Source organism: Urocitellus parryii, chromosome 7 (genome assembly GCF_045843805.1).
Source record: "Urocitellus parryii isolate mUroPar1 chromosome 7, mUroPar1.hap1, whole genome shotgun sequence".
Classification (NCBI taxonomy): Eukaryota; Metazoa; Chordata; class Mammalia; order Rodentia; family Sciuridae; genus Urocitellus; species Urocitellus parryii.
Window position 1 is genome coordinate 65,476,249 of NC_135537.1, and position 144,179 is coordinate 65,620,427.

Genomic DNA, 144,179 nt, shown 5'->3' on the forward strand with positions numbered 1-144,179 from the left:
AAAATTTAAAATTGATCAAATTACCTTTCAGTTCATGTGATTTAAAAAGAGAACAGCTCAATTTAAGTTAGGTAAACAGATACGAGTAAAGATGTGAGTTTTTCTAGGTAGACAATTAACAGAGTTTTGGTCTCTATAAAATGTCTTGAATGTAATATCCATTGCTTCTTTGATTTTTCTTTAAGGTTAGTACTCTTAACTACACTTTTCAGATATCTTGGTTGTTACAGTTAAAAATGAGTAAATTGGATTTTACATCAATGAGATTACTCATAAATGTGTTTGTAGAAGGGATATCTGATTAATTTGCAAGGTTAAAGTGCTAAAACATCAACTGCCAAATATAAAATCAAGTATTTTTGACTTCCTAAACTTCCTAAATTTAAACACTTTGTGTGTTTTCATAAATTGGTAAATGAAAAAGGGTTTGAGATTACTTTGTTTCCATGTTTTCACTAAAAACAAGGTTACTAATAGTCAAGATTCTATCAGGTGTAAATTATACACAAAGAGTATAAGAGAGTTTCAGTTGGTTTTCAATTAAAAGTACTATAAAATCATAAAAGCATTTTATATTATTAAATTGGAGTAACTTGTCTAAATTCATAAGGATTGTTTCAGAGTATGAATTTTAAAAGGGGTCAAAATTTAGGAAAGAGATATAAGAAAGTTCTAGGTATGAAAATATATTTTAGTAGAAAAGTAGAAGGAAATGTTTCTGGATAAGAAAGTCTTTGCGTGTAAAGTAAAAAGTTGTAGAATGTCTAAGTTGCAGAAGAGTAAATTGAAAAGAGTTTGTGTGTAATTAAAGTGGTTATATATAATTAGCACAATCAATTAAAGTTATTTAAGGCTTTTTCTTAAGGTCAAATATTAATGCACTGATACAGAACAGAATTTAATCTTCTATGGGTTGAAGTAACAAAGATTTTTTTAAAACATAAATCTGCTCTTACCTATCAAGATATTTTCTTATGTCTGTAAGTTTTATTCTTTAGAACAACTGGTCTTAAAGAAATTAAGGTTTGTACAACTCTGGTTAAACAACAACTATTATTTTAGAGTATTACACTATATTACTGACTCTAAAATTTTTAAAAGCTAAACTTGGTTAATGTAAGAACATCAGTATAATCCTGGCTTCTTTGAATATTAGATATATTCATATCTTCCAAGTATACAAGTCTTTAAAGTGTAGGTTTAGAAGTATATTTTACCAAGCTGGTGTTCTTCAAACTAAAATTTAAAGTAATGGTTTGGGATTATAAAAATTATGTTTCTTGGCTCATAGCTATTATACAAACTAAATAGGTTTTTACTGTTTATTAATTTTGTATTTTCCTTGTAAACTTTATAACTGTTATCTGTTAGTACCTTACAGAAGTATAACTTCTAATATAACAACTTGAGTTAACTTGAGATAATAGGCCATCATCCATAGGACAGTGTCACTGTAGCCTGCTCAGTAAGGAAATAAGCAACCATTGGAGGTGTGGGCCAGATGGAAATAAAAGGCGGAAAATGTGGTATTAAGAAGTAAAATACAGGAGGACTGTGAGTTCAAAGCCAGCCTCAACAACAGCAAGGCTGCTAAGCAACTCAGTCTCTAAAATAAAATACAAAATAGGGCTGGGGATGTGGCTCAGTGGTTGAGTGCCTCCGAGTTCAATCCCTGGTACCCCCGCCCCCCAAAAAAGACATGAGAAATGTAATTGAGAGCTTGATGGGCAATGACATGATGGGTCTGATTCTAACAAAGGGAAGAAGCTTTATTTACAGTGAAACATATCAAAGGAATTTATTATGAGGAGGGGTTTTTCACAGGGAAGACAATGGCCATCATCTCAATAAGGGGTTCTTCTTTCTGCCCAGGGGAATTCAAGTCACCCTAAAATTTGTAATCTCAGATAATCAACAAGTAACAAAACACAGATAGTTAGAAATGTATTTACATAATGCGAAGCCACTGATAGATCTAGTCCACATGGGTTCTGGAACTAGACAAAGGGAAAAGATGGCTCTGGTGGTTTCTTTGAGGGGGTACATCAAAGGCAGGGATAAGGTTTCAAGTCTTGCAGTCAGCAGGTTGATTGACATCTTGGTAGGTCACACCCATTTCAGGTGCTGTGTGGGATCCTAGGCAGAGCTAGAGGGAGAAGTTCACCTGCACCAGGCGGTCAATCCCTGTGGGGAGTGCCACAGGGCTCATGAACCCGGTTCTTCAAGGTAAACAAGAAGGGACAGGCTGTGGGGAAGTTGGCCTGATTGGAGACTTATCACTTGCGCAGTAATTCTTCCTCCTCCCAGCAGCTGGCGCCTCAAGGCAGGTTGGGCACACTAGTATCTCTTTCCATCTCTAGGGAATTGCGTTTGAACCTAAGTCTGTCTGAACCAATAAATTCCGTGGCAGCATAGAATTCTCTTTGAGTTGGACATTGTCAAGGCAATGGAGCAATCTCAGATCAGTGAGATAATACCCAGAGTTCTTTTAGAGATGTCTGAGACATGCCCACAATTCATTTGCAGCTCTCCAAAGGACAGACAGGATGTAAGGCTAACTTCTAGTACTAATACTGATCTCAATAACTGGAAGGGGTAAATAATGATCAAGTTATAGACATTAAATTTAAAACTCAGTACTCTTACTTTAAGACAGGTGAAACTGGCTTGCTGGATGTTTAAGACCCAAACTTGGAGACTAAAATTAAGAAAATAAAAGAAAAAAATAGCCAATATTTGGCTTTTTCCCTCTGAGGTCAGCTCAAACCCAGGAAACCAGGGTGCAGGAAGCCACCCGTGAAATATGCATGGACTAGATTGTCACTGAAGCTACTGAGTGGGAAGATCTGGTATCTGGGAACTCACAGGGCACTCCTTCTGGTAAGATGACCCAATATATGTGATCTCCAACGCAGCTCTGCAAAAACTTCCACACAAAACCAGAGATGGGCATGATCTGTTAAGAGCCAAACAGCCTGCATACCCCCACCTATTTCCTGTTTTTCTGAAGAAGCAAGTACTAAGACAAGAATCCTCCCACACTGAAACCTTACACCTATAGATCCCCTTTGATCTGTACCGCTATAAATAAAGCAAGCTCAGGCTCCATCTTTGTTAGAAGCTGCACCCATCTGCTCAGTTTAGCCCTTTGCTGCCCCCTCTCTGAAACTATATTTCTGTATCCTGTGGTTATTTTGTAGTATGATTTTCTTAGCTTTTATTTCTCAGTAAGCCCATCCCTCTGGACAGCAACAATTTTCCTCGACCATGCAGAACACATGCGAGACCAGGGAACTTCTTTAAGGGTTTTGTGTCTCTGGGCCTCATGACCACTTGATCAGAAGGATCAATGAGACCCTGGAGAACAGAAAGCCAACCAGAGCACATGCTGCAAAGAGGAGAGTCATTGGAGAAGGAAATGTCCCTGATGTTTGCAAGAGAGGCCACAAGGTTAACAAGACCCTGACCCATCCTGGCAGATGACACTAGAGTAGCTAAGAGGTTGCTCTCAAGTTCCCAAGAGTGACCCATTGAGGAAACTCAGGTGACTCTCAACAGTAGATGGGAACAAGGTCAATTTGAACAGCTTGATCTTAAACAACTTTCAAAATAAGTTATTACCAAAACAGAGCCATACCTGGGCACTTAAAGAAAAAAAATAGTTCTTTTAATGTAACTTAATATGTACACTTGTGTTAGCCCCTCCAACAGTAAGTAAGACTGGAGGCTATAAAAGAGGAATCTGTAAAAAGGAGTGCCTAATAACTATCAAAAGAGACTATCAGAATCAGATGTTTTTTTAGTCAACTTAAGGCCTATAAATCTTCTTAACCTCCTACGTAGACCAACTTACTCTGTTTGATAGTATGATTATCTAGCCCTAAGTAATAGAAATAAAGGGATCTCTACTAAACACAGAGGTTATGCCAATAAAAAGATATTTTACAAAAATCAGATGACATTAGATAACTATATCTTGTGGGGACCTCTATGACATTATAAAAACTAAGTATTTACGGTTGTGTTAACGTTCCTGATAACTCTGGCAATATAAAATAATATCCTTAAAGATTTACATTCTCAAATAGAGGGCATGCCCTCACTTGCCTTGGCATGGGAGCAACTTCTTAGTTCTTGGTTCTCTGGTGAAGAAAACATTCTTAATCTCTGTCATCATCATCAGACTCATTAACATGTTCACGTGCTGCAGCACTTATTGTTGTTTTCATCTTATTCCAGTGCTCAGATCTTCTTGTCTCCCTCTTAGATCATCTGCCTCTCAATTGACCTTTAAACCTGTTGCTTCCAAATGAGGCCTTTACTATGGACCCCTTGACTGACCTGATTCCTAATAGGGAAACCCAAACTGCTTGCTCCACATAGACCCCTCTCAGCTGGAAGCAGCTAGAGTCATACTCCATGTCCCCTTATAGCAGTAAAGATTCTCTTCTCAAGGAGGGGATTAAGGACATGTCAGCAAAAGGACAGTCAGAGTAGGTAATGAATGGTTGTGTCAGGAAGATGGGGCCTGATTCAAAAGGAAATAAAATGCTAATACCTCAAGAGGACTTCCCCCTCCTCCAACCTGTTGCCAAGGTTACCTACATGGAGAGAATTGTTCCTCCCCAAATGGAGTTGTTAATGGAGTACCTCCTGGGAGGCTCCCTTCCCTTCCTGCCCTCTGGGCAGTTATGGAGACTCACCCCTTTTTGGCCATGTAGGAAAGTTAAGGGGGGGAGCATGAGAAGAAAGGATAAAAGGGGCAGGACACCCCAAACTCTTGGGCATCAGCTTTGGACCCCCTCCTCTATGGAGGAGTGTGTCTGTCTGTCTCTCCGTCTTCTATCCTTTAAATAAAACTTTTGTGCTTGCCTCAGCATTTCTCAGGTGTTCAATCTTCAACACTGGGGGAACAGGACTCAGAACACTAGTATCATTTCTGGTCTCATTTTTATATAAGTTGTTCTGACATAGGCTAATGTTGATGAGATATATAAGCTATTTTTTTATGAGAAAGAGTACTAGTATTTCTACCTCTCAAAAAACACTGAGGTCCAAGAAAAAAACATAACATCCTATGTTAACATATCATTTCTTAAAGCATATCATTTGGCATTTTATTTATTTGTATCCTGACTGAATTGTTAAAGGTTTTATTATTTAAAAAAAAAAAAGTCAGGCTAGTAAAGAAATACTAAAGATGAGGTTTTGTTTGGTAAATTTCATTTTTTTAATAAATAAGAAATATTTGATTTTTTTATAACCCCTAATAGGGATATGTAACTGGGCAGGGAACTGATACATGACTTATTAACTTCCTATTGCTCCTGTAACACGTTGCCACAAATTTAGTGACTCAAAACAACATAAATTTATTTTCTTATATTTCTGGAGGCTGGAAGTCCAAAATAAGTTTTATTTGTATTTATAGAGCCTTGCTCTCAAGGCTTTAATGGAGAGTTCACTTCCTTGTGGTTTTTCAGCTTCCAGCCTGTATTCTCTGGCTTTGTGACCTTCATCTTTAAAGCATGTGACTCTGATCTCTGCTTCTGGCAACACTTCCACCTTTTCTCCTTACTAGATTCCCTGGGGATCCCTCTTCTAACCACTAGTGTAATCACATTACAACCTCCCAATTAACCCAGGATGGTTTCTCCACCTCAAGATCTTAATTTGAAAATATCTACAAAGTTCCTTTTGCCATTTAAGGTGACATTCCCAGGCTCCAGGGATTAAGGCATGAATACATTGGGAGCCATTTTTCAGCCTACCACATAAACCTTTTGTAGACTCTTCATAAATGTATTCATTCATAATAAACTTCAGCATATTTTTCAGTTGATAACTCAATTTAATGCCATGAGATTATAATTTTTGGAATTAAAATTCAGTTGTGTTCATCAATGATATCACCAGAAAAAAAAAAGCTAAAGAGTATATTTGAATGAGATAATTTTGTGATGTTTGTTATGTCTGTAACCATGAATCAGAGCAGCCAAATATGCAGCTGAGAAAATTTACTGAGCCTCATTGATAAAGGGTCTATGGGCCAGAGCACACAGGGATATTTTAAGTTATGGTTTGTGCACAGTGTATTAGTTAGCTTTTTGTTGCTGTGATCAAAACGCCTGACAAAAACAACTTAGAGGTGGAAAAGTTTATTTGAGGCTCATTACTGTAAAGATTCCAGTTCATTATCAACTGGTTCTGTTAGAGTCTGTAAACAAGTCAAGATGGCGCCTGGCATTTTGCAGAGGGAGTGGTTTGTAAAGTAACACCATAGAGCCATTAAGTGTGGATATTCCTTATTGGTTGACTGCTGTATCTAGTTTATGTTAATTAAGATAAGCTATGTGGAATGTATATATACCCCTCCGGTCCTATGATCCTACAATAAACGGCTCCCACTCCTGCTGTATCAATCTATACAAGTTGCTCGTCACCCTCGGGTTATTTTGCTGCAGCTGAACTGCGGCATGGTTCCATTGCTCTGGGCCCAAGGTGAGACAGAACAACATGGTGGAAGGGCATGGTAGGGGAATACTGCTCAGTTTATGGCGGCCAGGAAGTAGATACATAGATAGATAAAGCACCAGGAGCCAGGACAAATTATAATCCCCAAGGACACTCCCCCAGGGACCTACTTTCTCCAGCCATGCACCCCCTGCCTACAGTTACCACCCAGTAATCCAAATTATTAATCTGTCAAATTGATTAATCCACTGATGAGGTTACAACTCTCCCAGTCTAATCATTTCACCTCTGAAAATTTCTGCATTGTCACAGAAGCTTTTAGGGGAACATCCCATGTCCAAACAATAGCACACAGACTGCTCTAAATGCTATCCATAATAATATGCATATGATCGGCAGTGTTCCATAATTTTGGATTATTGTAGCTGAATATTTGAAAGTTAAGAACTGCTAGTGATAATAAAATTACTGATCCAATTTTCTAAAAATACTATATTGTAAATTAGTGGCTCATGAATAATGGTCCACATACCTCCAGTTACTTACAAAGAACTCAATTTATACAGCTTAGATATATGCCTATTAAATGTTTATAATAAATCAGTGTTTATATTATCATTTAGCATGTTAATTTATTTTTTATAATATTTAAGAGATTTCCTTTCCTTCGTATTGTATTAAATCAACATTAGACTTGTAATGAGTTGATCTGACTTCCTTAATTGGTGATGATATATGAAGAGATTGATTAGGGGAAATGAGTGACACTTTGAACTCCCATAGACTCGAATGCTTGAGGCAAAACAAAGCAAAAAAAAAAAAAAAAAAAGATTAATTTCATTGTACCACCACCTAGTGGAAACTTAGGAAAAAACTGTAGATTTGTTTTGGGTTTTTTTTTTTTTCCTAGCACTCTTTCAAACAAGGAAAAATGAAAAATAAACAAGGATTTTTTTTTTAAAGTCAGTTCAGTATAATTTATAACTACTTCTTAAAGTAATAAAGAAAATTGACATGCCCTATTTAAAAATATAAACAACTTTATACTTGTAAAACTTATATATTTTTTTCTACTTATGAATTAAGACATGTTCATGTATTTTACAAATATAAAAAGGCACAAGGAGGGGGTACAGTGGCACATGCCTGTAATCCCAGTGATTCCTGAGGCTGCATCAGGCTGTGTCACAAGTTCAAAGCCAGCCTCAGCAATTTAGCGGGCCCTAAGCAAATTAGCAAGATTGTGTCTCAAAAAATAAAAAGAACTGGGGATGTGGATCCGTGGTCAAGCACCCTAGGTTCAATCCCAGGTATTAAAAAAAAAAAAAGTACAAAGGGATAAAACTCATTCATAGCTGGACTTGGTGGTGCACACCTGTAATCCCAATGACTTGGGAGGATGAAAAAAGAAGATCACATGTTCAAGGGCAGACTCCCTTGAGAGAACCTGTCTCAAAATAAAAAATAGAAAGGGCTGGGAAGTGGGATAGCTCAGTGGCAAACCTTCAGTAGGTTTAATCCCCAGTACAAACCAACAATAACAAAACAAAAAAACAAAAAAACCTCAATTCCACTACTAAAGAATATATTTCAGAGCTGGGGATGATGCAACTTAGTGGTAGAGTTCTTGGCTAGCATGCAGGAGGATCTGGGTTTGATCCCCAGCATCTCCCAAAAAATTTTAAAAATGGATATTGCTACATGTTTAGAAATTTTAACTAATGTATATGTACTAAAAATTCCAATGTTTCCTTATTTATAAACTGTTAAAATAATTATCTGTATTTACACATGTTTGTGTTCAACTACAGTTAGCCCCTCTGAATCCACAAGTTCCATATCTGTGGATTAAACAAATCTCAGGTTGAAAATATTCAGAAAAATATATATCCTCACTGACCTGACTCAAGCTTTTTTCCTTGTCATTCTCTGGACAATATAGAATAACAACGATTTAATATAATTTACACTGTATAAAATATTATAGCTAATCTAGAGGTGATTTAAAGTCTATAAGGAGGATGCGGGTATATTATATGTTAAACACTGTCATTTTATAGAAGACATGACTATCCTTGGATTTTTATATCCATGGGGTTCTTGAACCAAGAGATGACTGAATTTTCTTAGAATAAACTCCCTAGAAATGAACTTGTAGAAATTATGACAAGTTTCACAGAGCTATTCTTCATGGCATTACTTCCCTCAAAGAAAATTAATGTTACCAATTCTTTGGTGACCAATAGTAACCTACCAAGAAAGCCATCTAACCTAACTTCTGAAAGAATATTTGAAGCACATCTGGGTTCAGGTTGTGGAAATGGCATCTGAGATGGCAATGTGCAGGCAGGGGATTTATTAGGCTTGTACTCTATACCAGAGAGAAGCAAGGGAGGTAAGATGGTGCAGAAGAAATTGGGGTAGCAGCTGGATGGGCCTCAATACAGCCCAGTGCAAGCTCTGGAGCTGGGGAGCCCTTCAGCTTGACTGAAGGAGACAGAACTGCATTCCTGTTCCAACCAGTAACTGGATGCAAGTTGTCTCTGGGGAGGGTGGGTAACTTTGGGGAAGGCAGCCTTTTTGCTGAGGATACTTTCTGAAACAAGACAGTAAGCTGACAGCAGCCAACAGTGTGCACAGCTGGGGGTAAGGGGGACAAGATCTCAGCCATGAGTGGGCAGGGAGTTGGCAGTACCGGCAACATCTGCTACAAGATCCCCTGTGGAGGGTCAATGCTCTGGTGGGTCTTCCAAAACATCATCATTCTCAGCTAAAGCCCTGATAACATCTCAGCAAACACTGAGTTAATATCTTATGTTTAACCTGAAGTGAGGATTTTCTATGATTTCAGTTCAACATAGATCTATGTGTGTTATCAGAAAACTCAGGTCTGACCTCTTCTGTGAAAACTGAAGAAATAAAATAAACAAACAACAACAAAATTGTGCCTGAATGCATGTGGTTTCCTCTCCAAGGAGAGAGTTGATCCAAAAAGTATGCTGAGAGTTTGATTCTCCTCAGAGTATTTTTCTTTTCCTTAATTTCTTTCCAAAGCACAGATAAGTGAGTGCCGGAGGCCCTGAAATTCCACACTACATAGTAAGGCAGTATGTCTCAACAATGTCATCCTGCAAAATTTTGGAGGCACTCATAAGGATCTAAGTAACATTCAGTTAGAATAGAAGGAAGTCACACCAAAAAAATCAGCAGTCCGTCAGAAGGACATTATTAGCAAATGAGCTGCAATTGTTCTTTTTTTTTTTTTTTTTTTTATAACTTTATTTTATGTGGTGCTGAGGATCGAACCCAGTGCCTCAAGCATGCCAGGCGAGTGCTCTGCCTCTGAGCTACAGCCCCAGCCCTGCAATTGTTCTTAATCAAAATTAAGACTTCATAAAATGACCCTCCTGGAGAAGTGGTTGAAATGAGTGCTTATCATGGATATGTTGTTCTTCAGTTTCTTCTACAGAGTCCACATGATAACAAAGAAATTCTGCAGTTTCTCCTGAGGTTTTGTCTTTAAAAGGATCTGTTGAATTTTTAAGGCATCTTGGATTTTCAAAGCTCTCTATTTCTTCTACTTTGGAATGCACATGACAGACTTTATGTTCTGTACGGATACACCTGAGATTCTGAAACTTTGGTACTTTTCAGTACAATCATCCCTCAAGTATCTCAAGGGGATTGGTTCCTGCAGCAGTCTGACTGGGCACAAAATAACCAAGCCGCCACACAGCCTTGTAGGTTCAAACAGCAACTCTTTATTCCCAAACTCTCACCGGCACTCTACACACACTTCCCCGGGGAACACACTCCCTCCACCGGGCTCCATGAGCCAATTCTCCTGGAACCCCGCAAGAACTCCCCCGGGAACTCCGAAGTAGCAGATGCCTGAGGCAGCAGGATCCTCCCTAATCCCAGCAGGATCCACCCTAATCCTGGAGCTGCCCTAATCCCAGAGCAGGGTCACCTTTCAACCATTCCCTCTAGCAAAATGCCAAGCATCATTCCGACTAAACTGTGGCTCTCAACAGGTCCAGGACCCCCTGGATATCATGTGGATGTTCAAGTCCCTTCTACAAAACAGTACTGTAGTATTTGCATAAAACCTCCATAAATCCTTCCATGGGTTTCAAATAGCTTTTTCTTCTTCTTTGGAAATGAGTTGTATCATTGAAATTTGTAAAAGCTTGTCTTCTCCACATAATTTGGTCTTTGTTTATTCTTCTGTCATTCTTCAGGCATTCCTGGCTCCTGGTGAAGTCACAGCACCCTGCTGTGCCCCAGCCAGCCTGCCTTCCACCCTCTAGCTTCACCTTGGGTTCTCATTTCCATAAACTGTTCACACTTAAGTCAGGGCTTCTAAGTGTCTGTGAGTCTAATTCTATGACACAACCATTTCTTCAAAGAAGCAACATAATTCTGGATAAAACCATCCTAATAATCTATAGTACAAGTTTTTATTATTTTTTTTCAAGTTTTTATTATTTTGTTTTCACACTTCTGAAGTTATTTATAAGGTTGGTCATTTTTCAAGTTTATTGCTCATTTGCTTGTCTTCTTTGGTGAATTCCTGACCACATTCTTTTCCTATTTTCCAATTTCTTTCCTCAAAATAAATGCCTGTTATTCCCTACATTTGTGTACTTTTTCTCCATTGCTTTAAAAGTTCCTCTTATTTTTCAAACACTCATATCATCTAACTGGCCTTCTTGTCTCCCATATCCTCCAGAGGGAAAAAGGTAATTTTTACCTCAAAGGTATAACTTTGGTGTAACTTTGGGATTAAATTTAAGCAGGGGAAAATGAGCTATCTACATTCCAAAGAAAATGCAGGTTTTATATGTTTTTAAACATGTGAAAGAAGCCCAAGGACAGTATTTTAAAATGTGTTTTTCTTCCTTATTTTTTTGTATCTGATCTTTATCAATTTATCCCATTTTCCCTAAGTCATAATTAATTTTTTAATTTAAAATGAGAAAAATTATAATAAGTTATACCAAATAAGTTATACCAGTAAGTTATACCAAAATTACTTCAAATTTAACGTTTGCAATCTAGCTCAACATTCTTCAATCACAAACTGGCATCTTTCTGACATATTTATAAAATTTATAAAATTTATGTTATCACCCTTCTTCTAATCTCCAAAATGAGAATTTTCTAAATTATTTTTTGCTATGTTTACAATCTCTCTCTTATTTTGCTCAGGTTGCTATAACAAAGTACCATCAACTAGGTGGCATATAAAAGGCAGAAATTTATTTCTTACAGTTCTGAAAACTTGAAGTTTGAGATCAGGGTGCCCACATTGTGGGGTTCTGGTGAGAACCATTTCTGGGATATGGAGTGCTAACTTATTGTGGGGGGGGGGGAAACGGGGGCAAGAGTGAGAGGGCTCTCTGGGTTCCTTTTTATATGGGCACTAATTGCACTCATGAAGTCTCTACCCCCATAAACTAATTATCTTTCAAAGACCTGATCTTCTACTATCTTCACAGTGGGGCTTAGGACTTTAATATGAATTTTGGGTAAAAATAAACATTTACTCTATTAAAATCACTCATATCTCCAATCTGTCATCAAGTTCTGTCATTTCTTTTCTCAAAATAAATATCTGTTATTCCCTACATCTGTGTATTTTTTTCTCCATTGCCTTAAATGTTCCTCTTATTTTTCAAACACTCATACTACCTAAGTAGCCTCCTTGCCTCCCATATCCTCCAAAGGGAAAAAGGTAATTTTTACCTCAAAGGTATAGTTTTGTGTAATTTGGGGATTAACCTCAAGCAGGGGAAAATGAGCTATTTACATTCCAAAGAAAATGCAGGTCTTACATGTTTTTAAACATGTGAAAGAGGCCCAAGGATGGTATTTTAAAAATGTAAACAACTGGGCCAAAAAAACAGGATCTTGAAGAGGAAAATTACACAATCAAGGAATTTTCAAGTAAGTTGAGCAGATTACATAATCAAAACCATTCATTTTACAGATAAGACTATAGGAACTCAACAGAAACTGAGTAATTCATTTAAGAATATATATATTTTTTCTTATAAATTATTTATATTATACAATATAGATAAGCATGTTATAGTGTAGTATAAAGAAGAAAACAATAATTTTAAACTAATTTTACTTTATTAATGGTATAAAAGTCCTTTTTGTTCTTACTAGTAATAATATTTTTGTTGAGTGCTAAGTGAATATGAAAAATGTTTATATTTTGAGTAAACCTTTTTTTCATAGAACAATCCAAAAGTTGAGTGATAAATCAGCTTATTTTGATGTTTGGCTATAAAAAAGGAAAAAGAAACTTCACAAAAATATATAGGTTTAATACCATATTTCAATTCTATATACTTGCTCAAAAGTTTGTATTGAAAATAAAGAGTTAGGGGGTTAGGTCAGTGATAGAGTGTGAGGCATGCTCAAGGCCCTGGGTTCAATCTCCAGTGTGTACATACATACACACACACACACACACACACACACACACACACACACTCACACACACACACAATTAGTAAAGTTGAACCTTTCCTAGTGTCAGTTAATTTTTAAGTAAATAGAAGGTGCTATATTTTCAAATCCTAAAATATTCGTATCTCACTGAGTGTGGTAGTGCACGCTTGTAATCTCAGTGACTCCTGAGACTGAGGCAGGAGGATCACAAGTTCCAGGCCAGCCTCAGAAACTTAGTTAGGCTCTAAGAACTCAGGGAGACCTTGTCTCAAAATAAATGAATAAATAAAAGGGCAAGGCGTGTGGCTCAGAGGTTAAGCACTCCTGGGTTCAATTTCCTGTACCAAAAAAAAAAAAAAAAAAAAGGTTTGTATCTCACTGAAGTGTTTTGTTTTAAAATGCAAGACTTTAAGGTTTTTTTTTTTTAAGCTGTTTTCAAGTTTTCTAAGTGTGTGGAGATATGAGAATTTCTATAGTGGATATATTTATGTATAATTGAAAAATAAAACTATATCATGATTTCCAAATATTTGTCAAAATATTTTTTAAATAACTAAGGAATTTTTAAATTTAATTGCTGTTTGAACTGACAGATTAAATGTTTTTAAACATCCATCCACTAGATGGAGTAGTAATAATGGTCACATTAAAATAAAGATCAACCAAGTTGGAATGTTTTTTAAAAAAACTTTTTATTAAAAATAAACAATATTTCACATACAAATTATGAATTGTAGACCTAAACTATAGACACTTATGTGAAAAGAAAAAAAAATCTTTATGATTTTGATTAAAGCCAAAATTTTTTTGATAGCACCCAATAAACATGAGCAATAAAAAATAAAATTGACAATTGGATGTAATAAAAATTAAAAGCTTTTGGTCTTTGAAAGACATTAATATGAAAAGGAAGAGAAAACCCAGATACTTGAGTGGTGGCTTTTGTCTGTAATCCCATCTACTCAGGAGGCTGAGGCCTGAGGATCCTAATTTTGAGGCCAACCTCAGTAACTTAGTGAGATCCTGTCTCAAAATAGAAAGTAAAATGAACTAGGGATATGGCTTAGGGATAAAAAGGGGGATTGCTAGGTCAAAGGATTTGCATGTTTATAATTTGATAGATATTTCAAAAGTGCCTTCCTTAAGTGACTGTTTCAATTTACATTCCCATCAGCAATATAGAGGATGCTTATGTTCTCACAACCTTAAGAGAGTATATAGAATTTCTGAATATTTTTTTTTTTTGCTAATCTGACAGGGATATGGCATCTCATCCTAGATTAATTAGTGTTTCTCTTCACATAGAAGCTCTAACATGTTAACAGTTACTTTAAATGATCTTCTTAAACATCCCCTGAGGTGCTCATACATGACTTACTACAGTACTCCAAAAGGTCCACAAAATTTACACCTCTCTGTTTGGAATGCCCTCAATCCCTGCTTTTGCCTGATGAATCCTTGCTCATTCCTCAAACTCTCTCCACATTTGTAAAACTTTCCTTGGTTCTCTTAGGATGAGATAACATTGCTTTCCTCTGAACTACTATTGTGCTTTGTGTCTACCACCTGCATTTCATGGCGAATTACAATTACTGATGTTCCTCAATTCACTGTGAGCTCCTGGGCATATTGGAGGGTTTACGTAAGTTTCATAAGACAAGGGCTGCAATTCATTCAACTCTCTATCCTCAGAAACTAGTATGGTATCTGGCACAAAGTAAGATTACAATGAATGGGCACTGAACTGAAAGGAATGGTCTGTGCAGAAACAAACATGCTTCTGTAAACATATGCATGAATGAGTGCACATCTATGAAAGAAATGTTCTGATGAATAAATCTAACATCATGATTCTGTATCTAATGATGATTTGTCTCAAACCTTCCTCCCTGGGAACTTACACTCTAAACACTAAAATTTGTGTCATCTGACAAGTAGTCCAGTAAGGTCCACAAACAGTGGATTAAGAGAGCCAAGCATCTTTGTTTTATGTTGAGCTCTATTGGTTTTTCAATGAATACAAAGAACCAGATCATATTAAATGCTGGCATAGGAAAAAAATTGTCTTCTGTGAAGCTAGAGGCAGGGGAAATCTTCTGGTGGAATCATAAAACAATATCTGCAATATTAGAATGCATAGCAAATACCCCAAAATGAATGCAGGTTTTTAGGATGTATCACTCAGCGGCCCTGGGTTCCACCATAGTGTGGTTAGCCCTGCCTCTGTTCCGAGGATATTATAGGGGCCTTATGTCATAAATCACACGTACACTGATTTAGGTCTAAAATCCCAAGAAAACTCTTCATTATCTATGCAACATCTAGTAGACAGTCAGGCACAACTGACTGTCTACATCAACACCTCACAAAGTCCAGGAGAGAATGTTTATCTTATATCCATGGTCAATGTAGAGACTTCTGCAAAATATGTGGATGCTAGTTTAGCAAAAACAAGAAGCATCTCTTTAAGAACCCTGGCAACTCCTCAAGAATCCAAAATAAGGGAAGTCAGAAGAGAATTACCATACGTTATTTAGCCAATATTTATTACTAGCAACATGTTGGACATCATATTAGGCAATGTGAACAAAAAGTTGAGTAAAATATAGTTTGACCTTATAAGCGCTTACAATCTAAGTCAGAGGATGAGATAACAGTAACATCATCTATTTCTCCATTGCTTTTCAGTCTCCAAAGCACTGTCACATATTGCAATTTTACTGTTCTGTCCTCTTTTCACAGTTCCGGAAGATAAAGGCCAACAGCAAAATACAAAATATTACGGGAGTTCCAAGAAAAAGGGTCTCCATGTAGCTAGATGATAGTGAGGGATGGGAAGTGAAGACTCCATGGAGAAGGAGGCATTTCGGGTGAGCTCGGAAAGGTAGACATATCTCAATCAACAATGATAGGTGATGATGATTATAGGAATAACTTGTGCACAGGACATCAAGTCAAGAGAATGCTACAGAACAATTCAGGGGAAGCATGAGGAACATTATTTGGTGCAAGAAAGAAGCAGAGGAAAATATAGATTGAGGAATTATGCTTGACTTATTTAGATTTTGGGGAGGTGAATAAAATAAATGAATTGTACTTGGATCTGAGATAGGAAGATCAGATTAGCTGCAACAGAACACCATCACAACATGAACATTTTGGAAGGCTGGGCCATAGGCATTTTTCTTTTCTCCTTCAGGGGAGTCCTTCATTTATTTCAAGCTATTCCATGAGGTTCACATCAAGTTTAATTCACTTTTTATGTCTTCCTCCAAATCTTATCAGGGGCACTTTTTTTTTTTTTAATTTTGCAATCAAGTCACTAATCTCTAATTTATGTACATATCTTCTCTTCCTAACTTCTTTCAAATAGTGGTTGTCTGAAGGATTATAAAAATTTGACTTTTTTTTAAAATATATTTTTGAGAGAGAGAGAGAATTTTATTTATTTTTTTGTTTTCCAGCAGACACAACATCTTTGTTTGTATGGGGTGCTGAGGATCGAACCCGGGCCGCACGCATGCCAGGTGAGCACGCTACCGCTTGAGCCACATCCCCAGCCCAAAATTTGACTTTTGCTTTTGTTCATTTGTTTGTGTTTTTTTATTTTCTATTAAGAGCAGGAAGTATTTTAATAATACAAACCTAGAGCAGGGAACGGGGCTCAGTGGTAAGATATTTTGCCCAGCATGCCTGAGACCATGGGTTCAATCCCCAATACCACCAAAGAGGTAAAAATAAATTTTTAAAATGCAAACATATTTTTTTAATTAAAAACATGGATCATTTTTTTCCTAAAGTTTAATATGTTTATTCCTGCTATCTACCAACTGTTGGACACATAGATTGTCTAGATTGTCTTAAATTTTTGAAATGACAGACTGGGAAAAACAGCTAAAATTAGATGAAAATAAACTAGTGTTTAAGGAGTACAATCTTGTCATTGGGAAGAGAGAAAAAAAGGAAACATAAAAATAGGTAACAATGCTTAAAGATGCATAAAACATCACGATGCCATTTCCATGATGTGTTGACCAACTTGCTTTTCTCCAAAATACTGTGGCCAATTTTTTTTCAGCTAAATAGTAATGTGACTGTGTTGGTCAGTTTTTGGTTACTATAACAAATATCTGAGATAAATCAACTTATAAGGAGAAAAGGTTTGCTTTGTCTCACAGTTTTGGAGGTTTAAGTTCATTATCAATTGGTCTGAAGCTTTGGGCCTGTAGTGAGGCTGCACATCATGGCAAGAGTACACAACAGAGCAAAACTATTCACATGGCCAGGAGGAAGAGAGGAAGGGACTGGGTTTCCACAACTCCAGCAACCCAAAGATGCCCCTACCAACTACAGCTCCCCTCTTAAAGTTTTGTCACTTCCCAATATTACCAAGCTGGAAACTCTGCCTTTAACACATGGGCCTTCGGGGATAAGCTAGATACAGGCTATAGTAAGGCTAGGCCAGTCAATTAAAGAAGAACTATCTGATCTTATCCTCAGAAGACTTAAGGGACATAGGCCATATAAAGGATTCCAGGGTGTTATGGGAACACTGAGAAAGATATCCAACTCTGCCTGAGAGGATTAAGGAAGATATCATTGAAGGTAATTATTAGACTTCAGCTCCTAAAATGAGCATGAATTAGGTGAAGAAGTGACTGAGGAGAATGGAAGTATAAAAGGATCTTTCAAGTAGTGGGAACAACCTGTACAAAGACACAGAACAAGAGTGACTATGGGCCAGGTGTGGTGGTGCATACCTGTAATCCCAGTGGTTTAGGGAGCTGAGGCAGAAACATTACTAGTCCAAGGCCAGCCTCGGCAAAAAGTGAGGCACCAAGCAACTCACTGAGGCCCTGTCTCCAAATAAAATACAAAGTAGGGCTGGGGATGTGGCTCAGTGGTCCAGTGCCCCTGAGTTCAATCCCCGGTATAGCCCCCCACCCCTCCAAAAAAAAGTGACTATGGGACATGGAGAGAATTCCAAGGGCTATATTGTGACTAGAAGGAAGGAGCATATCTGTGTGTAAGTTAATGGGATTTATGGGGGGGAAAACATGAGGAGAGAGGGTTACAGAATGGACCAATTTAATATGGGTATTTTAGAATGAGGAGAGATAACAATTTTACTTTTTAGTTCATATTTAATTTTTTCTTTTGGTGATATGATTATTATTAGACCTAATGACAGTACAAGAATACAAGTATATGGATATGAAAAATTAGGCCACATTGGAGATGGATATTCAAGACTGTTTTTCTGGTTAGAGGTTCAATGAAGTTTAGAAACAATTGCTCTAGGTGAAGGGTGACTATGATGGGTTTTAAGGAGGGAAGAAATATGGTGGTAAGATCTGAAACATCGGCAGCAGGGTGGAAAGTGATGGCAGAGAGCAGCTCACAGGTGTCAGTCCAAGTGGGAAATGATGTGAGCTGTCACTAAGCAAGAGGCCATGGTAATGGTGAGAATGTGATATATTGGAGAGATATTTGGAAGTAAAATAAAAAGGGCTTGGTAGACTAACACTTAGTGGAACACAGAGGATAAAGAACAGAAATAATGGGCTGGATCCCTTGTGGAGCAATGACAATCAAGTTGAGGACAAGCCAGGCACCGTGGCTCATACCTGTAATCCCAGCAACCAGGAAGGCCGAGGCAGAGGGTCACAAGTTAGAAGCCAGCTTGTGCAATTTAGCAAGACCATGTCTTCTAACAAAGAAAGCAAAATAAAACCAGGCTGGAGATGTGGTTCAGAGGTAGAGCACCCTTGGGTTCAATCCCCAGTACCAGAAAAAAAAAAAGTTGAGGACAGAACAAATTAGTTCTGCAACATTACAGACTATACATCTTTATAGAGGTCACAGTTGATAGCATTAGTTTAATGAATTTTAAATTTCCAAATCACCAGATAAAATATAAGAAGTACACAGATAAAATGTAAGAAATGTTGATGGAGACCTCCAATCCAATGTAAAAAAAATTATCATATTCTGATCCCAAGAAACACTTGGAATGTAATGAGTTTCAATGGAAGTGGTTTAAAGTTCTAAATATGTTTATTCCTGTAAACACCATAAACTGTTGTGAAAGACAGTGATGAAATTATAAAGGCACTTACTCTCCAAAGCCTTAAGAGAATCCCCATCTGCACACAATGTAAAGCTATGGATAATATCTAGAAATAGACACAGGGTGTGGGTGTGGGAGTGAAATATTTTTACTCTCAAACTCAGTCATTATGAGTTAATTTGGAACATTGTGATTGAATGCTATCTTAAACAATCATTACACTTTTCTCCCTGTTTTTGACCTAAATATGCTACATTGCCCTATTTTCCAGCAAACTTATGTAGAAAATAAATAAAATAATAACAATCTAAAAATAAGACAACACAATCTAAAATTTAAAAAAATATAATAAAAATCCAACATTATAAAATCTAAAAATCTAGCTGGGTGTGGTAGCACATGCCTGTAATCCCAGGGACTCAGAGGTGTAACCAGGAGGAAGCCAAGTATGAGGCCAGCTTTGGCAATTTTGTGAGACCCTGCTTAAAAAAAAAAAAAAAAAAAAAAGTGAGCTGGGTAGGTGGCATACTCCTGTAATCCCAGTGGATCAGGAGGCTGAGGCAGGAGGATCAAAAGTTCCAGGCCAGCCTCAGCAATTTAGCAAAGACCTAAGCAACTTAGCTGTCTCTAAATAAAATATAAAAAGGGCTGGAGATGTGGCTCAATGGTTAAACACCCCTGGGTTCAATCCCCAGTACTTAAATACACAAATAAATAAATAAATAATGTTAAAAAGCAGAGCTGGAATGTTGCTCAGTGGTAGAGGGCTCCTGGGTTGAATCCCCAGTACTGAAGAAGCAATAACAATAACAACAAAAATTCTGAAACAGGCTCTTCCTTCTTATTTCCCTTTGTTTATTCTTCTCCCTCTCACATTTCTCTTCAGGGATTCTTCATGTTATTTTTTGTGTTTCAGTTTTAACCTTATTTCCTCAAGGAAGCATTTACTACACCACTATAGAGTTGGGATAATTTTGCTATATGCTCTAATGCACTTCCCTTTTGGAAATATTTCTTTGGCTTGCAGTTATTTTTTAGAACTTCAATCCTCACTGGACAAGAAGCACCATGAAGGCAGGGACACTGCCTGGCACAAGATTAACACTCAGTAATTATTAATTGAATTCAATTGAGTTTTGTGGACCAAATATATAAACCAGGTATATTAGGACAGAATCCCCATCTAAAAATTCAGGTGTGCAAGAAACATGTCTTAATGTCTACAATTCACCTTGACTTTCCTTTCATGAAGTTATCTTAGAGGGTGGCAGAAATTTTGTCTTGACCAATTCAATCAGTATCTTCCTCTCTGTTAGTCATGTTTTTGTTGCCATGACAAAATGTCTCAGAAATTCAAATTAGAAGAAGGAAACATTTATTACTCAATCAATGGTTGCTTGGCCTGTTATTTTGGGCCTGTGGCAGTACAGTAGATCATGGCTGAAGCACATGACAGAGGAAAACTTCTTACTTCATAGCAGGAAGGAGCCAGGGTCCCAATAGGAACCCTAGGGCATGCTTCCCATGGATTTAATTCATACAACTAGTCCCTACCTCCTAAAGAGTTCCCACCACCTCCCAAGAGCCAGTCAGCTGGAGATAGAAACTTCATCACAAAGGCTTTGGGAGGAATTTAAGATTCCAACCAGAGCTGGGCACAGGGACACAGGCCGATACTTCCAGGAGTCATAAGGCTGATGTAGGAGGATCACTTGAAATTAAGAATCTGAGATAAGCCTGAAAAACACAGTAAGACTCTATTAAAAAAAAAAAAACAAACAAACAACCAAATCATAACACTTTCTCTCAATTGTATGAAGCTGAGATTGAAAAGAAGTTCATTTATCTTGTGTCATCTGACATTTCAGTCTCTTGAAACATCCATTTCTCATTTCACCATTTTGAATTAGTCCAAGCAGATTTCTCAGGAGACCTTCATGTTCCTTTCCACCACTATTTGAGCCAGATTTTCTTTCTTCATGTCTCCCTTCTTGGCTTTGTGGAACATATTCTGCTAACTTTGTTCCTGCTTCTAGCCCCTGGGGACCTTCTCATGAGGTTGTCTAGACCCATGTCTGTGAGGACACACCCTGGCAGCAACATCCTCAGGATTTCACTGCTCCCCTGGAGTTGGGCTGGGAGGTTAAGCCCCCAGAAGTAAGCAAGGGGGGCCCTGAGTTTCTGCAGGTACAGCTTCTTTCCTGAGGACTCTCCCAAGCTCTCTTTTCATCCTTTCTGAACTCCCAACTTGGGTGCTTCTTGTTTACAGATAGTGCAAAGAGATGTGAAAGAGGAAGAGAGGAAAAAAAGAAAGAGGAAGAGAAACTATATTCTGTATTTTTTACTAATATCTTCTAACTCTCTTATCTATTCCTCAGTTTCTGCTTTTTATCTTTGGGCCTCTGCTTTGTAAAACTGAAAAGCTGGCAAGAGAATTTTCCCTTTCCCTACTCCTTTTTAAATTTTTTTTCTATAGCTACATTTTTTCCTGAAAACAAACAGAAGTCTAGCTGCTTGTTAAATATAAAAAAAAGTGTCAAGAGGCAAATTGGAAGTATTAGGAAAATAGAAGAAAGGTTTTGGATGAAAACGGATAGATATTGCAAAATCAGTGTTCTGTTTCATATTCACAAGTGAAATGTGTGAGTGAAAAATCCATACATTCTTATTATTCTATGCCTTGTATAAAATTCTGGACTCATCTTTACTTTGAATGTAGTATTTCATTACTATTTCTCACTTTATTTTATAAGTTTTAATTCTCCAAAATACATCTTCTTTTTTTTTAAAAAAAAAAAAATTAAGATAGGGATCCAAGATGGTGGGCCAGAGGGAGGCAGTATTCTGTGTGGCTCTGTGACCCAGGTCTCAACTAATGGGAATACTGTTTTGCTGAGAGTGATAGAGGACCCCTCCACAGCTGATCCCGCTCAGGAATCACCGCCATAGCACCGTGTAGGGCCAGGCCTCAGTGTTATTAAAGGACTCCCATATCCCAGCTACTCGCCCATGCAGGTCTCATGGATGCCTTAGTGGGACCACTGGTATCAGCACTGGTGCAGAATTCTCAGATGCTGCTCCCATGAAGGACACTCAGCCGCTACACCCATGCAGGAACTCCCACTGCCAATCCCATGTGGACCCCCATCTACTAATAAGGGGCTCCCTGGTCACCTCCATCTTGGGACTTGGCATCTACTGCCATAATCCCCTACTTACAGTAGCCTGCCTGCCCTGGGGACTTCACAGGCTCTGAAGAAAGCTGACAGCCACAAGACTGCATGCCACAGAGCTCCTCTCTGAACACATCACACAACACCATTGCCTGCCTCCCCTCACCTGACCTGAAATCCCATTGCTGAAACAGCTGCCTCTATCTTGGGTCACCTCCATCACCATCTTCAGTTGGGGCAACTACCAGTTTGAAACACCGGATCCCAGGTGAGGTATTGGAACCCTACAGGGGCACTATAAGCCTATAGGGTAAAAATGGTAATGCCTCGAATCCACAGAGCTAGAACGGAAGAAACACGAGTAATACAAAAAGACAAGGAAAGAAAGTGCCCCAAACAAATCAAGATGCCACATTATTAGAATCCACGACCAGCATAGCAGATGAAATTACAGAGAACGAGTTCAGGATGTACAAGATTAAAATGTTCTGTGAATTAAAGGATGATATAAGACAGCAAATACAGGCAGCAAAAGATCATTTCAACACAGAGCTACATAAGCAAATACAGGAAGCAAACAATTACTTCAATAGGGAGATAGAGGTTCTAAAGAAAAACCAAACAGAAATCCCAAAAAATAATAATAAACCAAATTAAAAGCTCAATTGAAAGCATCCCCAACAGATTAAACCACTTGGAAGACAGGACCTTACACAATGAAGACAAAATATATAATATTGAAAATAATGTACACCACACAGTGAAAATGGTAAGAAACCATGAGCAGAACATTTAAGAAATATAGGATAGCATAAAAAGACCAAATTTAAGAGTTATTGGGATAGAGGAAGGTATAGAGTTCCAAACCCAAGGAATGAACAATTTATTCAGTGAAATAATATTAGAAAATTTTCCAAAAATGAAGAAAAAATTGGAAAACCAAATTCAAGAGGCTTACAGGACACCAAATGTACAAAATCACAACAGATCCATACCAAGGCACATTATAATGAAAATACCTAGCATACAGAATAAGGAGAGACTATTAAAACTGCAAGAGAGAAGATTGGATCACATATCAGGGGAAACCAATTAGGTTATGTGCAGATTTTTGAACCCAGACCCTGAAAGCTAGAAGATCATGGAATAACATATACCAAGCTCTGAAAGAAAATGGATGCCAACCAAGAATCTTATATCCTGCAAAATTAAGCCTTAGATTTGATGATGAAATAAGAATCTCTCATGATAAACAAAAGTTAAAAGAATTTACAGCTAGAAAACCTGCACTACAGAATATCCTTGGCAGAATATTCCATGAAGAGAAAATAAAAAACAACAATGAAAATCAGCAGAGGGAGGTATCACAATAATGGAAAAGATAATCAAAGGAAAAACCAAGTCAAATTAAATAACAAAAATGGCTGGAAATACAAACCATGTCTTAATAATTACCCTGAATGTTAAAGACCTAAACTCATCAATCAAAAGACATAGGCTAGCTGATTTGATTAAAAAAATATGCTGTCTCCAAGAGACTCATCTCACAGGAAAAAACATATACAAATTGAATGTGAAAGGTTGGGAAAAATCATACCACTCACATGGACCATGGAAGCAAGCAGGGACTTTCATTCTCATATCAAATAAAGTAGACTTTAAGCTAAAGTTAATCAAAAGAGACAAATAAGGACATTTCATACTGCTCAAGGGAACCATACACCAACAAGACTTAACAATTATAAATATATATGCCCCAAACAATGGAGCATCTATGTTTACAAACAAACTCTTCTCAAGTTCAAGAGTCAAATTGAATACAACACAATAATTCTGGGTGACTTTAACACACCTCTTTTACCACTGGATAGATCTTCCAAACAAAAGCTGAACAAAGAAACTATAGAACTCAATAATACAATCAATAACTTAGACTTAACTGACATATATACAATATTTCATCCTTCAATGAGCAAATACACTTTCTTCTCAGTAGCGCAGGGATCCTTAACTAAAATAGACCATATACTATACCACAAAGCAACTCTTAACAAATACAAAAAAGTAGAGATACTACCCTGCATTCTATCAGATCACAATGGAATGAAATTAGAAATCAATGATAAAATAAAAACTAAAAACTAAAAACTACTCCAACACCTAGAGATTAAATAATATGCTACTGAATAAATAATGGGTTGCAAAAGACATCAAGAAGGAGACTAAAAAATTCTTAAAGGTAAATGATAACACTGACACAACATATCAAAATCTCTGGGACACTATGAAAGCAGTACTAAGAGGAAAGTTCATTGCATGGAGTTCATTCCTTAAAAGAAGAAAATGTCAACAAATAAATGACCTAACACTACATCTCAAAGCCCTAGAAAAAGGAAAACAAATCAACACCAAAAGCAGTAAGAGACAGTAAATAATTAAAATAAGAACTGAAATCAATGAAATTGAAGTAAAAGAAACAATTGAAAAAATTGACAAAACAAAAAGTTGGTTCTTTGAAAAAATAAATTAAATTGACAGACTCTTAGCCACACTAACAGAGAAGGAGAGAGAAAACTCAAATCACTAACATACATGATGAAAAAAGAAATATCACAACAGACAATACAGAAATACAGAAGATAATTAGAAATTATTTTGAAAACTTGTAATCCAATAAAATAGAGAATATTGGAGGCATTGACAAGTACCCCAGACCAACATCATTCTAAATGGAGACACATTGAAAGTATTCCCTCTAAAACTGGAACAAAACAGGGATGCCCGATTTCACCACTTCTATTTAACATAGTTCTTGAAATACTGGCCAGAGCAATTAGACAGATGGATGAAATTAAAGAGATATGGATAGGAAAAGAAGAACTCAAATTAGCACGATTTGCCAATGATAAGATTCTACGCCTAGAAGACCCCAAAAATTCCACTGGAAAACTTCTAGAACTACTAAATGAATTCAGCAAAGTAGCAGGATACAAAATCAACACCCATATATCAAAGGCATTTGTGTATATCAACGACATGCATGAAGACAAGAATGTTGTGACTATACTTTATATACTAACTGAGATAAAAAAAATTGTGCTCTATATGTGTAACATGAATTGTAAGGCATTCTGCTGTCATATATAACAAATTAGAATAAAAAATAAAGGGGCTGAGGCTCAGTGGTAGAGTGCTTGCCTAGCATGTGTGAGGCACTAGGTTCGATTCTCAGCACCACATATAAGTAAATAAATAAAATAAAGGTCTACACATCTAAAAAAAGTATTTAAAAACAATTCATTAATTAAGATAGTCTGAATTTTTTTTTTTTTTTTGGATACCAGGGATTGAACACAGGTGCCACATTCTTAGTACTTTTTATGTTTTATTTTGAGACAGGGTCTCACTAAGTTTGTAAGGCTGGCTTCAATGTTAAAGGTGGCTGCCTTAGCCTCCCACATTATTGGGAATACAGGTGTGCACTACCATGACTAGCTTGATTTTATTAATCTTTAATCCTAACGTTCAAACAGTAGATCAAATGTTCAAAATATTTAAAGATCCGCTCATAATAAATAAAATTGATACAACGTATTTATAAAGCATTTAATAGTTTCATAAAGTTGTTTTTGTTTGTTTGTTTTTGTGGTCTTGAGGATGGAAACCTGGACTTTCTGCATGCTAGGCAAATGCTCTACCACTGAATTTTGCCCACAGTTCTCACAAAGAATTTTTGGGTGTGATTTCTCACTTAACCCTCAAAACAACCCTAAAATATTTTAACTCCATTTGAAAACTTAATAAATTAAAATTTTAAGTTTCAAATACTTGTTGCAGAAATACTTCTTGAAAAAGCAAATTAGTGACATGTTGTACATAGTCCCTTTTTTGGTTATTATAACAGAATACTCGAGACTAGGTAATTTATAATGGAAAAAAGTTTACTTAGCTTATGTTTCTAGAGGCTGGAAAGTCCAAGATAGGGCAGCTGAATTTGACAAGTGTCATATGGTGCTTCAACTCGTGGTGGAAAGTGGAAAGTTAAGTGGACAGATGTAGAAGATGGAAAGAATGTCAAACTCAAATGATAGCTAACCCATTTCCTAGAGGAAAGCTTTAATCCCCTCAAATCTACTCCATCTATCTGACTCAAACTCATCCCATTGTGCAATCCATTGCAACCATCCAACCCAATTTCAAACATGAATTTCAAGAGGGAAAAAAATGGTATTCAGACCATAACAGCACAGGAGCCCAGATTTCTTCAGTAAAATTCTGGAGCTCTTCCAGACATCTTGGCACATATTTTATGATGATGATAGTAATAGCTACTAACACTATTGAATGCTTACTATATGCCAAGTGTTGAACATACAGCTCATTTAACACTAAAGGGCAGATATAAAACCAAAGCATAGAAAAAGTAGCCCAAGGTCACACAGCTGATAGATGCTAAAGCAAGGGTACAAAACTCAGGTGTTCCTACTCCAGAGCCTGCTGGTATATGCCTCTCTGATCTTGTGAAAACTTCCTGGACAGTCTCTCTGCCAGAATCCTTGCATCAGAGACCTTGTTATGTGTGAGAATATTTATTGGCATATTACAAACTAATATATGACTCAAGTGGCATCATACAAGTTATTAAATTTCTCTAAATATCAGTTGTCTCCCATAAAATAAAGATATTCTTACAGTGAGTGCTAAGTTAATTAACATGTTAAAAAATTGACACAAAACCAACCATATGATAAGTACTCAGTAAGCATATTTATGAGTCAGACTGATATAATTATTGCTTGAAAAGTTCTCAGGAGTTGGGAGGAGATGACAATTAATTATGATGGGTAAGATCAGAGAATGCCTTACAGACAAAGTAACAGGCCTTAAAAAATGGGAAAATGTTGACAGGTAAAAAATGGCCTCCTAGGGCTGGAGATATAGCTCAGTTGGTAGAGTGCTTGCTTTGCATGCACAAGGCCCTAGGTTCAATCCCCAGCACCATGGGGCGGGGGGGGGGGGGGGGGAGGGCCTTCTACACAGAAAAACCTGAACAACTAAACAGATCATTCTCTAAGCTGCCCCTGCCTGGGTGAAGAATAAAAATCACAATATCGAGCATTCCCATACAGAATTAGGGGCACTATAGTCCTCAAATCTATGTTCACCAGAGTTGCTAAATAGTTCCAAAAATGTTCTTCTGGCTATGTGTGGTGGTACATGCCTCTAATCCCAGTGACTCAGGAGGCCATGGGAAGAGAATTGCAAGTTCAAAGGCAGCTTGGGCAATGTAGCAAGACCCTGAGATGGGGGTGTGGCTCAGTGGTAAAAGAATCCTGTGCCATTCAATCCCCAGTAGCGTTAAAAAAAAAAAAAAAAAAAAGTTTCCCCAGTTTCCCCTCTGGTACCATCAACAGTTTGTAATTGTCTGCTCATACTGCCATCTAGCCATGTGACACTCTCCTTTTTACCAGTGGATTATTATACTGGCATTTTGTTTTGTTTTGTTCTTTTTTTTTGTTTTGTTTTATTTTGGTTGTTGTTATTTGTTGCAATACTACTAGGATTAAACCCAGAGTTCTCACACATTATAGGCAAGACCTCTACCACTGAGCTACATCCCAACCCTTTTCTTAAAATTATTTTCAATTTTAAGACAGGATATCATTAAATTGCCTAGGCTAGCCTTGAACTTGCAATCCTCATGCCAAAGCCTCTGGAATAACTGGATTACAGGCATGTGATGCAACATCTGTTGTGCTGTCACTCTTAACAGTGGCAGAAACAGCTACAGTCACTGCATGGGTACCTCTGGCACCATGTGATCCTTTTCCTTTCTAAGACCTTCCTGCCTGCAGCCAGTCTCCCATCCCAACCCAGGGTGGAGGGGTTATCAGTGATCGGGTTTGGAGCTTCAGAGATGAGAGCTACCTTATTCCCCTCTCACCCTTATGGGCTGAAATGGGTGGTCACTTACTTCCTGTTGGTCATACTCTCATGACCCCTAGGACAGAGTTTTCTTTTGATATCTCAATCCTTCTTGGGGTGCAGGGCAAGATCAAGGGGACTTCTCTCCCAAAGTGCTCCTAAGGTCATTCAGGGAGAATTTGGCATTTCTTTAGGATTCCTGCCACCCCATAAAACCACTGTTGACTCTCTGCTTCATGCTGCTTCTTACTATGCTCCCACTATCTAGGCTTTCCTTCTCCACTGCTCATATAAATGCCATCTACTACTTAAGGCTCAATTCCTGAGTGCTATGGCTTTCTTTAACACCTAGGATATTAGCACATGAATTTAGTTATTTTGAAAAAAAACAGAGGTCTTTCCAAAACTCTGCCTAAAAACTTGTTCAGAAAACTGGCCTAACCATCTGAAAATCTAGTTCTAATTCTAGTTCTATACCTGTATTATTTGCTGCTACAAACTGAGCCTAAATCTTCTCTTTTGCAAATGGAATATATATTACCTGTCCTTCCTTAGAAGACATGCTGTGGAAGGGGGAAGGGCCAGAACACACTGGGGGAAAATGTTGTTTAATTATGAAGATAAAAAAATTTTTAGGCCGTCTATCAGAGCTACACTTAGAAGAATAGATGAGCTGAACTGGGTGGGGCAGTACTGAAATCCCAGCTATAAAAGGAGAATTGGAGGCTCAAGATCAGCCCGGCCAATTTACCAAGATCCTGTCTCAAAATAAGATTAAAATAACTGCTGGGAATGAAGCTCAGTGGTAGAGTGATGTCTAGCATGCCTGAGGCCCTGGGTTCAATCCCTAGTACAACAACAACAACAATAACAAAAATAGCAAAAACAAACAAAATACAAAAATATACATGCAGATAATTGAAATTCTTTAATATTTCAATTTAAATGTATTTCTAAAAATACTGTATTTGAGATATATGTGAAATTCAGGTCAGCACAAATCTCATTTAATAACAATTTTTTGAATTTGTGGTTGATTAGTATTGACATAAACGTTGTAATTTTAAAACATATAAGTTAAATCTAATTTTTTCATTGTCTAGGAAGTTAAGTACATCTTTCTGTATACAGCCATCACTTTAAACCAGTTACAAATGATATATTTACTCATTCTACATGTTGCTTTCTAATATATTTGATTCAGAGAACCAGTACTCATATAAACTGCTACTTAATCTGGAAGAGAGAGATACAGGATGGTTAATGGTAGAGGTACAGCTGCACAGAAAATAACTACTAATTTTCTACAGCACAGTAGGATAACAATGGTTGATAATAATTGACTATTTGAAAATAGCTAGTAGAGAGGATTTTGAGTATTTCCAACACAATAAAAAGTATATGTTCTTGGTGACAGATATGCCAATAATACTGATATGATTATTACACATTATATATATATATATATATATATATATATATATATATATATATATATAGAAATGTTACACTGTATTCAAGAAATATGTGTGTGGAGCCAGCCATGGGCTGTGGGTGTGTGCTGTGAGCATTTTGAGCACACAAAGAGGACTGGACTGATGTTGCTATTCAGTCTGGGCTGTACACATGTGTCCCTTTTGCTTGCTCTGCCTTTGATCATCACACAGCACATGAGATGGGTGTGACCTTCCAAGATGTCAGTCAATCTGCCGACAGCAAGGCATCCTGAAGCTAGACACAACCCCCTGAAACCTGACCCCTTGCCTCATTTAAATGGCTCTTCCCAATAAAACTCTGGTTCAAGAGTTGCTCCTTCTCTTTCTTGCCTGCCTTGCCTGCCTTACCTCCCTTGTGAGAGCTGTGGCTGAGAAGCAGTCACTGAACCCAAAGAAAAAGTACTTTCTGTGTCTGTGTCTTTATTTAGTCCCAAAATTCACTTGTAGTGACCCTGACCAGTTTAGTCGTATGTCACGACAAATATGTATAATTACTATGTTTCAATTAAAAAATAAAAAATAAATTTAAAAATAATTCAAAGTGGGTATAGTGATGCACAACTGTAATCTCAGTAGTTACAGAGGATGAGGCAAGAGGTCACACATTCAAAGCCAGTCTCAGCAACTCAGTGAAGCCCTAAGCATTTTAGCAAATTCTGTCTCAAAATAAAAAATAAAAAGAAGTCAGGATGTAGCTCAGTGGTAAAGTGCCCCTGAGTTTAATTCCCAGTACTGAAAAAGTAAAATAATTCAAGTTGGGCTTGTTGGTGCAGGCCAGCTACTCAGGAGGTTTAGGAAAGAGGATTGCAAACTCAAGGCAGCCTGGGCAATTTAGCAAAACCTTGTCTCAAAATTAAAAGGAATAAAAAAGGGCTGAGGATGTGCTGGCTAGTAAATCATTTGCCTAGAATGCATGAGGCCTTGTTAAGTACTACCAAAATTTAAGATAAATAAATAATAAATATCATTGTCTGCACTAACAAAAAAGAACACTTAGTTATAACTTACAATGCATCAGTCACTGATTATCAATTTAAGTCCAACCCTCATCATTTGCTGATTCTATATTTGTGTATATGCTTATTAGTTAAAACTTATTTGCAACTCCCAAATCAACACTTCAGTACTTTCATGGTCACAGACATACCCAAATTCAGTAGGAGGAACGCATTCCAAGTTGATATTAATCAGGGAAAGCTCTACCTTCTTGTTTTAGCTCTTACACTATGAGCATGTTTTCTTTTTTGTGGCCTATTTAGTGCCCATTTTTCATATATTTTCAGTTTTTGTTGGTGATTTGATTGTTTAAAATGGTTCCCAAGGGCTGGGTGTGTATCTCAGTGGTAGAGCAATAGGTATAGCTGTGAGAGGTTCTCCGTTTCTTCTCCAGCACTGCAAAAATAAATAAAATAAGATGACTTGCAAGCCTAGTATTTAATCTAGTATAACTAGTACAAAAGAATGTTATGAGTTTAAAAAAGAAAATAAAATCTATTTCATAAGTCTGGTTCAGGTAAGGGTTATAGTGCTGTGACTCTCAAGTTCAGTGTTAATCAATCACCAATTTATACTAAATAAGGTGTCTTTAAACAGAAACACTGATCAAACAAGGTTTCATAATTGATCCATTGATAAAACTATTGTGACTAAAGGCTTGCAGGAACATAGCCTTGATTTACTCCTGGGAACTATGATTCTGTGATAGCTGAGTATTTGAGGTAACTTTATAGAATCTAACTGCTGCAAATGACAAGAATCAACTATAGCCTGGGTGCAGTGGCACATATCTATAATCCTAGCTACTCTGGAGGCCAGCAGGAAGATCACCACCAGCTTCAGCAACTTAGCAAGGCCCTAAGCAATTTAACAAGACCCTGTCTCAAAATAAAAAATAAAAAGGGCTGGGGATGTTGTCCAGTGGTAAAGCTCCTCTGAATTCAATCCCTAGTACCAAAAAACCCAACCAAACAAACAGCAACAACAACAAAAACAAAAAAACAAAAAACCTGTAATTTTATATCTTTCTAAGCTAATTATTCTAAAAATATTCTAATGGATGAGTAGAGAAAATAGTATATAATCAGTCTCTACTCATATCACCCAGCTTCAGTAATTCTTGACCAATCTTATATCTTTTTAATTTCTCAACCCTTTCTCCCTTTGGGATTTGATACAAAGTTACTTTCCTTGTAAAGAGGGTAAAAGGCAACAGAACAATAGAAAAAAAAGCCATTATGCTCTGCTGGCTGCTGGGAGTCCCTCTAGCAGGCAAAGAATAAGAAGGCCAGACTGAGAAGTGTTTGCAGATGTCCTGTGGCTTGCTTTGGATTATGATGCATACCTATGCTCCTTATGTCACATTTCCTGTGGCCTTTGGTGTCTAGGCTGTCACCTACAACCTGGAATAGTAATCAAGGAACAGATCCCCCGCTGTAGAGGTGGACAAACCCATCTCAGAGCCTCAGGAGGATTGTAGGCTGGAAGAGCTGCGGGGCAAGGCACACAGCCAGGTGGTGAGTCTTAAAGACCAGCTGGAATTTGCCCCGAAAGCTGACTTGAACTGAAACTGCCCAGAAAAGAGGACACAGGGCCCTATGGTCCCACCGTGGGCCTTGACTAAAACTGCCATCATATAGTCCCAATCTCCAAACCACATGGGATTTGCTCTGCTGCTCATTCTGTCCTTTCTAACACTCAACACATGCATGCCCAGGATGCCTCTTCATAGTCAGATAGCAGCAGCAGCTGAGAGCTAGTGAAGAGAAAGCCCACATCTGTTGGTTGTATGGGGTCATAATGCTCCAGCTCATGGGGCTTATAGGCTCACTACCAGGAGGAACGTTATGACATGAACATCAGCTGCTATTTTTCTTGGGAAGGTAGTTTGTCCTCATGTGGGATTGACTGGGATTTGGGTGTTGTTTTTAGGAGGGATTCCTACATGTGTAGTTATAGTTTGCAGTGGGAAGAATTTAAAAATTCACCTGGCTCCCTCTACCACCCCTTCCCCTTGCCCCGTCCTGTCCCCCATAGCAAAAAATATCCTATCCTAGCAGCTCAGGAATGGGATTCTTCAGGGAAGGAAAGCATTTTGTTTTCTGCTCTTGAAGCTTAGGTCATTCACTTTGGGGCAGGAAGGAGTATGTGCCTGGTGGATTTCCTTGAAAATAATTCTTATCTTCTACACCCATCCCTACCACCACCTTCTAGTATAAAACTTGGTTAAAGTAGCACCTGAAAACCATTAAAAAAGAAGAAAGAATATTAACCCATTAGTTAACATCAGGTCACTGCAGATGACTTTTTCTCCGTAAGGATGAAAGCAGAGAAAACTTTATTTTCATGCCAATTGAAATTATACTGTCTGGAAAATTTGGCTGTCATCTCTAATCCTGATTTCTGGGAAGTTCAGATAAACAGTTTAGTTTCAGCTTGGTGATGTGGAACTTAAGCATGAGTGACTCCATTTTTATTTTAGTCTATGTGCGGCAGCTCGGTCCAAAACAATGACCTCCTATAATTTTTACTGAAAATCATGAAAGAGAAGGAAAGACCAAGAGACTGTCATAAATTGGAAGAGAAAAGACATGGTGCTGAAATGTAACATTGGTATTCTGGAACAGAAAAAGAACGTTAGTGGAAAAACTATGGAAATCCAAATAGTCTGCGGTTAGTAGTATTGTACCAATGGCAATTTCCTTGCTTTGATAAATGTACCAAAATTGTGTAAGATGTGAACATTTGGGGAAGCTGAGTGAAGGATATACAGGAACTCTCTTGTACTATTTTTACAACACTTCTGTAAATTTAAAAATCACTTAAAAATAAAAATTATTTTTTTTTTTAAAAATAGGCCCTTTGGTTTTAAAACTATAGAGTTTCACATTCAGCAAATATGGCCTGGGTCCTGATAATCTACGTTTGTAATGAGTTCTTACCAGAAGCTGTCACTGGCTCCAGGGAAATACTTTTGAGAAGTACTGCTTGAAGTAAACCTAAGGTCATGGGAAGTTTTCTGCTGTACTTTCCACCTCATTGTAAAATTCCCTGCAGTAAACATAAGAATGAATGAGAAAGATCCTAACCTGTTTCGAAACAGGTTTCTTTCTTTAGTTTTGGTTTTACTCAATATCCTCCTCAACTATTATAAGCATAATATAATACTTGAGGATATCTCCTTTAGAAAATGCTTCAATTGGTGGGCGCAGTGATGCACGCCTGTAATCCCAGCATTTTGGGAGGAAGAGGCAGGAGGATCCTGAGTTCAATGCCAGTCTCAGCAAAAGCAAAATGCTAATAAGCAACTCAGTGAGAACCCTCTCTAAATAAAATACGAAAAAGGGGCTGGGGCTGGAAATATGGCTTAGTGGTCGAGTGCCCCTGAGTTCAATCCCCAGTACCAAAAAAAAAAAAAAAAAAAAAAGAAAAGAAAAGAAAAAAAGAAAATTCAATCCTCAAATTAAGTTTTTAATTCTTGGTTCACTTACTATGTTATTTAAAGATAATAAAAAAACCCTTAAACATTTTGGCTTAAATACTGACAACATATAAGGGAAACTTTAAACACTGTTAGGTAACAAAGTGAATCTGGGAAATTACTATGCACATAGTTCAGTAATAAATAGTTATCTTTCAACATCTATTCTCCCTGTCTTCTTACTAAGGTAAATGGTAAACTTGATTTTTGGCTGAGTACCCAGTTGCTCAGTACATGTTTTTCAGCTTTCTGACAGGTAAGTGTTTTCAGAAAAGTATGTTTTAGTAGTAAGAGGGAGGCAGAAGTGAGAAATACAAAAACTACAAAATGTCCTTAAAAGAAAAACATGTGCTGCTGGTACTATGGTAGATGCCTATAATCCCAGCTACCTGGAAGGCTGAGGCAGAAGAATTGCAAGTTTGAGTCTAGCCTCAGCAACTTAGAACCTGTCTCAAAATAAAAATAAAAAGGGCTCAGGGATATAGCCCAGTGGTAAAGTGTTCCAGGGTTCAATCCTCAGTATGACAATAAACAAACAAACACATAAATAAAATTTTAAAAAGAAAACAATAAAGGTGTGCTCTTTTTATTTTTTACCTTGATTCCTGCTGATGGGAATGTTACATGGCTCTAAGTGGAGCTGCTTCCACTTGGACCATTGATGGAATTATGGTTACCGGGATGGCATAACAGGCTAGAAGTAAACCAAGGGAAAATCTGAATAAACCCTCTAGCTTCACTTGATTTAATTGTTTTTTTCCCGATTTTAAAGGTCACAGTTAGCAATACACTCTCATTAGCCTTGCTATAAATGGAGGAAATAACTTTTTTTTTTTCTTTGACACAGGGACCTTTTAAAATTGCTCAGGCTGGTCTTGAACTCACAATCCTTCTACCTCTTGAGTTGCTGGGATTATACACCTGTACCACCAAGCCAGGCAGTTATATACAGATAGTAACAGTTAACTAAATTGTTTTTCAGGAATGTGGAAGGAGCTCAAAGCATTTGAATTCACCAAGCCTTCACTTGGGCCTGCACAAGTACCTGATGGGTGATGTCAGGGGGCCAAATGCCACCCTCCAAGCAAGTAATATTGCCTCCTACAAAGAGCCATGAGGTTTGAGCAATTATGCACAAACCACAGATTACTTCATTTTTCCTTACCTCCAATCACCTTTTCCTATGTCTTAGACAACCCTGCTTCTTTATCACATAAATGCTGCCAAACCCTATTCTCAGGGAGGTGGATTTGAGATTTGCTCTCCCATTTCCACATACTTTACTGCCTTCTAAATCAATTCTTTTTTGTTTGCAAAATTTGCTTTGGTGATTGGCATATTGCAACAGCTTGGTTTGGTAAAAGAAGCAACCCAGATATCTGACACTATAGCAGCCTAGTACTTGCATTCAAAAGCATTTCAAAGCCTCCAAGCTGCTTTTGGGTGAGAAAAACAAACTTTCATTTTTCTTTCTGTGGCACTGGGATTGAATCCAGGGACACTTTACCACTGAGCTATATCCTTAGTCCTTTTTTTTTTTTTTCTTTTTAAGACAAAGTCTTGTTAAATTGCGCAGGCTAGCCTCAAACTTCCTGATCTTCCTGCCTCAGCCTCCCTAGTTGCTAGGATTACCGGTGTGTACTGTTTCACTTCTATCTTAATTTCCTGTTATTTTGGACTTGATGCCACTTGAGGCTTAACCCAATTTGAACTGACAAAAGTAGTCATCCAAAAGTTATAGTTGTACAGAAAGGGATGTCACTGGATAAGGGCAGCAAAACTTAGTGGCAAAGGGGGGCTTAAATCCAGTCTTCCCTCTTTTTTCCCAAGCTTTACACTATGCTGTATTGACCACAAGTTTGCTATAGCTATGGCTCTGTAGGAGAGCACATTTTTTTCCACAATCTAGATTTTAGAGCAGCATTTCTCAAAACATCTTCTACAGACTCTTGGAGGCATGGGACATGGCTTTAGTTAGTTTCTATCTAGGAATTTTGTACTTTGAAAAGTTAGGAGGCTGGGAAAATTGCTGTCATAGGAGGATTGCCTAACATGCAGTAGGCCCCTGGGTTTGAGTATTAAGTTAAACAGATTTATATTTTAGATTAGCACTCTGTTCAGCAAGTTCAAAACTCATTGTTTGGAAGAAAGGTCCCAAGGAAAGAGTTTGTTGAGGGGCAGTAGTGAAAGAGAACAGAAGCTCATTAGAACATTATATAATTAGGCAGTATTATACAGTAGCTAGATACAATTTCTGGAGCTCAATTTACTGTTCAAATCATGGCTCTCACAATGACTAAGTAGCTGTGGTTTTGGGGGGATTTATTTCTTTATTTCTTAACCTCATTGTGTGACAGTTTTTATAATACCAATTAACACACAAGCAGCTGTGAGGACTTAAATGATTATTATACTGCCTGACTTAATAATGAACATTCAATAAATGTAAGCTATTACTATCATTCTGGGAATCACTTAGCAAGGAAGCAGGAACTAGCTGTTCATAGCCATAATTTGTAGGTTTACTTTGTGCTAGGAATTGTACATATATTTCATTCACGAGGAAGCTAAAGTTTAAGTTTAGTGATTTTCCCAAGATTATAAACTAATTTTGCCAGGCAGAATTTAAACTCCAATTGGATTCCAAAGACATGCTTCTATGAAAATTAAGAATCAGAGCCTGCAAATTTTCATGTGTCTTGTTTATTACTTTTTAACTCCCCCCCTCAGAGTACATATCAGCAAATTCTTTAAAACTAAAAAGGTTTCTATGTGAGTGGAATATAAATTGAAGAGTCCTGAATTCAACAGAGGGTGAGGTGAGTCTTGGGAAATCAAGGATGCTCAACATAGAACCTGTGGCATAGGACCTGTGGAGGAGCAAGCGCAGCAGGCAGACCAGTCCTTAACATATGCTTCTAAATGAGTGAGGAAAACCGACCTCTCAAATTTCAGTTCTGTTATTCAGTGCTTCTAAAATAGCGTTCACAGTAAACCACAAGATTAATTCTTAGATTCAGCAATTTTATACTTTTAAAAATTAGCACTTAAATTGAATGACTTTGAAGAATACAAAGGATTTGGCTATTTATAACGTACTTCCTTACATGGAGTCCACTCCACGCTAATAAGGCTAGGGACCTTTGTTTTTATTGCAAAGATATTCCAATAAAATTGTCAAAATGTTGCAAATGGGCTTTCTTTGGTTTTGCCAACGTGTAAAAAAGTAACTTTACCAATTTCGATTGGAAACTTAGCTCGGGTAGGGGAGATTACTGTTGCACTAGGTTATTCCTATGATGTTCCAGGGGTTTGGAGATGGAGAACTCCGCAGGTCCCTTCTGTTATTTGCGGATCCCTCACCCAGTCACTTTCGCTGCACGTGCTGACTTGTGGGGACAGCCCAGCAATTCCGTCGCGAGGGCGGCTGAGTCACCCAGTCGCCCACGCGGCGTAGAAGGGCCTCCGGAGCTCCATCAAGACCCGGCCACCGAAGCTGGGCGCCACCAGTCCCCGCGTCTTGGGCCGGGCTCCACTTTCCCCTCCAGCGGAGGCATCCGACGCCAGCCTTCTTCCTGCTCAGAGTGAGATGGGATCTGGCTCTGGCCACCCTCCCTCTGCAGCCTCAGAGAAAGGAAGCCACCAGCCCAACCCTGGCAGGTTCGCAATAGGGCCACTCTGGCGCGCCCTCCGAAGCGCATGCGTCAGCCACCAGCCCGCGGGTCCCGGCTCCAGTGACGTGGCGATGCGGAGGCGGAGCCAAGGTCCGTAGCGGGAGGGTGGGGGAGGAAGAGCGAGGTGAGCGCGGACGTCAGAGTGGAGAGCGGAAGGTCAGGGAGGCTCGGAGCGGAAGTGAGACTAGGGAGTCTGTCCGCCATTGTGGACCCGAGAAGCGGAGAGCGAGAGGGGAAGAGGAGCGTGCAAGCGTAAAAGACGGGCCCCTTCCGCTGACTGCCGAGCGCGAGGCCCTCTTCGTGGTTTCTCAGTGAGCGGCTGCAGCTGCGGCGGCTGAAACAATCATTCGCCGAGGGCGACAACTAACTGCTGTGAGTGCACTGGGAGAGGCCCAGGCGGCGGCGGCGGCGGCGGCGGCAGCGGCAGCGGCAGCGGCGGCTCCTCTCGGGTTGCGGTGAAGAATGTCAGCCACTAGCGTGGATCAGGTGAGGAGCAGAGGCCCCAGCCTCGGCGAAGGCCTGAGCCCCAGAGCTCCACCCTCGCGTGGGGCCCCGGCTCCTCCCCGTCGCCGCTGGCCCCATAACGGTGCCCGGGGCGCAAGTTGCTGCGGTCCTGCCTCTCAGGCCGGGGCGTGCGACCTGGCCCCGGAGCCTGCGGCCCGGGCGGACGGGCGGGCGGGCGGGCGCGCTGCCTCGGGAGGTGGGGGAGGACCGCTCGCGGGGGCCTGAGGATGCAACCCGAGGGCGGCAGACGTGGGGCTGAGAGAGGCGAGCTCTGGGAGACGGATTCCGTGTGGCGGGTGGGAGGTTTAAGGCTGGGGGTGGTTGGGAAATTGGTGGCTATGGAGGATATGGTGGGTTTGCTCCTACGCGGCATGTTTAAAATAACTTATCTTTGATAATGTTTTTGATTAACACACTTTTCTTTCTTCCTTTTTCTTCTCTTTACCACACCTTTCATCTTGTTACACAGAGACCTAAAGGGCAAGGCAATAAAGGTGAGTTTGGATATTTTTTTTTTCTCATTAATGCTATCTTGATGTTACTTTTAAACTGTGCAGGGGGTTGTTTTTGTTTTCAGTATAGGATTAGAGAAGCATTCATCACAACTAAGGCATCCCAAACTTTGGTAGTTCTTTGCAGCCACTTTTGCAGAAACCAGAATACTACAAGAAACAGCTTTCTTAGTTGTATTTCAGTTAAAGCAGGTATTATTTTGAACGTACTGGTATTTCTTTAGTTACGCACTTTATTTGTGTTAATGTAACTTTTGGTACAAAAATTCCACCCATGCATAAAGTTAAGTATATTTTCAGAGTGGACATTTTGTTTGGTAAATCTGGATTATGTTAAATGTGCAATTCACATAGTATTCTATATCACATTAATGAAAATCGTACTGTTAATCACTCTGATTCTGTTTGAAGTCAATTGCAATGAGACAACAACCGGAGAGAACTCATAACTTAACAGGCATGTAATCTTGCTGTATAGTTGGGATTGCAAGGTGTGATTCAATCTTATTTTATAAAGGACTGAGAAGGAAATAATTTGTGAGGTTTCTGCTAGGATTATGAGATTTACTCTTTAGTTAATAGTACCATTGAAAGTAAAGTAAGTTTATTTTGTATTAATATGGAACAATGTAGTCAGCTGACTGAAACATTATGACATTAATCATGTGACTTTAGTAAGTATAGAACAATAACAGCTTTCTTGGTATAGTGCCAATTAAATAACATTACAGTGGATTATATATTTATAACATTTTGTAACAGGACTTAAAATTACACTAAATAGAATTATACTTCCTGTTTTTTTTTTATTTTAGTAACAAAGTATTACTTAGGAAACAAGATCTATAATAGCCTTTTTAGATGTAAGTTCAATGTTTTTATTGTTGCTCTTTCAATTCTTGGGGTTTTTATTTGCTATGGTAACTCTGATTAATTTAAAAAGGAATGAGTTCTGTATACGCAAATTAGTTAATTTCCCTTATGTTGTAGTTTATGTAAGAATTTTTCCATACTAGTTGTATGGCACTTTTAGGTAACAAATTTATTACTTTATTTTAATTAAAGATTTTTTTTTAATATTTAGAAATTTTAATTTTTGAAATTTTTTAGAATTATTTTCAGTGTTATAAGAATAAACCTCAGATTTAGGTAGTGTTCATTTTAAATGATTTTTTTACAAATATGTAAAAATTTTAAAAGGAATGATCCATTAATTTCTTTTCTTTGCTAGTCTGCCCATTAGGAGGTATATAGACTTGGAGATGTGAAATCTGTGGTCATTATTGCCTAGAGTAAATTATTTTATCCTAGATCTGTGGGGAGGTGGCACTTTGCAAGGCTATTTGAAATGCTAAGTGTTTTGTGTTACCTGCTTTAAGGTAAGTACACAAGTTCTATGAAGTACTTCACTTGTTTGCTAAAACAAAATAGATCTTAGAGCATTGTAAGATAGTACTATGTTTCTGTACGATTATTTATGACAAGATTATTTTACATAGGCATCGCCTGGTGACATCTTGATAAAAATGATCTATAAACTACTTTGTATACTGGATAAATATTTTTTGGATGTTTAAAAAACTTAATCCATCAGTATTACTTATAATTGTGTAATTAGACTCACATACAGACTGTTTATTTGGGTAGTTTCTTATTCCAGAAGATTTTCTTTTCATCTTTTTGATCAGTTCATAAATTTCACCAAAGAGTAGGGTGATGGACTGGTATTTCTTGAAGTCCTGAGTTCTGATTTGTAGTTGTTGACTTGCCAAGTGAGCTTGAATATATTACACCTTCTTGTCACCGTTTTCCTCTATAAAATAAAAATAATAGCTGTAACCATAAATTCTATTGTTATGAGGATTGTTATAATTACAATAGTTTATTGCTTTTAGTAGCTATTGCATTTGCTGGATTTCTTTTTACCTCCTAAAGAAGACTCTATTCTGGAGTCTTGACAGGAAGGGTAAAAAAGCTACTGGCCTAAAAGTACTGGTAATCATTTAAATTGCTTTAAAATGGTAGATGTTACAAGTGCACAAGTAAAACATATATACTTTTTTTTTTTTTTTTTGCCTTTTCTTAGAAAACCAAGTCAGCACCACCAATTGAACTGATAAGAGTAGCTGTGTGTACTTGAGACTCTTCTGCTTTAGTTGACTTGATTTTCAAACTGCTGAAATTACTTTATAATAATTCTGTTTACTATTGTTAAGCTGAAAGTATAGCTATTTTCTCTGAACTATATCATTAATATTCTAAGAATCTGGGTAGTAATCTTGAATTCCATACTTATGAAAATTATATGCTCCTGAGAAGTTGGTGTCAGTTAAAGTTTGAAAGCATAATCCTTTTTAATTGACTTAATATAATTTCAGAGATGCTGTATTTCTTTTCTGATTTATTTACAGTTGATATTTTTTAGCCTAATAACCGGCTTTAGTGTTTTGATTTTCTGCTAAGTGTTTTCCTGTATGTTCTTAATGACTTAATGTACTAAAGGATAAAATGCAGTTCTATTATTAGTCCCTTTGTTAAGGCAATAATGCTTTTGAAGTATATTTAATAATTCTAAATTTGTTTATAAGTTCTGAATTCTTTGTTAATTAACAGATTGTCCCTGTGTGAAATGTCAAATCTCTTTATTATGCTTGGCCAAAGAAATACCAAAGGATAGTTGAAATTTAAGGATAATTACTTGCCTGTTGGTCCATAATTTAATACTGACTTTATTTTACTAAGTAGATTTTTTGCTTGCTAGAATAAAGATGTGCTCTGCCTTTACTTGGGAGCACTATGGATGGAAGTGTCAGATGCCATCTTAGGCCTTGCTGTTTCTTTTCTCCTGTTCCTTTAATATATAAATAAGCAAGTATATGGAAAATAACTTATTTTCTTCCTCCCCTTCCAAAGGAGAGACATGTACATCATTTCATACAACTTCAATGTAAAAGAATAGGTTGAATTTGGCTAAGTCTTAATGTTTTAGAAAAGTAGTGGAAAACGCCTTATATTTTGGCAATATGGTGTTGTATCCCCTCCCCGTTTTCCCCAGAAATGATTTCAGAGCATTTTAAAATCATTTTAGGCTTCATTTTATCATTAATCCTCACAACATTCCTATAAGGAGATAGAGGGTATATGGTATTGTCGCTGTTTTTGTAGGTGGGAAAACATGATGCACACATCTGTTGACTTTCCTAACTTGATGTAGTCAGGACCAGAGCAAAGAATCACCTGGCTTCTAAGGCCCATGTTCTATCTTGATTTGACTCTGCTTCATAGAGCAGAGGAAACAGGCGAAGAATCATGTAAGTCATCTGTTCTTTTTTCCCCTGAAGAACTTTTACAGACTATGGAAGTGGTTTGGATTTCATTACTATTTAATGGCTTTCAGTCTCCAAGACATTAGAGTGTCATTAAGTAATGTACAAATACTATAGTCTTTATAATAGACAGTTGAAGTTTTGAAAGAAAGATATGCTTACTTTCAAGGGTCAGTTTCCTATTTGTAGTCTAAAGCAAATTGCTTATCACTTTATGTAAATACTCCGAGTTAAATATCTTTCCTTTAGCTTGACTTACATTTTGTATAATTTTTAAGAACATTGTATACATGTTCAAATGATTTAAAAATAACTAAGATTGTATTTACTTTGTGTATGTGAAATCTGTTCTCAGAATTAGAAGAATTAGAACAGAAGAAATGAAGAAAAACAGTATAATATTCAGATAAATTTTATGTACTTTTTTTACTTTGCTAGCAGTATGAACTAGATATCTGAGAATCTAATTGGTACAGAGGTAGGTGTAATTTCAAAATGATTAGCTGTTTTAAATATTTGCTACTATGTACAAATGTAATACTCCAGTAGTGAGGATTTTTTATTTTCAAGAAGTAAAAGAACATGTATAGTAAAGCCAGTGGTAAAGAATAGGTATGTCAGAATCTTTTGGACTAAAATGATTAGCCTGCCCTTAAAATGGCACTAGATAAAGCCTAAAGCTCCTCCTCTTTATTTTTGTTATTAGTGACTATTATATATTTAATTTTGTGGGGCATATTTAGCTTAACCTTAGCTAGTTCAGATGTAGTCCTTATCAAATAGTTACACAACCTCAGTGGAGTTAGAATTAAGTTGACCTACAGGTTTTTCTTTTGGCTTCTGAGGAGTAATAACATCATAAGAGTTCTTCTTAGAAGGCTTTACAGAGTAGGATTTTCTCTGAGTGGTCAGTGCTTCTCAAGCCACTCTTAACTCATAATATCTTAGGTGATGTGAACTCATGGCAAAATTAGAAATAATGAAAATGTTAATGATATTATAAAGGAACACACATTGTAATCCCAACACCCCCATATTCATTTGTAATGCTTTGTGACATCTTCAGATAAGAGTTTTTTGTTTTGTTTTGTGTTTTTTTCCCTTATAAGAAATTAATTGATAGCTCTCAAACTTTCAACTTTTTTCATGTTTCAGTAGTATATTTACACATTGTTATGACACCAAGTTTTCGCCTACTAACACTTCTGTTTTCATGGTTCTAAAGTCTAGTCCTTTTGGGATCTTGTAATATTTAATGTAATAATATCTAAGATTATTGAACACTGTCATTTAACACTGAAGTGAGATGAGGTGTAGGGACTAGGAATAACCTCCTGGAACAGGGTAGTCATCAATTACTTATAGAGGATAAGTTACTACTGGATAAGTTACTACTGGAGATCTTTTGTCTCCTGAGTGGAGGACTTGGAATTCAAATCTAGGACTTTCTTTTACATTCTGTGCTCAAACACAGTCTGACACAGCATCCAGAGAATAACTTGAGTCTTATGGAAATGACTTCTGAAGAAATAATCTGTTATTCTCTGACTTGTTTTCTTAAGTGTTTGAAGATTTATCATGGTTATCTTTGGTTTCTCAGTTGTATTTCTACTTCCATGTGAAAGTTTTCATATTTTTTTTATTTATTTTTGGTTCTGGGGATTAAACCCAGGACATAACTGCATGCTTAGCACATGTTCTGCCACTAAGCTATATACCTCCAGTCAGTCTTCATATTTTTCTGGTTTAGAATGAAGGCTCTTTTTATTTAGGTTTTCAATTATGTTTATTCATTGTGATATTGTTTCAAGTAAACTTTAGCCACTTAAATAAAGATATTTAAGTCATTTTCTGGAACATTAAAAAAAGGTTGTATTGTTCTTTTTTTACCTTTATTGAACTAATAGATTTTTAATAAAGGGAACATTCAGAAATCTCTGTTGTCTACAATACTGCTTGAAATAGTTACTTTAGATTCAAGAATAGTATTTGAGAACCCTTTCCAATATTTTTGTATAACACCACACCACAGAATTGACGAAGATTTGGTAAGGGGAAGTGTGTGTGTGTGTGTGTGTGTTAAAAATATGTATGGTTTGTATTCATAATAATCTTGGGCTTATTTATCACAAGGTTTCTAAGATTTTTGTGGCACATAGATATTTGTGTCTAAAATAAAGCTTATCCTTAAGAGGGTTCTTAAATGAAAAGAACAAAGAACTCAAGATTACTTCTTCTGAGTTGGTTTGAAAAATATCTAAAATTTTAGGTGTGCTGTGAGTTTCATAAAGATAATTGCAACACTTCTAATACAAGTATGTTTTTTAGTTTCAGTACAAAACGGTTCGATTCATCAAAAAGATGCTGTAAATGATGATGATTTTGAGCCATACTTAAGTAGCCAGACAAATCAGGTAAGTCTTTTGACAGAAGTAGTTTAGGAAGTTAAACATTTTTAGTATTAACTGAATTTTTAACTAGATATTTTAACTGAAAAAGACTAACTGTAGCATGAATGAATTCATCTGGGGTGCCTGCATGAAATTAATAACAGTTGCAGGTTTTTGCACAGGAGAGTTTTCCTTTAGAGATTATAGGTAGCTGAAAGTAGGTAATGGAATACATATAAAATAAATATTTAAAGTTGAACCTTTCTTTTTACATATTAAAGTCAGGGTTTTTTGAGTGTGGAAATGATTTTAATTTCTAATATCACTGCCATATCTATGTAATTAAAGCAAATAAGAAGACCTAGTTGCTAGAAATTTTTATGTGGAGGGAGTCTTAGTTGTATGTGATATTTTTGACTAAATGTAGGATTTTTTTTATAATGCATTCCAATTTGAATTTCATTGATAATCACTGCAAGTTATAATATTACCTGGTAACATTAAGGGATAAGATTGAAGACTTTGTAAACACTTCTATATTGTGGATATGAAAATTCATTCAGATTATTAGATCATTAGTAACTGGTAGGGTTTTTTTTTTTTGTGTGTGTGTGTGTGTGTGTAGTTTTTTTTGTGTGTGTTTGTGTGTGCGTGCGCGCTGGGGATTGAACCCAGAGCTTTGCACATGGTACGCATGTGCCCACCACTGATTCGCATGGGTTTGTACATAGGAATAACTTAAACATTGAAAAACAACAAAATAAAGGCATTTAATATCTTTGTACTATTTCTTTAAACCATTTCTATTATTAAAAGTGTGTCACTGCTAGAAACAAATTTTAAAAATAAATTTTCTGTATCAATTTCATCAGGTCTCCACAGTAAATCTACTTTTATTTTCCTTAAAAAAGATACATGGAAAATATACTCCAAAATTGTTAACCTAGAGTTTTAAAACTGTGAAAGAATTAAGAACCAGATATTATTGTGGAATTTAACAATAAAGTTGTAGAGAAAATTTGAAAACAAATTCTACATTTGTAGAATGTAGAATTACTTTTAGAACTGGGAAGGATGTGGCTTGTTCAACCTGATTTACCTCTTGATCATTTCTGCTTGGAGCGAATCAGTAAAGGCGAAAGAATAAAAACTGGGAGTAAAAAAATTGATTTCAGATTTATGTGATCTAACTATGATCTCAATACCAACTTTTCTACCTAAGGGATTATGAAGGAACGTATCGCTGCAAAGTTGGAGAAGATCATGGTTGTGAGATGTATTATAAGTTTTAAATACATTTTTGTTGTAGTTTGACTCATATATTACTCTCAGTTAACATCCATCATGGCACTGTTTCCAACCTTTTTGAGGAATTCTAATGTTACACAAGGTATAAGTACATGTTCTAAAAAGATGTCTATCATCAGATAAACTTAGGAAATTTATTGGGCTAAACAATTCAACTTTTTTTTTTTGCTATTTGATTTCATAGTTATAAAGTATAAGATGAGGATATAATATGAAACTCCTTTTCCTTGTTCATACTTTTTTTCCCCTCGCCGCCCCCCCCCCCTTTTTTGGTGCTGGGTATTGAGCTCAAGGCCTCTCATATGATAGGCAAGTGGTCTACCACTGAGCTACATTCTCAGTCCTTTTTTAGAAATTTTACTTTGAGACAGGTGTTGCTAAATTTGCCAAGGCTGGCTTCAAATTTGCAATGCTTCTTTCTCAGCTTTTTGAGTAGCAGGAATTATAGGTATGCACTACTTTGCCTGGCTCAAATTTTGTTTTTAAGGAAATTTAGTGAACTGTATAAGTTTGGGAATTATTACCTGAAAAAAATCATATTATTTTAATTGATTATGTACTTTAAAATTATTCATTATTTGTCACAATGACTTAGAACAGCTTTTGTTGCAGGAAGTTTTTGTCACAGGGTGTTTTGGTGTTTTGCAGAGGCACTTCAGGGTGCCTAAGGGATGCCAGGCGAGGTTTCCTGCATCTTACCTGCCTGGCAACCAGATCTTTACTTTGGGGCACTTTATCTATTTTACAAAATTTGTAAAAGATGTTTGGAAAAAAGTTTTAGAAAGTCATTATTTTAAAAAATTTGTGCTGGGGATTGAAACTAGGGCCTTGTACATGCCAAGCAGAAGCCCTACCACTGAGCTATAATGATTCTTCCCACAGAAACTCATTATTTTTTATTTTTTTTTAAAGACATTTGTGTTAGTAAAGTTAATGAATTCTTCATCTGCATTTTTGCTTCTCATGTTGGGTCAAAAATATTTATAAAATATTTATTTTAATGCAATATATAAATGGAAAGATTAAATTTTTATGTTTATTATTTCAACTTACAATACTGGAATCAACATGTTTATGTCCTATTTGAAGGGAAATTTTAAAGTTTGATTCCACTGAGGCTGTGTGTTGCCTCTCCTTGGTAGTACTGAACAGATTTTCAGCAGTTGTCTTTCCATGGTACTATAAATAATTATTTCTAATAAGGCACATATTTACATTTTAAAGATTGCTAACTATAGAATGTTGGAAACTGATTTCTTAAGAGAAAAATTGAAAATTATCAGAAATATTAAAGGTAAGTTACACAAGAACTTATTGTTACATAGCTAAAATGTATAAATTAAGAAATGCAACTTTTAAAGAATATTTTCAGAGAATACTGAAAACTGGATTTACTTATAAAATATCTGAAGTAATTATTGGTGTACTTTAAAGTTAAAAAGTATTTAATAAGATTCTTATTTACCAACCTAACTGAAATAATTGTTTGAAAAAAATTTAGCATATCCACATTGTACTATTAAGATTAAATTCCCTTCATCTAATTTTAAAATTATAAATGATGAAATTAATCTTGGTGGAAAGGTGTTTAAGATTTGGGGCTCATGGTTTAAGTTGTTTATATTTAGATCTAATTCATATCAAACCTAGGGATGGGTTAGAATAAGTTGTTGGCCTTTGTATTCCTGTGGCAGTGTATTTCTATTTTATAGTCTTATTGTTCTTTGGTTTTTTGTTGTGCTGAAGGTTGAACTTAGGGCCTCAAGCATGCTAGGCAAGCCCAGTATCCAGCTATACCTCCAGCCACCATAGTGTTTAGTTGTATTTAATTTCTTAGGGAATATTTGATTATTTTATAAATTAAAAAGTAAATATCTTTCAGATCTTAAAATTAATTCTCTACAGTTCTTTAGAAAAAATGATGATTAAATTGATTTGAAAATTTATATTTCAGTGCTCATTGTTAAAGATACCATATAATTTGTGCATACAAACTTGTCAAATAAATTAGAAGACTGAAGTTTGGGGAAATAATTCAAACTGTGTTTATCAGAGAAGTGTCAAGAATTTTTAAAATATAGTATTTGAATTTTATTTTCTGTTTTGCCATTACTAATCTTTGTTAAGATTTTTCTTATCTGCATTGCAGAATGATTTCTTTATTGGTAGTTTTTCTTAATCCATATGTCCACATGGGGGATATCTATAAAAGCTTGAATTTGGCAAAAAGTATGCCATGGGTAATTTTGAAATAAATATTAATGTTTTTAGAGTTATACTCTTTTGAGAAAGGCAATAGATGAAGGATTAGTGATAATATTATTAGTGATATAGTTAGTATTAACAGTGAAGGTTAATTATATGATTAGCTCTAGATTGCTTTCCAACCTCTCTTAATGCACTGGTTTACATTTTATTGAAATATTTGCAGAATTGAAAATGAGGGACTTACTGGGTTAAAATCCAAGTCTGATTGTGGTATACTGTCAATAAGAAATTACCACAAAATGTCTGTAATCACATTCAGAAGAGGCTGAAGCAGGAATATCAGAAGTTGGAGACTAGTCATTGCAATTTAGTGAGACCCTGTCTTAAAATGAAAAAATGGTTAGGGATGTAGCAAATTTGGTAGAGTGCTTGCTTATCATGTGTCCTGAATTCCACTCCAATACTGCAATAAAAATCAAAATTTTTACACCTTTTACAACAGTGGGTGCATCTGTTATATAAGTGCCTTTAAAATGACTCCAGGTTTTTTTTTTTTTTTTAATCCTGTACAGCCTTTGTCAACTTTCTCTGTCTTAACTTGAGGAAATAGTTCTTATCATTATTTCTGAAATATATAAATATTTTCTGAATATTTCTTTTATCATCTTAATTTTTGTATAAAATTTCCTTCGTGTAATTTTTTCTGATTTTCCAGTTTCTTGCTTTCTCCTATTTGTATTATAGTAGTTTCTTTTGCTATCTTTATGCTTCAGTTATAGTCCTATCACATTGTAAGGTAAATGTCTTCCCCACTATACCTCTGAAGTGCTCTGGGTTGGAGACTGTATTCTTCATGTTTTTATTCCCAGTGATGGGCATGATATCTGGCACAAAGTAGGTATTCATTAAATATTTATTAAATGAAGGAATAGATTAGGTTATCTAATAGAGAAAGAAGAATTATGGCTGATGAAATATTCAGATTTTATTATATAACACATTTTTTTCTTATGACATCCTTATGATTAGATATGCATTAATTACACTTTTGAAATGAAAAGTGCAGTAGCAGAAGAAAATGCATACAAGCATTAAAAATATGCTGAATGTTACTTAACTTTTTATTGTTACTTTAGAAGTCAGGAGTTGGGTTTTTTTTTTTTTTTTTGAAACAATGTGTGTGTGTTAGGGAGGTCACAGATTTCTGTTCCTCTCTTCTCAGCTTCCCTAGTATCTGGATTACCCAGCTCTGCTTAGTTTTTAAATGCCAGATATTTTTCAGTTTTCTCTGTGCTTAGGAGCTATTTCTGGTTAATAGTACCTTAACCATTTTTATTGAACTTTTAAGATACACAATGTTTCTAGGATGTTTGGATAATCATGAAGTAAAAAAGGATATTAAGTTATAATTGAAAGACTCATTTTTAATTAAGATAAAATTGAGTTGAAATGTACCATAGTATATTAGTTACATTTACCACACTGCATAATAGAACTTTAAAAAACCAATATATTTTTCCTGAGTTTTATAACCTTTGATACCATCTCCCCCACTGTCCTCGTCTCTACCATTCTACTCTCTGCTTCTATAATTTAGTTGTTTTAAATTGTACATATAAGTAAGAATATGTGATATTTGTTTTCCTATGCCTGAATTATTTCATTTAGCTCTTAAGGTTCTCAAAATCCATTTGTATTTTTGCAAATTTGTTTTTTAAAAAATTCTGAGTATTGTGTGTATATACCACATTTTCTTTATCCATTCAACCATTGATGAACACTTACATTGATTGTCTGTCTTGGCTTTATGAGTAGTATTGCAGTAAACATGGGAGTGCAGACATTTCTTAAGCATATTGATTTAAAATCAGATTGCAGAATCTCTGTATTTTCTTTAATGAGATGAGAAAACAGTTCAGAGCCTAAGTAACTTGGCTCCTTTCATATAGGTGCTAAGTATCTGGACTGGGAATAAAACCTAGATACTTCACAGGCCTCTCTTGAACCTGCTAATCAGATAGCTTTTCTATATTGTACTTCATTTTTATAGGTAGAGGAGTTTTTAGATAGAGGAGTTTATGGATCTGTTCTCATAGTATGTTTATTCATACCCAGTGATTATTGTGCCTTTTTATTTTTATTTTATTTTTTAAATTTTGATATAGGAGTCTTATTCTGTTGCCAAGGCTGGCTTCTAACTTTTAGACTCAAGGGAGATTACTTCCTTAGCCTCCTCAGCCTCCTCAGTGCTAAGAATATAAGCATGTACGAACATCTCCTGCTTATTATTATCATTTTCATATTAACATATTACTGTTTTCCCCTTCTAATTAGTTCTTTGCATATAGGGGTCATACAAAGCATTTCACATCACTATGTTTAAAGGTAGTATTTCTTTAAAGAAGAAAAAAATAAGATTTTGCTATTACTGAAAAATTTCTGTATCATGAATAGACTAGTTTAAGCAGACTGCATATAAATCCCTAAATTGATTACATATATCATTACAATTAACTTTGAGATAAAAAAATGGAACTAAGTTATGAATTGTTTTACATCATCAGGGAGTACAGATTTTGTTCCTCTTTACTACTGAGATAATTGAAATTAACCCAAAATTCCACTTAGCTGGCAATTTAAAATGTGCCTTAAATTTATCAAAACATTAATTTATAATAAGTTATGATTGAAGCTCTACTGAAATCTTTGTTCTCTTTTTTAAAATTTTGGGGTGCTGGGATTGAACTCTGGGTCTTATGCCTGCAAGTGCTGTTACTACTGAGCTACATCCCCAGCCACTGTGACTGTCTTAGTTGTTCTTAGAACCAAAACCAGAGCCTTGAGATTGCTTGAATTACTGTCATAGATCTAGAGAAAAAAAAAATCTCATTCAGCAAAAACTCTTGAAAGAATTGAAGAACAAATGGATTAACAGGAGAAAAGTGACCATTTATGCAGTACATTTGAGGACTCTAGGTGTAGTGCAACACTTGGAACCCTTGGTTAAACTTTTTGTTTTTTTTTTTAATCACAATGATTTCCCTATCAGTATTAGTACCATTATTTTTAGCAGACATTTTAGTAATCAGATTACAAATACATCTGTGTGTCTGTAAGTGTGTGTGTATTGTTGTTATGGTTTCTGAATCTTACTCTTTAAATTCTTCAATATTTTATTCTTTAAAAACCATTGTTGGTGTATTAGAGCTTCCCTCAGGCTTCACTTTGTAGGTGTGTTAAATGTGGCAGTTAGGATTTCTTCACTGATATGGACAGAGCTTTAGAATTTGTGTAATTATGTGGTGGTGGTTCCAAAAATGCTCTTAATCTATCTCATACTAATATTTTTCGTGTTCTTTGAGTATATTTTCAGATATAGGTAATAATTGCCCACTCAGTAAAGCTAAAAATTATTCAACTAGATTAGTAAATTGTAACATGAGTTATTACAGTTTTGAATACGGTAAAATATATTTAATATGTGGTATATTTGGAAAATTGCATTGTAATTTTTGTTTTTCTTTAAATAGTAATAAGGGACACATTTGGGTTTAGGTCCAAGTTTTACTGGCAATACCCAGTAAATCTTTCAGAATTGTACTTTTCTTTTTCCCTTTTTTGGTGCTGGGGATGGAACTCGGGAACTTGCACTTTCTAGACAAGTGCTCTACCACTGAGCTACATCCCCAGTCCTTATCAGAATTATTAATTTAAATAGAATACGTTTAGATCTAAAGTTAAAATTCAGTTATAACAGAGAATCATTTCAAAAGATAGCGTATTAGCATTCTCATAGACAGTGGATAATTGGAACAGTTGTGAGGTGTGTCATAGTAACTTATTAGTAATATAATAGCGACTGGGAATGTAACTCAGTGAGAGGGTGGCCCTGGATTCAATCCCAAGCACCAAACAAGCTAACAAACAAAAATCCAAAAGTAGTAATAATAAAATATCTCAGTTTTTAATGATAAGCTGTTTTAGTCAGCTTTTTCACTGTTATGACAAAAAGATGTGACAAACGGTATAGAGTAGGAAAAGTTTACTTGGTGCTTATGGTTTCAGAAGTACTCACTTGCTCTGGGCCGGAGGTGAGGCAGAGGATCAGTCAGAAGGGCATGATGGAGAAAATCAGCTCAGACCATGACAATTAGAAAGCAGAGAGCAGTCCTCACCAGAGATAAATTTATACCTCAAAGGCATGCTCCCAGTGACTTATTTCTTCTTGCCTTACCTAGCCTACAGTTATCACCCAGTTAATTCCTATTAGGAGATTAACACACTGATTAGGTTAAGGCCTTCATAGACCAATCATTTCAATTCTGAATGTTCTAGTATTATCTCATATACGAAATTTTGAGCTACACCTCATATCTAAATCATAGCATAAGCCTTTAAAATAATAACTTAGTAATTCCAAGTAGTAGCTATGATATTATTCTCATGCATTACTATTGATAGTAGTAATTAGTTATATTAGGGCTTTGTGCATACACTAGTCAAGTGTTGTACCAATGAGCTATACCCCGTACCTGAGCTCTTTTTATATTTGCTTTAGTGGAAAAGAAGCCACATAATAGCCCAAGAATATAAAAGAGAAAAAGGAGGATGAATTTAAGAACTTTATCCCAGGGACTTTATAGTGTTTATATAAATTAAGTGAATCATCAGACTTAATGATATTGACCCTTATGAGGAAACATCAATTGCTCTGACTGAATATTAGCTAATTTTTTCAAACCTTTCATAATTACACAAATTCTAAAGCTCTGTCCAAGGCTTTAAAATAATAAAACTTAAAGCAGATTAAAAAATTAATCAGACATTTTATTTATTTTTTTTGACATAACCCATTTTTAAGGGAAATCCTTAAGCTATTTTAATTTTCACATGAGCTTATATTGTTTGTGGGGTTTTTTTATTAATAAAATTTGGTGTCTTGATTTTTGGCAAATTGGTAAATGCATGATTACTTAATATTCAAGAGAGGTTGATTTATTTACTTGAAATAGTTTTGGAAAAAATTATGTGAACTTACTCTGAAGTTCTGACCAAAAAATTTCTATTTTCATTCTGTAAAGTGTGGAAAACACAGAGCATTAAAAAAGAAAGATATCCATTGCCTCACCCTTAAGAAGCCAAGATAAGGATTTCATTTCTTTCCAAAATGAACATGACAAAACGAAACAAAGTTGGATCATGCCATAGGCATAATCTTGAATCTTTTTTTTTCAGAATGTGAGCATTTCTCATATTATTTTTTCTTAAGTACAAAATTTAATGGCTGAACTGGATTCTGTCAATGATAAATTGTAATTCTATTTAAAATAGTTTCCAGGTTTTTTGAATCCTTTTTTTTTTTTTTAAAGAGAGAGTGAGAGAGGAGAGAGAGAGAATTTTTAATATTTATTTTTCAGTTCTCGGCGGACACAACATCTCTGTTGGTATGTGGTGCTGAGGAGGATCGAACCCAGGTCGCACGCATACCAGGCGAGCGCGCTACCACTTGAGCCACATCCCCAGCCCTATTGAATCCTTATATGTAACTCTTTGAACACATCAATAACTTAAAATATAGCTGAGTATAAATGTTAAATCTTGTGTCTGCAAAGTTTTATGAATTAGCTTTTTGTAGAAATTGTAATATTTTAAAATTGTGACAGAAGATCTGACTCTTCAAACAAAAATAATCCCAGTCCTACTCTTAATCCTCCTATGAAACTCCTAAGTTATTTTATAATATTAAAAATATGAGTACTCATGTAAACTTTTCTGAGATTGGATTTGAAACTTTAATTATGCTTATCTAGAAATTTTCATGTGTTTATCCAGTGCATCTCTTTTTCATTTATTTAAAACTGTTTGATTTTAACTTTTAGATATCTTTTTTCCCTCCTGTAAAGAGGACATTTCACTACTGATTGTGGTCTTCTGTTTTGCAGAGTAACAGCTATCCACCAATGTCAGATCCATATATGCCTAGTTACTATGCTCCATCCATTGGATTTCCATATTCTCTTGGGGAAGCAGCATGGTCCACGGCTGGAGACCAGCCTATGCCATATCTGACAACCTATGGACAAATGAGTAATGGAGAACATCATTATATACCAGATGGTGTTTTTAGTCAGCCTGGAGCATTAGGAAATACCCCTCCATTTCTTGGTCAACATGGATTTAACTTTTTTCCTGGTAATGCTGATTTCTCTACATGGGGGACAAGTGGATCTCAGGGACAATCAACACAAAGTTCTGCTTATAGCAGCAGTTATGGCTATCCACCTAGTTCTCTTGGGAGAGCTATTACTGATGGACAGGCTGGATTTGGCAATGATACTTTGAGTAAGGTGCCTGGTATTAGCAGTATTGAGCAAGGCATGACTGGACTGAAAATTGGTGGTGACCTGACAGCTGCAGTGACAAAAACTGTAGGTACAGCCTTGAGCAGCAGTGGTATGACTAGCATTGCAACCAATAGTGTACCCCCAGTTAGTAGTGCAGCACCTAAACCAACCTCCTGGGCTGCCATTGCTAGGAAGCCTGCCAAACCTCAACCGAAACTTAAACCCAAGGGCAATGTGGGCATTGGGGGTTCTGCTGTACCACCACCACCTATAAAACACAACATGAATATTGGAACTTGGGATGAAAAGGGGTCAGTGGTAAAGGCTCCACCAACCCAACCAGTTCTGCCTCCTCAAACTATAATCCAGCAGCCTCAGCCATTAATTCAACCGCCACCATTGGTGCAAAGCCAACTGCCTCAGCAGCAGCCTCAGCCACCACAACCACAGCAGCAACAAGGACCTCAGCCGCAGGCCCAGCCACACCAAGTGCAGCCTCAGCCACCGCAGCTGCAAAATCGCTGGGTAGCTCCTCGGAACAGGGGAGCGGGCTTCAGCCAGAACAATGGAGTGGGCAGTGAAAACTTTGGTTTAGGTGTTGTACCTGTCAGCGCTTCACCTTCTAGCATAGAAGTGCATCCAGTACTGGAAAAGCTAAAGGCCATAAACAACTATAATCCCAAAGACTTTGATTGGAACCTGAAGAATGGACGTGTGTTTATAATTAAAAGCTACTCTGAGGATGACATACATCGTTCCATTAAGTATTCTATCTGGTGTAGTACTGAGCATGGTAATAAGCGTTTGGATGCAGCCTACCGTTCCCTGAATGGGAAAGGCCCACTCTATTTACTCTTTAGTGTGAATGGAAGTGGACATTTTTGTGGAGTGGCTGAGATGAAGTCTGTTGTGGACTATAATGCATATGCTGGTGTCTGGTCTCAGGATAAATGGAAGGGCAAATTTGAAGTTAAATGGATCTTTGTGAAAGATGTTCCCAATAACCAGTTACGGCACATTCGCTTAGAAAACAATGACAACAAACCAGTAACCAATTCAAGGGACACTCAAGAGGTACCCCTAGAAAAGGCTAAGCAAGTGCTTAAAATAATTGCTACTTTCAAGCATACCACCTCAATCTTTGATGACTTTGCACATTATGAAAAGCGTCAAGAAGAGGAGGAAGCCATGCGTAGGGTAAGAATATAGTAATTTTGATGTGTGGGTCTTTCTCTTGGGGATGGAGTACATGGATGGGTACCTTTTAATGACTCTCTGTTTTCTCCCTCCACAGTACTAGGGATTGAACTCAGGGATTCTCTACTACTGAGTTACATCCTCAGCCCTTTTTCATTTTTGAAGTAGGGTCTCTAAGTTGCTTGGACTGGCTTCAAACTTGATATCCTTCTGCCTCAGCCTCCTGAGTAGCTGAGATTACAGATGTGCACCACTGTACCTGGCTGAGAAAATGGATTTTTAAAAAACAACACCAAAGTATTTTTGTAGTTTGTATAGTTGAAGCTCTTGCAACAAAATATGGTGACAATTTGGCTTTGGGAGGCAGATTAGATTTGGGAGGATGTGGGCTTCAGAATTAGACTCCATAGCATTTGATTTCTTTTGTTATTCATCTGTGAGACTCAGGAAAACTTCCATTGGAAGACTTTCAATTGGACATACTGTTGTTCATGTTTGTAACATACTGGCCGGCAGGCTTGGATTGTTTTCTGTCCTGAACTACAGAATAAAATTGGGGTCCTAGTTTTAGGTGGAAAAAGAATGGAGGCAACTAGGAGATTTTTCTGTAGATAGTACATTTAAATTTCTTTTAGAGAGAAGCGGGGTTAAAGTTTGCTCTTCCAGTAAATAGTTTTTACTGCTGTGGAAAAATCTCTTATGGAAACTAAGATAAAGCAGAAACTTCCTTTAACTATCTGTATGTAAAAGTGTTAGTGATTCAATTCTTTGTGAATTTGTCTTGTGATTTCTTGGTTGTGTGCAGCAGGGGGACTGCTTCAAATTTTAAACCCAGGTGATTTTTTTAACCCTTGGCGATTCTAGTTGCAGTGATTTCTCTGCTGAATTGCCAGAAACTTTTGGAGTGATGCAAATTATTATTTAAGGCTTTGTGGGACTGTTTCCACAAAGGTTAAGATTGCTGAATATAATTTTCTCCTAGTTAAATGTGGAAACTTGGATCCAGTTGCTAGTGAGGTTTTGAGTTTAGTGTTTAAGTAAATTGTCATCTTGTAACTGCCATTACAAAAGAGCATATCAGGAGAAATGATCTGGAATGTGAAAGGTGAGATGCAGATACAGATTTTATTTTGGGATGTACTTATTTTAAGACACATTTGAGAAATATAGGTAGAGAAATTTTTTTGACTTAAGCATTTAGAGAGATGTGGGTGTTAGACCTAGGTGTTGTTTTTGTTTTGGTTTTGGTTTGTAAACAGTCGATTCCATGAAAATAGGATGAGATTATTTAGGAGAAAATTTGCATGATAAAGAAATAATTATTAGCTTTATTTTCTTCTACCACTAAGGTAGCCTTGTATGTGTTCATACTTTTCTTTTTTACCCAGTCTAAAAATTTAGTCCTAGTTTTACTATTTTCAGTATTTTAATAGATAGTTGTCTCTGGAATGTATATATTTTTTCATACTAAAAATTGATCCCAGAGATGATCCCTACCCCTTTTAAAATTTTATTACAGGGCAGAATCTCACTAAGTTTTCAAGGCTGGCCTCTAATTTATAATCCCCTGCTTCAGCCTCCCAAGTAGCTGGAATTACAGACTGGTACAACTGTGCCTGCCCCATAAATATTTTTTATGACATGTATTATAGTCATGTTATTGTATAAATTACACAAATATACACAATAGTGAATTAAACTTTTAATTTTTATATTCCTGTTATTCCATTGCTTCCATTCTATGACATCTAACTCATAATTGACATCTTTATTTCAAATCTTATTAAACTTGATTTTTATTAATTATAGAAGGCTGAGACAGGAGGATTATAAATTCAAGAGTAGCATGGGCAATTTAGCTGAGACCTTGTCTCAAAATGAGTAAAAAGATTGGGGATATAGCTAAGTGGTAAAGTGGCCCTTGGTTCTATCCCTAGTACCTCAACAACAACAAGGTCTTTGGCATGATATGTAAACAACAGTTTAGCTGGGTATAGAGTTTTTGGGTCAGTTTTTTTCATTCAAGATACTAGAGGCTTTGCTTCATTGTTTTACATTCTATGGATTTATCACCTTTGGATTGTTTCCAGTTTGGGGGGAATATAAATAAAGCTCCCATAAGTATTTTTTTTTTTTTTACAAAGCTTTTTTTTTCTTTTTTAAAATCATTCAATAAAGTTAAGTTCTTTCGAATCTACAGCTTTCAGTTTTTTACATGTAAATGGATAGAAGCATCATCACATTTTGGATACAGAACAGTTCCATCATATATGAAAACCTCATTTGTACTATCTTTTTTTACTTAAATCCCTGCCCTGTGTGTAACCCCTGGCACCCACTGATCTTGACTCACAAGTTTGTTAGTATTTTTTCATTTTTGTCAGGATCAGAAAACCCTTCATTACTCTTTGGGCTCTTTTCCTATTAGTTACTGGATCAGAAGGAGGATCATCGAGATCAAAGTAGGTACTTTTACATTTTTTTTCTTTAGTTCTTGGTGCCAGTTTCATATGCCTCTGCCACTGTACATGTGGGAATGGGATAGTCATGCTGTAAGTTGATTTTACTATCACTCTGTGGTTAAAAAGGAAAATCTGTACAATGGCTACACTAAGTAATTGACTTCCCTGTATGTTTGAAGCTACTATATTAGGAGTCAGTTTTCCATGATTTTTAACTCATGAGCAAATGAATTATGTCTTTGCCCAGTTTTTTTTCCTTTTGTTGTTAGCTCTTGTCTAGGCAGAGTTGTAATTTTCTTTTTTGACATGCTTATATTTGTACTTGGGGCTTCCATCATAAATGCTTTCAAATGTTTTTGGCATTCCAGTGATTTTTGTGCTCCCTGTCTATTCTAGGACCTCCTTGGCTCTATCACAAAGGACAAATCAGTTGTGTTTTGCTAAAATTTCTTTTTTTCCCCCAACTAAAAGTAGTTGCAAATTATTATTAGTGTCTCTTTAATAAGATCTCATCTGTCCTGTATTAAATTCTAATTTCTCAAGGTTTGTGATAAGTAGAGGCCACATTTTCCCAGATGCATATCTTCTAGACTTTGGGTAAAGTCAGATTCTTAAAGAAGACACAGACTGCATTACTTATAAAAGAGATGATTGATAAATTTGATTAGTTAAAAACAATTCCTCAAAAGATGCTTTAAAGGAAGCTTTAAAAATACATTTTTTTGAAAGTACCAGAAGAAATTTGAATATAACTGCCTGAAAATTAATACTAAGAATATATAAAGATAAAAAAGACAACTCAGTAGAAAAAATGTGCAAAAGGTACGGATACGCATTTAGTGAAAGAGGAAAACAGACAAGACTAATGCATGTAAACCAATATTCAGTCTTATTGAAAGTTAGAGAAAACAATCTCATTACAACCCCTTAGGCAGCACTATATCCTACTTACCAATTCCAACCAATCTTCTCTCATATTCCTAAACTTTTCTCCACTTCATGTTACAATCAATACCCTTCATGTTACAATGGCCAATGTAGGTTCAATGTAAACAATGTCTACTTTCTTCCCCCCAATTTTTCTAATAAAATACTGTTCACTCTTAAGTGCAGAGGACTGCTATCTATTTTTGCTTCAGGAAGCTTAAACCAAGACCTGTTTCCTTTTGATGGTATCCATAGTGACTCAGTAAAACAATTTTATTTCCCCCCTATCGAGGGGAAAATGCACTGTTGCCATTTTTCCTCATCCCAACCTACATATTTTAATAACTCAGAATAGTCAAAGCCAGTAGCCTTGTCCACTTAGGAAGTTGCTGCAACAGGAAGTAAAAATGAAATTAGGAAAATCCAATTCATGATTAGAATGAGAAAATATTTTATATCCATTCATTTAGCAAAATTTAAGTGTGACAGTATTTTGAGTATTGGAAAGATTGTAAGTAAACAAGGCCTTACACAATTGCAGATGTGAAGCAGTTTTGTATTTTTTAACAAGTTGAATATTCATGCCTTATAATTCAGCAGTTCTCTTCTGGAATACATATGTAAAGAACCTTTCTAGATACCCCAGAAAATATCTATAAGAACGGCAGAATTAATAATTGCAAAAAACTGGAAACAGTTCAAATATCCATCTGTCGGAAAATATCCAGAGACATTGGTGCTACAGCAATATAGTATGGGTGAATTTTTTTCTTCATTCTTCTATTTGGAAATAACTTTATCTGGGGAATAATTTATGGAATACTCATCTTTTAATCAGATTTACCTGTTATTGTCATTCTTCCATGTTTGCTTTGTTTTTTTTAAACCATCTGAGTGCCATGTACAGGGCTCTTTTCTCCAAAACAACAACAACAACGAAAAACAAAAACAAAAACAGAATTATAGTATGTATTTCCTAAGAATAAGGTTATTATTTAACTATAATATTCTGTCATTTGATCCAGAGTCCTTTCTTTCCTCTAGTATCGGATCCAGTCTATGATCAGAAAATACTGATCATAGCATAGTCAAAACCGTTTGAAATAATAAGTTTAGAAGACTGATTCCAATCTGCCTTCAAATTTTTTTGCCTTTCCCAAGTTTGGGAGGATTTTGTCATGTGCTTTTATAAAAGTCTTATGGTTCTAATATTTACATTTAGATTTGTGGTTGCTAGAGCTCCTTTTCTAATTTAATATTTTTCTTTAAATTTTTGAGGCCCTTTATGATAATAAGGAATTCTGTTTTCTCTTTTCATTGCTGGATTGCTTACTGATTTTTTTTTTTCTTGATTATTTTGGCAGTAGAAGCCTCCAACTAGCTTTTCTAGCCAACATACCTCCTGTGGAGGAGACAACCTGACGTCTTGTCTGCCTATATGAAAGTTAGAATGTCAGGCCCTCTTTCAGAATGAGGAATGCTGTGAGATTCTAAACTGCAGAAGAAACAATTGCCAATTAGTTACGAGGGAGGAAGGAGCTGTATAGAGAAAAATCTTAAAAAAGTTTCCTAGGCAAAAGACACAGTTTACAAAGAAAGGAAAAACAATCGATGATCTGAATTTCTCTTCTGAGGGTACTCAAATGTAAAATCTTATTTCAGGGTGGAGAGGAGTTGGGTATAAAGTTACATCTGTAAGGATGAGCGTCTAGTTACATCAGTAAAATGGGGTGGGAGGAGTAAAATAAAGAAGTTCAGGTTTAGAAGAACAAAGCCTTAGTGTACATTATAATTCAGCCTTAGTGAAAGAGTTGAGAAATTTCAGCAGAGTGAAATAGGAATTCAAGAAACGGGATGACATGTGGTAATGGCTGTTACACAAGAACAAATCTCGAAGAGGACCTGATAATGCATTTTGAATTAAGACAGGCGTCCATTATTAATAGTGCATCCCAGGACATTTCAGCATCTCACCCTGTCTGCTAATTGTCAGTAAGTTCCTTCAAGCCTTTATTAGGAACCATTGACCTGGGTAAAGTGAGGAATCTAAAAAGAATAAAAATTTTGGACAAGCTTTGATTGTATTATAAAGTCTGGGAGAACAAGACTGATTTTGCTTTTGCTGATTCCCTGGCACCTAGAAAACTATCTGGCATATAGTAGGTTTTGAATAGATATCTGTTAAATGACAAATGCTTTGAAGAATTTCTTGCAGTTTAGATATAATTGTAGAATTTTTCCTTTATAGATCTAATCACTGTTATTTGTTCATTTAGTTTATAATAAATGCTGTCTGCTGGTTTTTCAATTTGTAGAACTAGACACTAGATTATAAAATATTAATTCTAGTTAGAACAGAATGTTAGGAGATAATGGGAAGGAAAGATTTGAGGAATGGTAAATATATGAATTTATTTTCTTATCTTTCTGAAGGTTACAGGTAACTCTTAAAGGATGATCAAAGATTAATGCCATAGGCATATTATTTAAAGTCAGAAATGCTGCTATTTTAACTAAAAATATTATAGCTTCTAATGGAAGTTGGAAGAGAAGTGGAATATGACATTCATTTTTATAAATTAATCATATACAATGGGAATTGATAAATCCAGAATTTTATGTATTAGTATTATGCTTAAGGTTATGGCAGCCCATCAGAGGAACTTAAATTTTAGAAAGGGTTAGGGAGAGGATAAAATTCCTAATTTATTTATTTGCTTCTAAAGAATTCTTTGTGTGTACTGATAAAGCCAGTTTAATTGGAAAATAAAAGAAGAAAATAAAGAAATAGTAAGGTTCTGAGTGTATTTGTCTAGAAAACATAATCTGTAGGGAGTAGAATCTTCTTGTGACTCTTTAGGTAATTCTTATTTTTGTTGTCACGCTAAATGCATCATGTAGATCCTATTTTTATATCCTTTTCTTTTAAATCCATGTTAACCAGGAAACAGTTTCAGGCAAGATTTTTAATTTTAATAGCTCTTTTAATTCTACATAATTTCAGTTGCCAATTATTTTGAGGTGAATTTTCCAAAAGATGCATTTTCCTAACCTCCCAGACAGAGATGGAGCCTTACCATAAGTAAAAATAAGCAGGTCAGTGGGCCCGGCAGCACATGCCAGTAATCCCAGAGGTTCAAGTGGAATCCAAATTTGAGGTCAACTCATGAGCAATTTCATGAGGCCCTTAGCTACTTTGTGGAACCCTGTCTCAAAACTAAAAAATGAAAAGGTTTGGGGATGTAGCTCAGTGGTTAAGCACTCCTGGGTTAAATCCCTAGTGTCTGTCCCACCCCACGTTCATGGTTATAATAAAATCTATTAAACTCTAGACACTTATATGTATTATAGTCACATATGCTAATATTATGTTGTGTACTTCCAAAGGCTAAATTTTAGTGCATAATATCATTTTTTTTAATGCTTGAAATAGCTGATCCTGAGATGAGATGTTAGATCTATCTCAAAGTACAAATTTGTATTAACGTATAAGAAATTACTTTGACCATAATTAGACCTGTAACAACAGTAAGCATTTTCCTAATAGTTCTACATTATTTTTAATGACATGGGTTGAAGTCTGTTAGATTACCCTTTGGTAAACTTTTCTAATGGCTCTAGTTCACTCTCTGCAGAATAAGTTGATTATGATGATTAACAGAAACAAGTTCAGTAAATTAAGTCTAACTTATATTACTTATTTAAGTGTATAATTCTCTGGGTTAAAAATATTGATGTTTTTAGTAATCAAGATGATTTTATTACAGTAATACTCTGTTCTAAACTTGGTAAATATTTATGAGCCAAAGTTGGAAGGAGGTGCTTCAATGAACATTTTATTATATTGACTTGTTTTTATGTTTTCTTCAGACAACATGTTAATAGTGGTTTTGTTGTGTTCCAATGCTGGTAAGAGAATTTTATAGATTTTTAGTAAGTGAACTACCTGTGGTTTATCAGGTTAGTTGTAGACCTTGGAGAGGTAATTTAGGAAATTATCAATAGTTACTAAATTGAGCAGAATTTCAGTTGTTAGCAAATGCATGATGACATAAGAAATAAGGAATAGCTATCTTTACCTTTATGTGGGAAAGAAATATTTAAAGTTTTAAGAAGTAATTTGTTGAATTATTTGTTTATTGAAAACATGCAGTTTCTTAATTTAGAATAAATGTGCCTAAGGAAAAATATTTCATGAAAAGAAAGTTGTAGCTTTTGAACAGAAGATTTGTCCTTTAGTAAGGGAAAAGTTAGGGCCTTAATCAACTCTACCTGTTCCTTGGAGTAGTTTGTGTATTTTTTTAAATGTAAAGATTTCATCTGTATATATTTCACCCTGGTCTTATAATAAATATTGATAATGTTAGGGTAGGATGCCCTAGTTCCTTTCCCTGACAGTTCTGAATTTATGCTAATATCATATATCAAAAGGCTTTGCTACAGTATGGATAATGCTTGTTCTTTTGTGACCTGTTGTATAAGCTATCTAAAAAGTGTAAAATACTTTACAGTTTCTTGTGTGTTAGGAATTGGGCCATAGCCTAGTTGGATTCTCAGCTTGAGGGTCTCTATGAGGTTGCAGTCAATCTTAGCTGGGCTTAATTCTCATTTCAAGAGCAAGCAAAGGATCAGTGAGTAGGGCAATAGAGTGAGGTGGCATAGCTAGAGAATAGAAGGCACAGTCTTTTATAACCATTTCATAGAGGTGATAATCCTATTACCTCTGCCAGTTGTGTTGGTTAGCAGCAAATCATTTATTGTGTCCAGCCCACACTTAGGAGTAGGGATTGATTCTACAACCTATGAATAAGAGGAGGCAGGAACCATTGGGAGCCATGTCAGAAACTGCCAAAACCCCTTGCCCACCATGTCAGTACCACTTTAGTACCAGGGTTTTAATCCTGGACTTAAAACATTGGGCCTCACCCCCAACTCTTTTTAAAATTTTTATTTTTAGACAGGATATCACCAAGTTTTCCAAGCTGGCTTTGAACTTTTGATCTCTTGTCTAAACCTCACTTGTAGGAGTAGCAGGGATTACAGCTGTGTGCTACCATACCTAGCTTTATTGCTCTCTAATTTCTAAGAGGAAATTGGTTTTACTGTCTCCTGGGAGGAAAGTTTGGGTTTATTGAAAGATGTTTCTAGGGCTGGGGATGTGGCTCAAGCGGTAGCGCGCTCGCCTGGCATGCGTGCGGCCCGGGTTCGATCCTCAGCACCACATACCAACAAAGATGTTGTGTCTGCCGAGAACTAAAAAAAAATAAATATTAAAAATTCTCTCTCTCTCTCTCTCTCTCTCTCTCTCTCTCTCTCTCTCTCTCCTCTCTCACTCTCTCTTTAAAAAAAAAAAAAGATGTTTCTACTCTAATATCTTATGCATTTGACCAATTCAATATATCTGTTGCTTTTGAAACACCTTGAGGATGAAAGAACCTTTATAGAATCTATAATAAAAGAACTAGGATATATTTAAAAAACTACTAATGAACAATTCTACTTGTAAAAGATAGTCTAGAATATTTAATTTTCATTTTGTGGTAAAGAGACCAAAATCTGACATCTAAAAATAGAATTGCAAATGGATTCCTTTGCTTGGTTTTAAGACCCTCAGTTACTTGATCTTTTTATTTTTATTTTTTTTCCTTTTTAAAATTATTTTTTTAAAAAAATTCTACTAGAACACATCTTTCATTCAGGTTAACCTGTATCATCATATATTTGGGTCCTGCATGTTCTTTTTTTAACTCTGTTACCTCATTCATTCAGTGGATAAGTATTTAAGGTTAAAAGTAGCCACCAGAGATAAATAACCTTTATTTTGTAGAACTTAGTCAGCTTGGGGAAATAAATGAATAGTTCAGGTTAGAGAATTTTGTAATTTTCAGTGTCTTTTGTTAAATTTATTGCTAAGTATTTCGTATTTTTTAAATGTGTGCCACCATATCCAGCTTCAGTTTTTATTTTCTTAATTATGTGCTGGTAATTCAGGTACACCACATAATTATAATTATACAGAATCCCCTTTTTAACTATTTTTTAAATGTCCTTGTATCCAGTGATTTACTGAATTCATTTATTAGTTCTTATAGTTCTAATAGAAAATCCTTAGAGTTTTCTACCTAACAATCATGAAATCTGTAGGTTGTCTTTTCATATATATATATTTTTTCCTTCATGCAATTAAGTTAAAACTCTCAAAATAAGACATAATAAAAATGATTGTGATGAGTTGTATTATTTTATTAAACTAAATCATAAAACATGAATATTCCTAACACTTATAGCTGTGTTCATTGAACCACCTAAAATAACATTTAATGTTCATCACCATTTTTTTCTATTTGAACTTCTTAATTCTTCCGTTTTTGTAATATACTTTTAATTTATTTGATCTTTGGTTGGCACAAATGAATAATTTGTTAGCATTCTGTATCAATTCTTTTCTCAAATCAAAATATTCTTTATTTTATAAATACAAATATGGGCACTGGAACCTTTTAAAGTTTCCAGTAATGATCATGACTATTATTTTTTCATTAATTTCCACTGAGTTGGTTGTCACCGTAAATGTTTATGTTTTATTAGTCCAACTCTGCAGTAGTAATGGACAGTAATAATGTAGAGCTTTATTACAATGTAAATGTAAATGTAAAACATTTGAAAAGTTGATTTCTGAAAATGACCTCTAGCCCCAAATCATAATCATTGTTCTTTCCCCTGATGACTTCATGGTTGTGAATTTCAAGTGCAGAATTGGTCTGTTTCCTTTGTACTCTTTGTCTTTTGCTTTCTTAATGCAAAAGGAGTTGTCATGTTTTGGGGATAGAGCAAGTCCGAAACTTACCTCAGCATTAAAGTACTTTAAAAGGCTCTGAACACAATGTGGGGCTTTTGAGCAGCTGGGATTTTTATCCATTACTTACTGCCCTTATTGTATTCTTTGGCATGAATTTTTCCAGTCCTGTCAGCCTCCTATGCAGATTTCATTTTAAGTTATTAATTTTCCTGAAGAATTGAATCTGTTAGATGTTTTAATTTAAATGCTGTTTCATCTGTAAATGGTTTTCTTGAAGTATACACACTGGCTTTTTCCTTTATTTAATTGAAAAACATAGCCTGACACAGACATTAGGTTTAATTTGGGTGTGGAATTTAAGAGATACTTTCACCCTCAAACAATAATTTTGATTTCCTGTGCAAGGGCAGCCATTAAAATAGCAATACCCTATAAAATATTTGTTTTTTTTTTCATATTTCTGCAATGGTGTTTGAGAGTTGCATGCAAATTATACTTTTCTTTAGTGATCATTTTTTATTTTATTTTGAAATATTAAGATTTACAGCATGTTGCAAAGGTAATATAAGGAAGTTTCTATATATACTTATTCACTTTTCCTTAATATTAACATGCATATAATCATGGAGTATTTATTTGAACAGAGAAATTTTTTTTATTGGTTGTTCAAAACATTACAAAGCTCTTGACATATCATATTTCATACATTAGATTCAAGTGGGTTATGAACTCCCATTTTTACCCCAAATACAGATTGCAGAATCACATCGGTTACACATCCACATTTTTACATAATGCCCTATTAGTAACTGTTGTATTCTGCTACCTTTCCTATCTTCTACTATCCTCCCTCTCCTCCCCTCCCATCTTCTCTCTCTACCCCATCTACTGTAATTCATTTCTCTCCTTGTTTATTTTCCCATTCCCCTCACAACCTCTTATATGTAATTTTGTATAACAATGAGGTTCTCCCTCCATTTCCATGCTATTTCCCTTTTCTTTCCCTTTCCCTCCCACCTCATGTCTCTGTTTAATGTTAATCTTTTCTTCCTGCTCTTCCTCCCTGCTCTGTTCTTAGTTGCTCTCATTATATCAAAGAAGACATTTGGTATTTGTTTTTTAGGGATTGGCTAGCTTCACTAAGCATAATCTGCTCTAGTGCCATCCATTTCCCTGCAAATTCCATGATTTTGTCATTTTTAGTGCTGCGTAATACTCCATGGTGTATAAATGCCACTTTTTTTTTTTTTATCCATTCATCTATTGAAGGGCATCTGGGTTGGTTCCACAGTTTAGAAATTGTGAATTGTGCTGCTATGAACATCGATGTGGCAGTATCCCTGTAGTACGCTCTTTTAAGGTCTTCAGGGAATAGTCCGAGAAGGGCAATAGCTGGGTCAAATGGTGGTTCCATTCCCAGCTTTCCCAGGAATCTCCAAACTGCTTTCCAAATTGGCTGCACCAGTTTGCAGTCCCACCAGCAATGTACAGGAGTACCCTTTTCCCCACATTCTCGCCAGCACTTGTTGTTGTTTGACTTCATAATGGCTGCCAGTCTTACTGGAGTGAGATGGTCTCTTAGGGTGATTTTGATTTGCATTTCTCTGACTGCTAGAGATGTTGAGCATTTTTTCATGTACTTGTTGATTGATTGTATGTCCTCCTCTGAGAAGTGTCTGTTCAGGTCTTTGGCCCATTTGTTGATTGGGTTATTTGTTATCTTATTGTTTAATTTTTTGAGTTCTTTGTACACTCTGGATATTAGGGCTCTATCTGAAGTGTGAGGAGTAAAAATTTGTTCCCAGGATGTCGGCTCCCTATTTACCTCTCTTATTGTTTCTCTTGCTGAGAAAAAACTTTTTAGTTTGAGTAAGTCCCATTTGTTGATTCTAGTTATTAACTCTTGAGCTGTGGGTGTCCTATTAAGGAATTTGGAGCCCGACCCAATAATATGTAGATCGGAGCCAACTTTTTCTTCTATCAGGTGCAGAATCTCTGATTTGATATCAAGCTCCTTGATCCATTTTGTGTTAACTTTTGTGCACAGCGAGAGAAAGGGATTCAGTTTCATTTTGTTGCATATGGATTTCCAGTTTTCCCAGCACCATTTGTTGAAGATGCTATCCTTCCTCCATTACATGCTTTTAGCCCCTTTATCAAATATAAGATAGTTGTAATTTTGTGGATTGGTCTCTGTGTCCTCTATTCTGTACCATTGGTCCACCCGCCTGTTTTGGTACCAGTACCATGCTGTTTTTGTTACTATTGCTCTGTAATATAGTTCAAAATCTGGTATCGCTATACCGCCTGTCTCACACTTCCTGCTTAGAATTGCTTTTGCTATTCTGGGTGTTTTGTTTTTCCATATGAATTTCATAATTGCTTTATCTATTTCTACAAGAAATGCCCTTGGGATTTTGATTGGCATTGCATTAAATCTATAGAGAACTTTGGGTAATATTGCCATTTTGATGATGATAGTTCTTCCTATCCATGAACAGGGTATATTTTTCCATCTTCTAAGGTCTTCTTCTATTTCTCTCTTTAGGGTTCTATAGTTTTCATTGTATAAATCTTTCACCTCTTTTGTTAGGTTGATTCCCAAGTATTTTATTTTTTTTGAGGATATTGTGAATGAGGTGGTTGTCCTCATTTCCATTTCAGAAGATTTGTCGCTAATATACAGGAATGCCTTTGATTTATGTGTGTTGATTTTATATCCTGCTACTTTGCTGAATTCATTTATTAACTCTAGTAGTTTCTTTGTAGACCCTTTTGGGTCTGTTAGATATAATATATCATCTGCAAATAATGATAATTTAAGTTCTTCTTTTCCTATTTTTAACCTCCATACCATCAAAGCACCCGACCTCAACATAAAATCCTAAGTTCAAACCTCAATTCTATACATGCCATCAAATTCGTTAGGCCTCTAATGAAACTAATGAATTTACCTTAAATCACAATTAAATCCAACATCTCTAAACATTGTCTCCCATCACAAAGGAGAGATATCGGAACTATAAAAACCAAAACAAATTTAAAAAAGGAAACAGACTACAGTCAAACAGTTGGAAAGTAATGTGAGCACCAGGAAAAAACAAGGGAAAAAAGGATTACAAACAATGCAGGACAACTTAAATTCACAGGAGAACCTAGAGGCTTCAGAAAAATGGTCAGAGAAAGAACTCAAGGCATACCTAACTCAGATGGAATGGAATCTTAGAGAAGACTTTAGACAGCAAGTCCAAACAATGAAAGTATACTTTGAAAACGAATTAAATAGGCAAATTCAAATGGCAAAGAACGAGCTATACCAGGAGATAGAGATTTAAAAAAAAGTCAAACAGTAATCCTAGAAATGAACAAAGAAATTAACAGTGGTTAATACTGTTAAATAAATTACAGACTTTTCCCCAATTCCCCATTTTCCTGCAAGATATGGCCTGGACACTAGCATAATTTCATTGAGTTGCCGTGTTTCCTCAGTTGTCTCCAATCTGTTTAACAGTTTTCTGACTTTCTTTGTTTCTTATATCTTTCAAGACTACAGAGCAGTGGGGTAAATCCCCAGCAAACCCCCCCCCCCAAAAAAAATGATTACTAAACAGGTGGATTTCCGATTTCCAGAAAACTTTCTGTTTGCTTGATGTTTTCTCATGATTAGATGACATTATGGATTTGAGGAAGAATCCCACAGAAGTGATGTGCTCATTACTGGTAGTATTAACATTGATTACTTGTTTAAGGTGATGGGTGTCCAGTGGGTTTCTGCATTAGAAATGTTCTGATTCCCCCTTTTGTATTCTGTTTCTGGAAGCAAGTCTACTAGGAACTCATACTTAAAACTAGGAAAATTGAATTATCAAAGAATTAGTGAAGTTTGTTTAATTGTCACTATTTTCATTTGCCCCTTTAATTTATCTACTGAGTTTTTCAATTTGAAAACTAGTTTTCTAAGATACAAATGTATTTTTGTGTTTATTGCATTTGAATTTCAAATGTTTGCTTCTTTTACTGTTTCTGCACGTGTTCACTGTTCTTTCAGTAATTCTATTGTACTATGTTCTCAGTGCTTACCTTCATTTTTATTTTTCTAGATGCCATGGCTTCTTAGATACATGGTTACTTTTCCCTTGTGACTCATTTGTGGCCTCTGGTCTAGTTACTGAAGTATTGCTAATAATGATAAACCTTCAGATGATTAGAAGAAAAGTTATTTAAAGACGAGCTGGTGTTCCCTCTTAGGACATTGAAGAAAATCTTTATTTTCTGTCTCTTTCCTGGTTTGAAGCGTAGGGACTATCTGTCAGAAAAATATGAGTTGTTGACAACAACTTCTTGGGTTCAGTTCCATGGGCCATTTTCTGGTCTTGATCCTAGGATCTTTGTTGATCCTCCAGTGTATTGGGTTGGAGAAGAAACCCTGAACTATCCAGTTTTTTCTTCAGACTTAATAGCCCTAAAATCTCACAGTATGAGTTGTTGAGGTATAGTGTGCTATTAATGGAGAAAGGTTGGGGTGGGGAGGGTTGGAAGGGAAGAATTCTTCTGTTAATCATTTTTATTATTTAAAGAAAAAATTGAATTCTGTAATTAGATATTAGTACCCTATATACATATATAACTATATGACTGGTGTGATTTTACATCATGTACAACCAGAAGAATCAGAAATTATAGTTCATTATATATGATGTATCAAAGTCCATTCAACTGTCATGTGTAACTAATTAAAACATTAAAATAATTAAAAAATACATATTCTGAGAATATAAGAAAAATTGAATTCTGTGAATCACTTGATAGTTTGTATCCTAGAATGCCTTTTTAATTACATTTGAAGTTGATAATATCACTGATAGCTCATCATTTCTAGTTTTTGTATTTCTAGTGATTTGTAACTGATAGTTCTAGGCACATGGACTATATTAGAATTATTAGAATATTTAATATTAATAGTTTAAGGTACATTCCTACTTCTTGGTAGTATACTTGTAGGATTTGTTTATTAGAAAGAAATGGACCATAAACTTCTGGAGAACTAATTATCTTGATGGATGTTTACTGTGTCCTGATGACTTCCAAATTTGTATTCCCATTCTAAACCATTGTTATCAAAGACACATCTAATTACATATTTGACATCTTCATTTATTATCTCATAAACATTAATATAATTCCTATTTTTTGCCTACCCCAATCTCCTTTTTTTTTCTTTTTTAAGAGAATATGTACCATTTTTTCTTTTAGAGATGTTTAGTCTAAAAATCCTGGACTCATTCTTGATACTATTGTTTATTACCCCTTATCTAATCCATCAGTAAGTGATGGTTGTCTTGGCTTTCAAAATGTATCATGAGTCCAAGCACTTGTCAGTAGCTCTATCTCTTTTGAAGTTGTTCAGTTTGCCTTATCCTGTTAAATTTATTGGCATATTAACATTAATAGTATTTTTATATTTGTACTATTATGATTTTTTAAAAAATCAGTGTTTTGGAGATTTCCTATTGTGAGTTACCTGCCAAAGCACCAACTTTTTAAAGTTTTTGTTCTCTTTTTTTTTTCTATTTTATTATATTCTGCTGTTATATTTTCTTTCATTTTTTTCTTTACTTTCTTGAGGTGGATGATGAGCTCATCACTTTTTAGCTTTTTAAAAAAAATTCTACACATGTAAATTTCTAGTGTCTTTTGGAGGACCCATACATTTTTATTGTCTTACTGCTATAAAATTTTTCTGATTTCCATTATGACTTTTTCAAAAGACTTTTAGAAGTGTTTCAAGATTTCCAAATGTGTCTAAGTTGTTTTTGCTCCTCAAATTTATGTCAGAAAATGGGTACACTATGAAACTGACTCTGACATTTATTAAAATTTGGTTTCTGGCCTAGCATGTAGTCACTTCTTATGATACATTGTATACCTGGATAAAATGTGTACTCTGTAGTTATTTGTGCCAGTTTTCTATATTCTTTGGGTTAAACTTTTTACTTCCTTGTCAGCTTTATCTATTACTAAGAGAAATGTGTTAAATTCTCCTATCATGAATTTGTTTGCTTCTCCTTATAATTCTGACAATTTTAACAGTTTATCAAAAACTGTTTCTTATTCAGTATGTAGCGATCACTTTTATTTCTAAAACTGGCTTTTGTCTTTTAAGACCAGTTTGTCTGATATTGATATGGTTGTCTTAATTTGGTATATGTTACCATATGTATGTATTAATCTTAAACTTTTTTTGTATCCTTGTGTTTTGGGTTTATTATAAATAGTATGTAATGGGATTTTGAGAAATTCTAAATTGATTTTTTTACTTTAATTGATGAGTTTACATTTTTTTGCTCATAAATATATAAAAATGTTTACTTTTCTCCTCTTAATCTAGATCTTTTAAACCTCTAATTAATGAGGACCTTTATCCTTTTTGTTTTCTTTATGTCTTTTACTTGTGCAGTTTCAGGTTATGCATTGTATGTGTATATATATATATATATATATATAGATAGATGCATATGTAATCTATGTATTTTAATGATTCTGTAAAAGTGCATACTTAATTATAGTTCAAATTGAAACATCGTTTCTAGCTTCCACTTAAATAGCACATGGTTCTCATTGTTAAAACTGATCGTTCATGTCCCCCATGTTAAACTTCTTTGTCCAATTTATCCTTAAGTAGAATTCTTTTTTTCTTTTTTATATGCTGATGGACTTTTATTTTAATCATTTATTTATCTGTGATGCTGAGATTTAAACCTAGGTGCCTCACACATCCTAGGCAAGCTCTCTACCACTGAGCCACAACCTCAGACCCCTTTTTTCTTTTTTTCCTAGTTTTGATTCATCTTTTTATGGGACAGTACATAAGCAGTATGCTGTTATCTTAATTTATTCATATATATATATATATATATATATGAGCTGATTATAGGACATGTTTCAAAAATGTCTCATAAGCCTTTTTGTTTTCTTCAGTTGAACACTAAACTTTCTGTTTCATCAGGCTTGTAAAAGAATTTTAGGGCCTTTGTAAAATTAGACTCCAGCTCTTTGTTATACTTCCCAGTTAATATTGTTGAGTTTTTGTTTTTGTGTATCCTTTTGAAACATGACTGCTCTAGTTAGCTCTGTTTCCAGTATTGTTTTATTCTTTCATTTCAGTGTATTTCACTGATATTTAGGAATCTCTGAGATAATTGCATTTTTAGTTGCCATGTAGTAGGACATTTTATAAGTATCAAAGAACTTAAAGCTTTTTTTTTTTTTTTTAATCTTTGGAATTTAAAATACAGGTTTTTTTGCATGGCCACTTGGAAAGACAGTAAAATTTACTATTGAGTGTGTATTACTCATGCAAAAATATGATGGGAGAAGAAAAAATAAAATGAGAGAATCTTAAAATTTGTTAAAACACTGGTGGTTTTCAAAGTGCTATTATCCTCATAAGGGCCAGCAGTCCAGGCTTACCTGTGAACTTGTTAGAATTGCAAATTCACTGTTTCCTTGTCCCATCTGTGGGACCTAACTCTTAGTGTTTGTACAAGCCCTCCAGGTGATTTGTCTAGAATTAATAAAAAAATTTGATTAATTGTGAACATGAAAACATTATTCAGTTAAGTATTTTTTAAAGAAGGAATTGTTATATATCTCAATTGTCATAAGTCAGCAATCAATGGAATGTAACACTTCTTCATGTGAAAAGTTATAATATACTGAGAATAAGAACGGAAGAAATTTTGGAATTAAAGTTATTTCTAAATTAGTACTGAAATCTTAATATAATGCACTTTTAATATAGTTCTACCTTTTTTCCAGTCTCTACCTGAGCTAAATTGCTTTCCCAATGCTACATCTCACTATCAAAAATTCATTATACTCAAAACACATTATTATACTATGTTCTTCTTAAACAAATCCTGTGGGACAGTAGGGCTGTGTAGAGTACTTAAACTGCCCTGAAATAGGTCTCTATTTGGACTTTCTAATTTAAAATGTTTTGTGGTAACCATGCTTCTGTGATTATTTGAATTAGTATTTGAAGAACTTTGTATGGAGATGACTTATATGTGCATGTAGTTTAAATGATGAAAATATTTGTTTGTAATTCTTTTTGTTTTTCTTTCAGGAGAGAAATAGAAACAAACAATAACCATATGGAGATGTCCTATTAAAATTACAACACTAATGATGTAGACTTTGGAAATGCCTAATAAGTCAAAGAAGACGTTATTAAAGCTTTTTTTCTGCTTAAGGTGACATCTTTGAACACTTTAACACAAAATTGACTCTTCTTGTAATGGTTTTCATCAGCGCATCTGCCCTTATACTCACACCAAACACACTTGAGAACTGTAACTTCGTCAAGCACTTTCTGTCCTGAAGCTTTTACCAGTATCTGCTGTCTTTTGTAATTATGCATCCTAGCTAAGGCACAGAAGACTGAATGAATGCAAGGATTCATTAACTCTTTGAATTTGTTAAATACTAACAGTTAACCATTAGAAGTGGTTCAATGATGTAAGAGTCACACTGCTTCAACTTTTTCTTTGTTGTAGTTTTTAAATTGTCAATTTTTAGCTATTTCAACAGATTAAAAGCAAAATAATCATGCCATATTTAGTCCTGGAGTTCAAGTCTAAATGTTTATGTGAAAAATTATTGTAGTAAACTTTTAATATGGCAAAGCAACCTTAAGCTCTATTTTAGCCAAATGAAACATAATCTGAAATTATATTAGAACATTTCCCTTGTCTTCAAACTGTTTGGTGTAACAGAATATTGATATGCAGCTTGGTGGATTTCACCAGTTAATGCACATTCTTTTCCCCTCCTTCCCTCAATTATATGTATACTGAGAAATGTGCATTTGTCTGAGGAATTATTTTGTTTGCTACCACTTAATGAATCTCAAAATTTTGAGTAAATGTACCTCAGTCTAATCAGACTTTTTATGACCTTTATAACTACGTTTAAAATCCTTAATTCCTATTTCTGGGTGTTTGCGAGCCTGATTGCTATCATGAAGTAAAAATTTATTATTCTAGATATTCACTAGCTAAATAAACATAGTTCTTGTTTAGCAAGCATATATTGTTCCTCAACTCTTTTCTCCAGCTTTTGCAGTGTCCTGGCATCCTTAAAATACTTTGAGAATATGGCCTTGATCCATGAATTAAATCAGTATCTAAGTGAATGTGTTGATGTTTTATTGATCAGATCTATATAAGTGGGAATACAGCATATATCTGGGTATTCTTATAGTTATCTTTTTAACATCTTATTTTTTTCATTAATTACATATCAACATTAATTTTGTATCTTGAAACAAATTGATTTTGTATAATTGAATGTGTCAAGCATCTGTATTAACTGATTTGATGGCATAAGGTTATGAAAATAATGTCCTGCCCCTTATATTATTGTTCCAAAAGGAGAAAGCTATGTAGAATTATATGTTAAGGGAGAAAATAGCAATACAGTAGATTTGCATACCTTGATGTTTTGCATTACTCCATTTATGTTTACATCATGTTTAGAAATGTTTTCATTTATTGTGATCTTTGGTCACTTCAACTCAAAAGCCTAGTGACATATTTCTTTGAGGCTTTCATTTATATAATATTTTTTTTGTACAATGTTTTCTTAAAACGTACAAATACTGTATTTTTTTTCACTCAAATACAGTATTTGTAGAAAACTGTAGCTACGTCACAGTTCTTGGGTAGTCCCAGTGTAGTTATATCAATGTTTACTGAAGGGAACATCAAAATGTTAGTGGTATATTTAAAAATAAAGATTTTCTTAAAGGAAAATTGCACCTATTTTACCTTTTTGAGACTAAGCCATGAAATCTTGTAACACGTCTCTTCTTAACTATTTACAATAAAAATTGGCATTTGGGTATAGTCACCACAGCAATGTTCTATGTCTCTAATATTGTATAGGTAAGGCTTGCCAAAGATGATTGTTATCATTTCTGGAGGTTCTATTGGAGAAAACTGTAAAAGGGTGACCTTGTTGGAAGGATCTGAGTCCTCCCCCTGAGGTTCTCTTTTTATTGGTGCTTTATTAGCAACTCTGGATATTTTTATAAAACTAGTTACATTATAAATGGATTCAAACTTGTTTAATTTATATTAGGTTTCTATTAGGAAATGTCATGGAAACACCCAGCATGTAGGCTGATTGCAATAGACTCAGACATTGTCAAGTGTTGCTTAGAGTCTATGCATGGTGAGGAGTACATCCCAGTGCCTTTAACGTGGATTTCTAATATTAAGTGAAATGGGTGCAGCATTCCTTTGGGAAAAAAAAAATATATCAATTGGTAATTTTGTGGTTTTTCTCATTTAAGTTTTCCCCAACATACCGACTTTCTCTTTCTCTTGGTCTGCCAGGTCAGTGTATTACAAGATGTTTTTTCTCTAAATGAAATTATTACAGGTTGTCTTGAATGCAACCAAATGAATGTTTCTTCACTGTAGGGACCAAAAAAGAGAATGTGGGCTCTACAAGAGGAAATACCTAATCAAATGTTTGAATAATCATGAATGAAGACATTATTGTCCCAGTAAATTTCTCTCTTAATGTTTTTCTGAGGTCTGGTTTGAATGTTTCTTTTTAAAGTTATCTTATGTGGGTATTTTCTTTCGAAAGGTATTATAGTTTGTATACTTAACAGTAAGGGGGAAAATGTAACCAAAATTAGTATTCTTTATCTATACATATTGGTACTTGAAGATTCCTTTCAAAAGAAACCCAGCCTTTTTTAAAATTTTAGTACTTAATTCCTCATTTTAACTTAAGTGATCTTTCTAATCCAAAAGCTGTGTTATTTTTTGAGTACAATGCATGGGGGTTAAGCTGATGTTAAAACAGTTTGCAATAAAAAGAAAAAAAAGAATCAGCTTAAGTCATTTAATCAAGTGCATTCTGCATCCTTTAAAATTAAGTTAGAGAGATTTAAGAGAATTGTGTTTTCATTAAGTTTTGCATATCTTTTGTTATGCCATGTAAATTCCCTTTTTCGTATGATTAAAGGAAGGTTATGATAAAATGATTAGTTCATTTACATTCACTTGTAGCAATTACTTGAGAATTTGAATTTTGTCGTGTTTGGGTTTGTTCATTCCTGTGAATGATGGTACAGTTAGGTGAGATTTTCTGTTATGGTACCCAAACTCACCATTTGGTCCTCTTTAATCTTTGAGGGTTTCAATAAAAATTGTTCACTCATATCTGTGTTCTTTCCATTTTATCTTTATAAATATGTGTTGCCTTCTTAAAAAGAAAACAATTTTGCCTACTCTAGTATGAATTTCTCTATTGATATATCCTTCAAGTACAGATAGATTATGTCATTCATTTTAGTTGGCTATTTAGATTAAGTGGGAAAATGAAGCTAAGATAGCATTTCATCCTAATCTTTGTCTACTCCTATTCAGTTACATGTTCTTAATAAAACAACAACAATAAAAACCTTAGAGCAATACACTGTTAGAAAATTATTTCTTGGGACCAAGAGTAGGAGATTATAGTTATTAGACAGCTGGTGCTACTTTTTCCTTCATCTCCATAAAAATAAATGGGTCTTCTCTCTTTTGTTCTAATTCTCTATTTTTTCTGATGGAGGAATTAAAGAATTTAGATTTGTATTATCAAAACCAGCTGTAATCAAACAACACTGCTGACTTTGACTAGGGCACAAAGAAATACCCCATGTGCCTCCACAATGCAGCATAATCAGAATTTTTTTTACTGGTTATCTCCCTGAAGGGAAAATTTACATTTCATTAGCATACTTAGGAATTGAGGCCAGGTATTCATAGTTAGGACCTCAATTCTTATTATTGCTTTATGATAGTGGATTTCTTATTCTAGTCTAGAAACTAAATACTCTTCCAGTCAGATGTTTAGTGACCTATTCAACATTATCTATGCTTTCTTATAATGCATAATCTTGATATGTGTTGTTTATTCACATGATATAGTAATTATTTTGTCACATGTGCATAGTAGTGGCAGCTTACAAATAGTGCACCAAATATATATGCACCCTGTGATTTTAGTTATCTGTATAACATTGACTAATGAAAAATGTTTTCATAAACATTTACATGCAAGGAAGATAGAAGAGTTTACAGAATTGATTGTTTCCCCACCCCTTCCTATCACCCCCACTTGTCTCTTCACAGAGCATAAAAGTTTTTTTAGATTATTAAAATGTTATTTTGAAATGTAAGGTTTCCCCCCCTTTCTTGAGGAGCAAACACAGGATTTCATGCATGCTTAGTGTTTGTTCCTTTGAAAGTAAGTTTGGAAATCAATTTTGAGTTTTAGCAATCTTTGAAGTAGAATGTGTGTCCCAAAGAAATCCCAAGTTTTTTCTTCTTCCATTTCATATTATCATGTTTTTAAAATAGGCTTTATTTTTTTAGAATAGTTTTACAGAAAAGTTGGAAAGATTTAAACTCCCCATATTCTTTAATTTTTTTTTTTTTTTTTTAGTTGTTGGACACATAAAACCTTTATTTTTATGTGGTGCTGAGGATTGAATCCGTGTCTCATACATGCTAGGCTAGAACTCTACCACTGAGCTACAACCCCAGCCAAAGCTCTCCTTATTCATAATATCTCATACCAATATTGATTCCTTATCAGTAACTAAAATGCGTATTTTTAGATTTTTTTTCTGTTTTACCTAATATCTTTTTCTGGTCCAGCATCCAATCAAGGATACCTTATCACTTTCAGTTGTCATGTCTCCTTGATTTTGTCTTGGTTTTAATGGTTTCTTGCACTTGTTTTTGATGAGGTGTATGGTCAAATACTTAAAAGAATGCTCCTCCTTTGGTATTTGGCTTGTGTTAATCTTAAACTTAGATGGGTTATAAGCTTTAGAGAGAAAGACCACATAACCCATTTTTATCATGTATTAAAGAGACAACTACCAACATTGTCTGGCCATTGATACTACCTTGAGCCTCTTTGAGGTAATGTTTGCCAGCTTCCTTCATTGTAAAGTTTCTGTCCTCCGTATTCTTCACAGCCCATGTTTGAGTAGGGAATAATGCTGTCTCATCACTGTATTTTTTTTTAAAGATAATTTTTTAATATTTATTTTTCAGTTTTTGATGGATACAACATTTTTTATGTGGTGCTGAGGATCGAAACCAGCACCCCGTGCATGCCAGGTGAGTGCGTTACCGCTTGAGCCACATCCCCAGCCCAATCCTGTATTTTTAAAAGGGAAATATAGAAGTCTTTTATTATTTATTCATATCCCAGCTGGCTCTGAGCCAATACTTTTTTTTTGCTTTTAGAAACATCTCCCTTCAATTTTCCCTTGATTTTCAACAGAATATTGGATCCTGGAGGAATTTTAATGACAACTCATATCTACTTTTTGAATTATTTCCAATTGTGTGTATAGAGTAGCAATGATCCTAAAAAAGAGATTGGAAATGTAGTAGCTAAGCTTTAGTTCGTGGGAAAAAATCTGGAGCTTATGTGTATAGGTAGAAACTAATAATCATCCAGATTTGATTGTGGGAGAAAAACCTGAGGTAGGAGGTATACAATATGTTATGGCTAGATTGATGCATTCCTTTAACAAGTATTTATTTTTAAATAGAGTAGCATCTGGGTTTTCAAGGAATTTTCTTACTATATTATTTTTGGTTGAAAGTAATTGTATATATTTATGGGATACAGTGTGACATATCAGTATCTGTATACAATGTATAATAATCACATGAAAATAGTTGGCCTATTACCTCAGACTTGCCATTTTGTGTTGAGGTGTTCAAAATATAGAAATATCCACTTGGCAGTTATCTTGCTGGGTTATATAGGACATCAGAAGATTATTACTATTCAGTTACAGCCCTGTGCCCATTAAGTATTCTCTCCCTCCTTTGTCTGCCCTACAGTCTTCCCAGGATTCAGTAACCACTGTTCTATTATCTACTTCTTTTGAGATCAACTTTTGAGCTTTCATATAAAAGTGAGAACATGGATGTTTGTCTTGCTGTGGCCACATTTCACTTAATGTTGATGAAATTCTTTCGGAACATTTCTGAGGCTGCTATGTAATATAATGGCTCAGAGCATAGATTTGGAGGCTGGCTGATTGACCATCCTGGAATCTTGGGTCCACTACTTTAATTGGATTTCCTGGTGGATTAAAAACATCACTAGATTTGGTGATGTAAACCTGTAATCCCAACTACTTGGAAGACTATTTCAGAAGGATTGCAAGACTAGTCTTGGCAATTTAGCCAGACACTGTCTGGCTAAATTTACACTCAAGTAAATAAAAGTAAATTTACATACAAGTAAATAAATAATAGAATGTACTTTGACATGTAAACAAGGTAATATTCATTAAGTGTTAGCACAATTCCTGAAAATTTAGCAGGCCTCCCAGTATTTTTTTTTTTAATATTTATTTTTATTTAGTTCTCGGCGGACACAACATCTTTGTTGGTATGTGGTGCTGAGGATGGAACCCAGGCCGCACGCATGCCAGGCGAGCGCGCTACCCCTTGAGCCACATCCCCAGCCCTGTGGCCTCCCAGTATTGATTGTTAACTGTTTTGTTTCTTGTGAAGAACTTAGGACCTATTGATTCTTGTTGAAGATTTCTTAAGAGTAATCTTTACTGCTTAGATGCAGCTTAGAGTTTGTAGTCAAAATTGACTACTTTTAAGTCAATGTTTTGTTGATTCTGAGAAGTCACTGCATGAATAAAGTTTTGTTAAATTATCTTTTTTTAAAAATATTTTTTTAGTTATTGATAGACTTATTTTTAAAAATTTTTTTAGTTGTTGATAGACTTTTATTTTATTCACTTATAAAATCAAACCCAGTACCTCACACCTGCCAGACAAGTGTGCTACCACTGAGCCACAGTCCCAGCCCCTGTTTTTCTTTTTTTTTTTTTTTAACTTTTCATTTTTCAGAGTTTTCAGGACTGCTTTCAGTACCTTTTTAAAGTACAACAATATGGCTCATCCTGTTAGAGCAGATGGCAGACCAAGGGTGAATTAGACTAAACAGAAAAAAGCTAACATAGGGGAGTAGTGGTAAGAAAATTTATGAACAGTAGAAGAAAAGCTAAAACTGAAAACGTTTTTTTTACTTTGATCATTACAAATGCCCTTTGATACTAGATGTCATTTAAATATATTTAAAAATCTTAAGCTCTTCATTATGACTAATATAATTTCAGAATGGAAATTCCAATGTGCATATGTTACCTCCATATTTCATCACTGAAATTTTGCAATTTTAAAAGGAGAGATATTTGGCATGCACAAAATAAAATGGTAGTTCTGACTAGTAATAATCCAAAGGAAGAATACTAATGAAATAAGAATTGCCTTCAATCTAGTATGTTGCATGCTAATATTAAAATTATCCCCAACAAATAAATAAAGCTTGTTCTACTTGGAATAGCTGGATTAACTCTCTTGGTGCCCTGTGGAGTGCCCAATGTTGAGATCACAGTACAGTCAGCTGTCCAAATCCATGGTTTCACGTCTGAGGAGTCCACCAACTGTGGATTGAAAGTGTTCTGAAAAATATAGCATCTATATGGGACATGTACAGACCTTGTTTTGTCATTATTCTCCCCCAAATACAACAATTAACAGCATTTACACTATGTTAGGTATTATAATAATGCAGAGATGATTTAATATGTATTAGGAAGATGTGTGTAATATACATATGCAAATACCATGCCGTTTTATGTGTAGGAATTGAGCAGTTATAGATTCTGGTGTTACAGATTTTGATTCTCTCCCTCTCTCTTTCTCTCTCCCTCTCTCTCTCTTTCTCTCTCCCTCTCTCTCCCTGTCTCTCTCTCTCTCTCTCTCTCACACACACACACAGCCTCCCACCCCACCCCTGCACTGCCCCTATAGCCACTGCTAATTTTCTAGTTGGCTCATGTTTATATGCTTTCCAGGCGTCATTGTGCATCTTCCTAAACTTATTCTGGTTCTAATCGTTTCTATTTAAGTGCATAAATTGATCAAATATAACTGTTTCTAAGAAAACTAAACTGACTGCTTTGAAGTACCTGATAAAGGTGAGCTATCTTTGTGGATTTGAAAACTGTGAAAGCTGTGGAAAAATCATAAAAAATGTTTTTGGTTCCTACCCCACTGGGAAATCTTAGATGATGCATTAGAAGAGTAGTTAGTCAGAAGAAAGATGGATTACTTACTCAAAGGCATAGTTGTCTTGTACCAATATGAGTCAACGGAATCAAAGTATATGTTTTAAGCTAAAATGGTTGTATCACATTTTATAATCTGTTCTTTAGTAACATATTTCCTTATTTAACACTGTTCGTTTCCAAGAATTTAACCTAAATCACATATGAAGTCCAAACATTTTTTTCCTTTGTATTAAGCAGGTTGACATTTTCTGCATGTGACTGAATGTGTACATGTATGATGATAAATTGTTATGATGTCTGCAAATAAATGCAATAGAGAAAGAAGTATTCATGCCCTTTAGAAAATAATAACTAAATTATAAGACATGTTTCTGTATGAAATGTTGAACAGAAGAGAAGTACACAGCAACAATTCCTGATATGTAGATGTAAATATATTGAAACAGTGTTAAGTGTCATGGATTGCTGTAATTGAATCATTCATCTTTTGAAAGGGCACGGGTTCCTTTCTGAGGTCATATATAAACTGATTTTTTCCCCCCAATACACCTTTTTAATAAGGGAAGGAAAATATCTAAGAAAGAAGAAGTCAGTAATGAAAAGTCTACCTTGGAATTATATGAGCTAGGTTTTCCAACTAGGCTTTTCTTTAAATTCCCGTTACTTTCCAGGCAATATTTTTAAAGTCAACATTAAAAATAAAAGTGAGTGGAACCCAGGGCACTTAATGGAATGCATATCTAGTGTATATACATAGAAATCAACCACTTATTTTGGTCAGCGTTGATTTCTATAGGCAACCAGATTTCACAGAATGTATTTGGACAGCTTTCCAACAAGGTTCACATGTGAAAAAGATATAATGTTTTAGTCATGAGGAGACATGCAAATGTTTCTGCCCTTTTAGTTTATGCCCATGGTTTGATTGCCCTTTTAGTTTATGCCCATGGTTTGGTGATGAAACCACTTTGTTCCCAAGTGGCAACTTTCTCTGTTTTTAAGGAAAACCTCAGATACATTTCATCATTGTGGATCTTATTTTTACACAATTCAGGAATATTGCCTAGAGTCACCATAACACAATTATTGCCTTCCAGTGGTTTCTGAGTGCTGATGGTACTCAGATCTATTATTCCAGGTATCTGGTCTCAGTGGGCCCTGGGTAATTAATTAATAGTAATATCAATGATCAAATTTGTGGTTTTTACATAATACATATCAATCTTGAGTGTTAACTGTGTTATAGTTATCAAAACTTTTTAGTCTCACAACCCCCTTACAAGGAAGCAAAGAGCTTTTGTTCATATGGGTTATATCTACTAGAAATTAAAACTGAGAAACAGTAAAGCTTCATTTTTTTTTGTGTGTGTTTTTTTTTTTTGCAGTATTGGGGATTGAGCCCAGGGATGCTCTATCACCAAGTTATGTTCCCAAACTCTTTTTAAATTTATTTTTAAATATTGAGATGGTCTCACTAAGTTGCCCAGGCTGACCTCAAATTTGAGATTTTCCTGCCATTGCCTCTCGAGCTGCTGGGATTAAAGGTGTGCACCAATATGCCCGGCCAATAGTAAAGCATTTATTGTTTCATTTAACAGCTGATACCCAGGCATGATGGCAAACACTTATAATCCCAATGGCTTAGAAGGTTGAGGCAGGAGGATTGCAAGTCTGAGGCCAGCCTCAGCAATTTAGTGAGGTTCTAAGCAACTTATTGAGATGCATTTCAAAATAAAAAGGGCTCAGGATGTGGCTCAGTGGTTAAGTGCCCTGGGTCCAACCCCTAGTACCAATAAATAAATAATAGCTGCCAAACTTTTGTCTCTGTTTCTTCATTCAACATTATTGCAATTCGCTGTCACATCAGCCGCTATAAAACATATGCATGTGAAGGTATTCAAGTGAAAAAGTCTTAGTGTCATCTTGAATATAAATTTGTATTGGGACTCCTTTGAAAGTCCCTTTTCTTTGATACACTGGGGATGGACTCTTTGGTTTGGGCTATTTTATATAAAGGGATTTTCTTACAAAGTTCCGTTGAACGTCTTCTTGAGTAGGCCTGTTTTAGCCTCCTGGAGAGCACATCAATCTTTTTCCTTCTTGATCTGTTTAAAAAAAAAATTGGGGGGGGGCATGTACCAGGAGTTGAAATCAGGGACACTGAGCCACATGCCCAGCCCTATTTTATATTTTATTTAGAGACAGGTTTTCACTGAGTTGCTTAACCCCTTGCTTTTGTTGAGGCTGGCTTTGAGCTTGTGATCCTTCTGCCTCAGCCTCCTGAGCCACTGGGATTACAGGCGTGCACCACCACGCTCTGCTGCTCCTTGATCTTAAGTCAAATTCCCATCTTCAGTGGACATATTTATTACAAGGAATAGTTTTAGTTATAAATGATTTTCTGTTTTCTTCATGTAATTTCTTCACCTTATCTAATGCCTACAAAAATAATGAGTAGTTTACCAATTAAAATTTTTATTTTCATTTTTTCTTTTTCTTTTTTGGTACCAGATATTGAACCCTGAGTGCTTAGCCACTGAGTCACATTCCCTACCCCTTTTAATTTTTTTTTTTTGAGTTGCTTATTAGTTCCTCGCTCCGCTGAAGCTGGCTTTGAGTTTGTGATATTCCTGCCTCATCCTCTCAAGCCACAGGATTATGGGTATGCACCATCACCTGGTCCATTTTCTCTTTTGAGACTGTCTCACTATACCTAGGCTGACCTAAAATTCCTTTCTCAAGGAGTCTTGCTTCAGCCTTCCAGGTAGCTGGGAGTACAGGGTGCTCTGCCTAGCTCCTGATTAGTATTTTTAAAACAATCTTTGAAGGATACTTTGATTCTGAAGGGAAACATTTGTAACCTTGTTCTTTGACAACATAAAAATCAAGATGGCTGCAAGGTGGTCAAAGAATAAAAATTATTTTCTGAGCCTTAGAGTTTCATTGAAAAGGGGCAGATTTTTATGCAGTCATCAACTCAATAACTGAATCTGCCAGAGGGAACAATTTTCTGGAAAATAGCAATACCATGCAAAGTTTGAGAAATACCAGACTGACCAGTTTTCCTCCTGACCTGAACATTCCAAAAGACTTACAAAATAAATGACCACACTGGTTTGCGTTAGTTTCTAGCAGCAGAATTTGCCTTAATCCTGCTTATTTCTCACTTAGTGACAGAAGCAGGACTTTAAGCATAGATTTTTCTCATTCACACTTTAAAGTAAAAAAGAAAAAAAAGAGAAAGAAAAAAATCTATAATACCTCAAATCTATTCCTTAGTTGTTGACTGACCAGATGATTAAATGCCTCTGTTTTCTTATTTGTAAAATGGGAACTACCCTTACTCCTAAATGCTCAGTGAGTTAAATGGAAATGCACCTTACTTGGCATCTTGGAGTCTTGAGATAATCCTTGCTAACCCTATGGAGAATAATTTGCTATGTTCAAATTTGAGCTTTCAAATTTCATGTTACCAAAATTGCTAGACAAGCAAAAACTTAAGTTTTATTTTTTAAAATTAGCTTATTTTTTAGAGATTGATGTTATCTTGGGTTGTTGTTATTGATAGCTTTCTTCAGAAATTGAATACATCTACGATATATTTAAAAATTTGATAATAAGATGGTCATTATTCAAGATATAGCAGTATGCTTTCAGTTTTGGATAAAGTGGAAAGGATTTCATCAACTGAACTTTTTTATTACCCAGTTTCATGAGGCTCTTTATTGGATATTTATAGAAAGATATATAATACAAAACAAAAAAGTAAATTACACAATTGGACAGCAGAGGGAGCTATTGAAATTTTATTACATTTTCTGTTGTGTTGGTTGGGTTTTGCTTTTGTTTTTCTTAATACTGTTTTGACTCAGGCTTCCTCATCTTAGTCATAAATATGTAGGAATGATTTTATCTAGTTGGAGGGTGGATATGGAATTTGAAGGATTGCAAAAAATGAGCTTTCCTTCCTTACCTGCTGTATTTCAGTTCCATTATCACCCCTATCACTTTCATAAAGGTAATTAGTACAAGAAACGTAATGATAATTTTATGACTGAAATTTTAGAGATGATTATATTTCCTTAGTGTAAATCTGGATCAACAATGTCAGCTACTTTATAGGGCATTGTTCCTAATTCTGCTTTTGTTGATGGCTCTCTGGAGACCTCTGCTGGGCTTCCAAAGCCTTTCCAGAGATTGACTGCAGTATTAGTGCCCTGCCCTCCCTCATCACCATGTGGTAGATTATGAGACCTGAAAGGATTAATAAAACTTACAACACTTCATGAAAAGTACTCATTGGAAGGGGAGATTATACTCGGACTACATCTTGTGTGCACACATATAGTGTTTGTGAATGTGTGTGTGTGTAATAGAAGAGCAGGTGGTGTAAGGGGCAGAAAAGAAGGAAAAGGTTGTTTTAGGCTCCACAATCTTCTTTGTACACATCCATGCATATGATCAGTTTTTGTTCTCGACATTTTTTCTCTCTATCCTAATTTTTGTCCCCATGGCTCCTAGCTGGCCCTCACCCTCAGAATCCTCCTTACTCTATGTCTGTCTTCTACATTTCAGCCATAGTTTGTCTGCCTGAAGGCCTGCTGGCTTCCACCCTGACCCAACCCTTCTTCTGGGGATTGAACCCAGGAGTGCTTAACCACTGAGCTGTCTCCCAGGCCCTTTTTAGTTTTAAGACAGGGTCTCACTAAGTTGCTTAGGGCCTCACTGAATTATTGAGGCTAGCCTTAAACCAGTGATCCTCCTGTCTCAGCTGCCCCTGCAGCTGGAATGACAGCATTGATTATGAAATTCATGATTATGAAATCCATTTAAACATGATTATGAAACCCATTTCTGGGATTCTCTCTCTTTTTTTTAATGGTATGGAGATTAAATGCAGGGACTTGGACATACTGGGCAAATGGTCTACCATTAAGCTACATCTCCAATCCTTTTAATTTATTTTGAGGCAGAATTTCACTAAATTGCCAGACTAGCCTGAAACTTGTGATCCTCCTGCCTCAGCCACCTACATTACAGGAATGTACCACCACACCTGGCTAGAATCTCCTTTTGTGTGTGAATGCACACACAAAAAAAGCGTGAATACAAGGGGATACAGCATGGATTTTTTTTTTTGTAACAGCAAATTAAAAATTGGAAACTAAATTATTTCAGCTAAAAAACAAATTGCAGAGCTTACATATGACAAAATACTATGTAGCCATTAATGATCATGTGGGAAGATGTTAAAGTATTTTCTTAGATTAAAAAACTCCAAGGAACAATACCATAAGCTTGAAAATTTAACACATAATTGAAATATAAAATATGTACATAATTGTAACATAATTTAAATTTAACGCTATTTTTTAAAGGGTTTTACAGATAGGGAAAATTTCTGGAAATATACAGGACTTTCATAAACAATGGTTTCTTCTAAACTATGTTGCAAGACTTACTGGCTGTGAGAGGAGAAGAGGAGATATTTTACCTTGTGTTTTTCTTTGGTGTGAAATGTCCATTAAGAGCTTATAATTTATAAACAAATTTAAATTTCAGTGAATACATCTACCAAACTACCAAGATTTAATTGCTGGGCTTCCAGAAGCCTTTCATGTTCCTATTGATCTGATGTAGATGGTATTCCTCTGTAGTCACTGAATTGTAATCCTTATTTTGAAGCAGCTTGATGCATTAGAATCAGTAAAGGTATTATGGTTTGGATGTGATGTGTCACTCCAAAGCTCACATGTGAGACAATGCAAGAAGGTTCAGAGGGGAAATGACTGGGTTGTGAGAATCTTAACCCAATCAGTGAATTAATCCCCGATAAGGATTAACTGAGTGGTAACTGAAGTGGTATGGTGTGACTGGAGGAGGTGGGAATTGGGGGCATGTATATATTTGTAACTGGCTGTGCAGACCTCTCTTTCTGCTTCCTGATGTGATCTGTTTCCCTCTGCCCCACTCTTCCGCCATGATGTTTAGCCTCACCTTGAGCCCTGAGGAATGGAGCCTGCTGTCTATGGACTGAGATCTCTGAAGCTGTGAGCCTCCTAAATAAACTTTTTCTCCCTGCATTTGTTCTGGTGGGGTTCTTTAGTCACAGCAGCACAAATTGCTGACTAAAACAAGGGGCTTTGTGATTGGGGTTGTGGCTCAGTGGTAGAACACTGGCCTAGCATGTGTGAGGCACTGGGTTTGATTCTCAGCACCACATCAAATAAATGAATAAAATAAAGGTTCATATACATAAAAAAAAACCAAAGGGCTTTTATGACAGGCATAATTGGGTTAGAGAATGACTCTACATTCTAGGTGACTTAAGCAAGAACTTTAGCCTCCTTTAGCTGAAATTTCTCCCCTTTGAGAATAGGAATATTGATGCCATTATTGCAAAGTTGTCTGAAGGAGCAGAATGAATTTATTCCTAGTGCCATGGTATGATGACAGGCAGATATAAGTGCTCAATATTGTTGTGTTTGTCATTTTTTTCTCACAATAACAAGTGTCTGAGATAATCAACTTACCAAAGAAAAGTTTTGTTTCAGCTTATAGTCTTGGAGGTGCTAGTCCATAATCAGGTGGATCCCATTGCTTTTAAGGCTGTGGTGGGAGTACAGAATGCAATGGTGTAGAGTGCATGGTGTAATAAAACTGCTTACAACACAGCCAGGCAGCAAGAGACTCCTTCAAGGGCATGTCCCAGTGACCCAAGGTCACAAGGTCCCACTAGGTCCTCCTTTTAAGATTTTCCACCACCTCCACTTAGGGCCATCCCAAGACTAAGCTTAAAACACAGGACCTTTGGGAGACACTTATCAAAACCACAGTGATTATTAAGAATGAAGATTGATTGCTTCTTTCCACTTTGGCCACCGTATCGAATAAATGAGGTGATATTTTTTACACCAAGTTTTCCTCCCATAGTGTGACATCATCTTCTAGACTTCTGTACCAACTCCCAGCTAGTTATTTGGAGAACAGTCCTGATTATGGCATAATATAGCTTGCTGATATGTTTCCAAGAGCCCCCTGGTGGCTGAGATAAAAGGTGAATGTGTTGGTGGCATCTATGTTAGGAAGGACAATTACAGAAAATTCAGAGTAGATTTTGCATTTTCAAATCTAACGATACAGGTAGCTGTTAGTTGTGCTATTTACCCATGATATGAGTTTTTATGACCATGATATGGTCAGCCACTGTAGAGCAGAAGAGTGGTCAAGTTGGTGGTACTGCTGACAGCATTGCGTGTCCACATCAGGGAGAACGGGAACTATCCATGGCACCATTCCCTCCTCCGAATTAACTCTTACTAGAGGCACTTCTCCCATGCCACTTTTATCTCGCTTTTATTTTGAAATTGTAAGCAGCATTTTTCTGGTAACAGAATCTGGTAACACATTTTTGAATGAATGAATCAATTCATGACTTTTGCCCAAGTCCGATAATACTTCCAAGTCATTTATTTAATGAGATATAGTCAAACTGTTTCTTCTGTTTGTTGAGAAGCATTTAGATGTAAGAATAGCCAATTGACTGGATTGTTCCAGGCTTCTGGAGGAGTTTGTTTGGGAAGTGCTTCTGGCACCTGGTCTTGCAATATTATGTGAAAAGGTGATACATCCTGGTGAGTGAAATGTGTGGCATAAATAGATGCTATAAAAATTCAGTGCTACCCATCTTCAGTTCCTTTCAGTTGGAAGTGTGCTTGGTTTTTAGTTTTCAGTTCCTTTTTACACTTTGCTTTTTATCAGCAACAGGGGATGTGTTGTCTTATCTACCATTTTACATCTCTGCTTTAAAAGGTAACCCTTTTCCCTCAGTAAAAACAAATTAAAGGTCTGTTTTTCTTAATGTCTAAGATTGTTATCTTAGGAAATGAGTCAGAGAAAATGTATCTGCATAAAATAGCAATAATTGCAGCTGTTCTTGGTGAAATGCATTGTTCTAGCAAGAACCCAGTGCACTGTGGACAAAACCTTTGCCAATCAAGTCAACATGTAGAGTTCTGTATCTGATATCAACCTCTTTCTAAAGTATATCTCTCTTAAGACCATTTGGAGTGGATCAAAATGTCCACAGTTCTGTTCTTACACTCCCCTTTGGGAGACATAGCTTATCTTCCCCTTGAATTTGGCTTTTCCTTTGATGATTTAACCAACAGAACATAGTGGATGTGATAATTTGCTTTAGGGACTCAATGCATTAAAGCATCTGGCAGCTTCTAGTTTTGGAAACAGAGTGGCTATATAAAAAAATCTGGCTACCAATGGAGAGATCACAGGTCACTGCAGGGAGAGTAGAATGATCCATTTCAGCATCTAAAAAAAGTATTTTTATTTATTTTTTCCATAGTGGGGATGAAACCCAGGGGTGTTCTCCCTCTGAATTATATCCCTACTCTTTCTTATTCTTGAGACAGATTCTCACTATGTTGCTTAGGTTGGCCTTGAACTTGTGATCCTCCTGCCTTTGCCTCCAGAGTCACTGAGATTATAGATGTGTGCCACAGCATCCAGCTCAAGGAAAGTTTTTCAATATCTTTGGTGTCATCTTCTGACAACAGAATTGCCCTCGTGAGCTCAGTCAACCTACAGAAGGGTGAGAAATAATAAATAAACTGACTGTTTTCTTAAGTCCCTACATTTTTCTATTATTTAGCAATAGAAACCAAAACATAATTATTTCCTGGAAGTGGGTTGGTGCTGTAACACAAAAATAAACATGATGTAGATTTGGCTTTGGGATAAATGGAAACTGGAAGGAAGTCCAGGAAATGGTTAGTGAAGCACGGGAGAAAATTGTCAGGAGCTGCTGGAACAAAGGTGGCTCATGTTACCAAAGACAGTAAACTTGGCAGAAAGTTGATAACATAAAAAACCAGAAATTATACCTATTGAATCGATTGAGCTTGTGGTTACAACTTTTGACCTGTGTCCACTGTATTCCTCTCAACAACCTGGCAAGAATGGCAACAATATTCCTATTAGCAAAAAGTATAAATTCAGACTAAAAGAAGTTAAGTATCTTTCGCAACATCACACCTGGCAGATTGCAGAGTCATAGTTATGACACAATTTGGCTCAAAGGGTTTTGAAGCAAAACAAAAAGTACCACCATGTTTCTTTTATTAATATGTGAAAAGGAACCAATAGAAAGAGATGCACTAAAGAAGAAATTATTTAGGTTTTCAGCACAACCTGAAGGACACATCTCCAAACTCGGGGCTCTCAAGACTCACAGATGTTTCTGTGTGATGAGAAAACAAGAAAAGTTATGATATTTGAAGGGGAATGGCAGCAACTAGACCATCTCACATATGAGCCAGTGCCTCCAGACATTGTCAGGCGTCTGTTTCTGTTTTGGATTTCTGTTTCATTGTGGAAAACTCATGGACCATGAGTTCCTTGAGGCTGATAAAATCTCAGGAAATGTCATGGAATAGAATATTTAAAACATGAGGGCTCTATCTTACTCTGACTGGTTGTTCATCAGATAAAATGGTGACTCCAATAACAAGCCTTATACCCAGAAAATGACTGATGAGTTCTTACAACTGCCCCTCAATCTGGAGAAATCAACTGACTTTGTTGTTGGTACCTGGGGTTACCTTGCAAGGAACTGTGATGATTACCGAGGGTAAACATTGACCCTCCATATTTAACTGGTTAAAGTAGCATATTTATTATTTCCCAGTTTCTGTACATCAGGAATTATGTGTCATGGCATAGCTGGCTCTCTCACAAGACTGAAATCAAATTGTCAGCCAAAGATGGGGCCTCATTGAGAGGGTGAGCTGGTCCTCAAATAAAGCAATGTCTATGTAATCTGACACAAAATCAAGGGCAGGAATAAACCAAACCCTCTTTAATAGAATCTGACATTAAGGTCATGTAGATATGGCTTAATGGGTGAATTTCCCAAGAAAAGATAGATGTGGTTGGCTCTGGAGAAGTTTGGTAAGATATCAACCCGGGGGCTGGGGATATAGCTCAGCTGGTAGAGTGCTTACCTTGCATGTATAAGGCTCTGGGTTCAATCTCAATCCTCAGCATCACCAAAAAATAAAAATACACACACACACACACATACTGGGAAGGGGGCCCCAGCAGGTGGTTGTCCACCCAACTGAAACAAAAAGTGCTGTATTACAGCAAGATTCTTCCATGGCAATCAACCTTCATGATCAAATAAGTCTAGGGCCTGCCTGGGCCTTGTCTGACATATGAGAAGTCAGCCTAGGTGTGATGTCAGGGCCTTGCAGATTCTGGAAGTAACAGAGGTACTTATACTCTAAAAGCACAATGGGATGGGATGGAAGTCTTATGGGTACAAAATTTTAAGGGTCTTTTGGGTATCAGATTTCATTTGATTATCTTATTGGGGTATTTTTAGGGGTGAGGACTGTACTTTCAATTGGCCAGATTTTTAAAAAAGGAGTGAAAGGTAGAAGGGTAGTAATTGTAACCAACTGGGTTAGGCTATTTAAATCACTGTTGGGCACTGCTCTTGTTCCTCTTATTGATGTTCCTTAATTTCAAGAGAGTTTTCCAAATTGAGAGGAGTTGCTTGTATGTGGTCAGATGAATGCGCTAACTAGGATTCCAGTTCCATCCATGTTATTCAGTGAAAATGATATAGAATTTTAGCGGGAGGAGATGAATTTGAAGCTGTGATGAAGGACTTACAGGCAGCAGGGGTACTGAGAGATCCAACTCATTACAGCAGTTCTTTGTGGCCATTGAAAAAGCTAGTAGGAATCAGAGGCTTATGGTAAATTGTTGCCATTGAATTTAGGTTTTATGCTCCAGCTGTTTCAGATAGTGTATATCAAAACTATTATCACCTAGATTGTTATCCTGGACATTGCAAATGTCATTCATTTATTGTCCCTTCAGTAGAAAGAGAGCAAGACCAGTTGCCCTTATCTGGTAAGGGCTTTAGTGTACATCTATGGTTCCGCAACATAAGAATGTGAATTCTCATGCTATTTGCCACCAGTAATCAGGCTGAGGATGAGACAAATCTCTATTTCTTTATAGGGCTTTGTTTCATTGCATTGATGGAATCAGGCTGACAGGTGCAATTTAGATATCTATTACTGGGTCACATATTACTCCAAATTTAACTGCTTAAAATAGCATATTTATTATCTCCCAGTTTCTGTACATCAGGAACTGTGTGTCATAGTTTAGCTGGCTCTCTCATAAGATTGCAATCAAATTGTCAGCCAAAGCTAGGGTCTCATTGAGATGTCATTTATTGCTTTGGTTTTTTAGGTTTCCTTCATGAATTGACACCTGCTTGGGAAAGGACGAGCTTCTAAACTCCTATGATTATGATGGGATTTAGTTCCTCAAAGGTTGTTCAATTAAGAGCTTGATTCCTTGTTGGTTGTTTGATGAAGATCATCCTCCATTCCTTGCCATGTGGGTGTCTCCACAAAGCAGTGTGTTTCATAAAATCAGAAAGGAAACAATTCTGCTAGCAAGATGGAAAGTACAATTTTAAACAATTGTAAAGTGGTACCTTCTCAGTGCTGAGGTGTTCTATTGGTTAGAAGCAAGTTACTCAAGAGGTGTGATCAACTAGACTTTGCATACCAGGAAGTGGGGATTACTAAAGACCATTTTAGTGTCTTTGCACCACAGATCCCATTAAAGAATAGGTGTGTCATGAGGGGACAAAATTGCAATGTATGCAGTCGAGGGGAGAAATAAAGAATGTCCATATTCTTCTGCCCCTTTCAATGCTTTATTCACTCAAATTACTCAATACAATTTCACTCTATAGGTTCTTAATCTAGAAAATGACAATCCTTAATGCTAGTCACTGCAATAGACATAATCAATTCACAGCAAACAATTCTAGGTTAATTCTAAGCACTCTAAAACACACTTAATCATGACAGGATAATGACAGACATTCCCTCTGCATGCTAAGTTCAAAAGTCTTAAGCCTTAGGCTTTACATCCAGCAGATGCACACTCACTCAGACCACAGTGACCATTTTCGGAATCAAGGCAGCCTTTTCCTGGCATGGAGTGGACGACCGGTTGAGGAGAGGGTTGTAGGGAGAAGTTGCGGCTCTCATCAGGGTCCAGACGAGGTGGTAGAATTTGAGAGTGGTGAGGATTGCACAGAGGCTCAGGAAACGATGACAAGTGATGGGATGTCAGGTCCTCATCAGGCTCTCCAGCTCCAGTGCATCCTTGTTTCAGCTGGCTGAATCCCTGTTCATCAGCTCTATTATTTATACTAAATTTTTGGGACTTTTGACCCCCCCCTTTCAATCCTTATCAGCTACCACCAGATTTCTCAGTGACATCATTTACTCTGGGGTCAGAAACATCTGGGGTCTGGTGGTCTCCACCCTGATCTTATTGCCTTTCCCACTCATCAGGTGAGGACAGCCTGCCAGGGGCTTCACTCTGTTTATCAGGGTGAGGGGAAGTAACTTGTTTGGGGCCATACTGGAGGGCTCTGTGGGTGTGCCAGTGAGACTGTGGGTTTCAAACTGGAGTTTTTAAAGTGGAGTTGCTTAGGCTCAGGCCTAAGACCATCCTCACAAGGTGACAATGACTTTAGAGCACTCAGCAACTCAAATGAGATGCTAGGAGTGATTCCTTAATCCTGATGCAATACAATGAACAGCCAAATTCTTGGGAGTAATGTGTTCTGAGGCTCAAAACCTCACCCATGGGAGATTACAGAGAAAGTTACTTATCCTCTGGAGTCTATTACCAAAAGGGAGTCTGGTGGTTCCTTGGATTATTGGATATTGGAGACAATTATTGCTTTGTCCTCGTCCATTTGGGCTGCTGTAATAATACCAAATTTGGTAGCTCATAAACAACTAAAATTTCTCTTTCTTAGTTCCAGAAGCTGGGAAGTCCAATATCAAGATGCTGGCTGATTTGGTGTCTGATGAGGGTCCATTTCCTGGTCTACAGATGAAACCTTCATGTATCCTCAAATGGTGGAAGACATGAGGGACTTCTGGGTCCCATGTATTATGTCTGTATGTTGATGTGATTTTTGTGTGTGTGGTAATGGGATCAAACCCAGAACTTCGCTCATGCCAGGCAAACACTCTACAACACTTTACCACTGAGCCATGTCTCCAGCCCCATAACTTCATATTTTAACTTTTTGCAGTGCTGAGTATGGAACACAGGGCCTCATGTATGCTAAGCAACCCCTCGATCTCTAAGCCACACTGCAGGGTGGGTCCTGTTAATAACTATATTAATCCCATTGTTAAGGGCTCTGCTTCCCAAAAGCCCTACCTCAACACACCTGCACATTGTAGTTTGGTTCCAATATTTAAAGGCTGGGAGATGAACATTGAGTTGATAGCATGCCTCATTTTGTTAAGCCTAATGTGTAACAGGACAGGAAAAGATGCCAAATTTAGGTGGGGATCAGCAACAGGTTGCTGCAGCAGCCCTACATTTGAGAAGAGTCCACATTAATATAAAACAAAATGAAACGATGTGATACCTCAGGCCTGCATGGCCTGGGTGGGCATCACTTCCTGAAGTTTTCCTTTCACACCTATTTCTTTATCACTGTCATTTTCTGGGTCAACTTCTATTGCTTAGCTTACCCCAATTATAGGTTCTACTTCCTGATCCTTGGCATATGTGATCAGTTTTAATTTATATTGTAAATCCTAAATGGTCAAGTTCCTGGATTTTGATGTCTTTCTAATTTGAATTTTGTTTTCCTGGGATAGATGTGTTACTTGGGAGATTAGCTTGACTTTTTTTTTTTTTTAGCTTGTTATTAAGATTTATTAGGATAGATCTAGAGTAATATTTTTTCTTGCTTATTTTTTGTTGTTGTTGTACTGTGGATTGAGCCCAAGAGTGCTTTACCACTGAGCTACATCACCAGCTCTTTTTATTTTGAGACAGGATCTAAATTACTGAGAGTGTCTCCAAATTGCTGAGTCTGGCCTTGAACCTACAAACCTCCTGCCCCAGCCACTCTTACTGAGAGTAAATTTAACTCCATTATAGATTTTTAAAAGGGATAGAAAAAAATATATCATGAAAACATGGAGTAAAAAAGTTCAAGTGGCTATATTAAAATCAGACTTAGAAGACTGAGGACAAGGCATAGTGCTAGAGATAAAGAGAGAAATTACCTAATGATAAATGTGTCAATTCATGAAGGAAACATAAAATACCAAAGCAATAAATGACAGAAATGGAAGACTGAATTGACAAAAATCCATAGTTACTATAGGAGTTTTAATACTCTCTCAGTAGCCGAATGAACAGAAAGACAACATATCAGTAAGGATATAGATTGTGCAACACTGTCAACTAACTTGACCTGATTTATATTTGTAAAATTTGACATCTATCAATGATAAAATACAGACTTTTTATGTATACATTGAACATACACAAAGTTAGAGCACATTCAGGATCATAAATATGACTTAACAATTTTGGAGAGATTTAGACCATAAAGAGAAGAGAAATAATCTGGAAAAATCTCCAAATATTTTGGAAGTTAAACAACATTCTTCTAATGACTCATGAGTCAAAGATGACATCAAAAGGAAAGTTAAAAAATGTTTTGAACTTAATGATATGAAAAAAAAAATCTACTACAATTTATGGAATGGAACTAGAAGAATGTTTTTAGGGAAATTTATAGTTTTAAGTGTTTTTATTAGAAAAGAAGATATGTTTAATGTCAGTGATGTAAATAATACCACACAACAACAACAAAAACTTGGGAATCAATCAAACAAAGCAGGTGAAGGATTTCTACAATAAAAACTATAGAACACTAAACAAAGAAACCAAAGAAGGTGGAAAGACCTCCTATGTTCTTAGATTTAATACCATCAAAGTGGCCATATTAACAAAAGTGCTATACAGATTCAATGCAATTCCCATCAAAATTCCAATGATGTTTTTTCGAAGAAATTGAAAGAGCAGTTATGAAATTCATTTGGAAAAATAAGAGGCCTAGAATAGCCAAAGCAAGCCTTAGTGAGAAAAGTGAAGCAAGAGGCATCACAATACCAGAACTTAAATTATATAATAGAGCTATAGTAACAAAAATAGCATGATATTGGCACCAAAACAGACATGAAGACCAATAATACAGAATAGAAGACACAGTGACAAACTCACATAGCTACAGTTATCTGATACTAGCCAAAGGTGCCAAACATGTATGTTGGAGAAAAGATAGCCATTTTAACAAATGGTGCTGGGAAAACTGGAAATCTATATGTAATAGAATGAATTTAATCCCTATTTCTCACCCTGTACTAACGTCAACTCAAAGTGAATCAAAGACATGGAAATTAGATCATAAACCCTGCAAATGCTAGAAGAAAATGTACGCCCAATACTCCAACATGTTGGCTCAGGAACTGACTTCCTTAACAAGACTCCTAAAGTGCAAGAAGTAAAATTTTAAAAAAATCAATAAATGGAGTGGTATAAAACTAAAAAGCTTTTTTATGGCCAAAGAAACAAGAGCATGAAAAGAGAATTATCTTTAGACAATTGGAGAAAATCTTTACCATCTGCCCCTTGGATAGGGTATTAATATCCAGGATATACAAAGAACTAAAAAAAAAAAAACTTAATGCCAAAAACAAACAAACAAACAAATAAACAACCCAAAGAGGCAAAGAAACTAAGCAGACATTACTCAGAAGAAGAAATATGAATGGTCAACAAATATGTGAAAAAATGTCTAACATCTCTAGCAATTAGAGAGATGCACATTAAAACTACATTGAGGGGCTGGGGATATGACTCAGTTGGTAGAATGTTTACCTAGCATGAATAAGGCCTTGGGTTCAATCCCCAGCATCATCAAAAAAAAAAAAAAAGTAAATAAACTTAAAAAAAAACATAGAAAAAAACAACATTGATATTTCATCTCACTCCAGTCAGATTGGCAATTATGAAGAATAAAAGTAACAATAAATGTTGGCAAGGATGTGGGGAAAAGGGTAAAATCATACATTGCTGGTGGGACTGTACTGGAAACTAGTCTAGAAGGCAGTATGGAAGTTTCTCAAAAAACTAGGTATGGAAGCATCATTTGATCCAGTTATCCTACTCTGTGGCATATATCCAAAGGATTTAAAATCAGCATACTACAGTGATGCAGCCACATCAATGTTCACAGCAGCACAATTCACAATAATCAAGCTATGGAGCCAACCTAGGTGCCCTTCAACAGATGAACAGATAAAGAAAATGTGGTCTACATATGCAATGGAATATTACTCACCAAAAAGAAAAATGACATTTGCTGGTAAATAGATGGAGACTATCATGCTAGGTGAAATAAGCCAGTCCCCAAAAGACAAAGATTGAATGTTTTCTCTGATATGTGGAAACTAATCCAAAATAAGGGGGTGGGATAGAAAAAAGAATAGAAGAAAGACCAGTGGAGTAGACAAAGGGGAATGAAGGGAAGGGGGGAAATGAATTTGACCTAGCTTTCCTATGTACATATGTGAATATACTACAGTGAATCTCACCATCATGTACATCCACAAGACACTAATGAATAAAAGAAAACTATAATAGAAGAAAGATCAGTAGAGTAGAGGGAAGGAAAAGAGGGGAGGAAAGAGAAAGTTTAGAGGACTGAATTAGAACAAAATGTATTCCATGCTTTTTATAACTATGTCAAACTGAATCCTATTGTTAACGTATAACTGAAAAGAACCAATAAAAATTTTCTAAAAAGACACCAGAAACTATTTTTTTCTCATGAATAGGTTTGAAAATCCTTAACAAAATAATTTAACATCGAATCTCTCTCTCTCTCTCTCTCTCTCTCTCTCTCTCTCTCTCTCTCTCTCTGTATGTGTGTGTGTAAATCTAAATTTGCAGACTATGAACCAGTGAGGTTTATCCCAGAAATTAATCTGCTCTTACCATTTTTTTTTTTTTTTTTTTTTTTTTGTCGAGGGTAATAGGGATTAAACTCAAGGGCACTTGACCACTGAGCCACATCCCCAGCCCTATTGTGTATTTTATTTAGAGACAGGGTCTCACTGAGTTGCGGAGTGCCTCCATTTTGCTGAGGTTGGCTTTGAACTAGTGATCCTCCTGTCTCAGCCTCCCAAGCCACTAGGATTACAGGCATGTGTCACCATGCCCATCCTACCACTTGTTTTTGATATGGTACTTGAATTCTAAACTAGTGAAATTATTCAAAAGCAAAACAGCATCTCTTAGTTTGAAAAGGAAAAAGTAAAACTATTTGCAGATGGCACACTTATCTATATAGAAAATTCTAAGGAATTTATAAAACATGCTAGGACTATTAAATTATTTTTGGTTATTATTAAGGTTTTGGGATTAAAAAGTCAATGTAAAAGTGAATTGTATTTTTATATGCTAGTAATAACAAAACATTCATGGAATGCCTTAAGACCCAATCTAACAAAATATTTTGAAAATTTGAGTGTCAAAAAAGTATAAAAATTTTCTAAGAGAAATGAAAGAAAAATCTAAATAAATGGTGATACCTCAGGTTCATAGAAATAAAGACTCAATATTTTTAACATGTCAATTTTTCTCAAAGTGATCTAGACATTCAAAGCAGTCTTAGTAAAATCTCAGTGTAATATTTTTGTATAAAGGGGCAAAATGATTTTAAAATTTAAATGAAAACAAAGAGGATTTAGAATAAAAATAATTTTTAAAGAGTAAGACACAACAGAAGGTTTTACACTACAAACTTACATAAAATTTCAGTAATCAAGATAGAGGATATTGAAATAACAATAGACTGACTCAGATCAAAAAAGCATAGTCGAGGTCTAGTACTAGATCTACAAGTATATGTTCAACAGTTTTTTTTATCTTTTTTTTTTTTTGGTCATTTTTGGAACTGGGGATCAAACCCAGGGCTTTGCAAATGCAAGGTAAACACTTTGCCACTGAGCTACATCTCAGCCCTGATAGATTTTGACCAACTGACCAAAATAGTTTAGTGGTGAAGGATTTTTTTTTCAATAAATGGCACCAGAAAAATAAGAAATGAACCTTGAAAAAACCTTTTGACATAGTCTTTGTATCATATGTAAAAATTCAAGATAGATCTTAAACCTAAATATAAAACTTACAAAGTAATAGTTAGAAAATATAAAAAGGAATCTTTGTCACCTTTAGTAAGTAGATATTTCTTAGGGCATAAGAAAGCATGTATTAATAAAATAATTGATAAATTGTATTAATCAAAGTTAAAAACTTCTGCTCTTCGAAAGACACCTAATGAAAAGATGAGACATAGACTGGCTAAAAATATTTGCAAAACATGTAAGTGGAAAAAAAAACCACTTGTTTCCTGCATTTACAAAGAATGCTTAAAGCTCAATAATATGAGACAAATTAATTAAAAAATGGGCAAAAGATTTGAACAGATGCTGCATGCGAGACAGCTGCCAAATAATAACATGAAAATATGCTTAAAATCTTTAGTCATGAAGAATGAAAATTAAAGCCATAACAAGATATTTTCCCATATTTAGTATGACCAATTTAAAATGATTGACAATATTAAGTGTTGACAAGGATCTGAAGCCACTAAAACTCTGATACATTTTTGTTGAGATGCACAATGGTACAGTCACTTTGGAAAATAGTTTAGCAGTTGATTTAAAAAATTCATCATAAATTTAGCACCTCTTTCAGCAATCTCACTCATAGGTATCTACCCAAAAGACATGAAAACGTATCCACCAAAAGATCTGTGTGTAGATATTTATAACAGCTTTATTGATAATTGTCAAAGCTACAATCAGCTTAAATGTCTATCAGTAATGAATAAATAAATAAGTTATAATATAATTTTTTTTGTATCAGGAGTATTGAAGCCAGGAGTCCTTAACCACTGGGTCACAAGGCCAGTTCTTTCTTTCTTTTTGAAATAGGGTCTTGTTAAGTTGCTTAGGGCCTCGATAAGTTGCTGAGGCTAGCTTTGAACTTGCCATTTTCCTATCTCAGCCTCCCAAGCTGCTGAAATGAGAGGTGTGTGCCACTGCACTCAGCTAAGTTATAATACATCTACACAGTGAAATACTTAGAAATAAAAAAGAACTAATTATGATATAGGAAATATCATGAATAAATATCCAAAGCATTATCATTAGTGGAAAATCCAAATACATAAAGGCTGCAAAGTATGTCATTTCATTTATACAACTTTCTGAAAAGGCAAAATTCTGGCTATAGAAATTAGATTGTTGGTTACAGGGACTGGAGACTTGGGGATGTTTATGCTGTTGGTACTGATCAAAATGTTTCATATTTTCATTGTGATGGTAGCTACATGTTGATATGTCAAAACTCATCAAATTTCATTCTTAAAGATGCATTTTATTGTACATAAATCATACTACAATAAACCTTAGAAACAAATTTATACGTATGTGTTACTAAAGATGGAACCCAGTGCTGGTTTACCACTAATCTGTATCCTCAGCACTTTTTAATTTTTTTATTTTGAGACAGAATCTTGCTAAATTTCCCAAGTTGACCTCAAACTTGTGATTCTCTTGCCTCAGTCTCTGAAGTAGTTAGGATTACAGACAAGTTTCACCACATCCAGCTATACTTAATTTTCAAAAGGTCTATAGTACTCACATATATTTTTGGCTCTTTCTTCCTTTTTTTAAATACAGGCAATTCTAACACATGGAAAAGTATTAATTCAAACTACTCTGAAGGGTATTCACAAAAAAGTCAAAGTTTCTCATTTTTTCTCTCTCCAATTGTCCTACCTCTGGAATTAACCACTTTTAATTAATTTTGTTTTTAGCTTTTCTAATGCTTATCTCCCCAAGTCTACATGAAAAACTGTTGTTATAGAAGCTAATTAATCAATTTCTACAATACAAATTGTTTTTCTGTCATAAAACCAAAGAATTAGCTTATATTGCTCCAGCTTTATAATTCTAATTTCTATGATTTTGTCATTATTAATTTTAATTCTCATTGCTTATATTTGTACATTTAATACTTGAGATATTATGTAAGCTGTCTTAACTTGGTATCTGCGGTAATAAATACTCAAGTTAATCAACTGACAAAGAGAAAATTTATTTTGGTTCATGGTTTCCAGTCCACAATTGATTGGCCCTGCTACTTTGAGCCTGTGGCAAAGCATCATATGATGGCAGAAGAGGATGGTAGAACCAAACCCATTCACCTTCAGTTTTTCACAAAACTTGAAAAAGATGAAGTGGAAGTGGTTGAAGTACTACCATCTTCCCCCAAGAGTGAGCCCCCTCAATGACTCAAAGACTTTTCAATAGGCCCCACACCTTAAGGATTTCACCACCTGTCAATAATCTGGGGAACAAGCTTTTAACACATGGGCCTTGGGGGTACAATCTGAGATCCAAACCACAGCAGATATCATCTTTAGCCAGTTTCTTTTGCCTCCCACTATGTAGGAAGAGGAAGTCAGTATGCCTATCCTTCTTTGCACTTCTATTTTTCAGCTTTATTCAAGTGGTAACATCTTTACATTGTTAAGGTTGGCAGCAATTATATTCTCTTCTCAAGTAACAAGGTCAAATATAGCGTTTCTTCTTACATACAAATCAGTTCAAAATCATGCAAAATTTTAGATGAGGTATCATAGTTTCTTGTGCAGCTCTTTCTTCTGTTTCCCCTTCTCCAACTAGTGACCATCTTTTTTTGTTTGTTTGTTTTTGTTGGTGATAAAACTTGTGCCCAATTCATCCATATGACTCAAATCTTCAAGCTACTTAATAGTTTCATCTGTTGATTTAAATGTACTTCCTTGCTTTGAGGACCTTCTTCTCAAAGCCCTCTGGCTTCCTGTTTTAATTTGGGTTGATTGCTTTCTGGATCCTGCTGATTATTTGTCTTCTGAGATTAATTTTCATGGCACTCCTTGTTTAATTTTTCTCTTGACTTTGCTGTTTTATCTTTCTTGGATTTGTTTTTCAATGTGCTGGATGACATAGTCGAGTAGATATTTTATCATATAAGTAAATGTCATATAAAATTTGTCAAAAAGAACATGATAAAGTTTCTGAGTATTTTGCAGATGTGAAAAAGTCTATTTTCCATCTTATTTATTGGTAGTTTATGAGGATGTTAGAATTTTTGGTTAAAAATCATTCTCTAAAAATTTTGAATCATTGCTTTGTTATCTTCCTAAACCTGGTGCTACTGACAAAAATTCGAGTACCAATCTGAAATGTCTTCCTTTTCATGTAATTCATATTAATTTTCCTGCACAGAATATTCTCTTTGCTTTGCCTGAATTCCACAGTATTTCTACATATAGATCTTTCTTTGATTCATGGTACCTTGAAACTGAGGATTCTTATCATTCTTGAGTTTTACAATATTTTCTTATATTTATCTGTCTCCCATCTTTATTTGACCTATTTTTCCTCTTACTGGAATTTATAAAAGATGATTTTTTACCTTCTGTTGTGGTTTGGATCTGAAAGTTCCCTCAACAGCTCATGCGTTGAAAGCTTGTCCTTAGGGCAGCAGTGTTCAGAGGTGAGGCCTTCAGGAGGTGAGCAGATCATGAGAGTTTTAACCTCATTAGTGGATTAATCTGTTGATGGGTTCACAGCATAATGGGCTGTTGCGAGGTGGTGGAAACTAGGAGGTGGGGCCTAGCTGAAGGGAGTAGGATGTTGGGAACATGCCCTTTATGTTTTTATTTTGTCATTGTCCCCCTTTTCTCTTTTTGTTTCTGATGATCATGAGGTGAACAGCTTTGTTCCATCACATGCTCCCCATGACCATAGGCCCCTTAACAATAGAGCCAAACGACCATGGTTCACTGAAACTGTTTACCAAAATAAACCTTCATACTTTTAGATTGTGTTTCTCAGGTATTTTGTCACACAATGGAAAGCTGACCAACACTTCTGCTATAAGAAACCCCATTTATCTTTTTTTCTTTTTTCAACTTTATTTTCTTTGTTTCCATGTTCTACATTTTGATAGGTTTGTATGTCTATGAAATGTTTTCCTTAAATATTTGGTGACTTATGGTTGTTCATTTGTAGGTAAGAATGAAAGACTAAGTAGATTATGAGGTAGTTTGTGTGTCTATGTTTTGCTTTTGAGCATCCTCCATGAAAACAGAAGTTGAAGGGAAACTATTTTAGCCAGTTTAACATTGCTGTGACCAAAATTCTCAATAAGAAGAAAAAGTTTGTTTTGGTTCACAGATCAGAGGTTGAGTTCACAGTGGACCGACTCTATTGCTATAGGCCCAGGTGAGGCAGAACATCATGATGGAAAAGTGTGGTGGAAGACCCCTACTCCATTTGTAGCAGCCAGGAAGCAGACAGCAGGAGAAGGAGGGAGAGGCTGTAGGGAAGATGACCCCTTCAAGGGAATGCCTTCATGACCCACCTCCTTTGGCCACACCTATCTGCCTACAGTTAACATCTGGGCAATCCATTCAAACTAGGATGGACCAATTAGATTAGAGCTCTTATCATCTCATCATTCATCTCTAAACATTCCTGCTTTAACACAGGAGCTCTGGGGAGACACCTCATATGCAAACCATAGCAGAAGCTTAATGTTGCTTGCTTGTTTGTTTACCAAGTATATAATCAGCAGCTATTTGTTGCTCTGGAAAATATTGAGGCTACCTTGGTGAACAAAATAAGACATGATGCTTGCTCTTATGGACCTTACTCTCCAGAAGGGGAGATGATTAAAATACAGTTTCCTTCTAAATCTGTGGGTTTCACACTTGTGGAATCAATCAACTATGATTCAAAAAATATTTGAAAAAAAAAAAACCCAAACAAATCATGTTTATACTGAACAAACAAGACTTTTTTTTTTACAATTATCCCCTAAATAATACAGTATTAATAGCTGTTTGCATAACCCTTACATTGTATTGGGTATTATATGTAATCTAGAGATGATTTAGAGAATATGGAAGGATAAACGTAGGTTATATCTAAATACCACATCATTTTATGTAAGAGACTTGAGCATCCACAGATTTCGACATTCACAGGTAGTGAGGAGTGACTGCACATTAAAAAAAAAAGAATAATTACACACTACATATGAGGCAAGGACTAGAGTTATATGAACATACAATAAAATAAACTGCTCTATAATTACACTTTGGCTACTAGTGATGAAAACCCACCTGAAGCTGAATTAATGAAAAGGAGATTTAATGGCTTATTTGATGGGGTACAAGTCTCTAATGGTATCATTAAGAATCTCTTTTCATCACTTATCTTTTTTTGTGTTGTTTTCATTGTCAAGTGGGTTCTCCATAAACACTAACACAAAGGGTCACCAGTGATCTGGAGTATGTCCTTCAAGACTAGCAAATCCTTCTGGAAACCAAAGCTGACCAACACTTCTGCTATAAGGAACCCCATTTATCTTTTTTTCTTTTTTCAACTTTATTTTCTTTGTCTCCATGTTCTACATTTTGATAGGTTTGTATGTCTCTCATTAACAGTCTCTCATTAACCCATGAACAGATGTCTTTCTCAAAAGTTTTTTTAACCGTCCCAGGATTGTTGTGTTCCCTTGACCTGGTGGTGCCATCTGTTCTTCTCTGAATCTATTGCTGTCCCTGAGAATATGAACTTTTCTGATTGGCTAGCTACAGATTATATAGCCCTACAGTTGGAAGACTGTAATCAACCATAATGTCTTAGATTGGAAGATTATTAGTTCCATGAGGCAATGTTACAATAAATGGATCTACAGTGAAAACAATGCATATAACATTGATTTTAGACAGATCTATGTTTCAATCTTTAACTGTGCCCTTACATGCTGATTGTTGCAAATTAATTATCTCTCTAGGCATTTTCTTCCCCTTTAAAGGAAGATACTTACATGCATAGTTTTGAATATATAACATAATGGATGCAATGTATTGTACACACAGTTACTGCTCAATAAAATAGCATTACTTTAAGAAGACTATAACTAACACTCAGTTACTGGAAACCCGGCTTAAGAAAGAAAACCTTGCCAATACAGGTTGTGTCTCCCTTATCCAAAATGGTTAGGTCTGAAAGTGTTTCAGATTCTGAATTTCTCCAAATTTTGAATATCTGCACATAGGTAATGAGATATCTTGAGGAAGGGGCTCAAGTCTAAACATAAAAATGATTTGTGTCTCATATGCAAATTATACATACAGACTGAGAGTAATTTTATATGGTATTTTTAGTGTACCTGCATTTTGACTGCTCTCCATTAGATGAAGTCAGATGTGGAATTTTCCATCTGTGGCACTATGTTTGCACTCAAAAAGTTTCAAATTTTGAAACACTTCAGATGGCAGGTCTTTCAGGCTCCATTGTTACTCATGATTTGGAAACATTTTTACTGGTTCCATGAAGCACTGTTGTACAACACAATGAATGGATCTACAGTGAAAACAATGCATATAACATTGATTTTAGACGTATCCACATTTCAATCTTAACTGTGCCCTTACATGCTATCTGTTTGAGGCAAATTAATTATCTCTCTAGGCAGTTTTAAAGGGTTAACAGAAGATAAAAATATAAAATAAAATAATACAATGAAGTTGTGTGTTTCAATTTGCACAATGCACATACAAAAATAACAGATCCTTTGTGTCTAAAAGCATAAAAAAGTTCAACGTCTCTAGCAATTACAGAAATGCAAATCAAAACTAAGATTTCATCTAAATCCAGTCAGAATGGCAATTATCAAGACTATAAACAAAAATAAATGTTGGCAAGGATGTGGGGAAAAAGTACACTCATACATTGCTGGTGGGATTGCAAATTGGTGCAACTATTGGAAGGTGGTATAGAGATTCTTCAGAAAACTTGGAATGGAACCATCATTTGACCCAGCTATCCCACTCCTCAATCTATACCCAAAGGACTTAATATCAACATACTTCAGTGATACAGCAACACCAGTGTTTATAGCAGCTCAATTCACAATAGCTAAACTATGGAACCAACTTAGGTGTCTTTTAGTAGATGAATGGATAAAGAAGATAAAGAAAATGTGGAATATAAACACAATGGAATCTTACTCAGTCTTAAAGTAGAATGAACAATAAATGGATGGAGCTGGAGAATATCATGCTAAGTGAAATAAGCCAATCCTCTCAAACCAAAGGCCAAATGTTTTCTCTGATGTGTGGATGCTAGTTCACAATAGGGAGCGGGGCTAGGGAAGAATACAGTTACTTTTGATTAGGGAGAGGGAAGTGAAGGGAGTGGGGGGGTGGGGGCAGGAAAGAATGAATCTGACATCGTTACCCTATGTACATATATGACAACATGACCAGTGTAATTCTATATCATGTACTACCAGAAGAATGAGAAATTATGCTCCTTATATATGATGTGTCAAAATGCATTCTACTGTCGGGTACCATGGTAAACTCTTGTAATTCCACCGATTTGGGAGGCTGAAGCAGGAGGATCACAAGTTCAAAGCCAGCCTCAGCAAAAGCAAGGTACTAAGCAACTCATTGATGCCCTGTCTCTAAATAAAATACAAAATAGAGCTGGGGATGTGGCTCAGTGGTCAAGTGCCCTTGAGTTCAATCCCTGGCACCCATCCCATAATAATTTTTCTACTGTTATGCATTACTAATTAAAACAATTTTTTTTTAAATGAGGGAAAACAAAGAAGGTTGAAAACCTTTTGTCTTTGCAGAGGAGTAGGTGAAATCCCCCTTGTCCACCCATGAAGTGAAGTTGGCAGGTCCTTGGCAGGTCCTTCCACAGTGCATGAAATAAAAAAGGAGCACTTTCTTTTCACAGGTTTCCCATTATGCTTCTGTTTGTCTAACTACCAAAGAATCATCTTCAGAGAACTCTGCTCACAGCATGAAAGTAAATTTTCCCAGAGTCCTAAGGATACAATTACCTTTGGTGTTCTGTATGTTTACTAGCTAGGGACACTATGTAGAGGAAGGAGATTAAGTGTTATATTTTCAGACATTAGCAACTTTTAGTATAATGCTATGATCTCTTTTCTTCTCTCTCTAAATTTATTTCAGACTGCTAAAGAAATATGATGGTCAAAATTATATATACTTTACATAACAAATGTATATAATTTTTAACTTAAAAAAATCACACACATATGTGTGTGTGAGTATATATATGTGTGTGTGTATATATATGTATATATATATATATATATATATATATTTATTTATTCAGCAGTCTGGAATTTTAGCCATGAGATCAAACCTATGTTACTATGTTAAATGAAAAGCAATGTAATAAAAACAGAAATTGTCTACTACCCAAGGAATCAAAACAAAAACAGTTTACAAATTTCTTATAAGCAGATGGTAAAAAAAATGAATGTTTAGTTCTGCTTAAATATAGCTAAAACTAGAGGACAGAAAATGTAACATTAATATAAGTTACTGGAGTAAGGTTAAGCACCCATGTTTGAGGGAAATAGCAAATTAGGATAATTTAGATATCAAATTAGCCCTGTAAGCAGGTTTTTTTTTTTTCCTGGCTCAAGAGTTGGGGAATGATTTCTCAAAAAAGCATGGAGAAACATTAGTGATTGAACCTATTAGAAATGTCATTAGCAAGTTTCTTGAAGGAGATATCTAATTTTCCCATTGCACTGGCCTTCTTAGACTCTGAGTTAAAAGAATCTGCTGTCTTACATTAGTGCACCATTTTTCTGCTGTGAAGTGCTATCCAGATTGTAATAATGGTGACAACAATCTGCTGAATGCCCCCAACTTTGAAAAGAAGGTTGAATTTATATTGAACAGAATCACCACTTAAGGATCAGAGTTTGCAACAAGAGCAATAATTTGGGGGCCACGATAAGTAAACTAAATTGAAGTCCTTGAGTAGTTCATATCATATTCAAGTGTGGAATCTTCCAAACACATGGCCCTAGAGATGTTATTTCAAATCTCTCAAAGCTACACTAAATGAGTTTAAAGTTCTATGCTAAAAGTCACAAGTGGAGAAGTTTAAGAATGTATTAAAAACGGTTAGGTAAGTCACTTGTGGCCAAAATCCCCATCAGGAAAATCAGGGATGACAGAAGCAATGGAAAATCAATGAGGGGAAGAGCAATGGAGGAGTATGGGAAATGGGAGACTTGCATAATCACCTTCTGAAAGTGAGGGTAATGGAGAGGGAGAAGGAGAATCACTTTGCTTTTCCTATTTGAGATTGAATCTTCAAATGGAAGCCAGGTTTGGTTGTGCAGAGGCAATTTGGAAGCTGATGTTGCGGGAGGAACATCTAGACTTGTTGCAATCCAAGAATCCTCTTCCCCTAGAAGGAAAGGAATTCCACTGTGTAGGCCTCTCTAAAGAGGGATTGCTGTGTCTAGCACCAAAGGGAGCATAAAAACTTTGTGAAGCAGAGTCCAGGTAGCTACCTTCTCAGAGAGAATTTTTCAGATCTGGCAAGACTAGAACTCGAGTCTTTCAGTTTGCCACAGCAGCAGCAATATCAACGTGTGAAGGTGATTAAGAGAGCTCAGTCCAAAGGATCAGAGTTTGCAACAAGAGCAATGGTTTGGGGGCCATGATAAGTAAACTAAATTGTCCCTGGAACAGGACAGTCAAAAAACGTGTGTGAAAGATGAGGGCGGGGGCGGCTTCTGGCATAACACTTATCTAGCACAAGTGAGGTTCTGGGTTCAATTTCCAGAGTGCTCTGTACCATACACAGACATACACACACTCATGCACAAATCTATGCATACTCATACTCATGCAAACATAAACAGATAATCAGTCATATCACTTCTCTACTTAACTCCAAAATCTTTTTTTGTGGCCTGTAGGGCCCTCCTGGCTTGGGTCTCTGCCCATCTTTCTGTTCTTATTTTATATTTACTACTTTAATTCCGTGTGCCAGCTACACCATCTCTTTTCTGTCTCTTAGCACTCAAACTCTTTGCCACAAGGGTCTTTCTACTTACCTTTCTCTCTGAGTGGAATACTCTTTCCCTAGCTCTTTGAAAGTCTATTTCATCCTCATCCTTTAGACCACAGATCAGATATCATCTTCTCCAAAAGGTCTTTTTTTTGTTAGTTTTTAGGGTAATGCAGTATTTTTTATTCTATTAATATTTGAAAACATTTGAAACTAATATTTCAAAACTAATATTTGAAAACATTTACAATATTAATTGAACTTTACCTAGGAAAAGATCAATTTCTTTCTTTATATATATTTCAGTACTGGACATTAATAAGAGAAAATAGTCAATATAATTAGGATCAGAATTATTCTGTTAAAAATTTATCATGCTTGATGTTAGCATGTATAAAATATACACAAGTCAAGTTTTGGTATGAAATTCTTTGGCTGCAAGAAAGAACATTTGATTTACTTTACTAAGAGAAATATCTTTTAACATAGGGATGGCCTTTTCTTGGTATTTCTTCCACTGTTGATTTTTAGAACAGTTATCTATGATTGTATGAATGGAGTGAAGAAATATTTATTATGTTAGTTCCCAATACAAGTATATAGCCAATTGTTATGGTAATAAGGAGGGGGACAAGTAATATGACTGCCCAATATTTTTGAGGTCAATAGATTAAGCCTAAGAAGCTTAGCCAATATTTAGGAATAAAATTTACAAGATAAAGTATGAAGCTTAAGAAAAGAACAAAGCCATAAATCGCTCTATCTGGCAATGGCAATGGTGAATTTTCCCCCATTTTCCTTGTGATGTTGGCCAATCTCTGTGCTTTCTGTACAAAACTCCAGCCAGGGAGCCACAGTGGAGGAGAAAGAGCTCAAAAAAGTCTTTCTTGACCACACCACCTAAATTAACCTCTCTCAGCTTGTATAACCATGTTTATTTCCTTTGAGGAATTATTGCAATCCATAATTTCACCATTTATTTGTTCATGTGCTTGTCTAGTTTTCCCAATACAGAGTAAATCCAATCAGGCCAGGGTGTTTCTTGTCTTGTTTGGCCACTGTCTTTCTAGTGTGGTTTCTGGCACACAATAAGAATTTAACAAATATTTGTTGAATTAATGATTGTTTAGTATATAATTGTCTGAATACCTATTGGTCCTGGAAGGATGCTGTGAACACATATTATATTACTCTGAACACATTTTAGCTCATAGTTGGGCTTCATAAGAGTATTGTGCCATGAATTGCTAGCCTGAGAAAAGACTGAAGTTCAAAATTCCAAGTGTGATTTCTACTGGATATATATATTGCTTTTGCACCATTGTAAAGTAAAAAAAAAAATCATAAGTCAAACCATTGTAAATTGGGGACCACATGTATATTAAGTATAATTATATGTACATTTTCCATTTATAGTAATAGAACTAGATAGATATTAACATACAATGTCTAGATCTGAATCTATCAAGTTAAATAGGAGACTAGATTTACTCTGAAACATTTCTTGATTTGTTTAAAATGATTCAGTTGTCACTTGATCACTTATAAAGGACTTTTTTTTGCTACTGATTTTATATTCACTTCCAATATCATCAAAACTTTTAAAAACCTGTTATCCCACCAAAATAATATATTTAATTTTCTAATGGAGCCTTTAAACAATTAAAATTTTATTGGTTAATTTTATCTTTTAAAGGGAAAATAGAGAAAAATGAAAATCAAAAGTCAATGCGGGAGGTAAGTTCTGCCAGGACTTGCAATGATCCTAACTTCTATTTAAATTACTTTGCAGTTTCAGTTTTCTGATTTAACCCAGGCTGATCTAGGCCTCTGAGAAGCAGAGAAGGCTGCTCTGTTAGCATCTTGACACCAGCATATTATGGTCCCTCTCTCCAGTGATTTAGAAAAGCACTATGATCAAGAGAAAAGTACCTGGGTCAGGGAATCAGGAGACCAGAGACCTCAGGTGTTATGACCAGTCAACTGTGTAAACTCAGGTAAGCCGTTTTTTTCTTCAGTATAAAAATACAGGGAATCTATATCACAGTTGTATAATTGCCATTGTGTTAAATGTTGGAACCAGTACTATGAACTAAACACCATTCTCCATTTGCTTCAAGGAATTCAGTGTCTGGTAAGGAAAGGACAGGCAGTTATTAAACAAAGTGTTGCAATACCACAGGAATATTTCTATAACTGACATTATGTACACAAATGCCTCAGAGGAGGAGAAAGACCTGGTGCCTGTTCCTTTAAAAGGAAATAGGGGAGGCTTTACAGAGGAGATGCTTTTTGAGTCCTGAAGGATGAATAAGCTGGGGAAGGACATTTCAGTCAGATAGGGCTGCATATCCAAGGTGTAGAGGTATGATAAGGAAGCAAGAATAATAATAATAGCTCATGTATTTGTGGAGAATTTATTAGTCGTCAATCACTAGATTAAGAATTTTGCATGAAATTTAATCCTCATTAATCAATTTTAATGAGTTAATCCTCATACCATTCTTATTAGATTTTGAGAGAGAGAGAGAGAGAGAGAGAGAGAGAGAGAGAGAGAGAGAGAGAGAGTGAGAGAGAGAGTGAGAGAGAGTGTTCTTGGTACTGTTGAGTCTCAATAAAAATGTGCTGAAGAACAACTGAATGTTGAATTATCTGTGTTCTGAAAATGAGGAAATAGAGGTACATAAACTTTAAGTGATGTGTCCATTGCACTTTGCTGTTTTGCTCCGAGTTGGGTGTGCCATTGAGATGGACAATAGTAGAAGGATAAGACCTGAAGTTGGAGAGTTAGGCAGGGGTTGGATCATGAAGGATCCTGCATGAGGCCATTTTTTCCCAGCTGCAAATTGAAAGTTGCTACACTAGAGACTCTGACTGCTACAAACCACCATGAATTTGTGTATAAGATTCTGAGGCCTTATTTCAATCACATAGCAACCTCTAATATTCTTATTCCCATAAGACTCTGCATTTAGAACAAAATGTGTCTGTTTCCAAAGAAAAGAGGACATAGAGTTGGGTCCTGACTAAGTTCCTCAGGTCACTTGGCTATGAGTCCTGGGAGTTTGGGATGTTGATGGTGGGGTTGTCATTGCACAGGGTTCTGACGAGTCCCATCCAAAGTGGACAATGGAACCTTGGCCTGGGAGGGTTCTTTACTTTTCTTTCTTTCTTTCTTTTAAATATTTATTTTTTAGTTGTAGTTGTCAATACCCTTATTATTTATTTATTTATTTTTATATGGTGCTGAGCATCGAATCCAGGGCCTCTCATGGGCTAGGTGAGTGCTCCACTGCTGAGCCACAATCCCAGCCTGGGTTCTTAAATTTTTACTGCTGAAAAGAATTCCAAGATGCATCAAAAGCAAAACACAAACCAAGATTTATTTAAAAACAAAGGTCTATACATCCTAAAGGCAGTGTGAGTCCCCTAGCCTCTCAGAGAAGATGTGTAACACAATCATAGTTGAGCTCTCTGACTATGTATATGATTTTCCTCAGAAGAAATATGCAGGTTTCCAGGAAAACTTACTTGAAAATTAGGCAATCATTTGATGTTTGTGTTTAAGTATGTTTCTTTTGGGAGAAGTCGTCCAGCTATTACAAAAAATGTGGATACATTATGGAAGTCTTTCAGTCTGGCAACATTTAAATTGATTGTTTCTATTTCAGTTGATCTGTAGCAAGTGTATTTGGAGGTTTTATTCATCTAACTAAAGGGAAAAGCATGATTTGTCCTGTCCACAGATCTGTGCCTCCATCTACTCAGGGTCTCTCTTTCTCTCTTGGTCTTTGAAATACCATGTAGCTCAGTGTGGAGGACATGTAATGATTGGGGCAGGTGGGTGGGGTATTCTCCCATGAGATAACTGTCTAAGGAGATGGGATGGATGGGGTGCAGTTGTGTGTTCCGATCCATCCTACAGGTGTTGAATGAATTAGCTTTAATGGTCTACAATGAATAACAGTGAGTCAGCAATTCCAAGCTAAATAGCTGTGGTTATGATGGGTTCTCTGTGTTGTGACCTCCCTAGCACAGGATCGACCTAACAAGAAACTCATTGCAGTAGAACAGAAAGGGCAGAGGTATTGAAGTTAGCCATGACTGTGCCTCTCTGCTTGGCCATTTACAGACTGTTAGGCGTTGGTCGTGTTCATCGTACATCTCTGAACCTTGTTCTTTTCATCTTAAGATGGTGAAATAAATGCTTAGTTTATGAAGTTGCAATTATGCTTAAATTAATTAGATATTGAGGGAGTTTCTTATAGAGTAGGGGCTCAATAAAATGAAGCCAGAATTGCTGTCAATCAAGGTACTTCAGGTTTAGACCTCTATTCTTCCTAAAGCAGAAAGGGATGAGGGAGGCATGTTGAATAAATGACCAGATGAAGATTGAATATAAAATTTTAGTGGGCGTAGATAATTTGCACTTGTTGAACCGAATTAAAGTTTAAATATCATTTTTTCTCCACACACTTGCTATTTGTATTAGAACTTCTTTCCACAATCTGTATATTCCTCATCAATTGTTCCCTAAACCAAAAACATTGTCATCATTCATAATTCCTTGCTGACACCTTATGCTAACCCACAGCCTCAAAATATGTTCGTTGTAATTACTTTCCCAGTATATTGGGTGACAAGTTTGATTTTATTATTATAAACTGTTGAATGGTAGCAAAAAAACTATTGACCTTGATTTCTTGAGAAATTGTTATCCTTCTTTGTTTTCTGCATGTCTTCATGGTGTTTAAACAATAGCTACAATTTATTAAGGTGATTCAGAAATGGTTTTGGAAAATACATCCTCAAGTCTTTTGTAATTAAGAAGATAAGGAAGCTTTTGTTGTTTTGCAAAAGCAAGCTTTTCTTGGAATTAAACAGTTTTCAGAAAATCCTCTTACCTAATAAATTATCTTAGATTTTGTAAGTGCTACAAAATGCTTAGGAAATGAGAAGGTAGACATATCAACTTAGAAGATTTCCATGTAGTTAGGTAAAATCCAGAGCTATGCAGATGACATTCATGATCAGTAATAGGTTGTTCCTGCTTCCAGAAGGAAGAAAAGATAGGGAGGCGACCTAGTCAAGTTTCTGTTGCTGATGACAGCACACCAGAATAAACAGATTGTACAGAAAAAGGGCGCACTTTGGCTCATGGCTGTGCTCTGAGACTGAGGGACCACACCTGGTGATAGCCTCTTTATACTGGCAGAATCCCAAAGTGGCACAGGGCATCACATGGTGACAGGGAGTGCAAGGAGAACTGGCCAAACTGAATGTTATAGTAGATTCTTTAGATAATCCGTTAACCTATTAATCTACATAAATGCATTAACTCATTCCTGACCACAGAGCCCTAATCACCTCTGAAAAGTATGGCCTGGTCCCATTTCTTATCATCTCATAAGGATTAAACTTCAACATGAGTTTTGAATGGATGACCTATATTCAACCATAGCAGGAGGGAAGGAAAAAAAATTGCAAGAGCTAAATAACCCTCTAATTTTGAGCAAGTTGTTTAAGTATTTGATATTATTGAAAGCTGTCAACGTTAAGTCACTAGCAAGTGAAGCAGTAAGTTGATGGTCATGTGAGTCTGAAAAGGTAGAATTGGCAATGCCAATTTCCTCTTTCTGCCTGGCCCTGTCTTTCTATTTAACTCTTTCCTCTTTCTGGTTCTCTCCTTTCTCCTTCATTTCTGTTTTTTTAATTTAAAAAATTATTTACAATTGTTCTGCATATGTATGTACACACATATATAGTTGGAAATAAATGCTTAAGTTGTAGCAAGTGTATTTGGAGGTTTTTTTTAAAGGGTTTATAATTTCTATTTGTTTGCCTTCTCTTGTCCCTTTTCTGTCCTCCTCAAATCAGGCAGTACTGATTTGACCTTTATTCTATTGTCTCTTATGCTCTCTAGTTGTAAACTAAAAATAGACAAACTTATAACTGTACAGATATATAATAGCAGCAATTTTTAGTTATTTTTAAATATGGGATTATGTTATTCCTATGTTTCTGCATTTTCCCTTTCTCACTTGAACAAACAAGCCAACCCTTAAGGAAATCTTCCCAACTATGTGATAAAAATTCAATCTTATTCTTTTAAATGATGCATAATATTTTACAATATAAATTAATCATTCAATTCAACAAACTGATGAGCATCCATATGCTTGCAATTGTTGACCATTTTCAACAATGCTACAGTAAGCACACTTTAGGTACTGATGCCCTTATTTGCATATGATATAAAATGTGATATATTGTATGTGACCCAGTAGAATTGTTAGATTAAGGGGTGAGAGAATATTAAGGTGAAATAAAGATTGCTAGATTGTTTTCCAGAAAGATTGTAAGACTGATATTTTACCTTATAGTGAAGAGGAGTCTCCTCTCTTTCACATTGTCATGATAATATGTTTATTTTGCCTTAATTTTTGTAAAATGTGATATATTATTATTATTATTTGCCTTTATTTGACCACAGATGATTTTGAGCATGCATTTATATGTTTGCTGGTCACATTGATTTGTTCTTATGTGAATTGTATATTTATTTCCTTTGTTCATGTTATTATATATTATTTTGTAAGACCTTTTCCTATACTTCAGATTTTGATAGTCTTTAATGTATAAAGTGTTTTTTCCCAAGAGATATTGATCACTTATTTTGTCTATGAATTTTGTTTATACTTATGTTCTAATTAAAAAAATATATTGTCAAATATTTTCCCCTCCCTCCTCCCTTCCTTCATTCCTTCTTAATTTTCTGGTTCAATATTAAGATTTTGTTTTTTTTTTTCTCACTAGATTAATACATTTTTCTTTACAAACTAGATTGAATATACAGTCTTTTACATTTTCTTTCTTTTGTGGTACTGGGGTTGAACTCAGGGTCTCATGCACACTAGGCCAGTGTTGTACCAGTGAGCTATACCCGTAGCCCTTTTATTTTTTTATTTTGAGTAAATGTCTTATTAAATTGTTAGAACTTGCAATCCTCCTGCCTCCGTCTCCCTAGTACGGGCATATGCACTGCACTCAACTCTTACTTTTTTTTTTTTAACTTTAAAATTTTGTTTTGTTTTATTTTTAAAGGTTAAATCTTGCACACACTGAAATCTGTCTTGTATATCATATAAATAGGGGCCCAACTTTATTTTCTCCCCAATACTATGCTAATAGTTTTTTTAAAATATTTATTTTTTAGTTATAGATGGACATAATACCTTTATTTAATTTATTTATTTTTATGTGGTGCTGAAGATCGAACCCAGGGCCTCACACATGCTAGGTGAGTGATCTGCCACTGAGTCACAATCCCAGCCCAATGCTAATACTTTTATTAAATAATTAGTTTATTACTAATGCAGTGAATATGTAATATCCTTTTGCCACATATCTGCTGGGGTTGATTTCTAGGTTGTCTATTTTGTTCTACTGATTTATTATTTTAAATCTATTTTCATGTCACTACCATATAGACTTTTTTAAAAAAATGTGGCTTTATAGCCTATCTCCCATTGTCATTGAGTTTTTTTTTCAATAAAGCAGTTATTTATTTCATACTCATATAGAATAGAAATGGAGCTTTCAGGGTAGAGGTGAGGTAATCTATACTCTCCTCAATTAATCACTTCTGATAGCATGGTTGCCATTTTTATGGGCCAGGCTGTATGGGCAATGACCAAACAGACTCCATTTTGCCCTGAGACTCCATAGCATGTAAGAAATGCTTCTCCCATGGGAAAGCCCCACCACTGTACCCATTAATAGTTACCTAGCATGACATACTTGGCAACACAAAATGGCAATTCTTATATAATATAAAATTGTTCTCTCTTTGGTTCGCATTTTTCTTGGGCAATGTACCCTGTCAGAGATTGATTGTCTAGATGTTAGTAATCATTCTCTAACTTGTACTCAACTGGGGTCATTTTGACTCACTTCCCTTCTTGCTGCTATGCCAACCTGGAAAGTCCCGTGGGAAATACCAATGTACTCACTGCATTGTCTCGCTAACTGCCCAATTCAGCTTCTGTACCTGCTTGGTTTTAGCTATGTCAACCCGCATGTCATTTTTGCCTTTAAATACCCTAAAACGCTAAACCTCAAGGCTGTTTTCTGAAGAGGCAACTTGGTCCTACAGGAAAGTCCCAGATAGTTGGACAAAAGACTCTTCAATTTGGACAAAACTGGGACTTGGTGTGTTTTCTGAGTGACCTGCCCCACAACACCATCTTCCAACTGTGGCTCACAAGGGTGCTCTGGAGTCACCTGCACTTGAATCCCACAGGGAATAAGAAACCAGGACCACATGGGAATTTTTGGTTGCCACGTCTGGAAGTAATCTTTATCTCTTGTACCCATACTCTCTTGGCCAGATCTTAGTTACGTGGTGTTTTTGTTAGTTTTTTTTTTCACTGCTGTGACCAAAAGACCCAACAAGAACAATTTTAAGGAGGAAAAATTTATTTTGGGTCTCAGAGTTTCAGAGGCCTCAGTCCATAGATGGCTGAAAGCATCCATTCCTTAAGATTGGAGTTGAGGCAGAACATCATTGTAGAAGGGTTGTGGTGAAGAAAAGGAGCTAGGAACATGGCACCAGGAAGCAGAGAAAAATTTCTTCTCATGAACAAGATATTAACCCCCATCGACCCACTTCCTCCAGATACACCATACCTACCTAACACCACCACTCAGTTAATCCCGATCAGGAGATTAATGCACTGATTAGGTTAAGGCTTTCATAACCCAATCATTTCACCTCATATCTAAACCATAACACGTGTTCTCACCCAGAGTAATAGGAGACTGAGAAACAGGCTAACTGGACTCAAGAGAAAAGAGTAGGACTCGGAGAACAGAGAGCCAGCTCCTGCCATATGGCGCTCCTCCCTTGTGTGAGTTCCCTGATGTTTGCTGAAATGTGATTTCTGGCAAAATAATTTTCTAAATTTTTCACATTCATAGAGGTTCTTTTTTTTCTTTTTCCCATGGACAGTGAGGTCTGACTTGTGGCAGAAGCATTTCTCACTTTTGTTGCATGCATGGGGTTTCTCCCCTCCATGTGTTCTGTGATGTTCTGGAAGGACTGATTTGCTAATGAGGGTTTTCTCACATTTGCTACATTTATAGGATTTCCTTCCTGTGTGCATTTTCTGAAGTTCAGCGAGGTTAGACTTTTTTAATGGGAAGTTTTACCACATATATTACATTTGACAGTTTTCTCTTTAGAGTGAGTTCTTTATGTATGACTGAGAGTGTAATTTCATGCTCCCGTTTTGGTTACACTTATGGTGTTTCTATTCCAAATAAGCTCTGGGAAGACCCAAGACTTGCTTTCTCCATTGGTTGAATTCATAGTGATTCCCTACCTGAATTTTCTCTTGCTTGGTGAGAGCCGACATGCCACATTATTTTCCATATTCATTATGTTTAGAGATCTTTTCATTAGAAGCCCTCTTCTGTGTGAAGAAAATTGTCCCTTTGTTACTATGACTTTTCTTTGCCCTCTCTGTTCAAAATGCTGCTGCCCCATGTGAATCTTGTGAAGCAGTACCTCTGAGGGGTTTCCTGGTTGCCTTATGGTCATTACATTTCCCTCCCACATGTGTGTCATCAGGCTTGGCAGAGAGAAGCATGTTCTGCCCTTCATTAAGCTTCTCAGGTCTCCTTACTGAACAATTCCCATGAAATCATCAGTTTTGAAATATGATTTGAGCTTAAATTTAATGTTTTTTTTTTTTATCCTCATTCAGCTTCTTTGATGTCCCATAAATGTTTGTCCTGACTTTCCTGGTTGGTCACAATCATTTGGGACATACAAAGGTTCTGGTGTGGGGGTTCTTCCATTGGCTCACTTCTTGACCCAACTAGAAATGAAGATCACCAACAGGTTTGGTAACGCAGCACCCTGAAAGCAAATCTCTTCTCACATCTGTCCTCAACTGGGGCTTTTCCCTTTGTTCTACTAAGGAAACCACATGTGGCTTAGAAATAGAAAGACCATACGATCCAGCCATTCCACATCTGAGAACATATCCAAAGGAACTGAGCTCAGTATGTCAAACTGACATCTATGCCTCCATGTAGGCTTTGACATTATCCACAATTGCCAGGATATGGAAGCAGCCCAGTGAGATCAGATGGCCACGGTTCTCTAACATCACACACACACACACACACACACACACACACACACACACACAATTATACATCGGTATCAATTTCTTTGAGAAGGCTAAAGCCATTACCATTTCTCCTGGGAGAAATCTATGTCCTCATCTCTGAATGTCACTGACCTCTGAGGCATGGCTCACAGAAGGAACTGAAGAGACCAAGAAAAGGTAAAAAGTAAGAGCTTCACCCCCACCCAGCATAGCACCTCCTCGCCTAGTGATCACAGGACAGCATGTTCCCGCTATTTGTGGCTGTGGGGGAAAAGTGTTACCAGTTCCAGATGTAGTCACTGCCCTAGGGCACCTGTGTGGGGTGTGATGGGGACTGGCCATGAGAGGTTTAAAAATACTTCTTAGATTGCTCTTGGTATTTATTCTTTCATACAATGTTCAAGATAATTATATTGAAATAAAAGATTATTGGGGGACACTAATTAGAATTGCATATTTTCTCATATTCCTTTTGGAAGAAATGACATTTTTATTACTGTCTTCCCACCCAACAATGGTATATCTTTTCATTTATTCCAATTTTATTTTATGTCTCCCAATAAGATTTATACTATTCTTTCTCTATGTTCATGCTCATGTTGTGACTATTTTATAGTTTTTATCACTTTTGTTAATGGGATGGTTTTTCCATTTTCATTTGTAAGTTCTTATTATTACTGCAGAGAAAAGCTACTGATTTAAAATTATTTATCTTATACCCAGCAGGTGGATTGTTTCAGTGACTAGACTGATCATATTTACCATTCATTCAGCAACTATTTATTGAACACTCTCCTAAGCAGTAGGGATACAGCAGTTGGCAATTCATACAAAATTCCTGCCCCAGCAGTGAATGCTTATAGTAATCAAAGGAAAAAATACGGTTTTAGTATTTGAGCATGAGGAATATGATAGACTAAAGGAACAAATGGGTATTTATATAACTTAATGGTCTCCTGCAGGATATGACAAAGTGGTGGTCAACCAGGATACAGATTCTCCTTTATATTTCTGAATTCTCTGTACTGCTCTCAGAAGGTTTTAGAATTTCTCCCCCAATGCAACTGTTTCTCTACTATGTCTTTTTTTCAATTTCATTTCTATATTTCAGAAAACCTACTTGAATACACTTTGAAACAAGAGTACAACAAAATAGAATATACTTCAAATGTTGAATATACAAACTATTATAGTTCAAATCTGAAACACTGGTACTTTCCCTCTTAAACTTTAAATTAAAAAAAAAAGAAAAAGTAAGAGAAATAAGAAAAAGAAAGAAAACAAACGGCAGGTACTAGACAAAAATTCATGCTGCGCCTGAACTTCCAAGTGACAGTAGAACTGAAACTGATGTGTCTGCGCAGATGCCAGGGCTGTTACAGCAAAAGGCCAAAGCCAACTGTTAATTTGCCCACAATTAAGAAATTGACAAAATTAAACTACCATGTAAGATGTTACATGTAAATTTTATAACAATACTGTGCTAGGTACAAGATTTTTAAAATTTTTCTTTTAATAAAAAAGCTTTACACAAACAAGCCACTAGCTTATTTCAAGAAAGAAAACCAAAAATTAGTCTAAGGCCTTTGTTTTAAATCAGCTTAAGCTATATGATATATATAAAAAATCACACTAGATCTTTTTTGCTATCCTTTTTCTGAAGCTTTTGCATCCATTCTTCAAGTCACATTCTATAATACCTATATTAGCAGAGTCTTCACATAGCACCAGTTAAGTGAGTACGGTGCAAACAAAGTAATAATTGCTGGTATGCATATAAAATGCTTCAAAAATTGCTCTATATAACAATGAGATCACCTATCCCAGCCCCTCCCCACTGACAATTGTATAGCCTCTTTTTGTTAATATTTATTTTTTAGTTTTCTTTTTTAGGTGGACACAATATCTTTATTTTATTTTTATGTGGTGCTGAGAATTGAACCCAGTGCCTCACGCATGCTAGGCAAGTGCACTACCACTTGAGCCACATCCCCAGCCCCTATATGCCCTCTTACAGATGTTAGTGTTCTAAGTCTTAGTGTAACTTGATATTGTGTTAAGCAGCTTGGTCCCTTTCAATCCTTTTCCTTATTGACAGGTTCAGTTGTTTCCTACAGTAAGAGGCAGTTTTCTGTCAGCATCTCCATGTGTAGTTCATTTCCCACTTGAAACATGGGATAGGTAATTTATTTATTTTTATTTTTTTTTTAAAGAGAGAATTTTTGAGAGAGAGAGAGAGAGAGAGAGAGAGAGAGAGAGAGAGAGAGAGAGAATTTTTAATATTTATTTTTTAGTTCTCGGCGGACACAACATCTTTGTTGGTATGTGGTGCTGAGGATCGAACCCGGGCTGCACGCATGCCAGGCGAGCGCGCTACCGCTTGAGCCACATCCCCAGCCCTGGGATAGGTAATTTAATTTCAATAAGTTTGATTGTTTTCTTATATGCTTTAAAAATGTTTTAAAGTCTTCCTTTGACTTTTCTTGATGATTTACCTTGCAAACGTTTATGTCAGTACTACTACTAACAATCTAAAAGTTCACAGTGGAGCTGCTGTTTATTTCTCACATGTCCCGGTCCTTGGGTCTTAGGTAGAGAGCTGAAGGGGCACTGACAACCACTGCATGGGTCACTGTCTTATTTCCATCTGCTGGTTGTTCTTCTACCAGCTGCAAAGTTTTCACATCATGTTCCTGCTTTTTTTTTTTTTTTAACCACTGCTTCTGATTTAACCTCTGACCCTTTTATAACCACACTGATAACTCGAGGAGGAGTCTGGCCAGATGCCTGTTGAGTGGGCACTTATAGTCTCATTACAGGTGTGCCATGGGCTATTGAAATGGGGGTAAGTGCTTTCACAGCCAATGGGGTTTCAACAATGTTAATGCTTTCTGATCCAGTCACATTTGACTTTGTCTGCAGTTGACACTGTGCAAATTGTATACCTGGGATGGTGATGATTTTGGCAGGCTGCATGGTGATTTTGTCCTTTTTTGATGTAGCAAATCCTGTCAAGGCTGAGATGGGCTTTTTGACATACAAAGTTGGGACACATAAAAACACTCGTGTATTACCTATTGGAACTCAAAAAGAAAGCTAATAGGCAACAACACTATTATTTATCCAAGTCTTCTAGAAAATGATTATTTAATTCTATGTCAACTTTAGCTTCTCTATTCATATATATATATATATATATATATATATATATTCATATACATATATGTGTATGTGCATGTATATATATATATATGAATAAAGTATATATATGTATACATATATATATATGTATATATATTATATATTTATATATACATTTGTGGATTTTATAAAACAATGTTGAGTGCTTTGTTAAAGTCTAAATAGGTCATCATTATTCTGGTATTTCTATGCTCATTCAGTTTGTCAAAAAGACATGCTGTGGTATTATGTGGTTCGGGCTCTTACAAATGTGTGCTGATAACTTGGCTTTGTGTCCTTCTTTCCCAGATACAAAATTAATTTTTTCATTGCCTTTTCAAATAAGTTTTGAGATACCAAGACACAAGTCATTTCCGTGATTAACAATTGACTCTTTGTCTCCTCTGGAATTTGACTCACATCGTTTTCTATAGCTCTGGAATAATCTTTTGATGACTACAATAAATCAAAGATATCTTTTCCAATAATTTGTTGTCTCATAATCCCGATAAGATTGTTAATCTTTATTATTGCCTGTCTAGACTCTTGCATGTAGGAGTTGATTACAACACACCTGAATTGTATATTAATCCCTTTCTGGTTTGTTTTGAAGTGTATTAACTCAAATTTATAAACCGATTTCTGTTTATATGCCCATAGAACAAGGATATTATACTGAATTATTTCAGAGGCTCTATGTACCTACTAATTGGTAACGAATAAAAGATTCTTTAAATGAGTTCACTATTAGGGAGCCTATTAGACTAAGGATGAGCTACATGGCTGAAAGAACTGTACCCAGTGCCTGATAATCATGTTTATTATGAGTGAGAGAGACTCAAAGATCAAAGTCAGATCTAATTTCATCTTTCTTCATGGTGCAAAGAACCACTTTTCTCTTTGCATTTTATTAGTGTGATTTCTTAATATTTCTCTGGTTATTGTTGGATTATAACAGATACTTTTTCTTGTTAAAAGGGATTGTGTCTGGATTTATTTGTGTTTGACCAATCTTATTCCCTTTGCCCAGTGGTCAGCACAATCATGACCTGTGCTTAGTGAATGCTATTGACTTGCAGGTTGGGAGGGTTGTCTGGCCAGGCTCTCCTGAGTGGAGTTATGTGGTGACTCCAAGTGTATTGCATCAATGAGACAAAACTTTGAATTTAATTTTCCTGCTGTGAAACATCCTAATACAGAAGTAACAATTTGAGGCTAACCATCTAAGTCAAGTCCATTAAGAAACTGCAGGGTATGTAACAGTTGCTGATGAACAGAGCTGCTGTTAGCTTCTGTCCATCCAGTGACACCTTCTTCTAGTTCATCATGACCCGATAGCTGGAGAACTGTCAGAATCGAAATGCCCCTGTCACTGTCTCTAGGTTAATGGGAGGAATATCTTTGGATTTTTGACTTTGGATTTATGACTTTGCCCTTTCACAAAGTTGTTAAAAATCTGGGTTGATTTAAGTGGATATTTTCTATTCTCCCCATGTTTGAGTATGAGATTCTTATATTCTTGGCTATTTTGAAATATCAAGAAATATTTTGCAGGGCTGGGGTTTTAGCTCAGCAGTAGAGTGCTCACCTAGCACATGTGAGGCCCTGGGTTTGATCCTCAGCACCACATTTAAATAAATAAATAAAATAAAGGTATAAAAAAAGGAACATTTTGCTTTTTAAGAGGCAAAACTCATAGCTGGGGTATAGAGACTCCTCCTGATGCTTACCTGAGAAGGATAAAAAATGGATTATTGATTTTCTGTTAGGTAGAGAACAAGGGAAAATTTAGGGTTAGGGTCTAGACATCAGCTGTACATTCTCCTTGAATCTAATCTGACTGGCTATTTAGGACAGAAATGCTAATAATTGCTACTGTTAAATTATATGCTTACAAAATGTCAGACACTTTGTATACCCACAGTTAATTTTTACATATCTAAGAGGTAAGTAAAATTATCTTCACTTTGCAGATGAGAAAATAAAGTATACAGCAGTCAAGTTATTTGCCAAAAGTCACCTAACTAGTAAGTTATAGTCCCTTATGTGGCTTAGACCTATGACAATGTAACTTTTAAAATGCACAAACTGTTGAATTGTGTATTATACAAACAAAATGATATGAAGTGGTTGTAGCAACTATTCCTAGTTTTGGGGGTTCTGTTTATTAGGACAGGTTCTATTTATTAGGAACTTGTTAAGACAATAATTAATAACCTAATGTAGGTTTATTTGAGTAAAGAATTTATTTGCATATATTACTAATATAAATATGGATTTTTAAAGGTAATATTTAATTCCCTTTTTGTATATTCTTTATGGCAATACATTTGTTTGCAACAGCATGCATGTATTGACAGAATATATGCATATACATTTATTATATATCATAAGGATGTAGATGTTGTTCTATCTATATATTATTAAAAATCTATAAGATATATGTACATGTAAATATATAAACTATTATGTAGTTCTAATTTTTGAAATAATGGTAGAAAACTGCATTTGACCACCAGATGGCAGCAATGTAGGATTTTGAAAGCTTTTTGAATAGAATCTCTTTCATGAGACTAGATATTTAAATTTCATTAATTTAGCTTGTCCCCTACTGAAACACACCTTTGCATAATCTTGGAGGAAAGGTATATTTCACTTTGACACATTGAAAATTAACTTAAATTCTGAATTACTGAAAATTTGGATTAATGAAGTTTTCATATATAGACATATTTATGATAATTAATAGGATAATTCTTTTTCTTAAGGAATCTAGCATACTAGTCATAAATGCCATGCGTAATTTCTAGTACAATTATTTTTTGTCCTGTAGTAGGACAGACAAAATGCGAGTTTGGTTACATTTTGTTAGCATTAACAGTGAGTTAGACCATCGACTTAATGATTACAACCATATGTTTTGATAAGACAGTGTATTATTTAGATTACTTTCTCCAAGTTAGTCTGAATTAGTGTTTTGTTTATTTTGTTATATATTTCTTTCAACACCAATTTCAAAATGTAAGTAATACAAATAGCAATAATAATGGTAATATCAATATATTAAAGAGTTCTGATAGTTGACCAAGCATTTTCCTACATACTATCTTATTTTATAACAAAGAGCTGGGAGATTGATATATAACTTCAGAAAGATATCGAAGTGTTAGTCTGGGAAATATTTATGTAATTCTTTTTTATTTTCTTAGAATATTATTTGGTGGGAATGTCAATTAAGAAACTGCTGATTTATGAAGGATAGCCTTTTATTACTATCAAACCTAACAAGATGTTTTAAATAATTGTTGCAAGGGGGCCCTTGAGCCCCAGAATCCTCTAGTGATGAGACAGAATGGGCCATCCCTGGGTCAAGATCACTGGTCATCTTGGGTTAATATCCACAGGGCCTGGGATTTTATCACTAACTATTGAAACTGTAATAAGCTTATTTTCTTGCTTTTTACACTGAGATATTGGACTCAGTGATATCTCTTTTTATTTCCAAAACATTATGACCCAGCTGTGCAACCCTCCTGACAAATAGCACGGTTAGAGATAAATGCAGGGACACAGATGCATCATTTCCTGGACAACAGCCTTTGTTTCTGACTCCTGGAGGACTGACTCCCCCTTTGGTGCGTTATATGTCCTGCCCATGTAATCACTGGTGAGGTTTTGTAAAATGACAGACAGCATTCTTGGATTATATTCAGTTTTAGAATTACAATTAAAAAAATTAAAAATCACTTAACTCCACATCTAGCGTCAAACCTAGGACTTAACAGGTTTCCAACACATCTGAGAATTCATTAGCGTTCCTTTTCCTTTGTTCTTTGACTTCTCTTGACTTCATGCTCTGTGTACTGATTCTTCCTCAGCCATGCAAGAAGATCTAAAAGTATCTGTCTACAGTACTTATTTTTTAATGCAGAGCAATTCCTCTCCCCAGGCTAGTGTTAATTATACTGTCAGGATGTTGTGGTAGAGTTAGCTCAGTTAAAAAAGAAAGAAGAGAAAGAAAGAAAGAAAAAAAAACTGCTGATCACTTGAGGCAAAGTTCTGTGGTTGAGATCACAACAGAATTGTTTAGTAGACAGGGAATTAAGCTTCCCTGTGACCCTCTCCGTACGAACACGTGTGGACACGTGATGATCAGTGATTTAGTGAGGTTAAAGATAATAATTCTTTATTTGCTTGGCTTCATCTCTGAAGCTCTTCTAGTGATTTCTATTTCAGGAGAATGTACCTGTCCATCCTTTCATAATGGGGCAGATTTTGCCCCCAACTTCGGTTTGGGGTCCTCTACACTCTATCCTAGGACTCAACCATGAATTCCACCATCTCTAAAGCACCCCTTCCCCAATCAGGAATGTTTCTCTGTCCCATTCTTTGCTGTAGGGGTGACCTCTACCATCTCCAGCTATGCTGTTTCTCTGCTGAATGGTTTTGAGCAGTTTCCTCAATCCTTTCTGAAACTCAGTTTCATCTTTAGTAACATGGAGATGATAATGTCTGCATATGATCGTGTATGTAAAGAGCCCTGGCCTATTGTCTAGTGTGTTATTAAGTCCTGTTGACTCCTTTCCTTTCTTTTTAACCTCTTCTCAAATGCCTCTTCATTTGAGAATAGGAGCAATAGGAATCAACGTGCTGCAGACTGATAATCCTAAATGCTTCCTGTTTTGTGTTCTTTCTCTGTTCATCATCCTAATACAGAACTGTGAACTTAGTGGGCTTGGAAAATTTAGAATAAGTTTTGAGGGCTAACATTACAGTTGCAAGCATTCTAATTATCCAAGAACACTGAAAACAAAACAAAACAAAACAACCAAAACTTCTTCTATGAACTGTTACCATCATTTCATGAAATCTATGGCTTTTTAACACCCAACAGGAAGGGAGGATGTTCTGAAATAAAGGACAATCTCTAAATGCCCTTTGACATTTGAAATTAGAATGGCAGGAAAAAAAGCAATGAAGCTGCCCATGTTCTGGGAAGAAGGAATTTGTGTCATGGGCAGTTGAAGGCTCAGATCTTTGGGAGTGATAGATCAATGGGAGTGATAGGCAAAGTGCCCTTCTCCCCACACACTCATACACTCCCCTGGAAAGGCTACAGAGTGTGGGGAGGTATATTTGCAAGGCTAGTGAGCCACTGGCAGCAAAAAACCCCCAAACAAACAAACAAACAAACAAAAACAAAAACAAAGGTACAGGAAGGTGAAGGAGTAGGAGACATAAGGAAGTGAGCTGAGTGTAAGATTCGAGATACAGAAGAGAAGAGGCTGTAGGGTAGAAGAAGGAGTGAGAGGGGGTGTGTTAGGTTGGCATTGTTATGACCAAAATACCTGACAAGAACAATTAGAGGAGGAAAAGTTAATTTGGGGCTTTTGCTTTTAGAAGTTTCAGTCCATGGTCATCTGATTTCATTGCTCTGAGCCTGAGGAGAGGCAGGACATCATGGCGGAAGGGCATGGCAGAGGGGTGCTGCTCTGCTCATGGAAGCCAGAGGCAGAGAGAGGGGAGTGGGGAAGGGTCCATAGGGTAGGTGAATCATTGTAGGGCACGTCCCCAGTGACCCACCTCCTCTTGCCATGCTTTACCTGCCTATAGTTATCACCCAGTCAGTCCATTCATAGTAGGATAGCCTGCTTGGGTTACAGCTCTCATAAACCAATCATGTTACTCCTGAATATTCTTATATTAACTCAGGAATTTTGGGGGGTCATCCCATATTCAAACCATAAGAGACAGGAAGAAGAACTTTAAGAGTTTTCTCCCCAGAGACTGAATTGAGAATATATTATTTTTCAAAGATTTAAGGTCATGGATTGACTTGTATTGCATTTGAAAAAAGTTGATTGACACATAATGTTTGTCAATATTTATGAAGTACACTGTAATGGTCTGATTCATGTATACATTGGGTGGTGATCAACTCAGGGTAATTAGAATACCATCACTTTAAACTTTTATCCTTTCTTTATGGTGCGTATACTCAACTTCCTCTCTTGAAACTACTTGAGATCCATAATGCATTGCTGTTAATTATATTCTCTCTGCCGTGCCATAGACTCCAGAATTTATTCCTCTGACCAAATAATAGTATTGCACTTGTTGATGGACCTCTTTGCTATGCTCCTTTTCCCTGGTCTCTCATAACCGTTCTCCTGCTCTCAGTTTCTATGAGATTGACTTTTCTAGGTTCCATTTATGAAGGAGATGATAACTTCTAAACAACAAATCTATAAGTAGAAGCCAACTGTCTCAGCTTTGTGAAGTTCACATGTATATAATGTTAATATCACTCTGTATTCTCTTTTTACTTCCTTTTTGCCATAGATAGATCTGGTGCTGGTATTCAGGCAAACTGCCTAGCATCGAGGACAGGGGGTGAATGCTGGTGACCCCCCATGTGTCCCTGAGCCACAGACCCACCTGCTCTGTTGATCCCGAGCCTGGCTTTCTTAGTCTTGGTGACAGTTAAGACAACCATGCTGTCATGTTACCACTAGCGTCATTCTTGATTCTATTGATTTGTGATTCAAACCAGGAATGAGCTGGGGGAGAATTCTCTCTCTCACTGAACAAATTTTGTGTCAGTTTCTCCCACAGGTTTCTGGGATTTTCAGCTCTTAATTCTCCAGAGAGTAGTACAGGGGACATTTGAAAAAACACCACTTATCAGGGTTCCTTCTTGATGCTGCTAAATGTTTGGGGACAGAGAAGGAGCTAGCTCACTCCTAACTCCTGTCTGCCTATGTTTTCTTCTCACCTGGCAGGCATCCGCTTTGCAATGTTGGTATCTTGGTGGGGGTTTCCTAGGCAACGGACTCTGGGAAGGAGATGTGAGTACAGGCAGTTTCCTGAGGATGCTTCAGGGGAGACACCTGTGGGGAGTGGGAGGTGAACTGGAATACAGTCTCTGCACAGGCTTTTCCCAGTCCTGAGGGCTCTGGGCAAAGATGGCACTGTGACCTTTACCATTTAACTGCACTGGTCAGTCATGGGATATAGCCTGCTCCAGGGAGGGTGTGACCTCAGTCTCATGACTTTCTGACTGAGAGCAGTTTTGGATTGGGACATGCCTGAGCAGTCTGCCACCAAAGGTCTCCACCACCAGTGGAACAGGAGTTCAGGGAGCATCAGGGAGGCATCGGGGAGGTGGCACACATCAAATCATCCAGGACAGCAGGTGCTTTCCCCTTTCTTCCTTTGGCTTCTGTGATATTACTCTTGCTTGGTGTTTATCCTCCTTTTCTGTCCTCTGTCTCATATTCTTTTTAATTCATCTCCCTTTGTCAATGTCAACATATCAAATACTTCTGCCCTAAGAAGTTTGGTTTTGTGCCATTTTGTACTCTATACCCTCTTTTCAGATGATCGTTATTCGCTATCATGGATTTGCTACTTTTCATAAGGCTAATGACTCTGAAGCCAATGTTATCTCAGATCCTGCCTTCGAGCCCATGTATACAGCTGGCTGCCTGCTTCAATGCTCCAGTAGCTCTGCTAGTCTACAGTTCTCTATTGAGCACTCTTTGGTTGCAGGTTATTTTGAATAAAAATGAAATTTGATTTTCTTATGCCCAGGTGAGGACTTCATTGGATTATGTGTCTAGATCTTGGGTGCTCAGAATAGCAAATTGTAGCACACCGGACCTAGCTTTCCTCCCTTGCACTGGCTCCTCCTGGTGGATAGCTTTCTACCCGGCTCTTGGCAGCTCTTAGGCTCTTTATCTTATTGTTCACAGTGTAAAAAGAAAAGAGCACTTATTAGCTCCATTTCAACAGTACTGGGACATACTGTTAGAATGCTATATAACTTTATTACTAGGAATCTGATCCCAACACTATGGGTGAAAGTGGAAACTGTCAGGGTACGGGCTCATTGCATGGTCTCCTCACCTTGGCCTGCCTGTGTTTCCATGTGTCAATGGGAACACTGTTGACTGTGTATGGTGTAGATTGCCTTTTCCATGTTGCGACTCATGCCAACAAGTAGGACTCCTAAAATGATTGGGCTTATCTAAAAAAAAGACTTTAGAATTCTTGCTCACAGATTATGCTCAAGGCCTTTTTAGGGTCTGCCTTTAACTCTTTGAAAGAAGACATTCCAAAAATATTGCCTCACCCTCTTCCTCCTCTTTACCATCCCTAATATCTCCACATCACAAATCTCTATTATTTCCCCTCCACTGAAAATCAGTCAGTCTAAAGGCATCCATTTCATGGACAATTATTACTTATTATACTGATGCAGAGCACATTTAATGACAAGAAATAAAAAGGATTAACTGTCACTGCAGACTTGTCACATTTGATAGTCTGGAGAATTTTATTTCCCTGTTGTGTGGTGAAGACAGTGTAAAGTCTGAAATGTGAGCCACCACATTCATTATGTATCCAGCTCGTCAACCATTTGCTCCTCCACATTTTTGAGGGTGTATCATGGTACAGAAGAGGTTTTCTCCAGGAAAAAAAAAAAAAAAAATATATATATATATATATATATAAGCAATCCCACAACTACTTATTTATTTATTTATTTTTGTTTACGGAAACAGATCCTCAAATTGTACTCGGTAATTAGGAAAAATCTCTGCTAGGAAAAAGGAAATATAACGTGGAATGTTCATGTACCTTCTTATCTTGACCTCCTTTGCAGGTCACTCAATTGAAGTGAGGAAAGACATTGACACTTTTCTGCTTATGGCTTCCTGTAGCTCAGAATGGCTGAGGAGGAGGTGGGATAAGAGTCATTTTTAAATCTCATTAGCAATTAGTCGCCTCTGCTTTGTTTGGGGAAGCTGCTCTTGTGAAGATAATCACCAGTGGTACTTGGATCATTGCAGTTGCTGTTCCAATTTCCCCAGTTTTCAGTAACAAAGGAGAGAAAACTCTGGCTGACAGTGCTAGCCAATGGCTAGGAAGGTGCATCTTCAGCTGCAGGAAATAGGATCTATTGGGCTACTCCCTGGGGACTTGTGTGACATAGTGGAAAGATAATGGGACCTAGGGCCAGCTGGACCTGGCATCCCATGCAGTTCTCTGAATTCCTCACTGTGAAACTGTTGTAGAAAATTCCTGAATCCCAGTTTCTTTACCTGTACAATGAGCTTACTAACTTTTGCCATAAAGTTTTTTGATAAGAAATAAAGAATAAAACACAAAAAAACTAAAAATAAGTGTCATGCTCTGTGTCAGGTTCTGTACTGGGTCTTCTATGCACATTTCATCCTGACAAGCTAACAGGTTGATTGTGATTATTTCTACCTTCAAGTGAAGAGACAGGTTTGATTGAGTAACTTACCTTACATCAAACAGCTAGCAAAAGCCAGAGCCTGGGGAAACCTAGGGTGGCAGGTCTCAAAGTTGTGATCTTAACCCTGACACAAGTTTTTGTCAAGCTTAAGTAATATACTAACCCCTTTAAGAGGAAAAAATTCTTGGGTTCCTATTAGGTCCGTAAACTATTTTTGTTAAATGTTGCTAAGTTTGTATAAATTGAAAATCAGTTAGATGTTTGATAGTATATGAGATAGAGATTTGCTCTTTTACTGGTTATTATACAAATATGGTGCTGACTACTGAAGATATATGAACATTTTGGGATCAGCATAAATCATAACTTCTACAATGTGCCCTATTACAGTCCTGTCACTTTTCTCCATGGGAACCACCATAAAATCTTTTGCCTTGCCAATTGTGATGTCATTGGGCCTTCATTTGGCTGAAAAGTAGGATTTCCATGTTAAGTCCACTTCTGTTGATTTCACAATAGCCTTAGATGCAGAGCTATTTGGTGCCAACATATTCAGAAAGACAAATACCAAGCCAGGCACTTTACCAAGCTTCTGAAATTTAAGTAGTGGACAGATCCTTTTAAAGGAGAATCAGTGTTTCTTGGCACTAATAAATTATAAGGTTGTTATCAATATTATTAAAAAATGTGCTTTGATTCCTTTTTCTTTTTTAAAGACAAAAAGTTTAATAGAGATGGAAACTTTACTCTGCTAGGAATCCTTACCTATCAAGAAAACAATTAAGATCCCAGTCATCTGTGGGCCCCATAATGGGAAACAATGATCAGCACCATATTGATCTTCACCATGTTGTCTTGACATTGGGAGGGGACATAGGAAAAGCATTGGTTTAGCAAGTGTGGGTCAGCTGTTGTGAAATAATTAAAATTGTATTTCATGACATTTTAAATTAAATTACTTGATGTTTTAATCAGCTTTGCATCACTGTGACCAAAATATCTGATAAGAACAACTTAGGGAAGAAAAAGATCATATGGGGCTCACAGTTTCAGAGATCTCAGTTCATACAGGGCTGACTCCATTGCTCTGGGCCCAGGGTAAGGCAGCAATCATGGCGGAAGGGAAGGGCAGAGGAGACCAGATTACCTCATGGTCAGGAAGCAGCAGTGGAGGGTGAGGAAGGGGCCCCAGGGGAGATGCATCCTTCCAGGTCACATGCCCTGGACCCACTTCTTCTAGCCATTTTCCAGCCATGTCTCACCTTCCCACCACCAGTCCATTCAAGCTAGGTAGGACAGATGAGTTTACACCACTCACAATTCAATCATTTACCTCTGGTTATTCTGGCATTAACACAGGAATTTTGGGGGGACATCTCACATCAAAACTCTAACACTCAAATGGGCAGTATATTCACCTGGCTCAAAATTTTCAAAGTATGAAATGGAGATTCAAGGTTTAAATGAATATGTTTATATGTGGTGTAGTAATTGGTTGATATTTGTGCTATTTTTTCATCTCTGTTAAGCAAAAATGTGCATCATCTTAGAAAGGTATGTAGAGTATACAGATGACTATCATTTTGTATTTCTTTTCATATTGGATTTCAAATGCCAGAGAGGCATTTTTCTTAGAAGCCATACATAAATAAATGCAGTATGATAAACACCTATATAGACTTATGTGGATCCTCCCTGGATAATAGTAACTGAGTTTTGGATAGAAGACTCTCAATATTGATGAGAAAACACATGATGTGTTGGAATGAATGAATCTCCCATCAGTCACAGGCGCTGATTTCTGCATCGCATAACATTTCAAGGTATCGAATCCAGGAATTAGATTTGTGTTGCTTAGGAAGGCTTCAGAGAGAACAGATGTGAAATGCTAAGCCAAATGAGTGTGTGAGTTTTCCACATCTGTCCCTTTAATTTTCTGTATTTTTGCTTCATTATCTGCATCGTTGGAATGCTGTATCTGTCATATGCCAACAGATGGCAATACTATAAGATCTTTTTAAAAGATGGTTTAAATGAATAATATTCTCTGCTGCTCCCGGATAAGTCAGTTGGAAGAAACAAGATCTTTATTTGTTGTCTCTTTGGTATTACAAAATCTTGTTTTCCCCCAATTTTTCTTAAATATTAGCAAAGTATTTTTTTTTACCTTGCCACTCCCTTTTTTTTGACTAGTATTTTTCTTTTGCTTAACTTTCAAGTTCACATCCAAACTGTCTTTCTGCATTTTATATGTAAATCTTGAAAAACTTGTTAGTAGTAAAAGCAAAATATATAACTACTGGTATAGTTATATTAATAAGATAATACTAAAGTAGTACTAGATACATGAAACATTCAATGTCTTAAACATTTGAAACTATTTGTATATTTTAAGATTTCTTTGCATCATTAGAGAACAAAATATGATAAATTACTCTTTGTTTGCTCCTCTCCTTTTTTTAAAGCCACTTTTTAGACTTATAGAAGTGTTTTTTAAAAAAATTTTATTTTAGAACCATGTCTCTGAAATTTGTAAACTCTAGAATGTGAATGTTGTATTTTGAACTAAACTTATCGTTTTAGTTGGATAAGAATCCTATAAAGCCTGATCCCCTACATAGAACTTCAAAGACACTTAAGGAACTCTGAGTTCTGGCTGTTGGGAGATTAAATAAAAGGCTTATGGTGGGAAAGAAATCAGGCTGAAGACATCTAACCTGTATTGTTACCTGGGGGAGACACAGTCTAATCTTGTGTCAGCTTTAAAACACTTTTTTGTTACTTTGCTGTTCCCTTTCCTTTTTCCTATCTACCTCCTGGGACTTGGTAGCATCTCATGCGACATTTCTACCTGGGGAATGTAATCTATATCTCTCTACAGATTTTCAGACATCACCCATATGTCAGAGTTTGAAATATATCCCCAGGCCTGATGGGACTTGGAATGGCATTCCTGCATTTCAGCTGCCTGCCAGACTCTTGGTGTCTGATGGATTTAACCACTCTTATCTCAAATTCCATATGCCCAAGAGAATTATTTTTCCAGGTCTCTATTTCATATAATCCATTTCCTACAGTATCCAGGCTAGAAAACTTCCACAGTGAGTTCTTTAATATCTTGAGTCGCTTAATATTTTGAGTCCTGAGAAACACTTCGCTAGAAGTGATTTGAACAATTCTGGATATTTATCACTCCTTTGCAGATTCATCGTGTTTACTAATAGAAAGCAGAATGAATTGGTTTTAGTTAATTTTAACCCGGCATCGCCCAAGCTTATTTGAACCCAGAATCCTTTTTTAAATGTAATCCCGATTGGCATCCAGAAAAATGAATGCCCTGAGAAACACAGCCCACGAATCATGGTAGGTTTTTCTTTTCCTCTTTGAAAATTGAGGTATACAATGCTTACTGTGAAGTACACAAATGTTCAACATACAGCTTGATTTTATGGGTAGGCATACCTGAGTAAGCACCAATAGATAAAAAAAATAAATAAATAGAGCATATTCTATGATTCTACTTACATAAAATTTAAGACCAGGCAAAATTAATCTATCTGATGACAGTAATAGTTACTGTCTTAGTCTGTGTTGTGTTACCAATAATAAACTTGAAGCAGGGTAGTTTATAAGGAAAAGAGGTTTATATTTAGCTCATGGTTCTGGAATTTCAAGAGTATGACTCCAGCATCTATTTACTTGGCTCTGGTGAGGACCTCATGGTAAGTTACATCTAAATGTTGAAGCCTATGAAAAAGAGAAGACATGCTAAGACAGGAAGCAAAAGGCTTACTCTTTTTATAACAATCTAATCTCATGAGAACTAAATCCACGAGACCAGCAGTAATCCTATTCAAGGGTGGTTCCCCTATACCCTAAATACCTACTCCTAGGCCCCAATCTTAAAAGTTCTACCACCTCAGTACTGCCATACTGTGGACCAAATTCCAGCACATGAAACTCTGGGGAACAAGACATATCCAAACCTCAGCAGTTGCCTCTGAGTGTGGGCACGAGGTGGCATGGGAATGCAAGGTACAGACTGAGAAGGGACCTGAGGATCTTCACAGGATTCTAGAACTTTTCTGTCCCTTCCTCTTTTGCGCTTGCACTCACCAAGGCTTTATGGGTCTGTGGCCTGAATATCTATCCACCTTCTTGCTTTCTGTTCCCACTTAACATCCTCTCTCCTCTCCAGCCCTTGCTGTCCTGGTCCTATGCTGTCCTTGTTCCCTCTTCTTTGAGTACCCTCCTGCATTACTGATGCTGCTTGCATCTCTGGCATCAGGGAACATGTCACTTGCAAATAAAACTGAGCTCAGACCTCTTTATTGTTCTTCTTTTTTATTTGTAGTGCTGGGGATTGAATTCCTGGATGCTCTACCACCGAGTTATATCCCCAGCCCTTTCATTTTTTATTTTGAGACAGGGGTCTTTCTAACTTGCCCAGGGAGCCTGGAACTTGACACCTTCCTGCTGCTGCCTCCCAAGTCTCTGGGATTTCAGGCCTGGGCCACCTTGCCTGACTCAGAACCTCTTTGAACACACTGTTCACATTCTGTGTTTATTCCATTCTGTGTTTACACTGACTGTGGTGCCATGGCCTGACTATGTCTCTATCCCCCACTGGTCTGCCATTTTCTTGAGAACCAATGTCTTGATTGTGGCTGAAGCTCAGGTACATGAATGACATCTTTTTTTTTTAAATGATTTCAAAGTATTTGAATGAATTTTCCTGCTCCCTGCCCTGTTCTCAACTTTTTATCCATGCCCAAATCCAAGTCCTTTCTAAACTTTAGCCCTTGTGTTTATTATTCTATCAATACTCTCCAATAGCTCCCTGGGTTTTCAGAATGGAGGCCAGATCTCTTTGATTGTTGCTTGTTAGGCCAGCTCCTCTGCTCTACCCTACAAACCTGTTTTCATCCAGCTCTCTTTATCACCCTCTGTCCAGGGACTCCGGGCCTTCTCTGTTCTTAAGCACATCAGGTCTCCTTATACTTCCAGGTCTTTGTCACAAGTTTCTTCTGCTTTTCATGCCTCCTTAGGTTTTCAACGCCTGTGCAAGCATTCATTCATCTAACAAACATATTTTACTTTCTACTAGTTCCCAGAGACCATCACATATCCTGAGATACAGAGGTGAGCAAGATGAATGAGAGCCCCCTCTCTCACAGAGCCTCCGATAAAGTGCAAAAGAAACAACCAGCAATAGTTACACAAGCAAGATTGCTAACAATCTCTGGAAAGGGTAAGTGATTTTTACATGTTAAAGACTCACTTTGTAGGCCATTACTGAAAGTTGTGTGGTTGCTGATAGATGTTAGCATTATCTTGTGGCTTTAGTGAGCTTTGAAATTAGATTCTGGAACTTCTCATATCAGCATCGCCTGTCTTTTACATGTGGATTCTTTTAGTGGTTTAAAAAAATATATCCCACAGCCTTGTTTTTAATAAGATTTTTATAAGCTTTTAAATATGGGAAAGCACAAATATATCAGGCTCAAGGTAAGAAAGGTGAGCCATAACTTAATTCTTCTCTACAGCATTTTAGAATTTTTAATCGACTTTCTTGAAGTAGAAAATCCAAGAGGTAATGATGCAGCAGGAAGAGCAGCGGGTCAAGAAGCTTTAGTCCCATTTGCATGCCTAACTTTCTATTAGCTGACTAGGTGACCTTGGATAATTCCCTTAGCTCATTGTGTTCATCTACAAAAGAGATATTTGAAGTTTAAAAAAAAATCTGAATTCTCCTGTAGTGTCAAAATTTTATAATCAACTGCAGAGAGAAAAAAGCATATAGAAGTAGATCTTACTTAAAGGAAACTTCGGTTTTGAAAATTTGCCTCAAAAAAAAAATTGGGGAACCAACTTAATGAAAGAGGTGAAAGACCTCTACATTGAGTATTACAGAATGCTAAAGAATGAAATTAAAGAAGATCTTAGAAGATGGAAAGATCTCCCTTGTTCTTGGATAGGCAGAGTTAATATTGTCAAAATGACCATACTACCAAAAGCATTATATAGATTTAATGCAATTCCAATCAAAATTCCAATGACATTCCTCATAGAAATAGAAAAAGCAGTCATGAAATTCATCTGGAAAAATAAGAGACCCAGAACAGCTAAAGCAATCCTTAGCAGGAAGAGTGAAGCAGGTGGCATCACTATACCAGACCCTCTATTCTTATAGGCTTGCATGTGAAAGACCAACTCCTAGGCTAAAGTTGTTTGCTTTTTTTGAGGTATTAGCTACCCCTGGGAGAGGCAGTATCCTCAGGATCAGTAGGGCCCCAGAAGAAAATATAGTGGATATGACATGCTCCCATCTAAGTATAATTGCATATGTCCTGTGACCCCTGTAGGTGAGCTGTCCTTCCTCAGACATTTGCATGAATTGCTTCTTTATGAATCTTTTTTCAACATCACCTTATTGTACAGGCCTCTCTAGATTATCTCCTTCCTTCTTCACCTCAGCCCCACCATCCTCTTCTTCCTATCTTGCTTTTCTGTTCTCTTTAGCACTTACCACTTTACACACACACATACACACACTACCCATCTCCCCCAATTAGGATGTAAACTTCATTAGTATAGATTCTTTGTCTGATATATATGTTTGCTGTATATGTCCCTTTTCAGGACTTGAATAAATATATAAATGAATAAAATGTATTGTTTAAGATAGAGATTTTTTTTTTTTTTTAAAAATAAATAGATAAAAATGTTATAGTACCAAAACAGGCCGGTGGACCAATGGTACAGAATAGAGGACACAGAAACCAATCCACAAAACTACAACTATCTTATATTTGATAAAGGGGCTAAAAGCATGCAATGGAGGAAGGATAGCATCTTCAACAAATGGTGCTGGGAAAACTGGAAATCCATATGCATCAAAATGAAACTGAACCCCTTTCTCTCTCCATGCACAAAAGTTAACTCAAAATGGATCAAGGAGCTTGATATCAAATCAGAGACACGGCATCTGATAGAAGAAAAAGTTGGCTACGATCTACATACTGTGGGGTCGGGCTCCAAATTCCTCAATAGGACACCCATAGCACAAGAGTTAATAACTAGAATCAACAAATGGGACTTACTCAAATTAAAAAGTTTTTTCTCAGCATAAGAAACAATAAGAGAGGTAAATAGGGAGCCTACAACCTGGGAACAAATCTTTACTTCTCACACTTCAGATAGAGCCCTAATATCCAGAGTATACAAAGAACTCAAAAAATTAGACAATAAGATAACAAATAACCCAATCAACAAATGGGCCAAGGACCTGAACAGACACTTCTCAGAGGAAGACATACAATCAATCAACAAGTACATGAAAAAATGCTCAACTTCGCTAGCAGTCAGAGAAATGCAAATCAAAACCACCCTAAGATACCATCTCACTCCAATAAGATTGGCAGCCATTAGGAAGTCAAACAACAACAAGTGCTGGCGAGGATGTGGGGAAAAGGGTACACTTGTTCACTGTTGGTGGGACTGCAAATTGGTGCAGCCAATTTGGAAAGCAGTATGGAGATTTCTTGGAAAGCTGGGAATGGAACCACCATTTAACCCAGCTATTCGCCTCTGGGTCTATTCCCTAAAGACCTAAAAAGAGCATGCTACAGGGACACTGCTACATCGATGTTCATAGCAGCACAATTCACAATAGCAAGACTGTGGAATCAACCTAGATGCCCTTCAATAGATGAATGGATAAAAAAAATGTGGCATTTATACACAATGGAGTATTACTCTGCATTAAAAAATGACAAAATCATAGAATTTGGAGGGAAATGGATGGCATTAGAGCAGATTATGCTAAGTGAAGCTAGCCAATCCCTAAAAAACAAATGCCAAATGTCTTCTTTGATATAAGGAGAGTAACTAAGAACAGAGTAAGGACGAAGAGCATGAGAAGAAGATTAACATTAAACAGGGATGAGAGGTGGGAGGGAAATTGAGAGAGAAGGGAAATTGCATGGAAATGGAAGGAGACCCTCAGGGTTATACAAAACTACATACAAGAGGAAGTGAGGGGAAAGGGAAAAATAATACAAGGGGGAGAAATGAATTACAGTAGAGGGGGTAAAGAGAGAAGAGGGGAGGGGAGGGGAGGGGAGGGGGATAGTAGAGGATAGGAAAGGCAGCAGAATACAACAGACACTATCATGGCAATATGTAAATCAATGGAAGTGTAACTGATGTGATTCTGCAGTCTGTATACGGGGTAAAAATGGGAGTTCATAACCCACTTGAATCAAAGTGTGAAATATGATATGTCAAGAACTATGTAATGTTTTGAACAACCAACAATAAAAAAATATAAAAAATATGTTATAGTAGGCAGCATATTATATCCATTAAAATGTTTTAATTTACATAGCATCTCCGGCAAGATAAAGAAGTTAATGCTCCCCCGCCCCCACAGATTACACACACACACACACATATGATAAACCCAGCTCCCGGTGAAATAGGTTTCAGATGAGCCAATGGGGAGCTTGCTTTGCTCTGAAGGTGAGGAGCATGTGTGGATCACTGTGCAAGGACTGAGCCTCTCTCAGGGCCTGAGTCTTGGCTGACCCATCTTTCTTGTTTGGATAATAACCTGAGATACCCTTTGTGTTCCCTGAGCCTTTGGCAGAAACTTAAACTCAATCAAATTAGAGTCAGAGAGAGAACACTGACATCATATCTACTCTCACACCCATCTGTCCCCAGAGAATGACTGTGTATGAACCAAGAGTAACTTGCCTTGCAGCTGGGGATTGGACATTAAAAGAGTTGAATTGTTCATGATTTTTCCTTTTTCTTTACTTGACAAAAAATAGACTTTTTTTCTTTAATAAGAGTTGGAATTAAGAATGCTCAGTTTGGTTAGTACAGAGATGATTAAAGCAGTACATATTTAATTACCCTGGATGGCTCATGCAGATGTCGCTGTACAATACAACATGTGCCACTTTAGGTCATAAATCTGTCCCTTAGGAGTTGGGTGTAAGAATCAGATTCTAAATACATAAGAAATAAACTGAAGGAAAACTTAACATTTTCAAAGTGGCTTGCCTACTGAAAAATTTCCAAATATTTTTGCATATATGGCTTCATTCATTTATTCCTCATACATTTTTTGAACACTAATTATGTGCTCAGCTCTGGGTAAGTACCAAGAAGAAAATGAAGAAAAAGAAGGGAAAGTATGAGTTTACAGTCTAAGGAGGGAGATAAAACAACAATTGAAACAAGTCTGTGACCTAGATATGGTGACCAAAGACTCATGAGAAGGTGGAAGAGAGTCTGGGTAGACCCAGGGTGGAATTTAGAAATTTAGATTTCATTGTAAGAGCAACAAAAAGAAGGCACAGAAAAGTTTTAAGTAAGAAAGTAACATCATTTAACTTGCAATTCCTAATATTCCTGCTAGACATTTTTTAAAACATTATGTTAAAGTGTTTTCTATTTTTTATGTATTTATTTATTTATTTTTTTATTGTACTAGAGCCTTGTGTATGTTAAGCAAATGCTCTACCACTTAGCTATATTCCTAGCCTGGTCCACGCACTGTGTTTATTTTTGTGTTTGGTGTTCGATTTCTTCTTTTCTTTTTATACATACTCAGCTAGATCATGGCTACCATGTCAAAAAAGATTGTTGCTGGATTTAAGGAAAATAAATATGCACCAATTTTCCTTTTCTACTCTTAGCTTAATAGCAAGAGAGCTTTTGTGTAAGAGATGAATCTGACTTTGAATCTTAACTTTATCACTGATTATTTGTGAAAAAGTGAACAAACCATGCAACTGTCATTTTTTTTTCTATTTTATCATCAGTAAAATAGTTATATCAGAACATTGACAAAGTGTCATCAACTGAGAAGTTTTGCAATCTTTCTCTAGAAAACATTAGGGTACTTAGCAAATTAGTAAATACAGAAACATTTGCTTTAGATGAAACCACTTTTACTTTTTAATCTCAATTACTCATCAATTAATACTCACATGGACTTGTCCACTGACACATACACCTGCATACTCTTGATGTAGCTATACCTTCAAATTTCAAAGTATTCCTATGCTCATCTATGTGATCAGAAGCATAAAATTTTTTGAAAGCTGCCAGTACCCAAATGGACTTGCATTTGTCAAACTCTAACAAAATGGAACTAGGAGGAGCTCTCACACACATATACCTGTAATAACAACTATTCTAAGAACTATCTGAAAACCACAACCTTACTTCTGCAAGGATGCCTGTCCAGCAATTCTTTGTTCCAGTAAACAATGGATATCCCACCTGCAACCCTCCCCCAGGTCTTAATGTTGTAATCAAAAGTAATCGTTTCAAAACATCTTTCCTCATTTTGCCTTTAAAAAGTCTTGCCTCCATTTGCTTCCCAAGATACACTTCTAGTCTACCATGGCGTGCATATTTCAGACTGTAAGCCCTTACTGTTACAGAATAAATTCTTAGTTTTGGACAGCCAGTTTCTGCTCGTTCTGCTCATGCTAGAACAACAATGTAAAGGAATTGTTTTAGTCTATTTCTGTTTCTGTAACTGAATACCAGGGATTGGGTAATTTTAAAGAATAAAGGTTTATTCTGCTCATGATTCTAGAAGCTTGGACGTCTAAAATTGATAGTGTCTGCTGGAGACCTGCTTGCTGGTGACCTTCTGCAGAGTTCCAAGGTGGTGCAGGGCATCACATACCAACGGGGTGCATCTAAGGACAGAGCCCAACCAGCTTTTGTAACAGACCCACTCTGTAGGCAATCCATTAATCCACGAATAGACTAATCCAATCATGAAGGCAGAACTCTCATGATTTACTCACCTCATCAAGGTGCCACCTGGTCCCACCTCTTAACACCTCACAAAGGGGATTAAATTTTCCGGTGAGTTTTGGTGAAGGCATGAAAACCATAGCAGGAGCTGTTCTACTTTGTTGCATGATCAAACTTCATGATAGCAAAAGAACTTGGCTGTTCGCCAAGACAAAATTAATTGGCATGCTGGTTAATTATGAGGAATACAATAAGTTGCATTATTAAAAGGTGTCACATCAGGCTTAAAGGCTGTGTGAGTGGGGTAACCTCTTGCATTAATCCTTGAATGACAGCATAGTCATTACAATAATTTGACTTGAAGGATGTTGGGTTTTGGTTTTTTTGTATTGGGTAGATCATGAGGAAGAGCACCTACCATGTGCTCCTTGGCCTTGGCCTGAGGTTCTTTAGGCAATTTAAGTTTTGATTTGCTACCTGCCATGTCCACCTCTCTCTCTCTCTCAATAAATGATATGAACCAATTCAGCTTGGTCATAAATCCATTTTCCATTTTTAAAATTTTTCAAAATAATCTTGTGCGTGGTTGAAGCTGAAACTTGGCACTTGGGCACAGCAGGGGACATATTTGCTGCTTTGAATTTAGGTTTTCATTTTATCAAGCATCACACTCCCCCTCTCTCCCCCAAAGCAGCTGGGGGACATTCCCCAGAGTCTGTATTTATTGCAAAAATATAAAGCCACAGGCCAGATTTTAATTCTATTAACTTTCTTCTGCCACGGATGCTCAAAAGAGAAATGTTGATTAAATATACATATAAAAGCTAGAAATTTGGAGGCAAATGTTTTCTGAGCAATAAGTACCTCTCTCTAAATGTTCTTTCTCTGGGGCTTTACCTATTAATTTAGA

The 144,179-nt window shown here is 36.1% G+C and overlaps 1 protein-coding gene and 2 pseudogenes across 1 annotated transcript; 2 read left to right on the forward strand and 1 right to left on the reverse strand.

The window, feature by feature from the left end:
• The first annotated feature begins 31,909 nt into the window (after positions 1 to 31,909).
• On the forward strand, positions 31,910 to 32,239 carry LOC113184180 (small integral membrane protein 12-like; annotated as a pseudogene).
• Positions 32,240 to 36,784: 4,545 nt separating this feature from the next.
• Positions 36,785 to 102,231, forward strand: Ythdf3 (YTH N6-methyladenosine RNA binding protein F3). The gene is made up of 5 exons (XM_077801185.1): positions 36,785 to 38,240; positions 38,728 to 38,752; positions 44,425 to 44,510; positions 53,945 to 55,543; positions 102,058 to 102,231. The coding sequence occupies exons 1-5, from the start codon at positions 38,217 to 38,219 to the stop codon at positions 102,229 to 102,231; spliced, it is 1,908 nt and encodes a 635-aa protein (XP_077657311.1). The 5' UTR covers positions 36,785 to 38,216.
• An 8,036-nt stretch (positions 102,232 to 110,267) lies between these two features.
• On the reverse strand, positions 110,268 to 110,652 carry LOC113184179 (phosphatidylinositol N-acetylglucosaminyltransferase subunit P pseudogene; annotated as a pseudogene).
• Positions 110,653 to 144,179: the final 33,527 nt, after the last annotated feature.

Bases quoted from the DNA above. Each gene is read 5' to 3' on its own strand.
- Ythdf3 (XM_077801185.1), top strand. From the start codon at position 38,217: ATGTCAGCCACTAGCGTGGATCAG. The intron at 38,241-38,727 runs GTGAGGAGCAGA...CTTGTTACACAG, and splicing joins CAGCCACTAGCGTGGATCAG to AGACCTAAAGGGCAAGGCAA. The intron at 38,753-44,424 runs GTGAGTTTGGAT...TATGTTTTTTAG, and splicing joins TAAAGGGCAAGGCAATAAAG to TTTCAGTACAAAACGGTTCG.